Raw genomic sequence first — 144,179 nt, 5'->3', positions numbered from 1 at the left:
GTGAGGAGGCAGGAAAAGCACAAGCTCAGGGGAGGTGAATAAAGCACCAGCGCTGTACGTCTGTCCCAGAGCAGCCTGCTATGTCCTGGCATTGATGGATTTGGGACAGGGAGAAACTTGTCAGGCGGTGTGGTGCCTATTGTGGTAGTTACATAAGCTGTTGTCAATTTGAGACTTACGAGTGAAAGGTGGAGTTTAGCCTGTCGATCAGGTTGCAGCTTGATGACCTCATTTGGAGGCGCTAAGGAGATAAATAGCTCACTGGAGGCGGGATACAGGCTCACTCCCTGTAAGACAACAAGCCACAAGGAGGTATGCCGATGTAGTCAGAGCCCTGGGAGCTGTAGAAGGAAGCCACGTGGAGACCCCTGCCAGTACTGACATGCTTCTACTGCCACTGAATCCACAAGACTTTCCACCCACTGGCCTGTGATCTCCCTGCATCCAGCATTATTGCATAGCTGTGTGAGTCTAAAGAGGAACTTATAGATTGGTATCGGACATATGAGCTAATATTGGACTTATGGACTTGATCTGGGCTGAGCTGGATTGTTTTTTCAATGTTCAATTGCTCTTGTATATAAAGCTCTTTCTTTTACACATATGAATGTCTCTGGATTTGTTTCTCTAGTCAACCCGGACTAACACACCTGTGATAGCTCATGGTTTCCTCAGACGGATACTGCTGACTGTCCTACGAAACAGAATGTGGTGTTTGGCCAACTTAGGTAAGTTCCTTGCTGCCTACTCTTTGGCTTTAATAAAGCAGGGCGGGAGGTGGCAAGGATGCTGCACAGTGAAGCATTGACAAGCTCGTGTTTTACAACCTGACAGCTGACAGCTTACAGCTAGCTGGCCCTGCCAACTTTCTTTCATTAAATGCTGGATATATTTCCTTGAAAATAGATTATTACCCAAGTGAGTGGGTAGGTGAATTGAGATGGCCCCAATCTGTAAAACAGGGATATCGACATGACATCATCTCAGTGACATGCTGAAAGGTTATTGTTGTTGGGTGCCATTGGGTCAGTCCCAGCGCCTAGTGACCCTTTGCACAAAATACTGCCCGGTCCTGCACCATCCTCACAATTGACTAGTTTATTTGAGCCCATTGTTGCAGCCGCTGGATCACTCCATCTAATCAAGGGCCTTCCTCTTTTTTGCGGACTCTCTACTTTACCGAGCATGATGTCCTTTTCCAGGGACTGGTCTCCCCTGACAACATGTGGAAGATGAAGTCTCGCAGCCCTTGCTTCCAAGGAGTGCTCTGGCTGCATTTCTTCCAAAGCAGATTTGTTTGTTCGTTTGGCAGTCCGTGGTACTTGCGATATATTTCATGAATCCAAATACATTGAGTCTCCTTCAGTCTTCCTTATCCAATGGTCAACTTTCACAAGCAAATGAGGCAATTGAACAGACCCTGGCTTGGGTCAGGTGGACGTTAGTCCTCAAAGTAACGTCCTTCTCTTCAACACTTTAAAGAGATCTTGTGCAGCTGGTTTACCTAATGTGGTGCGTCATTTGATCTCTTGACTACTGCTTCCATGAACATTGACTGTGCATTCACACAAGACAAAATCCTGACAACTTCGATCTTTCCTCTCTTTATCATGTCCAGCTGTGAGGATTTTGGTCTTCTTTATATTCAGTTGTAATCCACACTGGAGGCTGCAACCCTTGATCTTCATCGGCAAGTGCTTCGAGTCCACCTCTCTTTAAGCAAGCAAGTTCGTGTCATTTGCATATCGAGGGTCGTTAATAAACCTTCCTCTAAGTCTGATGTCATTTTCTTCTTGGAGGTTGGCTTCACGGACTCTTTGTTCAGCATCCGGATTGAGCAGTTATGGTAGAAGGATTCACCCTCACGCACACTTTCTTGATGTGTAACCATGCAGGATTCCCTTGTTCTGCTCTCACAGCTCTGCCTCTCAACAGCCAGGATGGGGAGCTTGCTTTCAGCCAAGGGCCATTGGGTATTTGTAACATCATTCTCGAGTCACTACCGGTCAAATGTTTCACTAACTCACCCCTAAAAGGATGACCGGAAGGCTGCTCTTTTGTGGGGCATTCGATGTTAGCTGGTATCGATGATTTCACAGGTCTTCTAGGGGGTGCGTGCCTGGCATTCCCTAGGAGGTGCACGCCTGGCATTCCCTAGGGGGTACGCGCCTGGCATTCCCTAGGGGGTACACGCCTGGCATTCCCTAGGGGGTACATGCCTGGCATTCCCTAGGGGGTGCATGCCTGGCATTCCCTAGGGGGTACGTGCCTGGCGCCCTCAAGAGACAGAATTGACTCCTGACACCCAAGCACAGCAGCAGCAGGAGTCAAGTTGGGGTACAGATCATTTATATCTTTCAGCTTTGGCCCATCTGATTAATCATTGTGAGGCATGTAAGACTCTCATATACTTTTTTGTCTTAGATGCTATTTTTATGAACGTTAATGACATCCAGTCCAGATGGCCTGAATTTATCTCTGTGCATCCAGATGCTTCCAGGATACTTCTGTTTGAATGTCTCAAGATGTTTAAAATTAAAGTCAACATTTCTCAAAAACAAAGTTTTGATGTGACACCTTCTTCAGTAACATCTGATGGCCACGTGTCCCACGTGGTGTGGTCAGAGAGGGAAAGTGATCCAATCTTTTCATTTGTTCAATCACTAAATGTGTCCGTGCCATCATCCTGGATCAGGTTGTGTTAGGTCTGGGTGGGAACCAAAATTACCCCTATGTTCCCTGCCCGGAGGCTCACAGTCTGAAAGGATGGACAGAGATATGAACACCAATGTAGGTGGAGGAAACCAGGGCATTCTATAGGAAAATAAATAGGGTGCTGTGTGGGAGGGCTATGGGCCTGAGTGGGTGTCTGATGGTGACCAGAATGACAAGAGTCAACAGCCCATTGTGAGTCTGGAGACCATGTGTGAGGAGATGGACAGTGGGTGCTGAGACTCCCAGGCAGACTCGAGCGTGCTCAGGGAGGGGTTAGAAAGCTGTGAGCTGGGGAGGGGAGGAGGGCAGGGCCAGGGTCACCTGGGTTGGAGGAGGGATCTGCTGCTTTGGGGCAGCATCCCCTCACATCTCAGCAGCTCTCACACAAGACACAGCCCTGACTGTACCATGGGAGTCAGCAGGGGTAGATCTTCCCAGTCAATCTTCACTTAAGGCCAGAGCCTCAGGGTCCTGAGAGAAGGCAGCTCGTCCTCAGTCACAAGACTGAAGGCCTTATTTTAGGGCAATGTTCTGGTTCTATTCATGAGGTTTTCTCTCTCGGACAATGTCCCATTGTCCATGAGGTGTTCAGTGGCTAATTCCGCAGAACTGGACAGCCTATTCCTTCCTTGTAGTCTGTTCTCTGCCTGGAAGCGCTGCTAAAACCTGTTCACCTTGAGTAACCCTGCTGGGATTTAAAATACCAATGACATAGCTTCCAGTGTCATAGCAACACAGGAAGCCACCACCGTATGAGAAACCGACAGACCACTGGTGAGATGATGATTTGATCTAAAAAAGTTGAGCTATACCTCCGCAAAGTACTTTATGCAGCTGCATATATCGTAATATGGGCTTGTTCAACAGTAAAAAGGATTCCTTGAAAAATTTTATCATTTTTACACTGAATGTATAGCCAAAAATTATTTACTTGTTAAAGTATACATTTCAAACATCCAATGGAAAGTAAACACTGGGCTGATTGAAATGTTTCAATAAGCTGGTGAAACACTGGAAGCACTCACTTGTCTGGGCCAAGACATTTGGAAGACAGCTAGCTACTTGGCCAACCAACTGGAAGAGACGCATATTTGCACCCATGCAACAGACTGCCCAAACTATAGAACCATATCACTGACAGTACATGCTGGTCAGATGTTGCCAGAGATCATCCAACAACAGTTGCAGCAGTTCATGGACAGGGAGCTGCAGGAGGTTCAGGCTGGATTCAAAAGAAGACATGGAACAGGGCATATCATGGCTGATGTCAGATAGACCTTGGCTCAAAACAAAGAATACAAAAAAGATGTTTACTTGTGTTTTATTGACTATGCCAAGGTGTTAGACTGAATCATAAAACACTGTGGATAACCTTGGGAAGAATGGGCATGCCAGAACACTTCATTGTGCTCATGAGGAACTTGGACATGGATCAAGAGGCAATTGTGTGGACAGAACAGGGGATATTGTATGATTTAAAAACAGGAAAGCTGTACAACAGGGTTGTATCCACTCCCCATACTCATTCCATCGGTATGCTTAGCAAATCATCAGAGAAGTCGACTTATATAAAGAAGAATATGGCATCAGGATTGGAGGAAGGCTTATGAATAACCTGTGATATGCAGATGACACAACTTTACTTGCTGAAAGTGAGGAGGAATTGAAGCACTTGCTGATGAAGATTAAGGATTACATCCTTTGCTATGGATTATAATTCAAATATAAAGACAAAATCTTCACAACGGGCTAATAGGTGACATCATGATAAATGGATAAAAGATTGAAGTTGCCAAGGGTTTTGTTTTGCTTGGATCCATAATCAATGCGCATGAAAGCTGCCATCAGGAGATCAAAATAAGAGTTGCCTTAGATAAATCTGCCATACAAGTCCTCTGTAGAGTATTGAAAATTCAGGATGTTAGAGAAATAAGGTTCGCCTGACCTAAGCCATAGTATTTTCCGTTGCCTCATACATGTAAGAAAGTTGAGCACTGAATGTGAAAGACAGAAGAATAGATGCATTTGAATTGTGGAGCTGGAGAGGAATATTGACTGTACAATGAACTGCTAAAAGGACAAATGGACCTGTCTTGGAAAATGTACAGCCAGAATGCTTTTACAAGGCAAGATTTTGTCTTAGGTACTTTGGACATACGAGGGGTACCCAAAAGAAACCCAGAATTTTATTTTATTTTTTTCAAATCTATGAATTTAAGTTTTTATCACCTTCAAAGAACTCTCCATTACACTTAGTAAACTTGTCCAATCTGTGATGCCACTCTTGGAAACATTTTTCATCCGTTTGGGTGACTGACAGAACATTCCTCTTTATTTTTCTCACCTCTTCTATATCATCAAATTACTGTCCTTCCATGTCCCTCTTCATTCACGGAAACAAAAAGAAGTCACAAGGAGTGAGGCCAGATTAGTAAGGGTCTGTGGGGCAAGAGAGGTTTGCTGGGTTTTGCCTAAAACTGGTGCACTGAGATGGCTGTGTGAGCTGGTGCATTGTCATAGTGGCAAAACCAGTCCCCCATCTGCCACAAATCAGGCCTTTTTGTCACACATTGTCATGCAATCTTTACAGAGCCTCTAAATAGAAAGGTCATCAGTTCAAACCCAGCGACTGTTTCTTGGGGTAAAGATGAGGCTACGTGCTTCTGTAAAGAGTTACAGCCTGACCTCCCAGGATCACATCTGGAGACTAGCTAGTCTTCTGCCAGCTTCGGAGACGGGAGGGAAAACAAGCCTGTCAGAGACCTATTCCAGTCCCAGTTTTCTCAGTAACTGGTGATTGGAAGATACTCTGTGACAGTATTTAAAGAAAGGGGGAGGGGGTTACAGCCTTGGAAACCCTCTACAGGACCACTATGACTTAGAATTGACTCAGTGGCAGATGATTTGGAATGTCTACTGAGTGAGCATAGTACATTTGACCCCAATTGGCTATTACTCTGCTCAGAATATACCAGGGGTCTCCAAAAAAGTGCCTGGGAAAATGAAATTAAAAGATAATTGAATGCATGAGCTTTTTGAAGGTCCTTCTTATTATGGTCTCAATATTTGTGTAACTGAAATACTGTGCTGCATCCACAGTTATGGTATAAAAGAAAAGCAATCTATCTTAAAACGAGGCATTCTGGGCCCTTCTCTGCCTCTCTGCCAGTTAACTTGTAATATTTAAGAATGCCAGTGCAAAGAAGAAAGGCAGATGGGATACATATCAATCAGATAGTTGTTAGCTCTGAGGACCAAAGTGGGATTGAGTGAGAGAATGCTTCCTGGCAGGTGGGACAAACAATGTAAATCAGCTGAAAGGAAAATCTTGGCTCATCTAACCACCAATGCCAGAGCTAGGTGGTCTGCAGGTGTGCTTTGATCGGGTTCTGGTTCCTTATTTTCTCATTCTGCCCTCTCAGGGTACAGGCCTCACCCTTAGGGTAGCTTCCTTCATCTAGCGTAATAGCGGCATCCATGCCCCGCTGAATACCAATATTCCCACCCTATTCAGAAGAGAGCTGCCTGTCCCCCAACTACTGAGTCAGCGTCCTGGGCTTTATTTCATGTGAATCAAATTGGGTCACCTTCCTACCCGTGAGCTAATGTCTGAGATAAAATAGATGGGGTTACACCAACGGTCTGGGGCAATCAAGACCAACATATTAAATCAGGATTTCAGTCAGTTCAACCCAAACCTATCACTGCTGATAGGAAAGGCAGAGTGGATGGTCAAAGTATATTCAAGTACTTACCCTCATGTGTGTTTTTATGTTGAGCTTTGGCAAAATGATCCCATTGTTGCTGTTGTTAGATAGTTTCAAGATAATTCCAACCCCTCTACTTCTTTAATGTTCCACCGCACCCCCCACTGCCATAACCCCAATTCTACCTTACAAATCCAGCTAGACCAGAACATGTACACTGCTACAGATAAGAGCTGGAAACACAGGGAATCCAAGACAGATAAACCCCTCAGGACCAATAATGACAGTATTGATACCAGGAGTGGGAGGGGAAGGTGGGGGGAAATAGAGGGGATTGATCACAGTAATTGACATATAACCCCGACTAGGGGGACAGACAACAGAAAAGTGGATGAAGGGAGACAGTGGTCAGTGTGAGACATAAAAAGAAAATAATAACTGATAAATTATCCAGGGCTCATGAGGGAGGGAGGGAGAGAAATGAGAAGCTGATACCAAGGACTCAAGTAGAAAGAAAATGTTTTGAAAATCATGATAGCAACATACGTACAAATGCGCTTGACACAATGGATATATGTATGAATTGTGATAAGAGCTACATGAGTCCCCAATAAAATAATTTTTTAAAATAAAAGAAAATTATGATGGCAACATATGTACAAATGTGCTTGACTCAAAGGATGGATGGATTGTGATAAGAGCTGTATGAACCCCAGTAAAATGATTTTTTAAAAGATGATTCTGCTCAGAAGCAACAAAGCCCACAGAGAAGAAGCACACGGCCTAAGCGAATACAAGGTGTTGAATGGACCATGTAGCAGATACAAAGGAACAAAAACAATCATTGTGTGATCACCTTCCTCACATAATGGCTGAAGACGAAAGTGTGCATAAGCAAGTGTGGTGAAGAAGGCGGATGGTGCCCGGCTACTGAGAGATATAGCGTCTGGGGACTTAAAGGCTTGAAAGTAAACAAGCGGCCATCTAGCCCAGAAGCAACCGAGCCCACACAGAAGCAGCACACCAACATAGGTGACCATGAAGGACAGAGGAGACCAGGTCTCCAACATCAAAGGTGGGGTGGTGGTGAGAATCACATCACCGTGAAAGAGGGGGAGTGCATGATGGGGACCCAATGCCCACCTGTAGAGAGCTGAACACCCCTTCCAGAGGGGTAGTGAGGAGGAGATGGGCCACACAGGGTTCAGTGTAACAACAATGAAACTCAAAACCTTCCTCTAGTTCCTGAACGCTTCCTCCCCTCCCAATCATCATGACCCCAATCCTACCTTGCCTTGCGGACCTGGTTGTACCAGAGGATGTACAGCAGTGCAGTGGGGATCTGGAGGCACAGGGAATCTAGGACAGACGAACCCTTCAACACCAGCGGTGGGAGTGGCGACACCAGGAGGGAAGGGCGTGTAGAAAGGGAGAACCGATCTCGGAGATCTATGTGTAACCTCCTCTCTGGGAGATTGGCAAGGGGGAGGTGGGTGAGGGGAGACGCCGGGGAGTGTAAGATAAGATATAATAATTATTTATAAACTATCAAGGGACCAGGGGTGGGATCGGGGAGGGAGGGGGATGGGGGGGAAAAAAGGGAAACTGAGCTGATTCCAGGAACCCAAGTGGAAGGTGAATTATGAGAGTGACGAGTGCAACGAATGTATAAGGGTGCTTTGCTCATTTGATGTATGTACAGATTGTGATAAGAGCCTTATGAGCCCCAATAAAAAGATTAAAAAAATGATTCTGACCCATAATGACCATATACCTAATAGAGCAAAACACTGCCCGGTCCTGTACCATTCTCATAATTGTTTGTTCCTATTCTTGCACCCATTGTTGCAGTCACTGAGTCAATCCATCTTGTCCCGGGCCTCCATCTTTTCCAATGCTCCTCTACTTTACCAAGCATGATGTCCTTCTCCAGGGACTGGTGTTTCCTGACAACAGGTACAGAGTACATGAGGTGACTCTCACCATCCTTACCTCAAAAGAGCACTCTGGCCTTACCGCTTAGAAGACAGATTTCTTGGTCAATTTTGCAGTCTAGGGTAGTTTCAGTATTCTTCACCAGTGCCACAATTAAAATGCACAGATCCTTCTTCGGTCTTCCTTACTCAATGACCAATTTTCCCATGTCTATGAGGCAACTGAAAGTACCAGGACTTGGGCCAGGTGCACTTTAGTTCCCAAAGTAAACTCCCTGCTTTTCAACCCTTCCAAGAGGTCTCATGCAGCAGATTTTCCCAACACATTGAATCTCTTGACTGCTACTTCCATGAACATTGATTGTGGATTTGAGCAAGATGAAATCATTGTCAATTTCCATCTTTTCTCCATTGATCATGGTGTTGTCGATTGGTCCCTTTGAGGGGATTTTTGTCTTCTGTACATTGTAATCCATACTGAAGGCTGCAATCCTTGTTCCTCTGAGGAAAAGGGAAACACTACTGAGGACCCCTCTGGATTTCAGGTCATTTATGACCAATCTGTGCTTAGCCAGGAATTGATGGAATAAGAGATTAAATATTTCAGCAAACTGATGAAGCATTGGAAGCACTCACTCGTCTATGCAAAAAAAACTTTTTTTTGGAAGACAGCTACTTGACCAACTGATGGGAGGAGATCCATATTTGTACTCCTTTCAAAAAAAGGTGACCCAGCAGAATACACAAATTATAGAATAGTGTCATTGATATCATATGCAAGTAAAACTTTTCTGAAAGTCATCAACCAACAGTTGCAGCCTCACTTTAACAGGCAGCTGCCAGATGGTCAGGCCAGATTCAAAAGGGAATGTGGAACAAGGGCTATAGCCAATGTCAGCTGGATCATGACTGAAAGCAAAGAATCCCAGAAAGATGTTTGCCCATGTGGATCATAATAAACTATGGGTAGTCTTGAGGAGAATGGGAATTCCAAAACTCACCACTGTGCTGCCGTGGAAACTGTGCATGGATCAAGAGGCAGTGTGTGAACAGAACAAGGGAATAGTGCATGGTTCAAAATCAGGAAAGGTATGCATTATTCTCTTACCATACTTTTTCAATCTGTATGTTGAGTAAATACTCAGAAAAGCTAGATTATACGAAGAAGGACGCTTCATCAGGAATGGAGGAAAACTTGTTAAAAACCTTTCATATGTAGAATGGCATGACCTTGCTTCATGAAAGTAAGGAGGATTTGAAGCACTTACTGATGAAAATCAAGGACTGAAGCCTTGATTACAACTTAGTGTAAAGAAAACCAAAATTCTCACAGCTGGACTAATAGGTGATATGATAAACAGAAAAAAGCTTGACGTTTTCCAGGATTTTGTCTTACTTGGATCCACAACCACTGCTCAGGGAAACAGCTGCCAAGAGATCGAACAACACCTTGCATTGGGTAAATCTGTTACACAAGACCACTTTAAAATACTGAAAAGCAAGGATGTTACTTTGAGGACTGAGGTGCACCTGACCCAAGCCATGGTATTGCCTCATATGCATATGAAAGTTGGACATTGAATAAATAAAACTGAAGATGAATCAATACATTTGAATTACAGGGTTGGATAAGACTATTGAAAGTGCCAGGGACGGTCAAAAAAAAAAAAACAAATCTGTCTTGGAAGAAGGACAGCCAGAATGCTCCTTAGAGGCAAGGATGGGGAGACTTCATCTCCTGCATGGACATGCTATCAGGTGAGACCAGTCCCTGGAGACAGACATCATGCTCGGTAAGGTAGAGGGGCAGCAAAACGAGGAAGACCTTTGCCAAAATGGACTGACACAGTCCCCGCATGAATGGGAACAAGTGTGAGGACAGCACAGGACCAGGAAGTGTTTCGTTCTGTGTGCACTGAGTCACTATCAGTCTGAACCAACGAGATAGCACCTAATAACCACAACACCAACATGCTTAGACAGTCTACGGGAACCCGAACTCTCCCTTGGCTCTGCCCAGACGACTTGTAACCTTAAACCACACCCCCATGGACATGGTCTTGACTTTACTTCTGTGATTTCTTGCTGATAAATTAAGTGAGTTTTTCAAATTATGAATAAAGAAATATTTTTAAAAATACATCCAAGCTGAGTTTGATGCTAATCTCCTAAAGAGTTTATTATCTGCACAATCCCTGCAAGGCTCAGGTTTTATGTAAAAGACTAAACGCTAGGTTTCTTCGATAAGGTTGACAAGTGTGGACCCCAGTAAAGAATGCTGATGCTACTGTTCACATTTTCTACATCACTATGGATTTTTTTCTAATTTTTCCATCAGTTACTGAGAGAGGTTTATTGAACTCTCTAACTATAATTATGGGCTTATTCGTTTTTCCGAGTCCTGTCCATTTTTGTTTTTTTATATTCTGGAGGTTTTGACTTGGATGCACCTTTCTCTCTCACTGCTATCGAATCAATGCTGACTCATAGAGACTGTAAGTGTTTACAGGAAGAGAAAACCCAGTCAATGTCCCACAGAGCTGCTGGTGTTTTTGAACTGCCAACCATGTAGATCACAGCCCACCACTTAACCACTACACCACCAGGGCTCCATGAATTCACAAGAAAAAGTTTTAAAAACCTAAAATATTTTAAACTAAAAAATAAATTGTAATTCATACAAACATATAATTAGGTCTTGCTAGGTTTACCTTTTAATTATTGCTGTTATTAATCCTGATAATTCCTGCATTTAAATTGGTTTCTCTTTTTTTTTTGGTATCATTTTATTGGGGGCTCGTACAACTCTTACGACAATCCATCCATCCACCCATTGTGTCAAACACATCTGTACATTTGTTGCCATGATAATTTTCAAAATATGTTCTTTCTACTTGAGCCCTTGATATCAGCTTCTCATTGTCCCCCTCCCTGATGTCTTACATCAGCTTCTGTCACCTTTCACCCACCTTTCTGTTGTCCATTCCCTTTGAGAGGGTTATAGGTAGATCATTGCGATCAATTTCCCCTATCTCCCCCACCATCCCCTTCCCCTTCTGGTACCACTACTCTTAATATTAGTCCTGAGGGGATTATCTGTCCTGGATTCCCTGTGTTTCCAGCTCTTATCTATACCCGTGTACATGCCTTGGTCTAGGGAGATTTGTAAGGCAGAATCACCATATCATTTTTAACCATCTGTTCTCTGTTTCTTTTCCCTATTTCCTGTTTTTTTACTTTCTAATAGAATAAATTTTAGAATTCTATTTTATTTCTTCTGTTGTTTCTTTGTCTGTATATCCCTGTATATGTTTAAATGGTTGCTTTGGAATTACAATATAGCTCCTTAATTTTTTTTACATCCTACTAAGATGAGTACTATACTATATCACATATAATACTTACAACAGTACACTATTGCATTATCCCATACAGTAGCCTACTATGTCATATAGAATACTTAGCAGCGTGTATTACTTCATTAGCTCTGTCTTATCTTTCAGACAATCTTTGACACCGTTTCCTCTGCTGTGGCAGAAACCCCACCGGCGGTGGCTGGAGCAGACAGACACTGGTTCTTTCAGTGTCGGAGGCCGGATGTTTGACTTCAAAAGGCCTGCTGGAGGGAAGGCTGTCTCTCTGTGCCATCTCTGGAGCACAGGCCGTGTCTCCTTTCAGTCTCTGTGGGCCTGCTGATCCTTGGAGGTCTGCATGGGTCTGGACATCCATCTTGCTCTGGTTCTAGGACGTTCTCAGCACGGTACCCACGGTCCACTCGCAGCCCTTCTTTCTTGGTGGTAATCACATCCCTTGATCTCTGTTCGTTTGTTTCCTGTTTCCATCCAGCTGCAAAACCCAAACCAAGCTCTCTGCCATGAAGTCCACGCTGACTCATGGCGAGCCTGCAGAACTGCCTCTGGGAGTGTCTGAGACTGTAACTCTTTATGGGAGTAGGAAGGTCTGTCTTTCTTCCAAGGAGTAACTGGGGATTTCAAACTGTGGACAATGCAGCCCGACATGTAACCACTATGCCGCCAGGGCTCCTCTTTCTAGTTGGAAGGGGCTTTTAAACCCTACTCTGGAGTAGTGTGGGTCACAGTGATCCTTATCAAGGAAAAATGGATTAATCTAAATCCATGGATATATGTTTAAGTTAGATAGTCTGCAAGACAAGAGATACATCGATTCTTCTCATTCTGGAATTAATATTGCTCCTCTTCCCCAAAGAAAGCATATTTCATCTAATGTAGCATAATTTTTTTTAAAGAAAGAGATTAACTCAAGAGACAACCTACATAATCCTGTAGATTGTATCTGGGCTCATTAACATCAGGGCCTCTAAGCCTTCCTTGCTAATACCATTGTTGCTATTGTTCTGGTTAGGGACCAGTGAGTCATTTCCAACTCACAGTGACCTTATACACAACAGAATGGAACACTGCTTGGCCCTGCACCCATTTCATCGTCATTGCCCTGTTAGAAGCCATCGATGCTGTGATTGTGTCCATCCATCAGGCCGAAGGTCCTCTGCCTTTTGACTGCTATTATACTTTACCAAGCATGACTTTCCTTCTCCAGGGATAAGCCACTCCTTACACCAGGTCCAAAATATATTAGACATAAGACAGTGTCTCACTATACTCATTCTTATGGTTGTACTTTTTCCAAGACAGACTTGTTCCTTCTTCTGGTAGTCGATGGTGTATTTAATATGTTTCACCAAGACCATAATTCAAAGACAGCAATTCTTCCTTGATCTCCTTTATTCATTATCCAGCTTTCATATCAGGGGCACCTTAGTCCTCAAAGCAACAGCTTTGATTTTGAACACTTTTCAGAGGTATTCCACCTAACCCCAGCAAGATAAAAAAGAGGTCTTTTGCAACGGATTTGCCCAGTGCAAAAGACACCATTGGATTGACGGCTGTTTTCAAAATGTTGATTGTGGATCCAAGTAAAATGAAATCCTTTTGTCATCGTGTTGCTTATTGGTCCAGTTGTGGTTTTTTTCCTCTGGATGTTGAGGTGTAACGCACACTGCAGGATGCAGTCTCCATCAGGAAGGGCTTCACGTCTCCTTGCTTTCAGCAAGCGAGGTGTCACCTGCATATCACAGCTTGTTCGTGGGTTGTCCTCCAATCCTGATACCAGTTCTACTTCCTATAGCCCATCTTCTCACATTAGGATTTACAACATTGAGGATAATGATACCGGAGCACTAAACGGAGGATAAGCACCTGGCCTACCCACATTGAAGGGGACACCTTTTCAATCCATAACCCCACCCCCCCTATGTCCTCTCCCCTTTGCCTTTCCCAACGTCGAATCACTAAGGGCAAGATGGCGTCTTGATCCTACTTTTAGAGAGTGGAGTCTGTCTGCTGATGTCGGGTTGCTTTCCTGTTGAATGCAGCAATTGAGAACTTGCTTAGAGAGTCACCCTTCTGAGCTAAAACATAAAAGTCGGTGACAGCATCACCAGGATGCGCTCACCGGGACCTGGGAGGACTGGCTGCCATGGTCAGAGCAGGGTACTTGCGGAAACACGGAGCGCAGCGAACGCGCCACTGATGCCGTGAGGGCTGGGCGCGGAGGCTGTCAAGGTCAGCTGCACCTGACCTCATCGGACTTCGAGGTCCCGCTTGAGGAGGCGGAGGAGGAGCCACCAGGAGAAATTAAGCAGAGGGCTGACTTGATGTGACTGTCGTTTTCAAAAGCTCGCTGGGGCTAAGCCGTAGGCGAGTAGGAGCAGCAGAAGAGAGGCCGGCTGAGAGGATATTGCCGTTATCCGGGAAGAGGAGGTGGGAAACTGAGTTCTCTGAAAGCCTGTTTTCAAACTCCTCCTCTCCGAATCAGTAAGTGTATTTAATAAGAGAGCAGTCTCTGATCAGGAGATGAAATACACTCTGGCCTGTTCGCCCCACAGCTGCAGAGCCAGCTGTCAGATTTAATAAACTGCATTTACCTGAAGAGCAGAAGAGGCCGGATGGAAGCGGAGATTAGCTACTTAAAGGGCTTAGTCTCTCCTCCCGCGAGCCCCTTCCAATTGACTTGGGCATAGTTGACGTGGCTGAGGCCAAATATTATGGATTTTGCTGGTTGCCTTGGCAATAGCTCATTCCAGCCTTGCTAAAGTTGAGGAAATCCTCTTCCACATTGGAAAAACAACCCTTGAAGGGTTTGGCTAAGACGCAAGCTATTACAAGAGTGCTGGGAAAGCTTCTGCTGAGTGTTTGAAGGGAAAGGCTGCCCCTTTGGGGTTGCTGATTTCTTTTCACATGTCACAACAGGGAGCCCTGGGCACCCCGAACCCCTGAAAACCTCCTCGGAAGCCTTGCTTCCCAGGCATACTCTGAGCACTGAGAGGGTGAGCAGTGAAGGCTGTCCACCCACTAGCCACCCTGCCCAGCTTATCTGTCAGCAGCCTCTGCCCAGTCAGCCCAAAACAAAACAAAAGCATTGCCTACTACATCAGCCTGGAGTCCCTGGGTGGGGCAAAGGGTTGATGTGCTCAGCTACTGACTGAAGGTTGGAGGTTCGAGTCCACCCAGAGGTTCCTGGGAAGAAAGGACTTGTGATGTCCTTCCAAGAAATCAGCCATGGAAGGCTCTATGGAGACAACTAGATTTGTTGCTGTTGTTTGGTTTGACCATCAGCCTAGGGTGTCCTGGTGGAATGGGTTATGCATCAGGCTACTAATCACAAGGTCAGAAGTTCTAAACCACCAGCCACTTGGTGGAAGAAAGATGTGATTTTCTAGTCTCATAAAGAGTTACAGTCTTAGAAACCAAAGGGGCAATTCTGCCCTGCCCTCTAAGGTTCCTATGCATTAGAACTGACTTGAGGGCGGTGAGGTTTTGGAGTCAGCCTAGGAATTACCCCATGGTAGCCTGGAGAGGAGAAGACATAAGCATTGCCTCTTCTTATGCTCAGGATAAGACAGGACACTCGTCTTGCTGCTGGTAGATGTAGCGTGTGTTAAGAGGGTTCACCACAACCACAAATGCCCCTAGTGACTGTACTGAGTGCTAGAGAGACTGGGCTAAAGACAACTGGGCATCTTCTCTCATGGCACTCACAGGCTGGTGAGAGAGACTCATAGAGAAGGAAGTCCCCAGAAACGATCTGGCCCCAGTCCCCCTTCTCAGCCCACTCCACCCTTTCCATGCGACCACATTATCATGTGGCCTTGTGCCTCCACTTTTGAGGTTGTGTCCTGAGCCTCCAGTCCTCAGGTACTGACTGGCTATCAAGAACCAGGATGCCACTGCCCACCTGCCTTCCAACCTCCTGCTTGACAGTGCCAACCTGGTGGGTTTAATCTCTGGGGTGAGAAGACCAGTCCAACGTGCCCTGAGTTTTCCAAGCCCTTCAGCCCACTGATTGCCGCTGTTGAACTAGCCCCATGGTCCCCACCTCTATCCAATTAGTGTCTGCCTGTGGCCCCAGGATGCTACTGCGTGAGCCCCGATTGAGAGAGTTCTAGCCCTTGATGCTAGTTCATAAGCCTCTTCCCTCTATCTCCTTGTCAAAAAGGCACTTCATTGTGTCTAGGGCTGTCTTTCTCAGCAATCCCCCTCCCTTGCTGCAACTTGAAGCCACACCACCATCTCTCGGGGAAGTGAATCTGAACACTAGCAATATATCACTATCCCCAGGGAAGGTTACAACAACAGGTATTTACACTCACCCAGAAAAGTTGACTTCTTAGGTCAGGGGTTATTCCCCCTGAGAGCTATCAGCCATTGAGAGCCAAGTAGTCACCACTGTTTATCCCACAACAAATAGGGCCCACTCCCTTCTGATAAGGATAGTAGCAGTCTGTTTCCTTGTAGGAGACCCCAGAGAGGTCAAACGCGCCCAAGGATGATCAAGGTTAGGTCGCCATCTTGAATCTAGGGTCCGCCCATCATGTCACATGTATACCCCCAATCCCTCTTCCTATTGCATGTATTTCCCTAGACCACCCCTTCCCATTACTGTATTGCCTATAGTAAGTACAGCCCCTTCCTGTGACGTATGTCCTCACCTGTAAATAGGGGGCTTGCATGTCCCCAGAGAAGATAAAAAGCCTGGGCTAGCATTAAATCTCTCTCTCTCTCTCTCTCTCTCTCTCTCTCTCTCTCTCCACGTGGACCATCGAGTGAGGCTGAGGTGAGCATGCTACCATGAAAAAAATAGAAAGAAAAGTTGACTTCCAGTGACCCTACAGGACAGGATGGAACTTCTCCTGTGGGTCTCTGAGACTGTAACTCCCTACAGGAGTAGAGAGTCTCATCTTTCTCCCATGGAGCAGCTAGTGGATTCAAACTGCTGACCTTACAGTTTGTAGGCCAATGCATCACCCACTACACAACCAGGACGCCTTACAAGTCAGAATAGACTCGATAGCAGTAAGTTTGTTTTGGCTTTGGGGTTGGGGTGAGGGGTTGGAAATAAAATTCAATCTGGATTGCTAGAGTTGGGGCCTAAGCACCAGTGTTTTAAGAAGCTCCCTGCTCCCCGAATGATCTAACGTGCAGCCGGGTTTGAGAACAACTTCCCTGGAGGATGATATTGCAGTGGCTGTGAGTGGAGGGGAAGGATGACAGGAAAGCTGCGCTATAGGACAATCATAGATTACAAAGAGGCATAAGGACAGTCGGGACAGAAGTCAACCAAAAAAACTGACAAGGGCCTGACTTCCTCCAGTGAAATAGGTACAACTTTGCTCCACTGGGGATTTCTTTTGGGTAAAGATTTTTATAGAACCCTGAGTCTGAAGATACATCAAATTCCATCCTTGGAGGCCTGACCAGCAGAGCAGAGCTGCCCTCTGTGACCTGAGCCAGAGTCATCATGGACCAGGAGGCTTCAGAAGATGCATGCTAGGAGTGGGTAAGGCAGTAGGCCTCAGAAAGTCCATGGGCAGATGGCGTGAAAAGATAATGGAGGCTCTTCACCAACTGTTTGAAGGCCGTGTTGTATTCTGCTCTCGTCCCCCTTTGTCTAAGCCTCACGAAGCAGACCCGGGTGACCGCCTAGGGAGCAATGGGGTGGCTGATGCTTCAACTGGATGTTAGGGCCCTGGCTGTGTAGCCCAGACATCCGCGAAGCTGGAGAGGAAGTCACCCGATTCATGCAGAGCCTAATTGCAACCACGAATTCAGAGTCAACTCCAAGGAAGTGTGTGTTTTACAGGGGGTGGAGGGGACTCTAACCTGCAATGGGAGTTGGCAACCACTTCCAGTCCATTCTTCTCATTTTGCTGTGGACAAAACGGAGGCCAGTAGATTCAATACTAAAGGTGTCAGTACCGTAAGTGTTCCAAATTCCCATTGTCCACAATGCTACTAAGATGAGCTGGGCATCATGCTCGGTAAATGGAGGGACAGAGGGTAAAAGGAAGGTCCTTGATGAGATGGACGGACACAGTGGCCGAAACAATGGGTTCCAACTTGAGCACAGGGGTGAGGATGGCCAGGACTGGGCAGTGTTTCGTTCTGTGGTACAAAGGGTCACTTCGAGTTGCAACTGCCTCAACGGCAATGGACAACAGCAAGAAGATGAGTCCAACGATGTAGAGGAAATAGCTCCCGGGACCCCGAGCTTCTCTGTGAGTGGCATGTCGTATGCTCTTCTCCTTTGCTGATGGGACTATTCATTGTGTAGCCTTCAGAGAAGCAACTTGCAAGTAACTATCAAGAATGCTGAAAATATTACTGCAAGAGGATGCATTTTAGAATCGGGTTAACCTGTATTTCATCCTAAATAAGCCACTTCATAACTGTGTAGGTTGCTGTGCTTTTTTTCACCCACAAAATTTAAATAATAAGCTACGTCTTGGGGGATTACTCAAAAACTCACATTGTATGATGTATTCATAGTGCCTGGCTCAAAGAAGCCTCGCTCACGGTCATCGAGTCAGCTCTGACTCACAGCCACTCCGGGGGACAGAGTAGAACTGCCCCTTTGGGTTTCTGAGGCAGTAAATCTCGGCAAGAGCAAAAGTGACATCTCTCTCCCATGGAGAGGCTGGTGGCTTCAAACTGCTGACCTTGCGATTAGCAGTCCAATGTGATCCCGTGATGCCACCAGGGCTCCTTGGTTAAAACATAAAGCAGTCGTTAAAACTGATGATTGAACAGTGCACTCCACATGACAGAAAAATCTTCATGTAATAATAGCAAGACACACACACATACAAAAATCAGATATATTGTAAAACAAAAAAGGGACATTGAAATAATAGTAAAAGAAAACACTCCAAAATACAATTTTAATGATGATTTTTAAAAATATTTTTAAATAATTTTATTGGGGGCTCATACAACTCTTAACACAATCCATACATCCATTTATTATGTCAAGCACATTTGTAAATTTGTTGCCATCATCATTCTCAAAACATTTGCTTTCTACTTGAGCCCTTGGTATCAGCTCCTCATTTTTCCCCTTCCTCCTCCTCATAAAGCCTTGATTAAAAAAGCCTTGATAATTTATAAGTTATTATTATTTTGTCATGTCTTACACTGTCCAGTGTCTCCCTTCACCCACTTTTCTGTTGTCGTCCCCCAGGGAGGGGGTTATATATAGATCCTTGTAATCAGTTCCCCCCCCCTTTTTTCCCCCTACGTTTTCATAATCAGGCAAAATTAAAGTCAGTTATTTCTAAAGCACAGTCACAATGTCCTGCAGTAATGACCTCTCTTTGGCATGGTGGCCAAAGGGTTACTAAGAACCTCTCTCCCAGGGCTGAACCTTCTCCCTGCACCAGTCTGCACGCCTCCCAGACTGCCTGTTGGCTTTCTTCAGATGGTTTACCGCCGTTCTGCCCCAAGGAAATACAGTTGTCCATCAGTTGTCTCTCTTTGCTGAGGGAGACCCACACTTTCCATCCTGCCACCTATATTATTCGTTTTGTTTTGTTTTGTTGGTTGGTTGTTGCTGCTGCTGCTGTTGATGTCATGAGAGAAATGCAAGAGTGCACATGGCTCATGGGTCTGTTTCCAGTCTCTGAGTCTTGGAGGAACAGCTAGTAGGCAGAAACCTTGAGAAACAAACCGGATTCCTATCAATATGATCCATCTACCCCGCCCACTTTGCTGACAGTCGAATTAGTGTGGCTAAAGAGACGGTCAGCTAAAAATACCGACCCCTGCAGACAGCAAGGGCTGGCTGACCAGACAACCAGCGCCCTAGAACAAGATAACGCCTTGCATGGACTTATCCCGTGAGTTGCGGGCGATGAGGAAAGTGAATTACTCACCACAAGCACGGAGTAAGAGGCAATCAGGAAAGGAGGAAAAGAGGAAGGGTGTCTTCTCACTGCAACTCAATGGGTACAAATAAAAGCCTAAGCCAGGGTCAGGAGATCCGTGTGATGAAAGCTGACTTTCGGCTTACGATGGAAGATCGGGGACTGATATTCACAGTTCATTAGTGATTGGACGTGATTTCACAGATGCCATCATACATGAACATTGCCCTTTCCCGGCGTGAGTCCCAGGCAAAAGACACCATGGGCATACTGGGCATCCACCCTGGAAGTTTGCAAAACTTCCAAGAGCATTCAACAATCCGCGGGTTGGGCTTGCTGGTGTGAGGGTGGGGACAGGGCAAGAGAATGCTATGGCTCCACGTATTTTTGCTTTCATCATTCTGGAAGGAGGGGGACTCTGCTCTGCAGCAGGGCTGGGACACGTGTGGTCCTCCGGCCATACAGGCCCCACAAAATCATTTGGCCTGGCTTTGCCAAGGCCACCACAGGCGGGACTCAAAATTCAATAATCTAGACGCTTTTATCCATAGCAACATAAATTTATATTAAGTGAATCATCATAGTAAATTCTGAGGGACAAGCATAGTAAGTCTTGAGAGATAAACGTTTAGGGACAAGCAAGAATATATAGGCGTGCCTGATGGGACAGGATATATAGGAGTGCATGCAGGGACAGGCATTCTTGCTTCTAGTCAGCTAGCTGCCCGATGCCCTTCTGCCTGTACTGTGAATGTGCTAACCACTGGTGACGAGGAGATGCGATACTATGAGATGGTTTCTCATGATGAGATGACCTTGCCTCTGATGAGTTGCCTTGTTTGTCCACACAGATAAGGCCAATCCAGTCTTCATCCCTCTGTGCACCCTGAACAAACCTCGCAAAAACGGAATCTTGGATAAAGATGAAGGAAATTACAGTACACAGCAAAGGCCTCAAGAGTTGCTGACGCAAACGTTGAATCCACTCCAAACGGAAGGTGCAGGATCATAACAGCGGTCAAAGCAACGTTGTCGTGTTGCTGGCAATGCACACGCTGCATGGCGATTCAGACTCCCTGGAAATGGCGACTGCTCAGAAAAGTGTCGCTCTTTCCCAGAGAAATAAACAAGTGACTCCTGTGGGTGGAAGTCAGCGGCAAAGCTACACAGGCACCCCTAGATTGTGGCCACCACCAGTGAGCAGTCAAGGAAAAGGCTAATGTGGAGCGTCTGCTAGCGCACAGCCTGCGAAGCTCAGTGGACTGGGGGGTCAAACGCATCTGGAGAAAACCAATGCGCTTCAGCAGTCTGGACTCACCACGAACCGCTGTCACCAGGCCTCCTGGGACAGACGCAGCGCTGTTCGGACAGGGTACAGACTTGGGGCTCACGGAGAGGGGGCGCGAGGGAGACAGTGGTTCCCCACTGGTGGCTGCTGCAGGGTTGTCAGCCTCAGCCAAACGCGATGGCCCCAGAGCGTTAGTTTGACTCCAAAAACTGCCGCAGATCGGAATACTGATTTAACCCAAGATCTGGAAACAAAGCAAACACTGAGAGATTCTGCGGGAGATTTCCGACTTTCCTCACTGGCTGACGACAAGACAACGGATGGCACACATACTGCCCAACTGGCCGGTTCCATCTGTGCGGTCACCGCAGAGTTTGACACGCCAGAGTAGCTGCTGTCGCGGGAAGCCAGGCATGGCGCCACCCGAGGTGAGGGCCTGTCTCACTAAGTAAGCACTGGTGGCGAGCTTCTTGGGGCCCAGTGCAGAAAGTGTGTGTCGATGTGGGGGTGACACTGCTCAGATACAGGGGGCTGCTGTTAGGGACGGGCTGTGCAGGGGATGACGTGTGTTTAAATGGGTGCGTGGACACCACTTCACCCTTTGTGTCCCTCATAAAGTGGACGCATGTGAGGGGCCACACCAGTCTGCGTGGTCTGACCCTTTCTTCCCAGTTAGAGGAAGGGCGGGCCTTTGTGGCACACACCACCTGGGCACCCTGAGCATGCCCTACCCCCCACATCAGAGGGCAGGTCAGGTGGGGAAGTCTCCTCACTGGAGAGGCTGCCTGGGACCTCGAGGGGAGACAGCAGCGGCCAGCTATCTCCCCTGCCAGAGTGCTTTCCAACTCTTGGGACAAGTCAGTCATCTGCTGAGCCTGCGGGGCCGCATGCCTCTCTGGCCCGAACACCATTTCCCAGGTGGCTAACCCTGGTGACTCCGTGGTTAAGGGCTCAGCTGCTAAACCAAAGGAATCAGCGCCCCTTGGTTGCAGTAGGTAGGTGCCCCAACCAGCTGGTTCGGCCACCCCACGGACAACAGGGAAACGCTTCCCAGTCTCCCACGGTTGTTCGCTGTCCTGAGCCCACTGTTGCAGCCACTGCGTCAAGCCGTCCACGATGGTCTTCCTCCCCTCGCGGGCCCTTCTCCCCGGCATCATGTCCTCAGGGAGCGGGTTCCCTGGAGAACACGTAGGTCAGTCTCACCACCCTCATTCCCAAGGAGCATTCTGGCTGCTCATCTTCCAAGACAGATTTGTTCCGGCTTCTGGCAGGTTCCATGTTCCTCACGAACACTGTCATCCAAAGGCATCTTTGATCATGACCTTCTTTATTCATGGTCCGGCCTTCTCTGGTGTGAGGGGTGTCTGAAAGGACCATGGCATGGACCAGGTGTGCCTTAGTCCTCAAAAAGACATCTTTGCTTTGTAAGACTTTATTTTGCAGCACATTTGCCCGGTGTGATACTTGGTTTGATTTCCTCCTTGCTTCCTCCTTCCCCTTCTCCCTGCCTTGAAGGCCCAGCCAACTCCCTGCTTGACCTCGTCCTGCAACCTTGCAAGTGTTCAGGGCTTAGACACCTTGGAGCCCTGGATATCTTCAACTCTGATGGGGGAGGGACAGGGAAGTCAGTCACTCACATAGGGACATCATGGAACACTTGAGACCTCATGAGCGCAGGCCTGAGAAAGAGATCTGAGACCTGGAGCCCAGTTCCAGAACTCTCCACAAGGAAGATCCCCAGGAGACTTCATTAAACCCTGCAGCCCTTGTTCCCAAGCAGCCCTGACTCCAAGGCCCCCAGATTCAGACCTCCCTTTCGGGAGGACCTCCCATCCTCTGCCCTCTGCTCCTCTGCAGATGGATCTCAGGGCAGAACAGCCTCTCCAGGGGCGACATTGCCCTATCATGCACCACTTGGGACAAGGTCCCTGAGGCCCAACTGAGGGCCACCGGGTCCAGGCCTGGGCCATCTTGCCTGGATATTCTCTCATCCTCAGCCCTCAGCACCCTGCAGGACTCCTCTCTGCTCTTGTTCCCTTCCTGCCACTCTGGGATGGAGCTTTCTATAGATGCTCTCTGGGTTGAGATTCCTGTCCCTTTTCTAGTTCATGGTCCTCGGGTCCCAGGCCTCAGTCTCCCCTCTCTGTAGGATGTGGTTGCCACCCACCCTGTCGGACTCACAACATGGTGCTGAAAGATGACAGAGGGTCTCGAGAACAGCCTCTAGCAACCTACAGTCGTTCCTAATGTCCAAGCATCTTTAGGGTGCACACACAGAATGCAGCCCTAGGTGATTGTGTGTGTGTGTGTGTGTGTGTGTATTAACCCACTGATCATTTGTCTCCAGTGTGGGGTGAGGACACAGGCCCACAGGAGTAGAGGCAATCAAGTCTGTGCTGGTTTCTGAGTCGACCCCTTTCGCCGATTCCAGAATAAGGGGTTGGTCCCCCGGGCTACCATGGGGATTGCGATGCGGTTCTGGCATCCTGGGCACAAGACTCCGCCTGTATGTGCTGCTCAAACACAGCAGTCCCCATATCCTGGGGGCACATGATCCCCTACTTGGCCTGAGGGTCCCTATGAGCTGGTCTGAGCCTAGGCCCCGCATCCATTGCTCCACGGGAACCTCAACGAAGCACCTTCTGAGCCTGGGTGTTCATTCCTAGTTAAGCCTGAGAGGGCACCCATGAGTGGTCAGCAGATGTTGAGGCCAGTGGGGATATGTGACTTCCAGGGCTGCCCAGCCAGTCAGGGTGCATGGGGTCTCCCCTGTCCTGGTGCATGTATCTGACTCAGAGGGCACCCCCCACCATGACCTCTGACTCCACCCTCTGTCGGTGTGTCACATCTAGTCTGTGATGTCACCCACACCAGCTCTCAGTCCTCAACTGACTCCCCTCCTTCAGGCTGTCCCTGGCCTGGCCTTGCAGATCCTTGTCCTGGCTGGCCCAGGGGTGGTCCTGGATGATGCAGGTCAGGGATGGGAGGAAGGGACCCTACCTGTGACCTTACTTCTCACCCCTGGGCATCCACATACCTGCCAACTCCTGCTGGGCCGATACCTGACCACGCCCACCACACAAGCACCCTTGTCTGGCGATTTTGCTGCAGGCTTCTCCCTCCTGACTTGCCACCCTGGTCTGCTTCCACCCTTTCAACTGCTGTTGGACCCACGCTGGTGGGGCCGCTTCACATCCTGGGTCTCCTCGTTCCTGAAACCTGTGCTGCCCCCAGGCCTTCCCATCTGTGATCTGGCCTCACCTGTGTCTTCTTCTGAGCCCTCTTCACACATTGCCCTTGGCTCATCCTTCACCTGATCCCTTCCCACCGCCTCACCCCCTACATCCATGCCTTCTTCTGACCCTCCTCCCACCTCCACATCTGGGTGACTTCCTTGCCCTCCCCCTCCAAAGGCCACACCTGTGCCCTTAATGAAACCCCACACACAACTGCCTGCCACCTGTGTCTGCCTGTGGGCCTTCCCTCCTCCTCACTCCTGCCCCCTGCTTTCTCACCTTAACTGGGCCACTTCCTGACTTGCCTGTCTCCTCACTCACCAGACCAGGCTGATGGGCCCTCCTGATCTCGCCTATCTCCTGGTCCCCAGGTCTGGGAAGTCTCCAGGCCTCTCCCACCTCCTCAGTTCCTGTCTGCCTCTTGGACTCTCCCAACTCTCACTGTCCACCCCTGCCCTGAGTCCTCACCCACCCCACCCCCCTCCTTACCCATCATGGGGATTCATCCTGTGGACAGGAACTCAGGCAACCACGAGGCTCCCAGAAGTACTGCTCTCCCCAGTCAAAAGGTGGGCACAACCCCGATCTCCATCCACAGATGAAAGACGAGCCAAATCTGGCTGATCCCTACAGTGGGATCCATGGAGCCTGGCGTAGAGAATGAGAGGTTGATGCCTTGCTGATGAAACTTTAAAACATTAAGCTACATGAGAGAAGGCACGAAAGGCCTCAGAGTTGATTTACACACGAAACTCCGAGTGGACCAATCCATAGACACAGAGAGCTAGTCACCGAGTGTATGGGCTCGTGGGACGGGCCAACGGAGAACCACTTCATGGGTACAGGTTTCAGTGTGTGGTGATGAGCATGTGCTGGAAGTAGATGGCGGTGATGATTTGATGGGATTTATGGAAGTACATACTGTCTCCATATCACACACCTTAAAACTATGAAGGCAACTTTATTAAACGATAAATCTATGACTTATAATAAAATGAACTGGGGTTCCCCCAGCCCACTCCCCAACCCCCCTCCCACCCCCTGCTGAGGTAGGAGATTGAAAAGGGTCGGGCTCTGGCGTGGTTGTTGGTGAGAAGTTGCCGACAAGGGGGTGTGCCGAGGAGCTGGACTCGGAGGCCACACAGGGCTGGGGCTGGCTGGCTGGGGTGCCCTGAGGCCCACTGCTGTTAAAGGAACGGCATTGACAGAAGCTGGTATTTCTCAATTTCCCTGAAGAAGTAATTCATGTACAAATTCCATCCCTCCATAAAGGGAAAAAAAGCAAGGGTGTTGTATTAGTCTGGGTACTTTAGAGAAACAAATCCACAGAAACTCATGTAGAAGAGAGAGTTTTATATAAAGGGTAACATCCCAACATCAAGAAAACATCCCAACCCAGTACTGCCCAAGCCCACAAGTCCAACATTAACCCATATATCTGACACCAATCCACAAAGTCCTCCTCCATCTCACAAAACACACACTGTGATACTGACTGCAGGAGGAAAGCCGAATCAGAGAACGTGTAAGCATCTCAGCGCTGGCAGGGGTCTCCACACGGCTGCTCCAGCACCCAGGGCTGCATTGGGGTAGGTCCATGTGGCTTCTCCTCAGAGATGTCTTGCAGGAAGTGAGCCTTGCCAGCTGAAGCAGGGAACTGCTAAGGCAGCTGCACCCTGGTCCGACCATCAGAAAGCAAGAGACCCAAGAACAAGAAAGGCGAGGCTTACTGAGCCATTTATCTTTCCGCCCTTCAATTAATCCCATACGTGTTTATCGACCAGGTTGGCACAATTAACTACCTCAGGTGTCGACTCCTGTAAAATTTATAGTCTCAAAAAAAAAAAGAGTCTCAGAAACCTACAGGGGCAAGTTCTACCCTGTCATATAAAGTTGCTATGAATCGGCATTGACTCAATGGCAGTGAGTTTTGTTTCTTTAATTAGGACAGCACTGGTGATGCTGGATCTTTTGCATGGATGCTGTGGCAGGAGACTGAGCCACCTCAGCTCATGGTCCACCGGCCACTTCTAGAGGCTGACCAGCAAAAGAGTTCAGGTTTGCAACAGGCTCTCAGTCGGCTGCCGTGACCATGAGTTGTTTCTTGGCGATGCCCAAGAGGAGTGTGTGGCCATGCGGCAGGCTCTCTCTCACTCTGCTCCCAGCGATGGAGCTCACAATGGAGAACCAGGTGATCTATGGAGCCCAGGGCAGGTTTCAGAAAGTAGTTCTCCCTTTCCTTGAAGCAGCCACAGGGTGATGGCCCAGCCCTCCTGTAGGCTCTCCGCCCGCTGTTGACGATGGAGCTCCTGTCAGAGGACCGGGTGCTCCATGGAGCTCCACTGCTGGTGCAGGACCTGGAGTGACGTCACCCAGGGGCCCAAGAGCTGGGGAGGGAGGTGGTCCAAGAAGAGGATGCCCCTCTCGCCCGGCTCGCAGTGAAGGAGCACGTGATGGAGAACCCGACTTGCTAAGCAGTCCCCGTGTGGATAAAGGTGCTGGATAGACATCAGCTGCCGGCCCGGGAGCCAGTGCTTCAGGTGACCCAGAAATAAAGTCTGACCCTCACCAGGCTCCTCATGTGCTGGCAGGGAAGGAGCTGCCAAGAAAGGCCCAGTGGGCCCACAGATCTCCAGAGCTGGGACAGGAGCAGGACTGGCTTCCCTCGTGCTCCAGCTGAGGCTGGGTCTCAGTTGCGGTAAGATCACGCTCTTGCTCTCTCACAGGGGGTCCCTTTAAGTGACTGCAAGTGACGAGCCAGTGGGGGAGGCTGCTGGTAGCTCCTGGTCCAGTGATGTGGTTGCATCCCCAGCACAGGGCCTGGGATGGTTGTGGACCCCCTGCTGGACGCGCAGCCCCTTTCCCGGGAGCTGGCAGACCTGGCTGCGTTTCTGCAGGAGGAGAAGCTTCAGGTCAGGACTGCCCTGGCTTGTGACTTTCCAACGACAGACAACATTCCACTGCCAAGCAGTTCGTTCCCAAGATTCCCACCCCAGACGTCTTCCTAGACAGTGATGATCCACCAGATTACTCTGAGCTCTGGCTCCACTGCAGCTTGGGGGTCCTCCTTGAGTGACCCGGCCTTGCCCCCCTCACAAGCCCACATGAAGACACATTGTGGAAAGCTCTGCTTTGATGGTCTGTCCTAGAGAGTTCTCGTCTTCGTCTTGCTTAGACTCACGGCACACTGGGGTGGGAGAGAGGAAGGACATAGTGTCAGAGCCAGCACCTTGACCCAGAAGGAGGGTCATGGCCCCGGTTTATAGTGAACTTTGGCAAGAGATGGGACACAAGAGGCTCCAGCAGAAAACAGAGCTCGCTTTCAAAGTAGAATGTGAGGTGGGCGTGATTTCAAATACAGTTCCCTGGCCTCAAATCGGTTTGACTCATTGCGGCCCTCTATAGAACAGAGTAGAATACATCTTTGGGTTCCCAAGGCTGCAGGTCATTATCAGAAAGCCTCGTCTTTCTCCCGAGTGTTGGGGGGGAGGGGGTTCGATCTCCTGACCTTGTGCTTAGCAGCCCGACATAATCTGCCCTATGACGAGGGCTCCTTGATTGAAATATTAGAACCCTGATTCTATGTGTTAGTGATTTAAAAACGGTATCACTCATTTGTAAACCGTCATCTAATTCACAGTGAAAAGTTTAAAATTTACATTACCACCCTGGAAGAAACTCAGTATCTGGTGAGCCCTCACAAAACTCCCCATTCTACAGGAGAGCGAACAGAGGCCCAGCAATATCAGGGATTTGTGCAGGGACACGACCACAGGCAGGGACAGCTTGTGCCATGTGAGTGTGAAGGCTGTTCCCGAAGGAGTCTGGCCATCACCATCCTAACATAGCCTATGCTCATCCTTTGTCCCACATCCCACTCCTGCGGCTCCGTCCTGGGTGGGTCAGTGGAGGAGGACACAGGTCAAAGCTGCAGCCCAGCAGACAGCAGTGAGTCCAGGGCCTACAGCAGTGAAAGGCTCCATCAGTATGAGAACCAGCCTTCCTTCCTTCTGGAACTTTCTGCAGTTGAATCAGGGCACACCGCCCGACTGGGAAGGGTCATGGTGATGGGTTCCATGAGGTTACACATTGCGGGACAATGTGCATCTCATGCTGAATCTCTCTGTGTGAAGCTGAGCAAACCTACAAAGCGTGAGGATGTGTGGGGCTAGGAGAGGGGGCGGCAGGACAGGGAGGCTACTGGTGCACACGGTCCCAGGGCCCCAGGGGTCAACACCCACAAGGTGCAGAGACGCCGGGGCTATTGGGAAGTGAAACCAGTATGACAGACACCTTTCTAATGTTTCTGCATTCTGGGAAAAGTCGCTTTGCATCTGGCCTGCACAGGGAGGGCAGTCGTGGATGAGGGAGTGTGGTGGCTGATTCCTTGGTATGGGAGATGGACCCTGGAAGAGAAGCTAGGGGAGGGACTTGAGGGGTTCCCAATATGTGGGGTTCCCCGAGTCCCATCTGGCAATATCTGATCCTTGGGGGGATCCCCACCCCACACACTCAGGTAGAGGCTTCTGGCCCCTTCCTTGGGGTGGACAGAGTATGGGCCTCTTCCTCCTCCTGGGCATCTCCTGCTGGCAGCTCAGCAGAGAAGATACCTGGACTCGGCCAGGGAGGGTCTGGGTGCATACAGGTTAGCAGTGGCCTGGCAGTGCCAGCAGCTAGGACCAAGGGGTGACTGTTGGGTGACACGGGTTAGCTGGAGCTCAGAGAAGGCTGCCCCCTGGGCCTTACCATGCCTCCCTAAAGCCCGGGTCTACACTGAGGTCCTACCTGATGAGGGGAGTCGGGTAGAGGCTACCACAGCACCTGGGGCATTGAGGCTGATGAACGAGTGGGGACCATAGGGATGCCGAGGGGGGAGCCCTCAATGAAAGTTAAGGATAGAGCAGTAACGAGAGCACCACTTTCATCATCTTCCTCAGCTCCCCACACTCTCACACACACACACAATCTCCCCAGACTTTCTCTGACCCCCTCACCTCACCTCATTCTTCAGTCGACCCTGCCTCCTTCAGTAGCTTTCTGCCTCATCAAATCTGTCCTCATTTCCTCCCTGCCCCCATCGTAAGGACCAGGGCCGGCCTGGTCTGGGGCTGGTATGACCTGGGGGTGGGGGCAATGTGGGACTTCCCAGGTGGGATCACTGTGGTGGCCTGGCCTGCACTAGGCCACCTTGTGTTACCTTTGGCTCGTTTTTGACCAGTGGGCAGCATGTTTGGTGGTGGGATTTCTGACCATATGCCAGCTTCCCTCTAAGCCAGCAGTTCTCAACCTGTGGGTTGAGACCCCTGTGGGGGTTCAATGACCCTTTCACAGGAGTTGCCTGATTCATAACTGTAGAACAATTACAGTTCTGAAGTAGCAAGGAAATAATTTATGGTTGGAGTCATCACAACATAAGGAACTGTATTAAAGGATCGCGGCATTAGGAAGGTGGAGAACCACTGCTCTAAGCCTTAGAGTCTAAGAGGAGAATGCCTTGATTTTTCAGCATAGGAGCTCGTAAGATGACGGGAAAGCATGTCGCCTCCCTGACTGTCTCCGCTCCCTAGGCTGGGGAGAGCCTGCCCCTGAGCGCGGGGGCCTGGGTACCAGGGTTCCAAGGTCTATGTGCTCCATGGCCAAGGAAGTGGGACAATATCCTGGGTCACCTGACCTCAGGTAGCACTGCCCCAAATTCTCCCCAGGTTGCTGGACCCACGCACCATCTCCGTTACTATGAACAATCACACACACACAGACACACACACACACTGAACCTGGGGAAGGTCTTGGTGCACCCAGAGCCCCAGAACTGGCTTCAGACACAGCCCTTCCCTCCATCCCAGCTGGACACACACACACACACACACACACACACACACACACACACACACACACTGAACCTGGGGAAGGTCTTGGTGCAGCCAGAGCCCCAGAACTGGCTTCAGACACAGCCCTTTCCTGAATCCCAGCTGGAGACTCAGGACAAGTCTTCAGGCTTCACAGCGCCTCCCCAATCTCCCCACCTACACCCAGGGGATCACACTAGCATCCACTTCAGCAGGGGTACCAGAGAGAACGGCTGTGCACCTGTGGCTGGTGTCACATGAGCTACTTTCAAGAGCAGAGATGGGAGAATTGGAAGCCGGGCTGGGAAGCAGCATGGAGCACACGGCCACACAGGGCTGGGCTGGAGGGGGCGGGGGTGGGGCTGGGCTAGCTGGGCAGGTGGCCCTGGGAAAGCCACTTCCCCTATTGGCCTGTTCCCCGGTCTGCACTGGAATTAACATCTGATGTGGACACCCTCCGGCCCAGGCCTTCAGTAACTTCCACTGCTTTGAGCCTCTGATCCAGGGTCTCATCTTAACCCGGGGCCGGGGCTCCCACATCCTGGTCTCTACATCCTGTGTGACACCCTCCTCTGAGTGGGGGCTGAGTATGACCTGCTCTTTGGAGAGGCCCATGTGACAAAGACCCAAAGAAGGGTCCAGATTCCCAGACAGAGAGGAACTGAGCCCCATGACAATCACCCACCGTCTCCACCCCCTTGCCACCCCCCACCCCTGCCAGTCCAGCTGCTCACAAGACAGTCCTGCCTGTAACATGGATGTCAGCAGGAGTAGATCCTCCCCAGTCAAGCCTCAGTTAAACCCAGAGGCCCCGTGTCCTGAGAGAACACGGGCAGAGTTCCCAGTTTAGCCTGTCCACGATTCCTGGGCCATAAGACTGTCAGATCATCAGTGTGTTTTCAGGAGCTGTTGAGATGTGAGCGGATGCTGCCCCAGAGCAGCAGATCCCTCCTCCAGCCCATGCGACCCTGGGCCTTGCCTTGCCCTCCTCCCCTCCCCAGCTCACTGCTTTCTAACCCCTCTCTGGACTAGTTCAAGTCTACCTGGGAGTCTCAGCACACACTGTCCATCCCCCCCTGCACATGGTCAGTCCCCAGTCTCACATTGAGCTAGCTCCTTCTATTATTTGATCATATATTATGAGACCTCTCAGATACCCACCCCGGGGCCACTAGGCTTCCCTCCCAGCACCCAGTATATATTCCCTGAAGAACGTACTGGTTTTCATGTTTCTGTCCGTCTTTGTCTCCCTGCAGACTGTGAACTCCCAGGGCAGGAAACACAGGGGTCAGTTTGGGTTCCCACCCAGATCGACTCAGACCCAGTCCAGGTTGATGGGTCAGGCACAACTGTTGAACAACAAATGAGAGGATATGATCAATTTCCCATCTCTGACCCCATCACATGGGACAGATGACTATTTGACGTGACTGAAAAACACTTCACATTGAAACTCTTTTTTAGGAGAGGGAGATGATGATAAATTTAATTTTAAACATCTTGAGATATCCAAACAGAGATGTCCTATAAGCAGCAGGATACACATAGAAGATCATTCAAGAGGTCTGGACGAGATGCCATCAATGTCCATAGAAGACCCTCGGAGACACAGAGGTATATGAGAGTCTTAGATGCCTCTCACTGATTGAACTGATGAACAAAAATGAATGCTATAAAGGATTTGTACCCCAATTTGCCTCCGACAGCTGTTGATTCTCTTGTATGCCATTGAGTCAATTCTGACTCTAAGCAGGGTTGGGGACTGTCCAATCCACAGGCCATATAAAGCCATGAAATCATCAATGCCAGCTAACACCACCTGCCTCACCAAAGAGAAGCCATTACAGCCGTCCCATTGGGGCTGCGTTAATTAACTGTTTGACCAGTATGGTCTGTGAGTCATGTTATAAATATCCAAATGGCCCTTTGCAGAAGAAAAGCTTCCCCACACCTGCCCTACAGCATTGATGGAAATTCATTTTCCTAGCAACTCCCGATACATGTGCCCACGCTGTTTCCGGGCTACACTCCATTTGAAACATTGCTAACTACTTGTATTCCTCCCTCCCAGCTTTTTTTCTCTCCCTCACTCCCTTCCATCCTCTTTCATCTTTCCACCCCCTTCCAGCTCCCCTTCCGTAGGCCTTCCTCCATTCCTTTCTCTCCCTCTCTTTCTTAATTTGATCATTAAGAAGCCCTGATGGCATAATGGACACGCCTTGGGCTCTGATCCACAGTCAGCGGTTCTAGACCATCAGCTTCTCCGTGGGAGACAAAAAGGGCTTGCTATTTCCGTACAGAGTTACAGCCTCGGGAACTCACCAGGGCAGTTCTACTCTGTCCTGTAAAATCATGATGAGGGGACGTTGACTCAATGGCAGAGAGTTTGGTTGAGATTTTTGGATAATAATTTTTTTAATCCCACGTCTCCCTAACCACCGTGCCTCTGAAACCCTTGTATACCACAGGAAGTGGTGCTCCTCGCATCTCCAGGCCCGCATTTTTCACATAAGATCGATGCTCCAGGTGGAATGTTCTATCTACTTGCTTCTGAACCTTTTAACTTCTGAAGAATGCTCAACTTTGCCCTGCCTGTGCCTGCCTTTCTACATGGCCAGACTCAGTGTCACACTCTGGATCAGCCAGGGAAAGTGGCGGAGTGGTCCTTAGGGCCCTGATTCTATTTTACTTTTCGGTGGTGTCCACACTCTCCGAGAACTTTCTGTTCCTACTGCCTTCCCTGTGTCCGTTCAGAACTGAGCGGCAGGATGACCAAAGACAGAGTCCAGCCAGGGCTTGGAACACAAACTCAGTGGAGGAGCAAAACCTGCATGTAAGCCAGAGTCACTAAAAGGAGTAGCCTTAACTTTGCTTGTAGCTTACTTTTGCAGTCTGTTTCTGATGGGCGTGATTTTGGTGATTTAAGTATGTATACGAGTATTCTTCTAGCCCTGAGCCCAGCGGGATAATGTTCTTTTAGGGCTGTGACCCTGGTGTTTCTGGAGCGCCATCCTGCCAGGATCCACAGCCTCCTGCTGACCCCACACCGGAGCTGGATATTTGACGTGTACGCAGTGATTCTCTTTGAACTGAGGAACACGAAGCAAAAGATGGCATGATGTGCTCACTCCTTAACGCGTTCAACATTGGCATCAGTGATTTCCTGGAAGACACACAACATCGTGGAGCTATGCTATGCCAAGGGGCCCCGGTGGCTTCCTGGATTTCTCATTAGACTGTTAACCACAAGGTCAGCAGATCGAACCCACCAGCCTCTCCTCGGAGAACAATGAGGACCCTTTCTACTCCTATAAAGGGTTACAGTCTTGGAAAGCCATAGGGGTAGTTCTACTCTGCCCCGTGAGAGTTTGACAGCTAATCTGGCAAAGAAAATGGACGTTCACCAACACGTCATCCCTTTCATGTCCATTTCCCGGCCTCCCGTGAAGGTAGCTTAGGGACTAGTTAGCGTAGGGACTGGTTAGCGTGTGACTAGTTAGCATGTGACCAGCTTGACCAATGGCCCGTTCAAGGCTTCTCTGTTTTCCTTCCCGTGCAGCAGAGACCTCGCTGCAGGATGAAGAAGGGCAGCTGGATTCACACTGCACTTGATAGAAACGAGAATCAGCCTTCTCCGGTTGAAGTCGCTGAGCTGCAGGGGCAGCGACCGCTAATGAGGTGGTTGAGCATCACTGACATTCTTAATACAATGGAGAAAACGCCTCTTGGCATGATGCCAAACCAGGATGAGAGGCGGTTTCACACGCCAGTAGCTGTTGGTTAAGACTGGAGGGGGGGGCGCAGGTGCCTCCTGGTTTTGCCTTACTTTTGCCTGAAACAGCAGTGAACTTGGGCTCCCAGGCAACACTCAGAGAACGCTGGCCAACGCGGGTGGGGAGAGGGCTTTTGTGATGAGGTTTTGAGGCAGGGATTTCAGAAACACCTCTGCGCGTGAGGACTTTTCCTTGTTGGGAGATTGCCCTGTGGAACTCGCCCTGATACCCGGCGGCCCGTGCAGTGGAGCAAATCCCCGCCCAGTGGCAGCTCTGCTTTGCTGGGATTCCTACGGTTTTTCATTGTCTGAGTTTCCGAAGCAGATCGCCAACCCTTTCCTCCGACCCCGGAAGTTCTGCTGAAACCGCCCGGTCCCACAGCCACACGTAGTGACATGCGTGGTACTTGCAGGCCTCTGCCCGTGCTCAGACAGGCAGGCATTTCTGCCCGGGAGCGTGCTGGCTTCCCAGTCAAGAGTGCCAGCGTGAGACAGCAACCCTCTCCGCAAGGGAGGAGGCGCAGAAAGGCAGTCGCCCGCTGGCTCACCACTGGCAATCCACTGCTCTGCAGCAAGGAGGACCGAGGAAACGCCCCCTCAACTGAAGATTGGGGTGGTTTTCATCTGGGGCGGTGGTTACATAATACCGTCTCCCTTGGAAATTATATTGTAATAGCAATATTGGCAGCGGTACCAAAAAAATAGCTTGTACAGGGCTGGGGGCTCCTGTAAGAGGGATGGATACCAACCTGCAGAGAGAATGAGGACATGCCGTTTCACTGTTTCCCTCCATACAAGGTGGGCTCTTCTTGAGGTTGAGGGTCCCCTCTATTGAGAGCGCCAGTAGTAAGGGAGCTCCGGAACCCGGAAGGAAAGGAACTCATCATGCAAAGAGCCCTGGCATTGGGGTGAGGTGGGCACTCATTGGGCTACTAACCAAACGTCGGCAGTTCAAGCCCCCAGCAGCTCTGAGGGTGGGGGTGGGGCGGGTTTCTGCTTCCAGAAAGATGTATAGCCTCAGAAATTCTGTGCAGGGTCACACTTGAATCCACAACACCAGGGGCATTTTTGTTTGGTCTTCAGACTTGGAGTGTGAAGAACTTTTGACACATTACCCAAAATGACACCAGGTGACAATGATGCCAATGGACCAAGTGAAAATTGAGCCCAAACGGGTTTTCCTGGTGCCGCTTATCATGTGCAGCTGTAAAGGGTTACTGTTGTTCCTGCCCAGTGACTGTGGAGCTGGTCCTGACTCCTGAGGCTCAAGGTAGAACTGTATTCCTCTGGGCTTCCGATGACTGTGACCTTGCAAAGCAGACCACCATGCCTTTCTTCTGAGGTGCCTCTGGGGGTCTTCAAACTTCTGCTCTGCTGTCAGAAAGCTCTACAGCCTGGGAAACCATGAGTCAACCTAATGACGTAACCTAATCACCCAGGGACTCCTCACATAGAGTATCAAACCCCACTGCCATTGAGTCCATTTAAACTCATAATGACTCTACACAGGGTTTCAAAGCCTGTAAATCTTTATAGAAGCAGAGAGCAGCTGTGGGCTTGAACCGCCAGCCTTGCAGTCAGCCACACAGAGGGGGTGTTCTGTAAATACAGGCTATTGCCCCCCTCTACACGTGAGGACACGAGCTCAGGGGGCTCGAGTAACTTGTTTGACTCTACACCTCGCCTATTTCATTTCAAAGCCTGTACTCTTGGTCACCACCTCCACCGCCATGTCCCTCACACATACACTAGTTTAATAGATGCCCCAGGTCAAGTGGAGTGCCTGTTGGGCATATACCACAGCCAGTTACTTACTGGGTGCCAGCGCCTGTCAAGCACTTTTTTGTTAATAGTTTTATTAGGGGCTCATACAACTCTTATCACAATCCATACACACATCAATTGGGTAAAGCACATTTTTACATTCATTGCCCTCATCATTCTCAAAACATTTGCTCTCCACTTAAGCCCCTGGCATCAGGTCCTCATTTTTCCCCTCCCTCCCCGCTCCCCACTCCCCACTCCCTCATGAACCCTTGATAATTTATAAATTATTATTTTGTCATATCTTACCCTGTCTGACGTCTCCCATCACCCACTTTTCTGTTGTCTGTCCCCTAGGGAGGAGGTCACATGTAGATCCTTGAAATCGGTCCCCCCTATCCAACCCACCCTCCCTCTATGTCTGGGGTCTTTAAAAGGCTTGAAAGTAAACAAGTGGCCATCTAGCTCAGAAGCAACAAAGCCCACATGGAAGAAGCACACCAGCCTGTGTGATCACGAGGTGTCAAAGGGATCAGGTATCAGGCATCATCAGAACAAAAAATTTTACCATAGTGAATGAAGGGGGCGAGTGCGAAGTGGAGACCCAAAACCTATTTGTCGGCCACTGAACATCCCCTTACAGAAGGATCTCGGGGATGTGACAAGCCAGTCGGTGCAATGTAGCAACGATGAAAAATACAACTTCCCTCTAGATCCTAAATGCTTCCTCCCCCACCCCTACTATCATGATCCGAATTCTCCCTTGCAAGTCTGGCTAGACCAGAGGATGTACACTGGTGCAGATAGGAACTGGAAACACAGGGAATCCGGGGCGATGGTCCCTTCAGGGCCAGTGTTGTGGATGGCAAGCACTTTGTATGGAGTATCTTAGGTGCTATCTCCACAATCCCCTGATTCGAGTACTACCAGTCTGTACCCCATTGTATAGATGAGACAGAGGATTTGGGCATTTCACCCTCGGAAAGGGTCAATAATGGGTGGAAGCCGGGACAGAGCCCTGGCACTCTGACTCTAGAAGACCCCTCCTGTTGTTCCGTGAGAATTGGCTTGCTTCGTGTCTGTCATTAGTGGGGCTTTGCAGCGGAGGGCAGATCACGGGGACAGCCCTTGATGCCGCCTGAGCTGTCCTTGGAAATCACTAACAGAACTCTGTGGTTTGGGAGCAATGGGCACGCAGCCTCTTCTCTTTACTTTCCTCCAGCGCATCACGAGGCCCCTCTCTCGGCTCCCCCCTCTCTCCTCCCCCCCCCCCCCCGCCCCATCCACCTTCTCTGTGGATTGCTTCCCTCAGCCTTTCTCCTGCTTCCATGGTTTCTCCCCCAGTGGCTCCATTCCCCCTTTCCAAGGTTGTAAGAGGGGGCTTCAGAACGTGGGTGGGAAATGGAATGAAAAAAGGATGGCATTCTCCGCAAACTTCTCGAAGCCCCTCCTCTTTGCCAAATTCCCCTTCACTGGTAACCCTGACTGCCCTGAGGCCTGATTAGAAAGTCATTCATTCAATCCAAGTGGGGGGGCTGACCTTGAGCACGGGGCAAGGGCCGCAGGGATGGAAGGCTTTGCTCCCGTAGAGCTCACGGCGGTGTTGCAGAGAGGGGTTAAGTCAGAGAGCACCGGCCAGGGGTGAGGTCCTCTTGGAGAAATCTGGGATGGAACCTATGTGAACATTACACACAGAAGGTTCAAGCCCCCACGCAAATTGAGGAGCATGAGGTAAGATTGTGTCTTTTAAAGAAAATAAAGCCAGAAATGTGATAGATGACAGGTAGACAGGTAGGTAGATGATGATGATGATGATGATGATGATAGATAGATAGATAGATAGATAGATAGATAGATAGATAGATAGATAGATAGATAGATAGATAATTGGCTATCAAATCAACTCCAACTCCCGGCCCCTTGTGCACATAAGAACAAAACATTGCTCAGTCCTGTGTCAGTCTCAGGATTGCCAGCTAGATTGAGTCCATCATTGTATCTATTGGGCCAATTTATCCACCATGAGTCTCCCTTCCCTGCTTGGCTTTTTACTTCACCAAATGTGCTATCGTCCTCCAGAGATGCATCTCTCCTGGCAACACACGAGAGGAGGCAGCCCTTCAGTATGGCCCAGACAGCCATCACGAATCTCCGCCCCTGCCCTGCTAGCAACTCTTGACTTTGGGACAAACCATTGCACTTGCTGGTCTCATTAGGCCTTGGAATACGCCACTACACCTCGCCCTCTCAGCCCTAATGGCTTGTCTCAATAAGCAGCTAAAGAGACACGATTCCAGGCTAACAGTCCTGGGTAAGTGGCCCCATGTTGGTCTGACCCCTTCTTGGTGGGGATCAAGCGGAAAAACCTCACATCGAATTCTGTGCAGTGAAATATACACCCGGGTCGTGGAATATAAAACCGGGTTGTGGGCGCTCCTCTCTGTCTTTTCTCCATGCTGCAAAGTGAGGGGCACCCAGGGAGCTTTTCCATTACGGTGAGATAGCTTTTGAGCCGGGGCTGTTCCATTATGCACCATCTGCTGCCTGTGGGCTATCGCGGTGCCTCTCCTGATTGCGAACACGCTGTGCCGCATGTGGCTTGATCAGGATGAACAGACACAATAAGCTTGGAGTGGCAGGCACCCCTGGGTGGGTGGGGTTCTCATCCCAGAATCTGGAGGGTGCTTGGGATTAAGAGGCAGCCCGTACGCACAGCACAACCTGTCCAAAGCAAGCGAATCAGACAGTGTGGCGTTGTGACCTAGAAGGCTTCCCTAGGCTGATTTTTAGGAACTAGACCTTTCTATTTAGTCTGTCTTGTCTGGAAGCTCTGCTGAAAACAGTTCCCCATGTGTGAGCCTGCTGGTATTGAAATATGGATGCTATTGCTGCCGGGGTCATCACAGCATGCACCCCACCAGAGTGTAACAAGCAGGCGGGTGGTCGAAAGGAGAGAAAGTGGGTAAACCCATCATTTTAGTAAGTGTGGGAAAGTACTGCTCCCCTGTTAGAAGCCAGAGGGAGGTGCCCCAGTGAGGGCCAATGACTTACTCCACATGGTCCTTTGTGGTTGTAAAGCCCAGCCACGGCGTTCTGACCCGCAGGAAAGACTGGTTCCTTCGAGCAGGCCAAGGCTGTCCATCGCTGCTGAAGCAGACCACCTCGTCTTCCTCCTGAGGAGCAGCTGGTGAATTGGAACCGTCTATTTTGAGGGGTGAGAAGAGGCTGTCCTGTCCCAAGAGCTCTATCTTAGCTCCTGACCCTGGATTCTGTCCTGTTGTTTTGCTAATAAACCGCCTACACTGAGTCGGAGCTGTGAGTTCTCTATAAGCTATTACAATATACTCCTAAACCCAGCCGAGAAGCAGAGAGGGCTGTGGACGGGACCAGTGGTGTCCACATTGATTTGACAGAAGGTTGGAGAGGGGGGGAGCATGTCTTAGCCCCACCTCACAGGAATCACCCTTGGGCTGCTGTTGGTGCTGTTAGGTGCCATCAGGTCGGTTCTGCCCATAGCACCCACGGACAACTGAACAGAACCCCGCCGAGACCCACTCCAGCCTCACAATGGTTCTGATGTCTGAGCCCACTGCTGCCGCCACTGGGTCCGTCCGTCTCATCAAGGGCCTTCCTCTCTTTCTTGCTGCCTTTCGCTCTACCAAGCATGATGTCCTCCAGGGACTAGTTTCTCCTGAGAACAAGTCTACCACCCTTGCTTCTGGGAAGCATCCTGGCTGTTGTTCTGCCAAGACACACCTGTTTGTTCTCTTGGCAGTCCGCGGTACTCCAGTAGTCTTCAACAACACCGTAGTACAAACATCCATTGTGTCAAGCGCATCTGTACATTTGTTGCCATCATCATTCTCAAAACATTTGCTTTCTACTTGAGCCCTTGGTATCAGCTCCTCATTTCGGTCTTCCTTTTTCAATGTCCAACTTTCACTGCATATGAGGCTCCTGCTACTGAATGTGCGTCTCGCTCTCCCTGGTGACGTGAGAGGAGGTCTATATCTTCTGGCTATTTTCATACCAATTAGCACAAGGAGCCCTGGCAGAATAGTGGTCATGGGACAGACTTCTCACTGCAAGTTCAGCAGTGTGAAGCCACCAGCTGATTCCTGAAAGACAAGACTTCTATGCCCCTAAAGACGCACAGCCTCAGAGACCCAAGGAGGCAGACCTACTCTGTCCTACAGAGTCACTATGAGTCAGAATCCACTTGATGGCAATGAGTTTGTTTTTTCACACAAAGAAGTGGAACTGAGGCTGAAGACATTTGGACGCAACGAGCAAAGGCCTGGAGTCGTGGAATTGAGGGCAAGCCAAAGGCAGCACTTCTGGAGCCAGATGTGTGAGCCAGGAAGAGCGGACTCTGAAGCAAGGACCAGGTCTCAGAGGCAGGTCTGCAGGGAGGAGGGCCTGGCCTCTAGCCTGCAGGCTCCCGTGTTTCCTGAACCTGCCTGAGAAGAACCACCCAGGATGCTCCTCAAAAGCTGGCTTCCAAATCCTGTGCCACGCCCACAGAATCCGAATCTTTCAGGAAAGGACTTTGGATCGGGATGTAGAACAAGCCCTCAGCTCGCTCCTATGATCAGCCAAGGTTGAAAATAGCCCGGGGAGGACGTCACGCCTCCACTCTGCCCTGCCTCCTTGCAGGCTGCCAGAGCCTTGAACCCCCATCAGCAGGGACGTAGTGAGTAGACGTTTATAGATTGACTTCATAATCTCATGGCCTGATAAGCCGTATGTGACCTTAATGAGCTCTGAAAATTAGTATATTCCCACAGGCAGACATCAATGGAATACAGAAAACATGGAATCTATTCTGTTCATTATTTGGGGGAGTGGCACAGGGGAGGTTCCGGAGTGGTGCCAATGGCTCCTGTGTTCAGCTCCTCACCCAAAGGTGAGAGGGTCCACCCCACCCAGGGGTGTCTGGGGTAAAAGCTTCTGAAAAACCGGCCCCAAGAGACCCTGTGGAGCACACTGATCCTCCGACACGCAGGGAATTGCCCTGGTTTTCTCCTCACTCTTTCCTTCCTTCCTTCCTTCCTTCCTTCCTTCCTTCCTTCCTTCCTTCCTACCTTCCTTCCTTCCTTCCTTCTTTCTTCCTTCCTTTCTATAGGTCGTGAGGAGGGGTTGGGTTTATCAGGTGCAGGTGGCCGTAAACCGACGACAGAGCGTTGCAGTGATACCGAAGGAACGAGGAAGAGGGATGGTGTCCAGCAAGATCAGGAGGCGTGAGTGAGATACCTGGCCCGCAGACACCTTGAAGGCTTAGGAGGTAACAACTGCAGCCATTTGGCCCAACATCATTGGCCATGCCTTGAGGAAGAGACAGAGTGTCTCCTCTTTCTAGAACTCTTGGGTGCTCTGACAAAAGCGTCCTTGCAGAGTGACTTGCCAGCACAGATTCCATACGTGCAGAGTGACCGTGGGACAGGGATTAGCTTTCCTAATACCAAATTCGTGTTGCTAAAGCTTCCGCTGATGGAAAACCCTCTCTGTGCCAGGGGTCTCAGCTTGGGACAGTGCAGAAAGGATTAGGGAGAAAATCTATTGCAATTCCCAGTTGATACCAAAAAAAGGGTGGGGGAGGGCAGGGAAGAGAAGAGAAGAGAGGGGAGAGAGGAGAGAGACAATGCCAAGAAATGAAAACTCATTTTAGCTCTTCTATTAAAGCCAGATGTATTTTAGGCCCCGTTTCTAGGCAACTGCATAATGGTAATATTCTCAAATCCTTTTTTTTTTTTTAACAAGACTCACAACTGTCAGAGTCAGTAAAGGTCAGGAGGTAATTATAAAGTAATAAGGGTCACACAGGAGAGGCAGAATCACTCCAGCCCTGCTTGGGGAGCTGTGACATTGCGTAGTTTGCATTTCATTCTCAGAAACAGCTAAGATGGTTGTCCTCGGAGCATTGGGCCCTGCCTTCTTGGCAAAGACCAAGTCGAATCAAAGTGGAGCAGGACATTGGCATTCAGCCTCTCTGTGCTATCAGGACCCCTATGGGATTGGCTTGGATTGAGTTCCTAGCATGTGCAGGTAACGGCCCCCCGCCCATACACAAGTCACTAGAGGGTTAAACAAATATCGAAGACAACCAAGAATTGATAGGGAACCTTATAATGAGAAACAGCCTGAGAGAGCATTCCCACCAGCTCTGTTCATAGATAAGGAAACTGAGACCAGAGAACAGAAGAGGGCAATGAGAGAAGGAAGCTGAAACGTGCTGAAGAAATTCTACGCGCCTTCTTTCTGGGCTTGGTATTTCTATTGTGTGTGTGTGTGTGTGTGTGTGTGTGTGTGTGTGTGCGTGTGTGTGTGTTAGGTTGGGTTGTCAAAAGAAACAAAGCAAGTAGCATATGTATAATAAGGAGCTTCATGAGCACACCAGCCTGTGTGCTCATGAGATAGCAATGGGATCAGGTGTCAGACATCAAAGACCCAGAACAAAAAATTACATCAATGTGAATGAGGGGGAGGGCAGAGTGGAGACTCAAAGCCCCTCTATAGACAATTGGACATCCCTGCACAGAAGCATCACAAGGAAGAGACAGCCAGTCAGGGGATAGTATAGCACTGATGAAACATATAACTTTCCTCTAGTTCTTTAATGCTTCCTCCCCCCACCAATATCATGACCCCAATTCTACCTTACAACTCTGGCTAGACCAGAGGATGTACACTGGTACAGATAAGAGCTGGACACACAGGGGATCCAGGACAGATAAATGCTTCAGGGCCAATAATGAGGGTAGTGATACCATGAGGGAAAGGAGAAAGTGGGGGTAGAAAGGGGGAACCGATCACAATGATTTACATTTAACTCCCTCCCAGAGGGATGGACAACAGAAAAGTAGGTGAAGGGAGACAGCAGTTGGTGTAAGACATGAAAAAAATATATAAATTATCAGGGGTTTGTGAGGGAGGGCAGGTGGGGGAGGGGGGAAGTGCGCTAATACCAAAGGCTCAAGTAGAAAGAAAACGTTTTGAAAATGATGACGGCAACAAATGTACAAAGGTACTTGACACAATAGATGGATGTATGGATTGTGATAAGAGCTGTAAGAGCCCCCAGTAAAATGATTTTTTTAAAAGAAAGAGCGTCATATTAGGAAGTCATTATATATCACAAAAGCATCCCAGCCCTGTCCAACTCAAGCTGTAAGTCTGATGCTAGTCTGCAAGTTCCTCTTCAGAGTCACCCAGCCTCATGCCACTGGTGCAGAAAAGCAAACAGGAAGCAGGAAGATCACAGACCATTGGGTGCAGAGTCACGGGGATCCAAGGTCAGCCGGACCCTGGCAGGGCAAGGCAGCTCTGAGGATCATGTGCCCACATGAGCCCAGCCCTGGAGGCAAGCAGAATTCCAGCAGGCAGGAAGGCAGTGGGGCAGAGAGAGAGAGGCAGTTCCCCGCCCCTCCCCCGGAGTCCCTCATTATCTTACAAAAGGCCATATCCTCAAGGAGGTATCATCAAGCTACCACTTGAATAACACTTCATCTCTTGCCAGGAGTCGCTCAAAGCAAACCAAACTCACTGCATTGAGTTGAAGGTAATTCATGGTGACCCTATAGGACAGGGGAGAACCGTTCCTGTGGGTCAGGAGTCAAACAGCCTACTCTTTCTCCTGCAGAGCTGCTGCTGGGGGTTTCAAACTGCCAACCTTGGGGAGCACAGACCAAGCCATAACCACTGCACCACCAAGGCTTCTCTGTAAAGGAGAGGGGCCGACCCTCAGCGAGATAGACTGGCACAGTGACTACAACAGTGGTGTTCCACATGACAATTGTGAGCATGGCACAGAACCAGACAGTGTTCTGTTGGGTTGTACGAAGCGTCCCACGAGGGGGAACCAACTGGACCACACTTAACAAGAATGTGCTCTTATAGGACCCCCTGTGAAGATTAGGCTGCCAACCTCAAGGTCATTGGTTCAGAGCCGCCTAGCCACTCTGTCCCTCTCCCACTCCTCCACCGTCCCTGCCCTGCCTACTTCTGCCTGCTTCGTCCCCTTCAGAGTTGGCAGAAATACTGGCAGTTCAAACCCACCCAGGGGCATCTCAGAGGACAGGCCTGGCAATGTCTGAAAGATCATAGCACTGGAAACCCTGTGGAGTAAGTTCTGTCCTGCCCGCCCTGAGCTGACATTAACTTGATGACGACCCACAGTAGTTGTGCGTCAGGCAGGGCTCTGTGCAGTTTGACGCAGTGGACGCTTGTAGGTTGTCATGGCAGGCAGAAGTGCAGCAGCCCATGGCAACACTACGCTAAGATGGAGCAGCATCCTGGGGCCCCAGAAGTCCACTGGGGGTTCAGAGAAGGCTTCTCAGAGGCTGGAAGGGGCAGTGGGGATGGTGCAGTCCGAGAGTAGCCCCAACACATGCAGGCAGATGTAAGACAGCCTAGACAGGGGGGGCACAGAAGAAGCTGAGTATTACGAAAGCGCACGAGGGACCTACAAAAATGTCTTGGGGAAAAAATCCATTATGTTTTCATTCCATTTTCCACCAACATTTTGAAACCTCCCTCCTGTATTAAGAAGCCTGAGTTTCACTTTTGGAAGCAAAGTGATCCCTTTTCGTAACAGAGAAGGACGCGGTCGGGGCCGTCACTGAAAGAGGACGACTCTCAGTGAGATGCATTGGCACAGTGGCTGCAAGGAGGCTTCCAGAAGCAGCACTGCGAGGGGGGGCAGGGCCGGGCAGTGTTTTGTGCTGCTGGGCACAGGGGTCACTCTGAGCAGGTGTGGACTCGAGGCATCCAACAATAATTTTCAGATTGATACTTCTTATGGATGGTGGTTTTAATCCAGGCTCGTTAAAGACTGAAATGTGTTGAACGAGATTTGATGAGACTATTTAAAATGGGGTCGAAGTGAGAAGCAATTGCCAAGCGACTTAAGTTTGGATGGCATCACTGGCCCTTTATTAGTGGTGACAGGAGAAGCCACAGGCCCCTTAGTAACTCATGTAATCCAAAGAGCAGCTTAGAAGCAGGCTTAGAGCCCAGAGAGCCCAGGGGTCTCACTAGTCCATGATCAACTTATAGCTCCACTCCAGGTCTGACCAAATGACCAAATGACCCCTCACTGGGTGAACTCAATTGTGAAATTCTGGGAAAACAGCGTGGAAATCATATCTGACTCCTGGGGTGACACAGGGAGAAGGAGCTCCATCTCCACACATTCCAGTCCAATCGCCATTGCCTGCCGTGCCCCCACCCTGCCTTGTTTCTTTCACCCTGTTCTGGCACCAACTCTTCTCCCAAGACACTTCCTTCTCTGCTAGGTGTGATCATCCATGACAATGGTGACACAGAGCGCACAGACGATTCTCACAAGGGTTGGGGTTTATTAGGGTTGTTGACAAGTTACCACAAGCCGGGATCAAACAACATTAAAGACATAGTCATTGGTCCACAGCAATACCTCTCCTCAGCCGGCAGCCACGTCTCTCTCTAGTTCTCAGCCTCTCAGTCATGTGGTCTCTTGGCCTCTGGCCTCCATGGGCCAGAAAACCAGCCCACCCCTCCGCCTCAGAGTCCCAAATCTGTGTCTCTCCTTGGTTGTCTCATGGTCTCCTTGCCTCGGCCTCCGGTCTCCACCCGGCGTGATGTCCACTGCCACCGCTGCTTCGTGCTTCGCCCTGTCGCTTCTTCCTTTCGCACTTCTGGGGTCAAGCAGGGGAAGAAAGGAATGGGCAGGCGACAAAGAGCGAGTTGATGGGGGTGGGTATCTGGCGATTAAAGGATGTGAATAAAATATAATCAAAGAAAAGGCATCACAAAGTAAGGAGGGAGGATAAGGAGGAGGGGAGGGGCTAGGACAGAATGAATATCTTGGCAGGAAATATCGGGGAGACCGGGAGGGATTCCTTTTCGTTGGGAGCCCCGTGGACACATTTTTGAAAGGAGAAAAAAAAAACCTTTTATAGCCGCTCACTTCTACATTTTATTACTAATTAGAACTTCGCATGCTTGCAAGTTTTGAATGAGGTGTTAAGTACAAAGTATGCGAAGTCGGCAGGGGTGAGCCTTTCCCAGTTGGGAATGAATGCCCTAGTCAAAATGAGGCGCCGTGGAATGTCCCGCTCAGATGGTTTGGCTCTTCGCTATCTCCAAACATTCTGAGCGCACTGGAACGGCTCTTCATATGCTCTGTGCACTTGCACTGGGTGATGGCTGCCGGCTGGCTGACTTCCTGTTTAGGTTTGCCTTTGCTCCCTCTCCAAACAAGCTTTGGCCACAAAATCCACCCAACTGAACTTGTGGCGTAGACGTAGTTGGGCACGAACGGACTCAGGAGAGCCGACAGGTGGCTTCATCACCTAATGCCTCGAAGTCCGCTCTCTCAGCCTGGCACGCGGTGTGAAGTCCGAGCCGGGCCTGTTAGGCACATCTAGGAGAGCTTTCCCCGGGGCAGCACAGGGGCTCCCAGGTGGCACAGAATGTCCTGCACAAAGGCAACCCGTGCTCGGCGGACAGTTGGTGCAGTGCGTTCCACAAAGGTGTCTGTCTCTCGGGGTAAGGAAAAGTGAGGCAGGTCCGCTTCCTGGAGCCTGCCTCCCTTTGTTTTCTCCAATCACAAACAAAAACAAGCAAAATCCCCCGGTAGCTATGTGGTTAGTGTGTTAGTCTGGGTACTTTAAAGAAAGAAATCCACAGAAACACATGTATAAGAGAGAGTTTTGTATAAAGGTTAAGTGTGCATCAAGAAAACATCCCAACAAAGTGCTGCCCAAGCCCACAAGTCCAACACTAACCTATATGTCCAACACCAATCTAAAAAGTCCTCCTCCATCTCACAAAACACACACTAAGACACCGACTGCAGGAAGAAAGCAGAGTCAGCGAGCGTGTAAGCATCTCAGTGCTGGCAGGGGTCTGTCTCCACATGGGTGCTCCAGCACCCAGGGTTGCATCGGGGTAGGTCCATGTGGCTTCTCCTCAGGGATGACTCGCAGGAAGTGAGCCTTGCCAGCTGAAGCAGGGAACTGGCTAAGGCAGCTGCACCCTGGTCCGACCATCAGAGAACAAGAGACCCGAAAACTAGAAAGGCAAGGCTCACTGAGCCATTTATCCCTCCGCCCTTCAATGAACCCCACATGTGTTTATCAGCCAGGTTGGCAAAATAAACTAACTACCTCAGTTAGGCATTGAGCTGCTAACCACATGGCTGATGGTTCAAACCCACCAGTCGATCCTTGGGAGAAAGATTTGCAGTCTCAAAAAGCTTATGCAGGGTCAGAGTTCGACTAGACTTGATGGCAGTGGTGTGCACGTGTGTGCTTGTCTGTGTGTGTGTGTGTGTGTGTGTGTGTGTGTGTGTGTGTGATCCTAAAGCCATTCCACGTTAGCAGTGAACCCCAGAGCACAAGTAGAACTGGTAGAGGCGGGCACCCAGTCAAAATCTGTCTGCCTCCCTACTGAGTACGTGAGCATTTTCCAGTGTTAGAAATTCAGGCAGTCTTCTTAAAAGAAACAATCACTGGGTTCTGGAAGAGTTCAAATATCTGGCAAAAGTAATAAAGATTTAAAAACACTTGAAAGTTTGTCTCCTCATTATCCTGATAAGAGCTACAACCCCAGACTTTAACCTCAAGCATTTGATGGTACAACCTCTGTGCTTTTCGGTTTTCATTAATCTGCCTCATTTAATATACCCACACTGATTCACCAAAAGTGCTAACCCAGGACTTTCTCCTCCTACGGCCTCTTGAGGAACAGTGGTGGGCAAAGAACACAGGGTTGTTTTTTTTTTTTCATGGATCAACAAATCCAACCAACATTTTCTGGCTACCTACTATGAGCCATATACCTCTCCAGGCATTTGGAAGTGAGTAATAAAGAGAAGGAGATGGGTGAAATGTGAGTGTGATAGTTAGGTTTTATGTCCATAGAGTGGTTCAGCATTCACTCATGATCGGGTGTAGCACAGTGTGGTCAACTCCATGATGGGTTCTTCTGTGAAGCAGCCAAGCATTTGTGGGAGGAATGGGATGCAGTACTGCCGCCTTAATCTGGTCACATCTGAACATAAGTGAGGTTTCATCAAGGGTGTGGCTGACTCTTGGTATAATTGACAGGTTATGGAAGCCGGCTCCCTTCTACTTTGGGAACTGGATCCTGCATCTGGCTCGTTGCCCTGCTTTATATGGTGTGAGAGAAAACAGCCGACGGCTACCCCGAGGGTATGGAATTGGTGGATATTGGTCTTTGGTCTGGATCTCTTGCTTTGAAAATGCCCAATGAAGGGTGGTCAGGCACTACCATATACTTACTACTTTATTGCTCTCTTTACTTTTTATATGACATGTATTGGTCTGTAGGCATGGTTCTGCCTTTGTGAATGAGTGTTACTGAAGGTTTTGGCCTATCCCCAACCCTCCTTGTTCATGTACATAGGGCCCAATGGGGATGACTTATAATGTTCTCTATCATAAAATAAAGGCGTTTCTAAACTAAACCAGAAATGTATATAAACTATAGATATATTAATAGATTGGGGGCTTAGAGTTACTCTTAGGCCTAATCTAAGAACAATCCATTCTTAGGACATGGGCCTACTCGAGACTCGAAATCACTGAAGATATGGAAGCTATCAGAAGGAATCGCGCTCTTGGGGCTTAAAGGCTTGTCTTACAACAAGCTGTCATCTAAATGAGGAATCAACTAGGTCCACATGGAAGAAGCACACCAGTCTGTGTGATCGATGCTAGGATTTAAATCATATACAATCCAAAGCTGAAGGGAGGAACAGTATCAGAGCTTAACTTGTGAATACGTGGTTTGCAGAAGACTGTGGATGACCGTGGAAGTACCAGATCCATTCGCAGGTCCCATGTGAGGAACGGTCTGGTGCACCCCCTGTGACCACAGTCCATCAATGGGAATAGCCGTGCTAGCAGACAGCGAGCAGTGTGAAGTCAATTGTGGCAGATGTAGTTAGGTTAAAATGCAACACCTTTATCAATTGATCTCCTTTTCAACCCATTTTAAAGGTGTTTCAACTTTAATATTTCCAGCTTTCTTTCCTATTGAGGTTTTTCTCTGTTTCAACATTGTTTAAGGACTAAGATGCATCTGAGTCAAGCCACAGTGATTTCAATCACCTTAGATGAATATGAAAACTGGACAATATATAATGAAGACCAGATAAAAGTTGATGCATTTGAATTATGGTGTTGATGACAAATATTTAAAGCATGATGGACTGTCAGAAGAACAAATAAGTTTGTCTTGAAAGAAGACAACCAAATGTTCCTCAGAAGCAAGGATGGCACCCTCGATAATTTATAAATTTATAAGTTCATGAGGGAGGAGGGCAGGAAGGGAGGGGAAAATGAGGAGCTGATGCCAGGGGCTTAAGTGGAGAGCAAATGTGTTGAGAATGATGAGGGCAATGAATGCACAAATGTGCTTTACACACTGATGTATGTATGGATTGTGATAAGAGTTGTATGATACCCTAATAAAACAATTAAAGAAGAAGCAAGGATGGCGAGACTTCATCTCACATACTTTGGACATGTTGTCAAGAGACCAGGCCCCAGAGAACATCCCGCTTGGTAAAGGAGAGGGTCTGGAAAAAAGAGGCAGGCCCTCAAGGAGATGGATTGACACAGTGGCTGCAGCCATGGGCTCAAACATCACAGCAATGGGAGGCACATGCAGGATCGGGCAGGGTTTCATTCTGTTGGCCACAGGGTAGCTGTGAGAGCCAAGTTCAAGGTGCTTAATAGCAACAAATAAAAGGTCAAAGGAACTATTGTTGTGTCCAAGTTATCTCACTCTAGAGAAGTCAGCAGACAAACTTTTCTGTGTAAGTCTACATTGTAAATATTTCAGGTTGTCTAAACCCAAACTCAAACTATAGACCCTTTGCTTTCTCTCCGCTAGGCACCTTGGTGGGGTAATGGGTACACCTTGGATGGACAGCAATTTGAAACCAGCAGCAGCCCCTCTCGGGAGGAAGACTGGGTTTTCTACTCCTGTGCAAACAGTTAGAGCCTCAGAAGCCCACCGGAGTTTGCTGAGTCAGCTCTGACTTGCTGACAGTGAGTTTGGTTTGTTTGGGGTTTGCGGGGTTTCCTCTCCACTACAGAAGCGAACTTACTTTTCTCTCCAAGGCTCCATCTTTGGCTTCAGAAAAGAAACAAATATGACACTGTTAGAGAAAGGCTATTAAAACAGAAAGTCCTCAGAAGAATGTTACTCAATGTTTCTGTTTGCGGCTTGCTCGGATGGGGAGAAATCTTCTGGGAACCACTTCTCCATCCACTTGACCAGTTCTGAATCAGAATCAGGCGGGAGCTCTCAGACGCGCACAGTGGGCCGAGTCCCTCCGAGAGGTTGGAGCACTACTCATCTGCAGACATGGTAATGTCACTATCACAGTGACCCAGGGGGTGAAATTCATGAACCACTCGCAGGCCCTTCAGCGCTCATATTTCAAGAACGATTGACCTATAAGAGCCCAGACCAGAGAGATCATCATGCGTAGTGCAGTTCGTTCATTTTATTTTCCCTTTTTTTTTTACCCATGTGGGGGATGGTGCCAACTAGAAGTTTCCTCATCTAGCGCATAAACAGAGGTACAAAGTCCCAAAGGTCTATCCAACAGAGTACAGATGGTTTTGATCTAGAAAGGGTTTGCTGGAAAGAAGAGCACTCGCCTGTGTAGGCCAAAGATGACAATAACAAAATCCAAACACGATGAAGGGAAAGGATCAGCCCTTCATCTGTGGGCACCCAATTTGTAGAAGGCTCTGGAGGATAGTGGGAGCCCAAGATCCTTCTGCAGATTAAGCCTCTGGCAGATTCAAGCCGCAGGTGAGGGGCTCAAACTGCCCGACTATCAGACAGAGATTATTGTAACCTGGATTATGGTGAATTGAACCACGGTATAATAGGATGCTCGGTCAGTTGACCTTCCTCTGGACCCAACCTGAATTTGCTCTCGTAGTTCACACTTGTGCCATGACAGAACTTTCTTCTCGGGCATTTGTTTCATTGTTTCTGTTGGGCTTGCCGGATTGTGACGCAGAGAAGGAGTGAATGCACGGAGACATAACTGATGCCCATTCTATGCGAACGTCCATCGGGGATGTGGGGGGAGGGGTGGAGAGCAGACTGTGGGCGCGGGGAGGGAGCACTAGAACTGATTGTGGTGATGTCTATGCAAATTTTTAAAAAGCAATTTAACCATGCAAAAATAAGACGGAGTCTGCTGGAGCAGTCACTGTGTATCCCTAGGGGTCACCTGTGGGAGAAGACCCAGGAGTCCTAGCAAAGTCACCAGAGGGAAATGGTCGTAAAATGCACTGTAACTCAGGAACTGCAAGGGGTGTACGGTGCAAGCCAATGGCTCTTGTTGGAATATATCTGGCTAAACGGACTTTGGCTTCAAAGCAGTTTTTACACCTTCCTTCCTCAAAGCAGAAGAACTGACTACCTGCTGACAAATCGCAGCACTGCTGACCAGAATCCCTGCCAATTCTTCACAGCAAAGGGGCCTGCGTTCAGCCCATCAGAAGCTGTTTCACCCAAATCATTATGTTTTTTAAAAAAATAATAATAACAAAGTACACATGGTTCTTTTTAACGCCATGGAAATGATCTCTCTTATAACATTTTTTAAATGGACTACATAGAGGAGGCGAACTTTCAGACCATCAACTCAAAATTTACCAGTTACAACCACTCATTAACCCCCACCTGTCTTGTATCATTTTGCTGTATCCTGACTCCTGCTAATTTAGGGCAACATGCAGGTTTATTGCGCAGGTTCATAGAGTTTTACCCTGAACTGATGCCTGCCAAGAAGCCAAAGGTATATTCTTTATAGGGTCAGGCTTTAATTCAAACATTTACTGAACATCTACTGTGGGCTCAATACTGCAATAGATTCCAAAATGACAAAGTTGAATACACCCAATGCCTATTCTTTTAAAGTTTAGTCCTCTCAGGCAGAAGTGCAGTAAGTGCTTTCGTAAGTGGTTCGAGTGGTTTGTGCTTGACTACAAACGTAAAGGTTGGGGGTCCACCCCCCCCCCCTCAGTGACACCATGGAAGGAAACGTTACAGCCAGGACAGGAACGCCGATGGTCTAGTTCTACTCGAAAACACAGAAGGTCGCTGTGAGTGGGAATTGACTCGATAAACTATTGATGTGGTGCTGTGTTATACATTTATACATGCCCAGGAGTAGAAGCAACAATGGCGATCAGAAGCCGCCGAGCTGGGGCAGATGAAGCCGTGCTCGAGACCATCAACTAGAGCTGATGGTTCCGAAATGGTTAGCACAGCAAAGCAGTAGCCAGAAAGGCATAATGGCTCTGCTTAATTTTCAAACACTCAAACCAAGCCTGAAAATGAAATGCCAGTGAGAGTAGTTAAACTGAAGACGGACAACAGAAAAGGGAGACATCGGTCAGTGTAAGACATCAAAAAAATAATAATAGGGAGGAAGGTGGGGGAGGGGGAAATGAGGAGCTGATACCAAGGGCTCAAGGAGAAATAAAAATTTTGAGAATGATGATGGCAACAAATGTGCTTGACCCAATGGATGGATAGATTGTGATGAGTTGTATGAGCCCCCCATGAAAAATATCTTTTAAAAAACTGAATACTGTATGATCACAACCATGCCACCTTCTGGAAAAGGCATAACTACAGAGACCAGTTGCTGCTAGAGCGACAGAGGACAGAGGAAGGTGGCTAGTAGACACAGGCCGTTTGGGGTGGGGGTAGTGCAGCTAGTCTGGGAGCTACAGCGGTGGCCACACAGCATGAGGCATGTGGCAAAGCCATTAGGAAGGTAGGACACATATTGAGGGAGGAAGGATAAGGGGTGAAAGAAGAGGAACCACATGGTTGAAGGGTTTAGCAGGATATTGTTGTTGATTTCATTTCTTGAGATGGGCTGTGTAAATAAAGACAGGATGCTTTTAAAACAATAATAAAAATCTTGCCAGAGTCCTCCCTCAAACCTCAATAGTGGTCTGAGTGACTAAAAGAAAAAGGAAAATGGCAGTGGACTTGGAGTCTTGGTGACAAACAAGCTCACCTCAAACAAACAAGGAGGGGAGCTACAATGCACAGAACTCAGCCTGGACTACGTGCTTATCAGTGTCTCGCTATGGCTTCATCGGTTCCAACAAGTTTCCCCATGAATGCAAATGTTGGCCAGAGGAGGCACAGACACAGTGGAAAGAGGGGACAGAAGGACACTGCACACCTTTTCTCTAATCCTAGAACTGCTCTAAAAAGTCATGTGCAAAACCACTAAACGCCAACTAATGTGTCTTAAGTCATGAAATAAGCAAATGGGCGTCAAAAAGAAATCAGCCCTCGGTCAGGTGACTAGCAATTCTTGCAGCAATTGCGCCCTTGCTGTAAAGAGCTTCCAGTCCGCTCCTCACCCATGAAGACTCCAGGAGACCCGACTTCTCTTTAACACGTCATTCTGTTCAGTGATCTCCAGTTACTGGGTTTCCTTTTGCCGGCTGGTTTTCTAATTTTTCAGCTTTAAAAATTTATAAACAGATGAAATATGATATAAATGACTTGCTATCGTGTCATGTGTTGACACACAGGGAGCTGGCGGTTGCCTAATCAAGATCGCATTCCTGTCCTTAACTATTTCGCTACAGGAAGTCCACTGAAGGCTTATACGTGGGGGCTGAACATCTCATTGTGGGTTCTATTTAAAATAAAGTATCAGGTACCATATCTAGGAATCCGCGTTATTTGGGCTATTTATAGAGTGACAGTAATTCTAATTTTAAAAGTCATCTTACAAATCCTGACCCCAAATACGGCTCACCATGACATTTCAGGTAGTTTAAGGAAAGGAAAAGCCATTGTAAAGGGATGTATAAAAGAAGATGGGGAAACGTAAAGTCTACATCTCCTTTAGGAAAAAAATGCAATCGACTTAATACATGCTGAACGATCGAATCGCTTCCGACTCCAGGAGAGCCTGTTTCGGGTTTCCAAGGCTGTGCACCTTTCCAGGAGCACCTGCCCTCGTCTTTCTCCTGAGGAAGCGCAAGTGGGTTTGAACATGATTCTATGCTTACCTGACAGCGCCACCTATGGATCACAAACAGTAAATCGCTAGTCTGAGACAGCAGAGTTATTAGCTAACGGGGTTATGGAAATTATTAATTGGTTCACTTGAAAAACAAATTCAATAGTTCTGATTTGTTTATGTAATCATAGTTTGGTTTTATCTGTGAAAACCAAATACAACCTTAAGCTTTAATATGTAACCAACAGAGTACTTATTATACTAAAAGATGCCTTTAAAAAATTGTTTTATTCAACATAACTCTGCTTACAGAAATGTCCTCATGACGGTTAATAGAATGCAATTTACGTTTAATGTCTCCTATATAATTTGGACCCAAACACTTGGTACATGCAATCTGGTTTATTTTTTCATCGATCACAAATACAAATGTGTGAGATGATCCTCCCTCATATGCTACGAAAGCAGGTAGCAAGAATCAGAAGAAATTTACCTTTGGTTGGCTTCAGAAAAACACAGACTGCCCTGTACATGTTCTTAACAATCGACAGAGTGTCTGGGCCAGCTTACAAAGGTTAAATTACTAATAAAGGTGGGTTTGGAGAAGAGCCTACACGGCAACTGTAACGGCTCCCGTTAACAGTACGGATTCCGTTAATAGAGCATCTAAAGTCAACTAGGAAACTAGGCTGGAAATGTTGGGGGAAATGAGGAGTTAATGATGAGGACAAGCAAAGGAAATGTTCCAGAGCTGCTTGTGGTGATGACTGCGAAATATTAGTCATTTTATTGGGGGCTCATAAAAACCATATCACAATCCATACATACATCAATTGTATAAAGCACATTTGTACCCTCATCACTCTCAAAACATTTGCTCTCCTCATAAGCCCCTGGCATCAGCTCATTTTCCCCCTCCCTCCTTACTCCCTCCTCCCTCATGAACCCTTGATAATTTATACATTATTTTGTCATATCTTACACTGTCCAATGTCTCCCTTCACTCATTTTTCTGTTGTCCATCCCCCAGGGAGGAGGTTATATGTAGATCCTTGTAATCAGTTCCCCCTCTCTACCCCACCCTCCCTCCACTCTCCGGGTATCACCTCTCAGCACTGGTCCTGAAGTGATCAGTTCCTATCTGTACCAGTGTACATCCCCTGGTCTAGCCAGATTTGTAAAGTAGAATTGGGATCATGATAGTGGGGTGAGAGGAACTAAGTATGTTGTATGCTTCATCGTTGCTAGCACCAATTGGCTATCTCCTCCCCGAGACCCTTCCTTAAGGGGATGTCCAGTTGCCTATGATGGGCTTTGGGTCCCCACTGCACTCCCCCTCATTCACAATATGATTTTTTGTTCTTTGATGCTTGATACCTCATCCCCTTGACACCTCGTGATCACACAGGCTGGTGTGCTTCTTCCATGTGGGCTTTGTTGCTTCTCAGCTAGATGGCCGCTTGTTTACCTTCAAGCCTTTAAGACCCCTGATGCTATATCTTTTGATAGCTGGGCTCCATCACCTTTCTTGACCACATTTACTTATTCGCCTGCTTTGGCTTCAGTGATTGTGTCGGGAAGGTGAGCATCATGGAATGCCAGTTTAATAGAACAAAGTGTTGTTGCATTGAGGGAGTACTTGAGTGAAGGTCCAATGTCCATCTGCTATGTTAATACTAAATATAAATATATGCACATAAATCTATTTCCCCATCCTCATACATTTATGTCTTTATTTAGACCTCTATAAATGCCCTTTGCCTGGTAGCTCTTTCCTCTATTTCCTTTTACTTTCCTCTTCTCCCACTATTATGCTCAGCCTTCATTTGGGTTACATTTTTAACGTTTCATTGTATGGTATGCTGATTAGGTCAATAAAAATGTCAAAATGAAATTTAAAGATACCACCCCCCCCAGCAAAAAAAAAGAAAAAAGAACCAGAACTAAAGGATCAATTAACCATCCAAGAAAGCGCACAGGGTGGCTCAGGGGTTATGCATGTGGTTGCCAAGGGAAAGGGTGGATTCGAAGTGCCCACGCATGTGAGGGAGGACAGCCGGAGACCCTGTGAGGGCAGTTTTCCTGTTGTACTGGGCTGTAGGGGGCAGGAACGGCTCAACGGCAGTGCTTTGAAGTTATGTGGAAAGGACTGGCTCCAGGTGTGCCAAACCTCATGCCTCGCTCCCGATGGGCATGTGAAGGGACACTGCGGAGTCTCTGAGAGCAGGCCCTAAAAATGGCACAGCTTCTGCCTGATAGCCACTGTGTCTCCTGACACCTGCCCTGAGATTCCAGTCACCATATTGTAAGAAAGGCCGGGACATCGGAGAAGCCGTGTGAATTCTGCGGGACCCCCAGTGTACTACCACCAGTTGCCAGATCTGAGCCTTCAGAATTCCCAGAGCAGACACCACAGGCACAAAATGACATGGCATGGCCCAGACAGCACAGAAACATGGTTTCTCACAATCAGAAGACTGCTGTGTTAATTTACTTAGTTTTAGGGTAACTTTTCCTTCCTTTTGCAGTAATGGGTAATAGTACCTAGAACCCGAGTAAAAATGGCATGTTTTTTTCAAATGATTAAACTTTGTACAAATCAATTATACCCCTCATTTATTATGATTAGTGCCTCTAGCAAAATTAAACTTCACAAACTGAACTTTCCTAATTAGAAATCCTGAAGCCATTCCGATTCCATCTGAGTGCTTGGCTAAACGTTGTTACAGTATCTCTGGAAACGAGGTTAGGTAATCCACGCAAGAAGACAGAGACTGCTGGAGCTCATGGAGAGAACAAATCGTTCTGAAGAGCTTTCATTGTTTTCAGGGTTCTCCACTAAGAGTTCTCAATAATTACCAAATGCCAGATGAACACGAGGCCTCACATTCTTCCTCGTCATCCTGTTTGAACAGTTTGACATATAATCCACATGTCCTGAACTTTCAATGGTTTAACTATATTAGAGTTGTACATTCAGCACCAGAAGACATTTTACAATTTTTTTTCATTTTTGTTTCATTAGCTCATTCCCCAACCTCTCTCCTTATAACTGTAAGAAACTACTCGTGCAGTTGCTATCTCCTTGGATTTACCCATCCTGAATTTTATGTAAAAGAAATCATACCCCCCCCAAAATTCCTCAATCCAAAAGACAGCAGAGAATAATAAAAACTATAACAAGTAAATGGGTCAAAGGAGAAAATAAATGGTAAGATGTTAAATTTTAACCTAATTGTATCAGTAGTAATCCACTTCCCAATGCACGGTGTGAAAATAAGTTTATTCACATCCGTTGTTAATGGACTGAGTTCGTGGAAGCTTAATCCACATGGAGTCTTTGAAAATGGATTTTGAACTTTCATTGTCATCCATAGCCTTCTACAAACCAGGTGCTTCGAATTTAAGCTTTTAATACACACCCCCCACCACCATCTTCGATTTTGTTAATCCTATTAATCACACTGGCTGGTTTGCATCTTTCATGTGGACTTAACTGACACCTCACTTAAATGGCTCCTTGTTTTAAAACAAGCCTTTAGGCAACAAGCCCACATGAAAGAAGCACACTAGCCGGTGTGATCATGAGGTGTTATCGGGACCGGGTAACAGGCATCATCAAAAGATTCATAACAACTAACAAAAACACGTCCGTGAGAATGAGGGGGGTCGGAGCGGAGACCCAAAGCCCATCTGTAGACAATGGAACATCCCCACAGAGGGGTCGCAGGGAAGGGATGAGCCAACCAAGGTGTAGTAGAGCACCAACGGATCACCCAATATTCCTCTGGTTCCTTGAGGCCTCCTCACCCCCCACTATCATGACCCCAGTGCTGCCTCCCACTCTGGACAGGAGCATGTACACAGGTAGAGGCAAGAGATAAAGCTCACAACACACGGAACCCAGGAACAGGAATGGGAATAGAAATACCAAAAGGTAGTGGATGAAGGGGGAAGTGCAGAGTGGAGACCCAAAGCTCATTTGCTGGCCACTGGTGATCCCCTTGCAAAGGGATCTAGGGGAGATGAGTCAGTCAGGGTGTGATGTAGCACCGATGAATACAGCTTTCCACCAGATCCTGGATGCTTCCACCACCCCCTCTACACCCCCCCCCTGCCCACTATCACGATCCGAATTCTACCTTGCAAGTCTGGATAGAGCAGAGGTTGTACACTGGTGCAGATAAGAGCTGGAGGCACAGGGAATCCAGGGTGGATACCTTTCAGGACCAGGGGTGTGAGGGGCGATACTGGGAGGGTAGAGGGTGAATGGGTTGGAAAGGGGGAACTGATTACAAGGATCTACATGTGATCTCTTCCCTGGGGGATGGACAACAGAGAAGGGGGTGAAGGGAGACGTCGGATAGGGCAAAATGACAAAATAACATTTTATTAATTGTCAAGGGCTCACAAGGGAGGGGAAAAAGAGGACTTGATGCAGGGGGCTTAAGTGGAGAGCAAATGCTTTGAAAATGATTAGGGCGACTCTCAATGACTCACTCTCTCACACTCACTAACTCTCTCACTAACTCACTCACTCTCTCTCACTCACTCTCAAAAAAAAAAAGAAAATGATTAGGGCAGGGAATGTACAGATATGCTTTATATAATTGATGTATGTACATGTATGGATTGTGATAAGAGTTGTATGAGTCCCTAATAAAAGGTTTTAAAAGAAATGAAATGAAAGCTTAAAAAAAAAATACCAAAAGGGTAGGGGGATGTGGAGGAGAGGAAGGGAGTAAAGGGGCACCAATCGCAATGAATGGTACATAACCACACTCACACCACCTCCAGGGGGAAGAAGAGAAACCAGAGGGGAGGGGAGACAGCAGTTGGTGAGATATGAAAATAACAACCTATAATCTATCTATCAAGCGGTCATGAGGGTGGGAGGGGAAGGAGAACAAAGAGGAGCTGATCCCAAGGGCTCAATAGAAAGTAAATGTCTAGAAAAGAATGATGGCAATATATGTACTGATGTGTCTGATACAACTGATGTAAGAGCCCCCAATAAAATGATCTTTAAATAAATACTACAGCCTTGTTAAGACCCCAGATGCTGTTCTTTCTGACAGCCAGGCACCGCCGGGTTTCTTCACCAAGCTTTGCTTCTCTGACCCCTGCCTTCAATGACCACATCATGAAGTGTCCTCGTCTTTTACAAACAAATCCATTTTAACGCATGTTTATTTAGACATGTACAAATTGTTGAATGTGCTGTTGTGTATATTTCCAATATCAACCCCCAAAACACAAATTAGAAAATAAGTATCTTTATTTGGAAAACTGGTCAGTTGATGTCACGCAAATTCCTTGTACATAGGTTTACCTTTTCCTAATAAAAAGGGATGTTTCCTGATAGTTTTTCTCTGAAGGCGTCCTCGTCTTGCCCACTTCTGTATTCCCTGATGGAATGTCTTATATGAGACATGGCTTGACAAGTATTTATAAATATTTAGAAAGAAATGTCTATAAATTCGTTACCTAATTCTGATTTTCTTCACAGTTAGTCCAAGTTCACATTCCTATCTTTGAATCAGCGGTTACAGTAAAGATAAGAACACAATGTTCGCTCTACAGTAAGTGGTAACTTGCGCCACTCAAAACTGTACCTGAGCCTCTGAGATGGAAGCAAAACTGCTGTCACCCGGCATCTTGTTTGAGAAGGGCGCCCTCGGGGGTGTGCAGTGAGGTAGCCGGCTCACGTCCTCCGTCTCAGGACAGAGAGAATCTAATTCAGAAGGGCATTTCCAATCTGCTGCAGGCACTGATATGTAAGTCAGCATTATTTTTGAAAGAATAGAAAGACCATTCTACTTAAAACAGAAAAGAATAGCTATAGGAGTTTTACTTTACCCTACCACTGGTTAAAACAGAGCCCACGTTTTACTCACAGTGTACAATCTCTGTACTCTTTAGTAAGTCAAAATCCAAAGCATTTCTTTATAAAGATATCAACTGCCTTTAAGATTAAGCAATTAAATGTTTCTGTGATCCACATTCATATTCCATTGCTTTTTATAAATAAGATAGCCATACTTTCTCTAGTTTGTCAGAACAGCAAGATCTGAGTTATGGTGTCAGATTTCCTAATTAGTTGTAAAGCCTGATAGAAGCCATTTCAGATCTCTGCCTTTACCCAAATCAAAGAGGATCAGTAATACCTCTTTAAAAAAAAATTGTCTTTCATAGTAAACAGATAGATTTATATGAAAATATTTTGCTAGAGTTGCTAAACAGTCACAAATGATTCTCTAATATTTGGCTGACATTTTATAATTTAACCAAAATAAAGACTATATACTTTAAGAATTACAAAAATCTATAGTTATACAAGCTAAATTAAAATAGAAAAGCTGGTTACAGTAAGAAATCCACTTATCCATGGTATCATTTTATTACATGAAGAAATTATAATTATAAAAATAGGCTAGGTTTCATGAAAATATTCCTATTTATTGTGTCTTAGGAGTTCTTCTTGCTCATGTCAATGGACTGTCTGACGTCGGCCACAGATTCGGGGACTCGAACAGTCATGTTGTCCATGGACTTGGTCAGACAGATCTGGCAGCCCAACCTGGATCTGTACAAAAGGGGAGAAAAGGAAGGTTTCGTGTGAGGCGGGCAACAGTTACAAGGCAATGGAGCAGTTTAGGGCATTATTGTATTTTCTTACCAAAAGCAGTAGGGAATTTATTTCCTCTTATAGTTTACATTAAGTTGAAAGAGATATACTAAACTCTATCCACTATATAAAATAAAAAACCTGGCATGCCAAAGTTTCATCTTAGCCTTTAGGTTCTATCATCTACTAATCTTCTCATCAGAATTACAACTCTTTCTGTGAAATAGTTGACAAGCAGTGAAAATAATCAAAAGATACAACAGCGGAGAAAAAAAACTGAGGTTAACATAGCCAAAAATACAAAGAGTGAATCAATTTCCAGATAATTAATACCACGCAGATTTGTAAAAATGAAAAGACAAGACATATAGACTGGGAGAAAATACTCATGTGATAAAGGTCTTCTATCCAAAACTTAACAAGAAACTCCAGTGAGCTGAAAACTTATGCCCACACGAACATTTGTGAGCAAATGTTTCATTATTATCATGAAAGGGATAGAGGCCAGTGTACGTATGTTAAGTATTAAGATAGCAGATGGACTTTGGGCCTCTAGTCATGGCCTCCCTTAACACAAGAGCACTTTGTTCTGATAACCTGGCACACTTGATGCTCACCTTTCTGTCACAATCACTGAAGAAAAAATGGTGCATAAGCAAATGTGGTGAAGAGAGTGGATGTTGGTTGGCTATCAAAAGATAAAGCATCTGGGGTCTTAAAGGTTTGAAGTCAAACAAGTCCACAAGGCAGAAGCACAGCAGCCTGTGTGATCATGAGGTGTCGACAGAATAAGGCAACAACTATTATCGATGCAAAAGAGATGGGTTGGAGTGGAAACCCAAAGCCCATCTGTAGATAATTGGTATCCCCCACAAAAGTGATACAGGAAGGAATGATTCAACCAAGGTGTAGTATGGTACCTACAAATCACACATTATTCCTCTAGTTCCTGAATATATCCTCCCCACCACTACCATGACCCAGTTCTACCTTACAAATCTGTCTAGATAGGAAAACACACATTGGTACAGATAAGAGCTCTCAACACAGGCAATTCAGGAAAAATAACCCCTTCAGGAACAGTAATGGGAGTAGCGATATCATGAGGGTAGGGGGCTGGTCAGGGAGGTGAGAAAGGGGAAACCCACTCCAAGACTGGATCTATAGCCCCCCCAGCCCCTAAAAGGGGACAAATAACACATGTGGGTGAAGGGAGACAATGGACAGTGTAAGATACGAAATAACAATATATAATTGATCAAAGGTACACAAAGGTAGGAGGGTGGGGGAGTGAAGGGAAAAAAGAGAAGCTTATACCAAGGGCTCAAGTAGAAAATGTTTTGGAAATTATGATGGCAACATATGTACAAATATACTTGATACAATTGATCTATGGAATGTTATAAGAGCTACAAGAGCCCTAATAAAACAAATCTTTTAAAGGTTTCGTTATTATACTTGGAAGCAACGAAGATGTCCTTCAATAGGATGAGTGGATAAGCAAACAGTGGTACATCGGGCAATGGACTAGTATACAGTGATATCTCAAAATGAGCTCTCGAGCTACGGGCATCTCAAGTACATATTGCTAAGGGAAACGAGCCAGTCTAACTGCCCGACATTCTGGCAAAATAGACAGTGTAGAGGCAATGTAAAAATCAGTGGTGCTCACGGTATTTTCAAGGCAATGAAACTATTCTATCAACTTCCTTAACAATAATGTATCAATATTAGTTCATCAGAGAAACTGCTGTTACACTGGGGGGCCGCAGACAGAGGGGTGTCGGGGTCAGTGCTAGGTGGTACATGAGAACTCTGCACATTCTGGAATTTTTTTGGTGTTTTATAAACTGCTCTTTTTTATAAACTGCTCTTTTTTAAAACCATGCATACATGAACTCTTTGAAAACACAAATTTGAAGTACAAAAGAAAAATACCACAAATCGCCCATTTAAAGATATATATATTTAAGTTACTCTCAATTAATATGGCCCTTCCGGACATAATCCTATGTGAATATAATAACTCTGGATTTCATAGCCCTGTCTGTGGCTGATGGCAGAGGATGAGGTTAGGTGGCGACTTCAGGAGAAGGTGTAGGTGGACCCACTCTGTCTACCGCTGAGCTCGGTCCGGTGACTTAGAGTGGGTGTAAGGATGACGCGCTGCAGCTAAAAGGAGGAAACGTCTTTCTGGAGGGCCTGGGGAAAGCCTGGCTGGTTAAGATTAGTGGGAGGCCAATGGCCACTGGAGGCATCATTCCAGAAGCCCCAAGTCAAAGATGTACAAATAAGACACGATCCGGGGGCGGAGACTAGATGGCTATGTTTGGGTACAATGTGACTGCACCATGTAACTCCGGCAAAGCCACCTTTCCCTGCCTGCATCTGGGAAGAAGGTGGGGGGTGCAGGGAGAGGTAGTGACAGGATTCACCTGTGGGGAACCGTGAACGGGCTTCCCTGCAATGCTTCCCTGCTGCGTATAAATTGAGCTCGCAGAGAAGCAGAGGCTGTGGGCTCATCCCTGCCAAGAGTGGAGCAAGTCCTCTGGTTGACCCTGCCTGACCTTGGAATTTTGGATTGATCTGTGCCCATTGCCGACAATGAGGCACTTCCTTGAATGTTCATGAGTTCTGCGGGCACTGCAGGGATTCCCAGGACCCAGAAAGGGAATAACTCCCAGTAGGAGGGGGGGGGGGGGAATGGAGCAAGAGCTGGACTTTGGGTGTTTTTTTCAATCTCTAACTGCTTGCGACTAGTTTGGTAATATTTCTTACAAAATAAACTATTACCACAGCATTTGCTCCATAATCACATCATCAAAATCATGATGCGTTTGAAAATAGATGGTATCTCATAATCACTGCTATACTGTGGGTCTGAGAAAAAGCATTCATCTACTTCTTGCCGGGGGAACGGTGTTTATAACAGACTTTGAGGGCTGAGTAGTATTTGACATCTAATAGAATAGGAGAAACAATTTAGGCAAAGGTTACGTAACGCACACACACAAAAAATGTGCTTTTGGCTGCTGTATAATATAGGACAAGAAAAGGGTCAGGGATGAGTTGAAAAGTGGCCAGGCCACACACAGCTTCGAACACCAATTAAATAGTTTGGGCTTTAATTGGGGTCTTTGGGAAGTTTTGAAGTCAAGAAGCAAACAACCATAGGAATTACTGACTGAGAGAAAAATCCCATTCCACCAAGAATTCCTTGTTTGTTTGCTTTAAGAATAATCATCAGAAACAGACCTCACAATTCTGCATTCTGTTTTATCTCCAAGACAGAAAACATAATGAGACAATTTGGACAAATTCATTTGGACTTCAGTGACCCCCTAGCCAGGCTGTTGGTTAGACTTGAGCTTCCTCTAAAGAGAAGTAGGCCAGCGCTGGTCTTAGAAACTGACATCTAGTACAGGCAACAGAGGTGGAGACACTCCTCAGGGAGAGCAGGTGCAGCACAGCACAGGGAGCCACAGGAGAGTCACAGTGGGCCATGGGAAAACAGGGAGGGAGCCACCAGGCGTTCTTGTTTGAAGCTACGCAGTGCCGCTCTGGCTGTGGTCTCCCTTTCCTGCTTCCTCTTCCTCACGGAAGCCCTCTGGCTCTAGGGTCCGCCCAGGAGAACCATGACTCTGAGGATGGCATGGGACTGGGCAGGGCTCTGTTGTTTACACAGCGTGGTTCTGAATCAGAACCAATTCTGTGTCACCTAACAATAACAATATATGTACACGCACACCCCAGTGACCTCAATATTTTTGCGAGGATTAGTTCATGTAATGTATCTACCAAGATCTGGTGACACAGTATACATGAAGTATTACCCATAAAGTAATTCTTATTATCCCTGGTGACCTTAAAGGGCAGGGTAGAACTGCTGCAGGAAGTTTCTGGGACTGTAATTTTTTATGGGAATAGAAAGCCTCAACTTTCTCCCTCAGTACAGCTGGTGGTTTCGAAGTACTGACTTCAGGGTTTGCAGCCAAGCATGAGCTGTAATTGACTTAAGGGCAGTGAGTTCGTTTTTTATTACTATTACTACAATTACTTTTATTTTTATCAGGTATACTACTTTTCCTTTGAACGTCTATTAACCAGTTACCTTTTTTACTGCAACAAAAACTAAATTATTAAAAATGAAGTAAATAAATCTTGCCACTTTTAAGTCATACCAAACCCCACCCTCCCCGCCATCAGGTCAATGCTGACTCACTGTAACTCCTGAGGGTTTCTGAGACTGAAACTTTTTACGCCAGTGGGAAACCCAGCCTTTCTCCCTCGGTGCTGCTGGCGATATTGAACTGCCGACCATGAGGATCGCAGTCCAACGTGTGATCACTAGACCACCAGGGCTTCTTTTAAGAGTAATACTACGTATTATTTAATAACCCGATTACCTTAACATACTTTTATAAATGTAACTATTCATTTGGACATAGCACTATTATATAAGGTTTCTTTAAGGATCCCTGGTAGTATGGATGAGGCGCTGAACTGCTAAACACACGGTCAGCAGTTCAAGCCCACCAGTTGTTCCATAGGTGAAAGACGAAGCTGCTCCTGTGAAGATTCGCAGCCTTGGAAACCCTACACAGGGTCCTGATGAATCAGAATTGACTCAGTGATAGGTCTGGTTTTGTTTCTGATATCAAGTAGGTAAAACTTTCTTCTCTAATAAATTTTGTCAATATCATATCTGTCCCTGAAGAATAAAATGCCAGTAAAAGCATTAAAATTTCCACAACCCAATAAATACAAATTTGTAGATATCTTTTATTAACCAATGTGGTACTAATTTATAGAGTTAAAAACAAGCAAAATACGATGTTCTAAGATCTAAAGTTTATACTTCTAATAATTCCAAGTAATTTTTTACTTTTGTAAAAAGTTTCACAAAAGACTCAATTGTACAAAGATAAAGAAGAGGAACTCAGATGAAGCACGAAATAAAGAAAAAAGCTATCGCTACTGAAAATGTGTAAAAGCTAAAAAAAAAACATAAACAAGACTACTTTACTCACAACTCCTGTCTTGGGAGACACGAAGGAGCAAAGCTGCTGTCTTCGCAGATTACTCGCACCACTGACTTAGTCCTAAAGTCTTACCGATCTGTCAGTCCATAGGCCAGATCAAGCATGTCGTTCTCTTCATCAGTGACTGTGTCTAACTTCTCATATATGTGATCTTCAAAGATGAGGTGGCAGGTCGAGCAAGCCAGAGTTCCCTCACAAGCACCTACAAAAGCAACAGGCGATGAACACGCTCCCTTAGACACTAGACACCATTCAAGCAGCAGCTGGTACTTCTAAATTTTAGCACTCTCGGAGAACTGCCTTTATTTCTAACGAGCAATGAGGATAAGAGATGAGAGCCATGCATTGCTTGCAAGCACTTCTGACATGATCAAAAGCCTTTACTGATTCTTATATGCAGGCCCAAAGTAGAACAGTTAAAAACTTAGTAATTTCTATTGAACCTATGGAAGCTACTTACCTTTTCCCAAAGAGTTCAACACAACTTATGAAGCTATAGTATAGACGCCAAAAAACTTACTGGCATTGAGTTGATGGCCACTTAACACAAGCCAATCGTACAGAATAGAGCTGTCCCCGTGTGGGTTTCTGAGGCGCTTTATGGGAACAGAAGCCTCATCTCTCTCCCTCGGAGTGGCCGATGATTTCAAACTGCTGACCTTGCCATTAGCAGCCTAATGCATCGCCACGACACCACCGGGGCTCCTCTTTGGTGTATGAGGGAAACTAAAAAGCAATCGGATCTACTTCTAAATAAAGTCTCCCTCTCAAACTCTGCTCAACCATGCTACTTAAAGCTCCGTGCCTTTTGATAAGAATATTCTTCCTGCCGTGTCTGTAAGACGTTCCTTTAACAGTTATAGAGTGAGTGTCTGTCTCATGGCAGCCCACACTGTGAAAAGAGCACTGGAAAGTCCTGAAGAGCAACCACGCCATGATGGAATCTGCTCTGTAACTGGGCTTTCCCGGTGGTGCCTGGCCTCTGCTTAAAAGCTTCCTGACAAAGAGATCACCACTGCACAGCCAGCCAAGACACTTGATAAATCCACAGAGAGCTCCTACTGTACTGTGTGAAGGAGCCCTGGTAAAGTTGGGCTGCTAAACTACAAGGGCTGCAGTTCAAAACCACCAGCCAAAGGCAAAAAGACGAAGCCTTCTACTCGAGTAAAGAGTTAGTCTCAGGCATTCACAGGAGCAGTTCTATTCTGTCTTACAAGGGAGGCTGAGTCAGAATTTGGCAGTGCGTTTGGTTTTTTCGTTGCTGTGTAATGTTCACTTAAGAAAGCACGCCTATTCCATGAAAGCAAATTATTTTCTATATAATAACCTTTCTTATATTTGAGAATCTCAAGGCTGAGCACACCCCCCCACTGCCTTCAGATTAAAAATTTCCTTACATAACAGAGTTGTAAATTCCTTCCCCTCAGTCTAGTGGGCTTTAACATACGATGCCCAAAAAATCAATTACTATTCCAGAGGGAATCTAACGACACAGAATGTTACAGAACTAGCAACCAATCATGTTCTAGGTGAAATTCTACTTTGAAAAGTTATGAGGGGACTTCAAAAAATTCATGGGAAAATTCCACTATCGTTTAGTTTCTTTTTTTTTCATGAACTTTTTTCTTTTTTTCCCCCCTCCCATGAACTGTTTTCAAAGCCATTATATAACTTTAAAGACTGTAGGATCATAGGAATGACCTCACTTTTATTTAGATTCTCTTTTTGGACAATAAACACTATATAAAGCACCTAACTACTACTACTAACTGGTAACTTTAATTTTCTACTGAACGGATCTTTTTTAACAACAGTGCTCCTTGTCTCATAACTTAAACAATTCACTCCTACTTTATCATGAAATAAACATTGAGAAGGAAAGCAGAATTTTCCTTCAAAGAGGCAGTAAGTAATGAGAGTAGAGAGAGGAAATATAGTAGAGTCCAAAATAAATAAATTTAAAAACCTCACGGTCATCGAAGAAATAAAATCTCTGGAGCCAGACTCCCAGGTCTCAGCTCCCTGCTCTGCTTTATACTGTGAGATAACACACCACGTCATCCTCCATGCCTCATTGTCCTCATCTGTGAGACCAGGGTGGGGACTGCACCAAGCTCTGTGGCAACTGTAAGAATTTTGATGTATTTAACATGTGTGATATGTGTACTTTCAAACATGGATGGTAGATAAGAACTTACGCACATTGGCAATTTTTGTTTAGCATTTGGTAGTTGTGTTAGTCTGGGTAGACTAGAGAAACAAATCCATGGACACATACATGTGTATAAGAAAGAGATTTATATATAAGAGCAATTGACTTGAGAAAACATCCCAGGCCAGTCCAGATCAAGTCCATAAGTCCGATATTAGCCCCTATGTCCGATACCAATCTATAAAGTCCTCTCCAGACTCACTGAACACATGCAATGACGCCGAATGCAGAAGATCACAGGCCAGTGGGTAGAAAGTCTTTGGATCCAGTGGCAATGAAAACATCTCAGTGCCGGCAGGTGTCTTGCATGGTTTCTCCAGCACCCAGGGCTGCATCAGGGTGGGTCCATGTATCTTGTCAGCTGCTATGTCTCCCAGGGTGTGAAGGAGAGAGCCTCCCATCTCCAAGGAGGAAATACTAGAATTCCCAGACTCCTTAGGAGAAGGCTATGCCCACACAGAGGCCTCCTTAGCTATGACCTGAGTGACAGGCTAGACTCCACCCCTACAAGCTTAATCCTTAAATTGACAATTATATAACTACACAGTAGTTACATTTTAAAGTAACTGAACTGTCTTTTTAAACCTATGAGGAATCAAACCTAAGAAGGTAAATCAATGAACCAAAGTCCTAACTATAGTCACATACAAGTTAGGAGTAGAGTCAAGTTTCACAATGCTGAAGAATTCTGCCTACTCACACTTTACCTATTTAAAAAATAAACACAAATCCCAATTGGTTTAAAGTGGCTTAGTTTTCTGTTTTGTATAAATCTGAAATATTTCACACAAAAAGTAAGCAAATGTACTTTACTTAAATAGGGGAAGCAGGCTGTTTAAGAACACAAAAATCGGAAGTGGCCCACACCCGCAGTACGATGAGGCTATGTAACAAACATCACCTTGGGGCTGGGGTGCTGAGTGAGATACAAGCCAGGCCTGCTCCATTCCAGGCACAGCTCACAGGTCTGTCTTCCTCCCCCCTCCCCTCTGCAGAGGAGAGGCTGAGCAGGTGTAGGCTTTATGGTCCTACTTGGCTCTCGTATGGTATAGTCCCATCAGGAGGACTGCTCGCTGTCGCTGTCTGATGTCCTCTGGCTGTCTCTGACTCACAATGGCCTTACATACGCCGGGCAGACTGAACACTGCCCCTTACAATGATCCCAATTGAGTCCACATTACAGCCAGTGGGTCACTCCATCTTGTCGTGTCCACCAGTCTTGTTCACGAGTGATCAACCTATGTCTGTATTTTCATTTTTCTCTCCACAATACCCAATCCAGACCAACTCCACACCTGAATGACAAATGCGGCACAAAAACCAGATACTCTAGGATAAAAATCAGAAAAATCTAGCCTCCTCCGTTTTAAAATTCTAAGTCAAACAATCCTTACCATAAAACTCCAAATAGCCTTTCCTAATTTAGAGGCCTACATTGCCCATTAGCTGTTCATGATTCAACACATGCTGAGGATCAGACCGTATGCTGTGGGGAAGGGAAGCTGCAAAGAAACCAAGCTCACGCTCTACTGCAGATCAGTCCAGGGGGGCAGCAAAGGCAAGGAGGTGACTGGAGAGCTAGACAGGAAGGAACACGGCGCGCGTCGGGACGCGTCCTGTAAGTTCGCTGTGCCTCAACTTGTTTCCCACCCACTGAGTGGGTCACTCGGACGCTCAGGTTAGGAACTGCCCTTCCCAGTGGGTCACCACAGAGATGACACAGCCACCTGTCATGACACCCCTCCCTCCCGAGAATCCAGTTACAGGTTATGGGCAGCTGAAAAGACTACCAGAAAAGTGACATGGCGTGGCATATTTAATGTTGGACAGCCCTGATTGTGGGTCTGTATAAAAAAATGGATTTGAGATCAATAAAACAGAAGGAAATATCAAGAAATTTCAGCAAGGGGGTGGGGGCAGGGTTAGTGAAAGGTAAGAAGCAGAATGGGCTCCAAGAGGCAGAACCAGAAAAGTAAATGTCAGCAGCACCGGGGAAGAAGAGTCCGCACAATGTGGTCGCGATCCTCTGGGAAAGGAGGAAAGGATTCCTGAAAAGAGTGGGCAGTTCCTTTTGTGCCCTTGTGAGCCCCTTGTGAGCCCGAAGGAAGCCTTAGTACTAATGAGCAACAGGAAATGCTTCCAGTTCCCCCACTCCCTTGCCCCCAGGGAACTCTCTCTCACCTTTAAGTTAAAAAAAAAAAATCTTTTTATTACAGGCTCATACAACACTTACCACAATCCATCCATCCATCCATCGTGTCAAGCACAGTTGTACGTTTGTGGTCCTCATCATTCTCAAAACATTTGCTTTCCTTTAACTTGAGCCCTTGGTATCAGCTCATTTTCCCCCTCCCTTCCTGCTCCTCCCTCCCTCACGAATCCTTGATAATTTATAAATTATTATTATTTTGTCATGTCTTACACTGTCCGATGTCTCCCTTCACTCACTTTTCTGTCGTTCGTCCCCAGGGAGGAGGTTATATGTAGATCCTTGTAATCGGTTCCCCTTTTCCACCCCACCTTCCTGCCACCCTCCGGGTATCGCCACTCACCACTGGTGCTGAGGGGTTCTTGAAAAGGTCTTCATTTCACTCTCTAGTCCAGTGGTCCTCAACCTTCCGGATGCCGCAACCCTTTAGCACAGTTCCTCGTGTGGCAGTGAACCCCCAACCATACAATTATTTGCGTTGCTACTTCATAACTGTCATGTTGCTACTGTTAGGAATCCGGCGACTCTGTGAGAGGTCGTTCGACTCAAAGGGGTCACCACCACACAGGTGGAGAACCACTGCAAGTCTAACCACTTTCTCTGTTCTTCGTAGGTCCTGGCCATCGTCTCCGCATCATGCTTCACTGGCCACGCTTAAGAGAGCATTCTACTACGAATTCGACACACGTTGAGTTACACAAAAGATCAGCTTTTGATGCTGCACGCTCCTTTGTACCATACATTCTAGTCCCTATTTCTTCTTCATCTAAATGCACCATAGCCGTCATCTCACGCTACTGCATGGCCTCTCGCTAATTTTTAATGGTCATACTGTTTTACAACAAATATTACTTTTTAAAAAAAATCTGTACGAGTTTTTAAGACTTTACAAGACTCAGTGGATACCGATTAAAAAAATTAAACCCTACAAACTCTGTAAGAAGGCAATCTGAGCTGTTTTATAACATTTCTTACTTTAAGATTGTTAACCTGTATGCTTTATGAAAAACTTCTAGAAAATGGTGAAGACATATTTGAAAATGGTATTTAAGGAAGAGGTTGATTTTAAAATTTGAAGAGGGAGGGACAAGCGGGAAGGGATGGGAAAAAATGAGGAGCTGATACCAGGGCTCAAATAGAAGCAAATGTTTAGAGAATGATGATGGCAACAAATGTACAATGGATGGATGTATAGATTGTGGTAAGAGTGGTATGAGGTCCCAATAAAATGACTAAATTTTTAAAAACTGAAGAAAAGGGGGGTCAGGTCTAAAGAGATAGCCTAAAGAGGCTACTGCACAGGGGAAATAAGTTGCTCCATTTTGTTTTCTCTCCTAAGAACTGTTGGCTTTACGAGGCTCTCTTCAAATGCACTGAGGTCTCCTGATCTTACAATCAGAAGCAGTCTGCATTGAATGCACACCTGACTTGTCTTTCTTGATGTACAGTTCTAGAATTTTAAATGAACAGATTTATGTAATTGCCACTGAAACAGGACACTGGACAGTTCCATCCTCACTCAACAGCCCCCACGCCAAATTCCTCGTGTCACACATTCCCTTCTCCATCACTAACCCCCAGTGGCTCACCTGTTCATCACTATGGGTTTATCTTTTCCAGAATGTCCTATAATGACTTCTTTCACAAAGCGTAAGGGCCTCCGAGATTCACCCACGTTGTTGCCTAGTGTACGATACACCTGCTCACTTCTCCAGTAGGTGCACAGTGGTTTCCATCTTGGTTTGAACGTGCCTTTCCCCAAGGATTACAGACGCGGGCACGGCTCCATGTGCTTATCTGTCAGTTTGATGTGCTATTTAGGGAAGGGTCTATGTCTTTTGCCCACTTTTAAATGAGCCGGTTTGGTCTTTTTGCTGTAGGTCCTGGAGAGTTCTCTGCACACTCGGACGAACACGTCCTTTGATGGCTATGTGGTTTACACGTATTCTCTCCCACCTGTCGCGCGTCTTTACATCGTGACAGTGGCAAAGCAACCTTCTTTATTGTGATGAGGGTCAACCTATAAATGCTTTATCTTATTGAGTGGCTTGGAAGGCAAGTCAGATCTGGAGTCTTAAAAAATGTTGTGAGGATTGTAATTCCTTTGCTTTTAGAATCAGCTTGTCTGTATCAATGTAGAAAAACAAAAAACTGCTGGCATGTTACAGGAATTAAGTGCAACAGTTCATCTGGGTGGCAGGCACTTTCGCCATGCTGAATCTCCCCGTCCATAAGCACTGCATGTGTCTCTACTACATAGGTCTTTGAAGTCTTCTGTATTCTTTAAGATATCGATCCTGTCCTTATTTATTGTGCTTGGCTCTAGTATGTTAGTTGGGGGTGGGGGAAGGCTCCCAATTATTCTTTGCCAATATAGAAAAATACAATTTACTTTTGTGTGGATCTTAAATTATACCATCTTCATTTATAAAAATTGGGGAACAAAACCTATTCATAAAGTGGGGGTGCTTATTGGTTTTTCCGTGCTTATGACATACATACTTAAGGGGCAGTGAGTTATGTAATCTGGCTCTGCTGACCTTTCTCTGCAGGGGTCTGGTAAACAGGAGGGGGAAGATACGGATAACATTCACCTGTGACTAACTGTGACTAGGATGGCATCACATGTGCATAAAATGAGCTCTCTGAGGAGCAGGAAGAAGGAATCTCCTTGTCAGCAAGGGCCAGGAGTGGAGCCCGTCCTCTCGACTGAGATCGCTACACAGTGAACCTCCTGGATCCAGATGACAGCTGTACCATCAGAGAGCAGCAGCAGACCCAGGAGCCAGGGCATGGAGCAGAGTGATGGACTTCCCACCCCCCAGAACAAGTACCGGGCTTATGGGGAAGAGGCTGGCTTGCAGAGGGGAGTACCTCTTGGCGCTTACTCCGGGAGGCTGGGCTTGCCAGCCCATGGCCGTGGAGCCCAGTGTCTTCAGGGTGAAGCTTACTGGAGGGGGGTGCCTCTGGACACTGGATTTAGGGAGCTGTGTTTGCTGAGCTTAGCTGAATGCCTTCAGGTGGAGTCTTACAGCAGAGTGGTGTGCTCCTTCGGGCATTTGCTAGCAGACCTGAAACTTTGTAGCATGTCCTGAGTATTTCTCACTGGCATCGCATATTGGCATACCTTACTTAAAATACTGGGGTGTTTGGGGTTGTTTTTTAATGAGTTTCATGTGTTGAGTTTCTGTGTAGCCATTGCAATGGGAGATTAAATAGAGTGGTAAATTATAGAACATGAATTAGGGCTGAGCAACTGGAGTCTGGAATGGGATTCACTGTGATGGCTCCAAACTCAGGATGGTTCTTTTGGTGTTTTGTTTTTTTAAGAGATGGAGTAAAAATGCACGAGAAGTAAAGGATTTGTCTCCTAGAATGGCTATTTTGGTTCCTGTTACATATAATGACAGCTGCAGCTGATCAGAGAACAGCTGCTTCCAGAGTGGCAGAGAAGGGATTATTGCATTTGAGTATTAAAAAGGTTAAGGGTTATGTGTCTATTTGACTTCACAATTGATACTCAATATTTCTACCTGGTATAGTACTACAAGAAATGAATTAGGGTTACATGATATCCATCATGATTATAAGGGCTTATAAATCCATCTGCAGCCTGTATTGGATTAGACATGATAGAAGGGGAGTTAAGAATTACCAGGGGGTGGTGGGGGGGGGGAGTGTCAGGCTTTTTTTGTTTGAAGCCAAAGTAAGGGGCTTAGAAAATCTGAGCCCCACCCAGCACTGCTGGGGGAACGGGCGTTCTACATCTGCAGAGAAGACTGCCCTGGAAATTTTGAGCAAGCAGTTTGCCGTTAGATGCATCGAAGCCAGAAAGTCTTATGCCCAACAAAACAGCCCCCCTTCTAGGACTGGAAGTGGAAAGGAGCCAGTGAACTGGGTGTGCTCGTTTGACAACCACCTGGATCCCCTTCCTGAGTGGAAGTGGGGCAGCAGTTCTACTGTCATCTGGTAGGGTTGTCATGGGTCAGAATCAACTCAACACACAGTACAATGCTCTCTATAAAGGGATAGAATTATAATTCATAAGTGTCTTCAGCCCCAGTGCAATATTGGTGGCAGTTTCCAGGGTCTTTATAAGTGGTTGGTTGTAAAAAGGAATCGGAAAAATAAGGTAAATATGTAACTACCATTTACATATATGGATACACGCATATATAGGTCCATGTAAACAAAGTGATCACATATTTGCAAATATAAAGTGATCATACTTTGGGGGTATAATATAGATTTTGAAATTTATAAGTCATAATACAGTAATTGGTCTCTTAAATTGATGGGAATGTTCACACCAAAATATACATGACCTGAACAAGTTCTGCTGGTATCATTTAGTGACGCGGAATATGTTCTTTAAAGTATATGACCTTTCTCAACCTCCTTTTCTGAGTTGTTTCTCTCCGGTGGATTACATTCACTGCCTCTCAGGGTTATCGTCGGGAGTAAATTGCCTTTGTCAATCTGAATCCACAGTCTTTAAGAGCAGGCAGCTCAAGGCAAGTATTTTTTGTTAGTTAACCTAAACGACAGCTTGGTTTTAAGAAGACTTCAGGAAATATTTTTTGGTTATGAGTTTAAAGATTATTTCAAGGCAACAAACTTAAGTGGGGTTTATCCAACTTTCATGGCGCCTGGGAATCTCTAGTCTTTGAGAATTTAAAATTGTGTTCTGCATTTTTCCCCTTTTGATGAAGATTGTTTTATTGCATTTTTTAAATCAAAATGTTCAGTAATGGTAGCTGGGCAACATCCAAGTCTTCTTGGGACAAAGGGGACAGACAGTTGTTCACAGCGGCAATGACTCGCATACTCCATATATCTCCTCCCTTCTTTGCTGTTCCAGAGAACAGAGATCCGCTATCTATTGAGCTCTGCCGGGCTATCTACAAGTTTTAAGGCCCCCAAGCAAAGGGCAATCAACTAGGAGGTAGACCAGAGGCAGCAAAAATACTAATATGCCAACTGGGATAGCCTATGAAACTATGGCCATAAACCTCCAAATGAAGGAATCAATCAACACCTTGAGATATTTGGTTGTACACAGCAGCCTCAGCAGATATGTTCCCCCTATTTATTGTGAATATACAGCACAACGTTTGCCAATTCAACTTTCTACAAGTATACACAGAACTTACTGGCAGCAATCCACTGACTGCGCACCTCTTCCATTAAACCAGCGGTTCTCACCCTGTGGGTAGCAACGCCTTTGGGGGTCGAAGGACCCTTTCACAGGGGTCACCCTATTCATAATAGTAGCAAAATTACAGTTATGGGGGGGGAGCGAAAAAAAAAAGAGGGCCTGATGCAGAGGGCTTAAGTGGAGAGCAAATGCTTTGAGAGTGATTAGGGCAAAGAATGTACGGATGTGCTTTATACAATTGATGTATGTATAAATATGGATTGTGATAAGAGTTGTATGAGCCCCTAATAAAATGTTTTTAAAAATTACAGTTATGAAGTAACAAGGAAAGTAATTTTATGGTTGGGGGGGTCATCACAACATGAGGAATTTTATTCAAGGGTCACGGCATTAGGAAGGTTGAGAACCCCTGCAATAAACAATCCGACAATTCTATCATGATTAACACCCTCTCCTTTTCCCCTTCCTCCAACTCCTGATAACCACTAATACAGTTTGAACTCATAGAGCTGCCTTTCTTGTATCTTTTATATATACATAGGTCCTTTATTATGTTTCCTTTGGAGGTAGACATATTTCACTCAGCAGGGAGTCTTTAAGCCCCATTCACATATAGGCGCATGTATTGGGCTTCCTTTCTCCTATCAACCATGTCATCCATGGTATGCATGTACCAACTCTTGCTTAGCCATTCACCTACTGATGGGCACTCCGGTGCTTTCAATTTGGGCTCTCGTTGAGCGGCGGGACGCTGAGCACTCGTGTGTGCTTCTCTCTGAGTCTCGGCTTTGCAGCCTTCGGGTCTAACCCTAGGGACACAATCCCTGGGTCATATGGCAGTGTTGTTGCTAGGTTTGAGAGGAATGCCCCTGCTTTCCACAACACCTTACATTTTCTGCATCTCCATCAGGGATGGGCAAGGGCTCCAATGTCCCCATATTGTTTTGTTTTTAAATCTTAGCCATTCTAGTGGGAGTAAAATGGTGTCTCGTGGTGGTTTTGATTAACATCCCTCTGAGTGTTACTGTCTCTGGCTCTCAGTAGTATATAATTACTCCTCGTTTTGTGAACTGGTATCTGTGTAGTGTAAATCCTATTCTATCTTGTTAATGAGGCAGTGTTAGAAGCAGTTAACATTAATGAGGCAGAACATAGTCTACAGGATTAAGTGTATCTTGAAGTAATCTCTTCGGAGACATAAAAAAGATTAAACATGCAAGCAGAGACCAGAGGGACCTCAGGAACACGACAAAAGACGTGGTGGGAGCTGACTGTGTCCTTTGGCCCTGGGTCCCCTGCACTAGACGCTGGAAAAGAATGCTGCCAAGGCCCATGGCGATCTCCAAGATGCACTGGGCCCGCAGGTACTTAAGGAAACAAGAACTTCCACCTGAAGATGACACAGAAAGCCTTACCCTGCAGCAGGCTCCCTGAATTCAGACTGCCAGCCTCTTGAACTATGAGATAATAAAATCCTGTTTGGTGAATCCATTTATGGTATTTCTATTGTAGCAACAGTAACTAGGATACCCATCACAACAGGGTTTGGCCTTTTATTATAATCTAATTTCTATCCCCAAATACCTTATTGCAGGGTGTATTTTTCAACAGTAGCACTTAATAAATGTCAGGTTCAAATGATTAGAGGCTTTAAAGTTTAATTGACCACTGTAGGGCAGCAAATTATTTAATGTGGCTTTTCATTGTTTCTACAACTCCTCAAATTACTTTCTCCTGATGGCTCTGGGGAGGAGGTTTGGAGGGAAATACTCATAGGATTCAGTTGTGCATATTAACAACGGGACCATCACGACTGTCATCCTGCTGCCTTGCAAATAAACCCTCTCAGGAGTAGGAGGGGATGTCTCACTACCACTAAGAGGCAGGCGTGGACCACGCCCATCCTCTGGCCCTCTAGATTCCTGTGCAGTGACCTGCCTTGGTCCAGGACACAGCTGTGACAATGGAGTAGAAGAGCCGCAGCAGAGCCAGGAGCCAGAGCAGTAGACTTCCCAGCCCTCCAAGAAAAAGAAACTGCGTGCTTGGGGGCAGGAGGCTGGCTTGTGGTTTGGGGCTCATCTGGGCAATTAATTCAGGGAGCTGAGTTCACTGCACGGAGCTGGAGCTGAGTGCCTTTGGGCAGAGGTTTACAGATGTGGCAAGCCCTTTGGACATTTAGTAGCACCACTCAAAGAGCATTTCCACCTTACCTGGAACCTGCTCATTTCCACAGTACACCCCATAATCAGGAGCACTGAATATGAGTTCCGTGTGACCACTGCCATGAAATTAGAACCTAAATTAAAAAGGAGAGAATGCTGCCTGTGAGAGAACTACCACTAAAGAGGCAAATTCCCTGTCATCAAGCCAATCCTGACCACAGCGACCTTCTGGACAGAATTACACCGCACCTGAGTGTTTCCTAGGCTGTAAATCTGTACAGGAGTTGAAAGCCGTGTCTTTCTCCTGCAGAGCATCTGGTGTGTTTGAACTGCTAACCTTCTGGTTAACAGCCCAACAAGTAACCTACTCCATCAGCAAGGTTAGTCAACAAAATCCGAGGGACATTCAGACATCTGTTTACGGCAAATAAACATGGTATTGACAAAGAATGATTGGTACTTGTTTTCTAGCTAAAGGGGCACAACCATTTGTAGCGGCTAGAGGTTTTGAACCATCAACCCTAGCATTAGCAGCCCAACTTCTAAGCAAAGAATCACCAGGGCTCCTTAGAGTCCGAAGTATATCAATAGGAAACCAATACACATAGAAAGAAATGGTTATCAGGATAGACAACATGGAAGGGGATAGGGGACTCCCTCCCCACTCTTCACTGCCACTGAATGAACTCAGGCTCACAGACAAGTTTAATCACAGAGATGTAACTGCCCCCTAGTGACAGAATATAACAATACACTTTGAAACCTTGAACATACCTGGATCACACAAAAGATCTTTACTGATGTAAAAAAAATATGGTTTAAAATTTGTGTTGCTTCAAATATACACATTTGTTCTTTTTCACACATGTATTTACTCATTGCTCCACTTCACATACAAGGAAAAATAAAACAGGAGTCATTTTACCTTCATGTCCACTGGAGAAATGATAAATTCTAATATAACCGTAAAAACTGAAATTGGGGTTGAATTAGTAGTAACAAGCAAACTGAAAATTAGACAAATAGAAAAGGTAATTATATAGCACAAAAGAAGACAAATACCACCTTGCGCTAGCAAAAATTATACTGATATTGGGAGAGTGAACAGATGGGAGGGACTGTGTGTGTGTGAGCATGCTGTGTGTGGGGCTGAAGCAGCATCCCCTCATTTCCCAGAAAGGGACAGTGAAAGAGGAGGGGCCTGAGTGAAAAGGAAGCGCGTGTGGCTGAGGGAAAAGCAGACAGCAGTACAATTCTGGTGATAAAATCGGGAGATGCAGCTGGCAAAGCACACAGCAGTAGCTGTTCATTTTCTGGGTAGATTCCTTGACACACACACACACACCACACACACACGCACACACACACCACACACATGCACGCACGCACGCACGCACACCACACACACACACACACACACACACACACACCACCCCTTTTTTCTTTGCTTCTAGTTCTTTGACTTGTCTTTCCTCTAATCTCTCTTCTCCTAACTTTACCTCTTCTTTAATTTTCTCTCTTTCCTAAGAAAAATTTTAAAGCATATGCAGGCCTTCTGCTTTATAGTGCTCTAGCATATCCCTTATATCATTTTTAACTCTACTGCCATCAAATGATTCTATGCACCATTGTATCATGCCTGTCCGCCTGTCTCTTACCCCCACACTTTTTAAAGAAGTGTGTTTACAAAAATGAGCCAGGCTGAAATGCTTGGCACTCGCTGATCCGTGCAGGCAAAATAATTCCATCGTACAAGCATCTCATGTGTTTCCCAAGCCATGAACAATACTCACTGTTCTACCTACACTCACACAGTGATAACGCCATCCCTCCCACCCCCCGTTCCCCCACACTAATTGTGACAGACCCAAACAAGATGAACAGCAACATCTGTATGACTCAAAAACAAAAGTGATCTGTGGTAGTTACATAATTTCACATGAACTTGAAGATGAGAAAGTGCAGGATGGAGTCTAGCCTGTCAATCAAGGTCACACAGCCTGATGGGGCCTCCTTATGAGCATGACCTTCGCATGAGGAGGGTCCTGGGAACCTCCCCCTCTCCTTGCCTTCACCTTCAGGGAGACTTACAGGAGCCTGGAGAGATGCTCATTGTCACCGAATCCACAAGACTGCACCCACCAGCCTGCGATCTTCCTGCATTCTGCTCATTGCATGTGGCTGCGCGAGTCTGAAGAGGGATTTATGGACTTATGATGGACTTATGGACTAGGATCGAAATTATGGACTTGATGTGAACTGGGCTGGGATATTTTCCTGATGTGCAATTACTTCTTGATCTAAAGCTCTTCCTTACACATATATAGGATGAGTGTCAATGGATTTCTTTTTCCTAGTCAACCCAGCCCAACACAATACCACACGGCATTTTTATTCAGATTTATCCTTACTTCAAAATAACTACTGGAAGTCCAATATTTCCCAATATAGATTTTATATACATTTTTAAAACACGAGATATATTAAAAGTACATGTTTGGTTTCTGAGGGTCTTTTAATTTAGCATGTGTAGAGACAGTAAAGTATACCATGTTTTTAAGTCTTATATATCATTACATTTTCAGTAAACAAAACAAAAAAAAACCTCAACTGTTACTGAGTCAATACTGACTCTTAGCCACCGCTCTGTGGGTTTCCAAGACTAACTATTTCTGTTTATGGGAATAGAAAGCCCAGTCGCTCTCCCACAGAGCTGCTGGTGGTTTCAAACTGCCCACCACGTGGAGAGCAGCCCAACACATAACCACTACACCCCCAGGGCTCACACATTTTTAGAAATAAGGCCTTGCCAAACAGGCCTCAGTGAAGATGTGAGCAGGCGCAGGTATAAAGCTCTCCATCACCTCCCAGCATTAGAGACCCTTCTCTTTGTCATTGGGTCACAACTCATCCATTTGTTCAGGCTTCACCTGGTGTCAGTGTCAACAACCGGGTTAAAATGTTCCCAAGCCCCACCACCACGGATTATTTGTCCAATCGATCAGGGTTGGAATCCAAGGTGTAGTGTTTGTTGTAACTGTATTTTGGCCTGTGGCTGAAATTATAAAACTGAAAGCCTCCACAAGTTTTTTTACAGCTTCATCTACCTGGAGACCAGAAGAACTGATCAGGAACACAATCGACGGATTCTCTGATGAAAGAAAACTGTAAATAATAATAACAGTCCATGTCCCTACAAACTCTAAACTCACTGGGTTGTCCGACACTATCACCCTGAGGTATGAGCTGCCCTTTAAACTTTGAACTGAAACTGCTCCCAGAGATTGTTTCAGTTATGTAACAGACTGGCTGAAAAGGCTGCGGCATCTGTTACCCCGTTGATTCGGCTGAAGAAGACAACCTTCCCCATAGAAGGAGGACTGTCCTTCGGTCAAGAGAATATGAGTAGCTGCACTCCCCTGCTGGAACCTCCAAACAAATCTCAAAAACAAACATCCCTTGAAAAAAAAAGGCTCCTGGAGGAAGGGGAACGGGGAGGGAGGAGAAAATAAGTGAGGAGCTGATACCAAGGGCTCAAGTAGAAAGCAGGTGTTTTGAGAATGATGATGGCAACATATGTGCGAATGTTCTGGACACAAATGATGTATGTACGGATTGTGAAGAGAGTTATATGAGCCCCTAATAAAATGATTTAAAAACAAAGAACCGCTTCTTTTAAAAAATCACCTCTATGGACCCAAATGGTGAACAATCACGCTGAAGCACAGATGAGAACACGGTCACATGCTACACAGTGTCTGTTTAGGCAACATCTGATGCCACTTATCAGTGGCTCCCTCAGATTAAAAATCTAGAGATCCAGATTGGAGAACAGGACAAAGAGAACGCAGCAGCATCCCTCACACCATACATGTGACAGCAGCATCCCTCACACCATACATGTATCCCATATCTGCTTACCATAAAGCAACTGCACTGCTAGTTCTAGAATGATTCACTACCAGTGAGTAGATTCCGACTCACAGAGACCGGATAGGACAGGACAGAACTGCCCCTGTGGGTTTCCAAGACTGTAACGCTTTAAAGGGAGGAGTAGAAAGCCTCCCTTTTCTCCTGCAGAGCTGCTGGTGGTTTTGAACCACTGACCTTGTGGTTAGTAGCCCTATGAGTAACCAATAAGCTGCTAGGGCTTTTGTGTCAGGATATAGTACATATATAGACTATGATATTTGAAGGCGCTTCAAAAAACTCATGGAAAAATTCCATCTTTTAGTTCCACTTTCCAGAAACTTTTTGAAGTCCCCTCATAGGGGGGAAAAGTGTGGCTCTCGGACATGTTAACACAGAATACATAATGCTGGGATGGAATATGTCCTTGGATGGTGGTTGTTACCGTGACTCTGAACTGGGCAAAGAGAAGATCAGATACAGACAGGCATTCAGCAAACATTAGCTGAGGGCCAACTCGGCAAAGTGTAGACCCGCTGAAGCGACTTGGGAGGCTACCGTCTTGCCAGTCGCTTCAATGTAGGAAGGAGGGACAGGCTCTGCAATCAGGTAGTCTGATAAGCATTGATAGAGAGAGGGCATATTTAATCCATCTGAGATGGAAATAGTTCTTAAATGTGGGATGTGAACTGTGCTTGAAAGAAGTGCAGCCAAATATGTCTCTGAGGCATTAATCTATAGCACGGGCCTTCAGACACACTAGCACCGACCAAAACCACACAGAGGGCTTCTTAGAACACACACTGCCTGGTCCGACCCCAGCTCCCGAATCAGCAGAACTAGGGTGAGGTCCAAGTAACCCTGGTGGAGTAGTAGTTACACGTTGGGCTGTTAACCTCCGGGTCAGCAGTTTGAAACCACCGGCCGCTCCATGGGAGAGAGATGAGGCTTCCTACTCCTGTGAAGTTGGTCTTGGAAACCCACAGGCTTCGATAGGCTCTGTAGGAATCACTCAATGGCAGTGAGTTTGGTTTCGGTTGAAACAGTGAGGTCTGAGCATCTGCATTCCCCGGGGGCTGCTGCTGGCCCGGGGACCCACTGGTCTAGAAAGAGACCGCGCTTGAGCAAAGGTGACACCGAAGGGAGGCCAGAGGAATGGGAAGACGGCACTTGCTAGAACTGCGTGTGTGGTGAATGGACATGATGGGAGAAAAGTCTACAAACGAAGACTTTTTCAAAATAAAAGATCTCCTTTCCTATGAAGAAGTAGATAAATTACTTAAGAAAAATTCTTAAGAAGGTAAGCTGATCTTCAAGATGAAAGAAAAACTATTTCATTGCCTGTTGTGATAGGCAGTGCTTCCTTCTAATCTGTACTACCTTTCAACTCCACCCACTAACCAGAGCTTTGCTTCACCCGGGAGAACAGTAAAGCAATGAAGGGACAGGAGAGCCTGGGCCAGTGAGCTGTGAAAAAGTATGAAGAACAGGCACACAGTGTTAGTCCAAGATTCTTTACAAAAGAGCATTTAACACTGAAATAGACTGAATGTCGATATTTTACTTATCTAGCATGTTATACATTAAAATCCTTTCCTTCCCCTACCCTCCACCCCTCAATAAAGTGGACCCCTCAGTAATTTCAAACAGAAAATTTTAAGGAACGCTCTGTACTCACCAAAACCGTCAATATCCAGATTGTTGTCAACCACCACATCCAGCAGCGAGTCACCAACTTTCCCTTTGGCCGTTAAAACTTCACCATCACGGTTTACAAAGTGGATCGTTACTTTATCTTCTGAGCTGGAAGGGAAAGCAGCCCTTTAGTACTTTCAGTCATTTCCAGAAACAATGGAAGTGAATCGTTGTAAGACTCTCAGGGGCCACAGAAATAGCACGCGTGTGTGTCTGGCTTTTAAATGCGCAGATATACAGCTTCTACAACCACCGAAACAAAACAAAACAACGCCTCACTGCCAGGGAGTTGACTCTGACTCATAGCAAACGTGTGTAGGATTCCCAATGGGGTCGATACTTCTGAGGCTGATAGCAACATCTTTCTCCTGCGGAGCACTCCAGCTGGTAGGTTTGAACCTCCAACCTGGTGGTCGGCAGTCCCAGGCTTAATTGACATCACCAGGAGGGCTCCATACTCTTCAAGAGTATTTTATTTTTCTTTCCAACGTTTGTTTAGAAAGAAAGCCAAAGCCAAAGCCACCACCACCGCGGACTCCAACTCATGGTGAGCCTACACGTAGGAGGTCCGAGACGGGAAATACTGACAGGAGCGACAGCCGGTCTTCTTGGGGTGTCAACTGGCAGCTTCATGCTTAGCTGCCCAAGGCTTAGTCCGCAACAGCACCAGGACTTTCACTTGGGAAGAAGACAATGCCATCCATTTGCCCACTGACATGAGATGCTCTGCCGCTCAAATCCGCCAGGTGGTTTGGAGTATCTGTCCTCTCGGTGGTGCAGAAGTCATGTGAGAACACTGACCATCGGTGTTGCTTATGAAGTCCATTCCGTGATCACACAGCTCTCTGAAAAGCATCTTTATGTAGAGGCCCCAAAGAGACGGAGGCCAGGAGCGGAGGAGGTTTAGAAAAGCACGTCATTCTGCCACCAGTGGGGAAATCACTGGGTGGGTGCCTGGCAGGGCACTATTGCTGAGAGAGCACTGATCGTTTGATAGTTTTCCGAGTTTCTGAACATTTCCTTTGGGCTCACGGCCACCTCCCTGGCTGACTCAGAGTGACCCTATAGGACAGGGTAGAAGTGCCCCTTGCGTTTGAGGCTGTTAATTGGAAACAAAAGCCTCACTTTTCTCCCAAGAGGAGCCCTGGTGGTGCAGCGGTTATGTGTTGGGCTGCGATCCATCTGCATGGTCGCCAGTGTGAAACCCCCAGCAGCTCCGAGGGACAAAGACGGGCCCCTCTATTCCCGTAAAGTTACAGGACCAAAACCCCACAGGCGGGTCGTTATGAGTCATCATCAACTCGATGGCACTGAGTTTGGTTTGGCTTCTGGCTGCAGCCCAACGCAGAACCACTATGCCATCGTCGGCTCACAAGGGTGTACCTAAAATTTGCTAGTTTTAATTTGAGGAATGGCAAATAGCCAAAATATCTCCTTACATATTTTATCATCAGACATTAGCTACCAGCTGGAGCAATGAGATAGGGATTGGGCTACTAACTGCAAGATCTCCGTTCAAACCCACCAATCACTCACCTTTCAGGAGAAAGACGAGGGGCTGCTCCGATGCAGAGCCAGTCTTGGAAATTTGCAGTTTTATTCTGCCCTGTAGGCTGGTTCTGAGTCTGTATTACTCAATGGCAGTGGGCTAACTGGTTGGCTAACTGGTTGTCTAGTATCTATCTTAATCATAGACAGGTATGTGAAAGATATAGTTGTAAAGTAGACTGATTGTTATCAGCTTGTGCATAGGTATCTTTTCCTTCTCACAGATGTCACTCCAAAATGTGGAGGAATAAACGATAGTAGCAAATAGATCTTTATCCTCCACCATTGGTCATTCCAGGGTTTTGCCTGGTGGAAAAATGTACCTCAGCTCAAAAGAATTCACTGTAGTCTCCCCCACTGCCAGTAGATGGTAATAGTCCAGCAAAGAAAACTTTTAATGTAAGCAATACTTACAATTGTGTTAGTCTGGGTAGACTAGAGAAACAAATCCGCAGAAACTCATATATATGAGAGTGTTATATAAAGGGTAAGTGTACATTAAGAAAGCAACCCAACCCAGTGCTGCCCAAGCCCCTATGTCTAACATTAGCCTATATGTCCGACACCAATCCACAAAGTCCTCCTCCATCTCACAAAACACACACTATGACGCTGACTGCAGGAGGTAAGCCAAGTCAGTGAGCGTGTAAGCATCTCAGCGCTGGCAGGGACTCCACCTGGCTGTTCCAGCACCCAGGGCGGCATCGGGGTAGGTCCACGGACAGGGCTTCTCCTCAGGGATGTTTTGCAGGAAGTGAGTCTTACAGGCTGAAGCAGGGAACTGGCTAAGGCAGCTGCACCCTGGTCCGACCATCAGAAAGCAAGAGACCCGAGAACAAGAAAGGCAAAGCTCACCGAGCCATTTATCCCTCTGCCCTTCAATTAACCCGACATGTGTTTATCGGTCAGATTGGTAAGATAAACCTTAACTATCTCAATAATGTAGAAACTTCAGGGTTGTATGTAATCTTGAAAATTCTTCCATAGATGAAGAAGCTAAAGCCTCTATTGCGCACGCCCTCTGTGAATTGTTATAGATGACGAAGAGGATCACATTCATTAAAAACTAAAAATAAAATTAATAAAAACTACCAACGGTACATGTGTGTATATATACACACCAATAAATAAATGCCCAGGGCATGGGGTGGATTCTGACTCATCGGCACCCTATACAGGGTTTCTGGGACTGCACATCTTTCCAGAAGCAACAGCTTCATCGTCCTGCAGAGTGGCTGGCGGGTTTGTACTGCAGATCTTGTAGCTAGCAAGTGCTCTGGTGGCTTTGAACCGCCAACCACGGAGCTCACAGCCCAACGCGTCACCACTACACCCACCAGGGCTCCGTCAGGGCCCTCAAAAGGGCCTGTGCCCGCCACCTTCTTTTCTGTAGCAAGAATGCTTTCTAAAGGAGCATTTCCACTGACCGTGGGCCATGGACGTAAATGGCCTTGCTATCATGCAGAGTGCATCGGAAAGCAGATTACAGCAAATGCAGTTCGGTTTAAATTCAACCCCTTGATTTGGATCTCCTTTTTGACACATTAAAAGTTGTTCCGGTTTGTAATATTTTCTACTTTCTTCTTGATTGAGGTGTTTCTCAGCTTTATGTTGTGAGTTGATTTTTGTTTCTGTTTGCTTTTCTGTATAGGGAGTTTAGGCTGGGTGAATCAATAGAGACAATAACTGGGTTAATGGTGCTTGAGGGCATGGCAGGGGAGGCTGGGGGAAATGGGGAGCTAATAGTCATGAGTACAAGAAAAAATGAAATGCTCTAAAATTGATTGTGGTTATCTTTGTTTAGCTCTTCTTGGTATGACTGGGCTATGGAATTGTATGATATGTGGATTATGTATTAATAAAAGTGTTTATAAAATAAATGAGCATAAAAAATGAGATGTCATGATTTTCAACTAGACAACTGCCAGCTTTTTCAAGGAAGAATGGCTGATAATGAAGATCCCCTGGAAGCAGAAAGATCACCTTCAAAGTGGTTTTAGAAAGTGCAACCAAGCAAAAATGAGAAGTTGAGCAATAACAGGTTTACCAACCGGTAGGAAAGGAAGGAGAAATTAGAGGGGGAAAGTTATACTCCAGTCAGGAGTCAGAAAACACAGATCTGAGCCTCAAGTTCCAGCATGTCCTCATTGGACAACCAAGGGAAACCACTTCCTTACTTGATGGGGACAATAGGTGTCAGTGACTTCACAACGCTGCTGAGGGCATTCAAGGAGAGAGTGTGTGGATTTTGTTCCTTAAAGCATTATGCATACCCAGTTTACCTGAACAACTTTAACCCTTCACTGTTAAACGATTAGGAATACCTGGGTGGTGCAAACAGTTAATTCCTCAACTACGCATTAACCCAAAGGCTGGCAGTTCTAACCCGCTGGGTGCCTTGGAAGAAAGGCCTGGCAATCTGCTTTCAAAACACTAGTTAATGTAGTTCCACTCTTGTGACACACGGGTCACCAGAAGCCACAAACAACTAAATGCACCTGACTTGGCCTTTGGGGTTAAGTTGGTATTGGCACCCACCCCACCCCGCAAATTCTAAGAACCAGCATAGTTTGGTTTTTTTTGTTGTTCCCAAGGATACAATTACATCCACTAGGAAATAAATCCACCATCAGATAATCAGCCATCACTACAAACAATACTTTTCTCCAACTGTGATCCCTTAAGGTATTGACTCAGCCCTGCCAAGGAAACTCTGTAACAAAGCATTCAAGGAAATTCTTGGGTTTCTAATGAAAAGGAAGTTCTCATTACTGATACTCCCTCACTCTGGCTGTGCCCTATAGAGTAGCCTGTGGCTTTCAGCCCATTAAAGGGCCCTTGTTCCACAGCCATCTACCTCTTCAGACTTTGGACTCAATGATTCCCAGCAATTCCTTATATGCTGTCAGAACTGTTTGCTCTTTCTAGACCAGAACTGCCCCCACAGGGTTTCTTAGGCTGTGATCCCTACAGGAGCACGTCACCAGGTCTTTTCCGGTTGAGTGACAGGTGGCTCTCAACTGCACAACCAGGCTCCTGCGTGGACTATTCCATGGCCATCAAGTGGTTCCTACCTCAGTATTTCCAGGACTGTAAATCTTTATGGGAGCAGATAGCTTATCTTTCTCCCTCGCCACAGATGGCACAGATGGCTTTAAACGGCTGATCTTGCAGTTGGGAGTCCAATGCGTGCTTTCCCAGGGCACCACCAAAGCGCCTGGCCTACTTCATAGGGCTTTCTTGAGTCAAGAGAAATTATATATATGAAAGCCCTTGGAAATCTAAATCACCACCTAAAAACAACAACCAAAACTGTGCCTGTGAATTTGGGAGCTGCATTGGAATTTGACTCTGAATTGCTGATTGTTCATCTGTATTTTAAACTTCAAAGTCAGAACTCAGCCATTCAGTTGAACGTTGTGCAGTTAGTGGGAAAACTCGGTGAACTCTTGCTGGGGCTCCTGAGTACAATCCAAGTTCCATAAGCGAGTGGGGAGACCCGTTCCATTTACAAGAACATTCACACGCCCCTCACACACTAGTGACACATATAGGTACATGCCTTTTCAAGACACATCGAGCATGGAGAGCAAACTAACACTGCAAAGGAGAGTCAAGGGCCCAGGGGTACAAGGAGGATACCAATTACTGATTTGAATTCACAGTGACCCTGTCTGGGTGGCTGAGTAGAAATGCACCCAAGACTTTTCAGAAGCATATCAACAGGCCTTCTTCAGAGGTGCTGGGGGGCGGGGGCTGGATCTGCCAGTAAACCCCCCACTTGCACAACTCACAGGACTCCAGCAAGAGAAATAGGGACAAATAAATCTAGTTTGCCTTTTCCATAGCACTCACAATTCACGCCAACCACCACCACAAAAATCAGTCATCGACCTCGAGAAAATATCAGAGGGAGAAAGGATGAATTCCCCCCACCCCCACCGCCAGTCCTTGCTTCCCACCCCCACACCCCACTGCAGGAGATGTGCATTATCTAAAGCTCTACCAGGTTAGTATACTTGAAATTATGGGGAAATTCCTTCTCCATTACACGACTGCCTTTGAAGAATAAACTCAAGGACATATAACTTAGGATCTATTTGGGAGGAATTTTTACATACCTCTTTCAACATTAAAACCAGCCAACCTCAGCACAGAGGGCATGCTATTTTGCCGGACACAAGACAAGCACTCAGTCTGTATTATCTCCACCTTCAAGTAACCCCATGTGGAAGTACCGAAGTTACTTGGAAAACCGCGGGTAGGTGAGTTTACGTACCAAAAGCGGATCTCAACCTGATGCCAACTACAAGAGCCTACGGGGGAAGCCGTGGGAGGCGGGGTTGAGCGTGTGAGTTGTAAGCGAGCCAAGAATCAAATCAAATCCACACCACCAAATCAATTCTGGCTTAGAGAGACCTCTAGATCAGGGTTGAGTACCCTTTGTGGTTTTCCAAGACCTGCACATCTTGATTTTGAACCGCCGACCTTGCGCTCGCAACCCAACAGGTAAGCAGAAAAGGGCTCCTCTAAGAGGCGAGTTCAAAAGCAAAACCCAACTCACTGCCTTCAGTGCTGCTGACGCAGCGATTCTACAGAACAAAGTCGTACTGCCCGTGTGTTCCCTGGATCGTAAAGTCCTGTCTTTCTCCCAAGAGCTGGGGCGCGGGTGTCCTACATAGCAGGCACAAGAACGGACAGGCAGGGAGGCGTATAGGGTGCGGGGCCAGCACGGCGAACTTGGGTGAAGGTCGCCGCAAGGTCCGGGAAAAGCAAACCTAAGATGCCTTCATCACCGGGGTAGAAGAGACGCTCGCCTTCCCAGAGGGCACCGGAAGCGCTAGGAGCGGGAGGTCCGGGCTCGCGGGGTCAGGGCACGAAGCCTGCGGCGTGATTGAAGGCGGCAGCAGCAGTTCGCAGCGGCGAGGCGGGCCAGGAGGGGCAAGGGGCAAGGGGCGGGCAGGAGCAAGGCCGGGCACCCGGCAAAGGCCGACGGAAGGTGAAGCAGCGGAGGGAGCCCGACGAGGGGCCCCCGCGCGCCGGGGCCCGCGCCTCACCTGCTCCGCGCCGGGGCCGACGTGCTCAGCGGCCGGCTGAGGGCCGCGCCGCCCAGGTCCGGCTCCCGGCTCCGCTGCAGCGCCCCGGCTCCCGCTCGGGGTCCGGCGACGAGAAGCCAGCGGCGGGCCGCGCCGCCGGCGGCCCGGGAAGCGGCGCGCAGGAGCCGGGCGCCCCCCGCGGCGGCCATGGCGGGCGGCTCGGTAACGACCGGAAGCGACGCGGACGGGCTGCGGCCGCGAGTCACCGCCGGGCCGGGGCCGGGCCGCGCCGGGCTCGCGGGGCTGCGGGTTCGGCGAGGAGGGCCTGCGCGCGGCTTGCTCCGCGAGCGCTCGGGAGCCGGCGCGTCTTCCGGGAGAGCTATAAATCCATTCGCGATCCCGAGGAAGCCCCGCCCACCCGGGGCCACGCCTCCGGCCGATTGGTCGCTCGGGGGGGCGGGGCTAAGCGCTGATTGGTTTGGGGACTCACTGACCCCCCCCTGACAGCAGCTTGTCTTACTATCTCCCAGTGTTCAGCTTTTTCTTTTTTCTTTTGTTAATCACTTTATGGGAGGCTCATACAGTTCTTACCACAATCCATCAGTTGTGTGAAGCACATCTGTACATCCATTGCCCTCATAATTCTCAAAACATTTGCTCTCCACCTAAGCCCCTGGCATCAGCTCCTCATTTCCCCTCCCTCATGAAACCTTGATAATTTATAAATTATTATTTTGTCATATCTTGCCCTGTCCGGCGTCTCCCTTCACCCCTTTTTCTGTTGTCCGTCCTCGAGGGAGGAGGTACATGTAGATCCTTGTAATTGGTTCCCCCTTTCCAACCCACTCACCCTCTACTCTCCCAGTATCGCCCCTCACACCCCTGGTCCTGAAGGTATCATCCACCCTGGATTCCCTGTGCCTCCAGCTCCTATCTGTACCATTGTACATCCTCTGGTCTAGCCAGAATTGCAAGGTAGAATTCAGATCATGATAGTTGGCGGGGAGGAAGCATTTAGGAACTAGAGGAAAGTTGAATGTTTCATCGTTGCTTCATCGCACCCTGACTGGCTCTGACTCATCTTCTCCTGGAGACCCTTCCCTAAGAGGATGTCCAGTGGCCTACAATGAGCTTTGGGTCTCCACTCCGCACCCCCATGGTGGTTCCTGGCTATCAAAAGATATACCATCTGGGGTCTTAAAACACATTAAAGACTGGATATTTTTTACCAACTTACCCAAGTGGCTGTGTATTTTTTCGGCTGTTAGTTTGATTTTTTTTGCATTAAACCATAAATGGGTTTATCTCATTAATTTTTATCATATTAATTTATCACTTTCAGATTTTGAATATAAAACATCTCACATAATGAAACAATATTTTGCAATGTAGGTGGAACATTATTTTATGTATTATAATTGTCATGAAATTATAAACTTGTAAATATAATCAATATAATCCATATTACTTTGAAAAATAGTACAAATAAATACAGTATATCTAACAAAAAATACATTCTTTGTTCCTCAGTGTTCATGTGTTGATATGTTCCTTTGTGATACAATACTATTGTTACTCTACAACTATACTCTACAATGACAGTGAGAAACAAAGAGCGTGTGCAAATATTATCCCGGAAACACTGCAAATATTATCTCCTGGCCCTTGGTTTGATTAGTTGTGGAGACCTTGTCCTAAACAGTTACAATTATTTCATATATTGTAGTTAGCATAGGACCTATGTATAAACAAAGGTTCCTAGTACTTTTTAATGCATGATACTTTGTATAACATTCTTCTCTCTGAAGTGGTACCTTACAAAATTTGCAAATATACCTGGTTTCACTTCTTTTTCCATGGGCAGCGCAAACTCTACAGGCTCTGGTAGGAAATTTCTTTTTTCCATTGCTTGAAATGAACACAGGTTCATGCTGCTCCACAAATTATCTCGTGATCCGTCCATAACAGATGTCGCTCAAAACCCGAGTAAACTTGGGATCCGTCCGCAATGTGTTAAAGACTTGAAGATAAACAAGCGGCCATCTAGCTCAGAAGCAAAAAAGCCCACCTGGAAGAAGCACACCAGCCTGTGAGATCAAGAAGTGTTGAAGGGATCAGGCATCATCAGAACAAAATCATATCATTGTGTTCTTTCTCACCGTCCATCGCTGCCACGCAGAAACAATACATTTGGAAGAGGTAGCTGGTCTGCTGGGAAGATAGTATACAAAAACCTCCAGTGTGATCTCTCGACCACTTTGCTGTGCTGCCCTGCATGTTAAACAAGTTGGACATGTCAGAGAGTAGGAGAAAGAGGCAGCTTTCTGCGCCCCTAAAGATTTACAGTCTTGAAACTCACAGTGGCGGGGTTCGGCTCTGTCCACTACGGTTGCTGGTGGATAGCGGTGAAGGTTTTTGTTTGTTTAAGAGTCAGATAAAATTCGTACAGGGGGAATTCTGGGCATTGTCAAAGATAGGAGGAAGGTAGAGTTAAAAATTTCAAAATGACAAGTATACACAAAAGTCTACTGATGAATGTACATATAAAAATGATCATAATAAAACTGGGAATCCTGGGAAGGACAGGTAATCTAGACTTCGACGGTCAATCAGAGAGAAGTCATTGGAAACTTTCTGATGAACTGAGATTTTTTTTTAAGCTTTTCGCAAAAACCGGAACGTTGGATTTTAAAATGTAGTTTATCGGCGTTCTTATGCATGGACAAAAATAGCATGGGCTTTGTGGTCAGAAATAGCAGTGTCGAAATCCAAGGTCCTCCACTAAACAGAGCTCAGACCTTGGCTAAATGCTCTGAGCTCATCAAAGTTTCCGTAATTCTTAAACAGGATAAGCTAGCCCATCTCTCAGGGTCATCCTGAGGGGCAACTTAAGCATAGTGTGGTGCGTCACGAAAACCTCTTCCCATCAAGGTCATAGTCAAGCAGATGTTACAAACAGGTGTTACCCAGCATCTCACAGCCAGCAAGCCAATTCTCATTCATAGCACAGAATCTGCCTCTGTGGGTTTCCAAGACGGTCAATCCTTCTCCAGTCGAGCCTGATGGGCTTCCTCTGCTGAATCACGGTTTGCAACTCAATATATAATGTACTAGGCTACCACAGCCCGGAAACGCCACGTAGGACTGTTTAAATCAGCAGTTCTCAACCTGTGGGCCAAGACCCCTTTGGGGTTTGAACGACCCTTTCACTGGGGTCACCTAATACATCCTGCATATCAGATGTTTACATTGTGATTCATTACAGTGATGAAGTAGCAACAAAAAATAATGTTATGGGTGGAGGTCACCACAACATGAGGAACTTATGAAAGGGTTGAGGTATTAGGAGGGTTGAGAAGCCCTGCTTTCAATAGAGCAAGTTTGAATGTATGCAGTCTCTAGAGCAGGTATGAGGACAGAAAGAGGGCAATCACTCTGAAACGACCTCAATCTTAGGATTAAGAGAAAGACCTTAAAGTTGGAAAGGGCACAGCAAGTCTTGACAAAGAATTCTGAAGAACCAAATCCATTGCCATTGAGTTCCTTCTGATACCTCATGGCTGTTTAGGACAGGGTCGAACTGCCCAGAGCACTACTGAAGCTGCACACCTTTGAGGGAAACAGGCCTCCACATCTTCCTGCTGAGCACCCGGTGGGTTCCTATCATTGTGAGCAGCCAGGTGCTTGACCACTGCACCACCAGGCTCCTGATTCTGAAGAGAAGGTTATATATATTTATATAGATAAAGGTCAAACTTTCAAGGTCATCTGAATGAATGGTGTGAAGCACACTGAAAAACCATTGAGATGGCCCCTCTTCTCTCAGACTTCCTATAGCAACACAGCTTGTGGTTCAAAGGTTGTACTGACAGCTCTCTGCTTTGTAGGATTGTTGTGTGTGATGTGTTAGGCCGGGTTGGCTAGAGAAAAAGTCCAGTGACACTCATATATATATAAGAAAGAGCTTTCTATTAAGAAATGGTTATGGATCAGGAAAACAGCCCAGCTGAGACCAACTAAAGTCCTTAAGTCTCTCTTCATTCTCACGCAGCCACATGTGATGATGCAGAATGCAGGAAGATCACAGGCCTGTACATGCAAAGTCATGTGAATCCAAGGTTGGTGGAAACGTGGCAGGACTCCAGCAGCTCTCTGGTTGATCAGCAGGCAGGAAGGTAAAGGCAGAAAGCGTGGGAGAGGATCCTTATGAGAAGGCCACACTCACAAGAAGGCAACATCAGCCTGGGACCTGGCTGACAAGTTGAATACCGCCCCTACACTTTTCTATATCTTCAAGTGGACAAGAAAGTATGTAGCTACCACATAGGATTCAGTCGATTTCCCACTTAGCGTGGCCAAATGGGGGGCGGGGGAGACATTGCCCCCATAGCATTACCAGGCTGTTATCTTAACAGGAACAGAGAGATAGGTCTTTGTGCCCACCGAGTGGCTAGTGGCTTCAAACCACTAACCATTTCAGTTATACCTAACCAGTTAGCCATTGGAACCACCAGGGCACCTCAGTAGCACAGCCAAACACCCAATGAAGCCTCTGCTGTTGAGTTGATTTTGAATCAGCTACCCTTATGGGGTATCTGAGACTGCAAGTCTTATGGGAGCAGACAGCCTCATATTTCTCTCTTGGGTTATGAACCACCAACCTTGAAGTTAGCAGGCCAATGCTCATCCCGCTTCAAGAAATAATTGCATGAGGGGAAAGGTGAAACAAAATGAATAATGAATATTTTTTTTAAAGAAAGATGAATGTTCTCCTGGAGCTTCTATTCGTTACCAGAATTCATAAAACATGTGCCTGAAAATGAAAGATGGGTTGGGGGGTGTTGGGAAAGTTCTCTGGATTTTTCAAAGGTGAAGTAAGAACTGATTTCAAAGATGACAGATCTTTATAATCAGCTGAATTCCACAGGAGATTGGCCCACAAAGGGTTCATGAGATCAAAACAGATCCAAAAGCAAGATGCCGCTACTGAGGACAAGCGTTGGCCTCTGTGTTTCTGCTAGAGCTCAAGAGATCTGTTGTGCCGATGGGCTGATATTCATGGAGGTGCTTTGTAAATGTGAAGTGCAATCAAGGGGCTCCATTTTCTGAGCACCAACAACGACCTTCCATCATTACAACTGTCACTCCCCCTAAAACCCTCCCCTAATTGGAACCCCTCTGTAAAAGTGGCCCCGAGGCGGCATCTGACCTCCTCCTACCAAGCAAAGGGGAAGAAGATTCCAACACCAGCCAGTCCAGGCAGATTCCAAGGAGGCAGAAGCCAGACACACCTTTACCTCTAACCTTCTTCCACCTGCTCCATGACACCAGCCGTTGCTCGCCCAGCACTCTGCTTCTCTGCTGGCTACCACAGCCTGTGTAATGGCCGCTCAGAACTCACCAGCAGCATTCATGATTGCAGGATTTATGAGGGAAGTTGGCAGCTCTTCTCAGTCATGCCCACAGGCACAGTGTTCACTGTTTCTTGGTCCCTCAGTCCTTGACCCTTCCCCTGCTGAGCCAGAGGCTGATATAAAGCTACTTTAATGCCATTAAGTTCCCCAAAGGGACGCCAGTCTGCCACAAGGCTCCGCCCGAAGGAAGGTGATCAGCTCCAGCTCCCTGGGTGGGCAAATAGCTCAGTGGCCCTGGAAGTGTGCCACTCGGTTGGTTTTTGGATCTACGGTTGCCACCACTGCCTCCACTTGGCCGCCACATCTCTGGTCACAGCTCTGTCCTCTGGATGGAAAGAGGTTCAGCCCAGGAACCACGGGATCTAAAGATCATACTCTGCTCATGCTTCTCTTTCTCGGGGACTATGAGACCCCTTGTTCCTGCTTCTGAGATTGGTCACTGTTGTCGCCTTGTGGGGCATTAAAGCTGACCGATGCCCAGGTCAGAGCTCCAGACACTGTTTGCATGGTCCTACTCGGGCATTCATTCGGTGACAGCTACAAAGACGATAGCTAGGAGACCCTCAGATCACTACCTAGCACCATCTCAAATGGCACCTTGCTCTGCCCATCCCACGGCGAGATTAGCCCTGTGCTGAGCTCACAGCACCTTTGCCTTTTCTTGAAAACGTAAATCTATCAGTTGCTTCACGTGGGATAACGTTCGTGGAAGTGCTTTGTAAAGGCAAAGGGCAATAAAAATTCAGATTCTGTATTTATCGGAGCACCTACTCCCAGCTTCACAGTGCTGCCTGCCCTCCCACACGTATGTTTTACAGCTCGGAGGCTGTAACTCACCGAGAATGGGGGTGTTTGGGGTGTAGAACTGCAGCCCCCGGCCGGAGCTGTCACAATGCAGCCAGTCAGTATGTGTGTGAAGAACTGTTGGGGCCTTTGACAATCAGAGTCTCCTTCAGTGATCACAGCCACTTGGTACCTATTTTTATGTCTTTAATCAATAAGTACTGAGTGACATAAACTGTGTGGAGAACGCTATGCTCCTGCTTTTTGCATATGAGGAAACAGCTGAGAGGCAAAGTGTTTGTGACTTTCTCGGAGGAAGCTGAAGATCCAAGTTCCAAGCCTAGGTCTCCAAGCACAAGAAAGTCTGACAGCAAGTAGCACGATGGCTAGGTCACATGGTATTTGTTTTTCTGAGTCTTTTGAGGACGTGTCAGGCCACTTTCCACAGTGGCTGGACGACTGCTTTACAGTCCCACCACTAATGTGGAAGGTGCCAGTCTCTCCGCACCCCACCCCAGCATCTGTTGTTTGGGGACTATTTTGAACTTTGCTAGGGTGAGGTGCCATCCCAATGTTATTTGGATATGCAGATTTCAGATGGCTAATGATCACAAGCACCTCTATATTTGCTGGTCACCTGAAGGTCTTCTTTGGTAAATGTGGGGTACAAAAGACATTTCCCCAGCTTTGAGTCCCCCAGAGATACGCCAAACATTAGAGGCTGTTTGCCACCATATGGTGGGAGGTCAGATGCTTAGAGATATTCACCCTGAAGGCATTCAGCCATCAGTCTGGTCCACTGTAGGTGGGGCTCACACCCTCCTGATAAGTATAGTAGTTTCCATGGAGAGCCGGAGAACAGGTCAAACCTACTCAGTGACATCCAGAGTTGGGCTGCCATCCTGAGTCTAGGATTCTCCCATCTTGCCACATGTATACCCCCCACTCCTCCCCTTCCTATTGCATATATACCCCTAGATTGTTCCCCTCTCATGACTGTATTACCTACGGCACAACCCCTTCCTGTGACATATGCCTTTACCTGTAATTAGGGGGCTTGCATGCCCCCAAAAGATATATAAGCCTTGGTTAGTAATAAACTGCTCTCTCTCCACCTGGCTCTCTCCTCCAGTCCTCTCCCTCCCTGTCCTCTCTCCCCAGTCCTTCCCCTCACCTGTCCCCTCTACCCTTTCCCTCCTTCCCCTCCCTCTTTCTCCTGAACAGTACCATCAAGAGGAGCTGAGGTGAGCATGCTACCATGAAATGTGTCTGACTCCATTATTTCAATCTCTCTTCTATCTACTCTATTTTTCTATGACTTTACTATAATCTTTACTTATTATCTCTGTACAATTGTGCCTACCCGACCCATGATGATTTGTTAGGGGCTGGCTTCCCTGGCAGGTAAACTGTCAGTCCATGCCTCTGACCATTTTTTAATCCGACTATTCATCTTTTTTTGCTTCAGATGTTGACGTTTTCTATAGGTTTTGGAGATTACACCCTTGTCTGATATGTCATGGCCAAAAATATTTTTTCCTGGCATATGGATTTCCTTGTTACTCTCCTGATGGAATCTTGGAGTCCACAGATGTTGCTATAGTTTATTGTGCCAGCCTGGCCGATAAACACAAGTAGGATTAACTGAAGGGCAGAGGGATAAATGGCTCGGTGAGCCTCACCTTGGTTGTTCTGTGCCTCAGTTTAAAGGGGTACACTACCTGTGGGATGCCTAACCTGTGGACTGTGTCACTGTAAATTGAGGTCCCTTTAAGCCCACACGATTGGAATGTTCATCTCTGGAGCTGGGGACTGACAATTGATGACAGTTGGAGACCTGTCTTGCAGTTTGCTGCCTGGGTATATATAGCCCAGCTCTCTCTACAGAAGGGGACTGGCAACTGGCAGCTCTCAAAACTTGAAGGACTGCTAGTGTCTCACTGCTTTATAATTTAACTGTTAATTTCTTGTATTATCTATCTGTATATTATTTAACGGTTTATTTATTGAATTATATATCTATCTTTATAAATATATTGATATATAATTACTAGCAATCTGGTTTGTCTCTCTAGAGAACCCTGTCCAATACAGATGTGTCTTGTTTTTAGGAGGGCTCAGTCGTGAACGTTGTCTTCTGCTGTGTGTGCTGCTTGTTGTGTTTGATAGCGTGTCTGTGCTATGAATTAGGGCCTCGACATTTGACCCTATTTGTTCATTGATGATCATCATAGTTTTAGGGTTTGCCGAGTCTTAAAAGCTCATGCTCGACTATCTAAATTGCAACTGTTGGTCTCTGCCCATCTAGAAGATATAAGAGTGAAGAAAATCAATAATGAATGGAAACAATTAGCCCAGTGGACTAATGGACTCTGGTAGTTACATAATCTGGTGTCAATTTGATGATTAAGAGTATAGGGGTACAGTCTAGCCTGTCAATCAGGATAGAGCCAATAAGGCCTCTGGGTGGGCATGGCTTTCTCTTGAAGATTCTGGGAGATCTTCTATTTCCTCCTTGGAGGTGGGACACCCTCTTTCTCTTGGCTCACTTCCTGCTAGACATCCCTGTGGAGAAGACACGTGGTGAGAGGCTGATGGAGCCAGGCCTCTGGAGCTGGAGAATCCACATGGAGACCCCTGCCAGCACTGAGATGCTTACAGTGCCACTGAATTCACAAGACTACCCACCCACTGGCCTGCATTCGGTGTCTTTGCATGTGTTTCATGAGTCTGCAGAGGACTTTATATATTGGTATTGGACATATGGGCTAATATCGGATGTATGGACTTGAGCTGAACTGGGCTGGGAAATTTTCTCAATATTCAACTGCTCTTGTATATAAAACTTTCTTTTTTTAAAACAATTTTATTGGGGGCTCATATAACTCTTATCACAATTCATACATACATCAATTGTGTAAAGCACATTCTCAAAACATTTGCTCATCATTCTCAAAATATTTGCTCTCCACATAAGCCCCTGGCATCAGCTCCTCATTTCCCCCCTCCCTCCCCACTCCCCCTCCTTCATGAACCCTTGATAATTTATAAATTATTATTTTGTCATATCTTACACTGTCTGATGTCGCCCTTCACCCACTTTTCTGCTGTTCGTCCCCCAGGGAGGAGGTTATACGTAGATCCCTGTAATCGGTTCCCCCTTTCTAGTCCACCCTCCCAGTATCGCCACTCACACCACTGGTCCTGAAGGGGTCATCCACCCTGGATTCCCTGTGTTTCCAGTTCCTATCTGTACCAGTGTACATCCTCTGGTCTAGCCATATTTGTAAGGTAGAATTGGGATCATGATAGTGGGGGAGGGGAGGGAAGTAGCATTTAGGAACTAGAGGAAAGTTGTATGTTTCATCATTGCTGCACTGCATCCTGACTGGCTCGTCTCCTCCCCGTGACCCTTCTGTAAGGGGATGTCCAGTTGCCTACAGATGGGCTTTGGTTCTCCACTCCATGCTCCCCCTCATTGACAATGATATGATTTTTTGTTCGTTGATGCCTGATGCCTCATCCCTTCAACACCTCGTGGTCACACAGGCTGGTGAACTTCTTCCATGTGGGCTTTGTTGCTTCTGAGCTAGATGGCCACTTGTTTACCTTCAAGTCTTTAAGATCCTAGGCACTATATCTTTTGATAGCCAGGCACCATCACCTTTCTTCACCATATTTGCTTATGCACCTGCTTTGTCTTCAGCAATTGTTTCGGGAAGGTGAGCACCAAGTATTCTTGCATTGAGGGAGTACTTGAGGGGAGGTCCAATGTCCATCTGCTACTTTAATACTAAACCTATAAATATATGCACATAGATCTATTTCCACATCCTCATCTATAAATATATTCACATATGTACATGCCTGGATTTAGACCTCTATAAATGCCCTTTACCTCCTAGTTCTTTCCTCTAGTTCCTTTTACTTTCCTCTTGTCCCACTGTCATGCTCAGCCTTTATTTGGGTTACAGTAATTCCTCTCAGTTTCATTACCTTTGGTCACGCCCTACCAGGCCTCCTACACCCCACTCACCACCGATTTGGATCACTTGTTGTTCCTTTGTCCCTGGGTTTGTTACCACCACTACCTTTCCCCCCACCTCCCCCTCTCCCATGACCCCCAGAACTGTCGGTCCTGTTGTTTTCTCTTCCAGATTGTTCATCCAGCCTATTTTATTTAGACAGACCTGCGGAGATAATAGCATGCACAAAAACAAGACAAAGTAAAACCAAGCAACAAAATAACAAAAATAAGTCAATGAAAAACAAACAAACACAACAACAAGAAAGAAAAGCTTGCAGTTAGTTCAAGGACTGTTTGTTGGCCTTTAGGCATGTTTTCCAGTTGAGTCTGTGTTGGGGCACCAAGCTCTAGCCCCAAAGTCAATTTTTGGTATTCCCGGGGGACTTCGTTGCTCTGTTCCCCTTGCTGTTCTGTTCCCTGCCCTTAGTGTTTTGCCTCGGTGTGGTGGGATCAGATGGGCGGAATCCCACACTGTGTCTCCAGTGTCGTCCCCTGTAGGGCTGTGGGTCAGTGAGGGATGTTGTGTCTCATAGTGGAGCCGACCATCTGGTCCTCTCTGTGCACTGGCTGATCTGAGCAGGAATATCATCCGTAAGGGTTGGTGGGCCAGGATGTGCTTCACTCTCTCTTCCTCCCCCTTCATTTGCTCCCATGTGCTCTGATCAGACATGTCCCTCTCCCTGAGCTGCAGCTTCAGTGTTGTCCTCTGAAGTAAATTCTTCGGGGGGGGGGGGGAACTCTTTCTTATACAAATATGGATATCTCTATGAATTTGTTCCTCTAGTCTACCTGAACTAACACATGGACCATTCAAACCTCAGCTTACAAGACCTTAAAGCCAGCAGATCTGGCTGATGTACATATCCCACTGCCAACTGCTCTGCAAGGAGTCACGTTAGAAGGTCCTAGATACCCACAGATCCTCATAGCGTGTAAATTAAAAAGTAAAACTCACTACCATTGAGTTGATTCTGACACATAGCAGCCTTATAGGGTACAGTAAGACTACCCTTGTGGGATTTTGAGACTGTAACTCATTACAAGATTAGTCAGGCTTCTCTTTCACCCTCATAGAATTTACAAAGCTATCATTCTTTATGGGAGCAGGTAGCCTCAAATACCAGTATGTGCTGCATTATATCCAAAGAAATCTATGACTACACATATTTGGCTACACTAGTCTAAAAGGTAGGCTGTTTGAAACTTCCAGTGGCAGCATGGAAGAAAGGTCTGGCAGTCTGATTCTGAGAAGAAAACAGCCAAGAAAACCCTGTGACCCAGTTCTAATCTGCAATACACGGCACTGTCATGAGTCAGAATCAGTCTGCCAGCGGTGCATCTAGCACGCTTATATTTTTGTTATTGACTTCTAACATTTGAGACACACTGTCGTCTCATGATATCAGATTCTTGAGATTTGCTTAAGACTCTTTATTACCTAAAAATGTGTGTCCATTTGTAGAATTGTTCCTGCATGTTTATTAGAAAACTGGACTATGTAATTGTAAAGTACAGGTGGCAAATGAGTCTCATCAGGAGATGCAGTCACTTCAGCTGTTGTCCAATGAGAAGGCTCTGGTTTTCAGCTCATTCATGTGATTGGTAGGATTCAGTTGCTCATGGGCTAATGGACTCATGGTCTTGGTTCCCTCAGCAGTTGGTGGGAAGCCGCCCTTAGTGCTTTATCAGAAGAGTCTCTCCAACACAGTAGCTTCTTTCAGGAAAGCATGCACCCCGAGAGGCAACCAAGAAAGTCTGCTATCAAAGAGTGTGGCTCTCTATTTGCACATGAGAATGATTATAGACATAGCAAGATTCAGCAGTGGGGCAGGTACAGGAGCATGCAAAAATGAGTGAGAGTCCTGTATACTAAGGAAGAGAGCTTGGAAAAGGAAATGAGGAAGGTCATGCCATTTACAATAGCCACATGGAAGATAAAATACTTAATAATACAAGAGGCTTACTTGTACAAAGAAAATTACAAACCACTTCTATAACAAGCCAAAAGAGACCTACATAAATGGATGGAATGCCATGGGCATGAATGGGAACACTTAACACTGAAAATGTCAGTATTACCCAGAGTGACCTGTGACTATAATGCAGTCACACTCCAGATGGAGATCCAAGCACCATCATTATTTGTTTTACAGTTTTACTGGCTCATAATCCACATTGCATACAATTCAATAGTTGAATCATATCAAGAAGAATTGTCCAATCATTACCACAATCAATTTTAGAATATTTTTAGTGGTTAGATCACTTTTAAAATGAATTGTGTAATCACCATCAGTTCTGGTGCTCTTTTGCCCCTCCGCATACATTGTTTGCTCCCCAGCCCCCTCACCCTCCCTGTGTCCCACCTCCTACTCTTACCTCCCCTATTCAGCCTTGGATAGCTCTTATCCCTATGCAGCTACTCCTGTGTTTCACAAACTGGATAACCGACAGAAACAATAACAAACAGGAAGAAAAATAAAGTGGTAAGGATAAAACAATAATACAAAGATAAAAATGCAAATAATGAGTAAGAAAGAAAAGACCAGGGAGGCGCATTTTGTTATGGGGCAAGCAAGGACTATTTGACCTAGAGCAATTTCAGGTTGGATCAAGAGGGAGGTCAACTGACCAAGTATCAAGTCCCATCCAGTGCAATCACAATTACAGGGATCTCCATCTGATAGTAAAGCTGTTGGAGACCCTTGCCTGTGGCTAGAGGGGCTCTGCCAGGGGCTCCATCGGAGTAGATAGTCTGCAGATGGGCTTGGGGCTCCCACTGTCCTTCACAGCATCCCACAAATAGGATGTTCACCATTTAGCCTCTGATGCATCATTCTTTAATGAGAGGGGAATCTTAATCACCAGCTTCATAGGGAAAGGACAGAGACCCAGGATAAGCAACGCAATGCTAAAGATGAACAACAAAGCGTAAGATCTCTGCCTTCCTGACCTCAAAACTTACTATAGAGTCACAGTAGTCAAAATAGCTCAGCCCTGGCACAACAACACAGGCATCAAGAAAGGGAACACAATGGAGAACCAGAAGTCAATCCATCCACCTACAAATAACTGATTTTTTACCAAAGGCCAAACACATGAGATGGAGAAGAGGCTTTTCAGTGAACAATGCTGGCAAAACTGAATCTCCATTTGTGGAAGAATGAAGCAGGACTCAGAGATTATATCATTCTATATACAAAAATGAGCTCAACAAACTGGCCCCCTCCCTAGAAGTCTGTGCTACAGAGGACAATGCTAAACCCACAGGTTGGGGAGCTGGGCCGGCGTGCCACACCCACACAGAAGCAAAGCAAGAAGGAAAGATAGAGCGGGAGGTTCTAGATCCGCTATCGGCACACCTAGCCCTGAGGACAATGTCTCTGCACAGAGAGGACGGTAGGGCCGACAACAGCTCCAGACATGATGACCCCTCGCTGGAGCATACTGAGACAGAGGACAATACTGGGGACACATGGCAGGGAGTGAATCCAGTCTGAACCCCCCACAGTGGGGTGAACGAAGAAGGGAATAACAGATCAACAATGGGAGCAAAGCCAAGCCACAAAAGCCCCTGAGGAGCCCCCAAAATAGACTTCAGACTAAGAGCAGCAGTTCCCAGAATGCCCAGGGCCAATGAGGAGATAGTCATGAAGGTCAGCAGATGGACCTGGATTTATCGCTGCTTTTTCTGTTTTGCTAGTTTTAATATTTTTCAATATATATTTCTTTTTATTCAATTTTATATTGTCTACATTATTATTGGTTTGCCTACCTATATAAGATAGGCATGGGTAGCAAGCCCAAGAAGAAAGCAACTGGACCAAAGGTTCTGGAGAGACTTAGGGTGGGGAGGAGGCAGGGGAAGGTGGCAGTGAGCAAACAATGCCAGAGTTAGGGGACCACCTAGGGCATCAAAATCCACAAAGAGGAGGACATAGAGATCCTGGGGGTGTCGGAGCAACAGCAATCTAGCTGAGAGGAATTACTAAGAGGCAGAAGAAGGGCAAGCGTGATGGTGTGGCAGGAGGAAGGTAAAAGGAAACAAGAAAGATCTAGGAAGCAAAGCTATGATAGAGGTACAAACATAGTTACACACTTATGTAAATATATTAATTCATAAAAATAGAGGTGTTGGCATAGGTACATGTATTTATGTGGCAATACACTGAGAAAATGGAGAGACTCCGTGCCTTTGCTCAAGCCCTCCCCCAACGCAAGAACACTTTGTTCTAACAGCCTGGCATTCTGTGATGCTCACCTTCCCTGCATGATCACTGAAGTCAAAATGGGTGCTTAAGCAAATATGGTGCAGAAAGCTGATAGTGCCCAGCTATCAAAAGATATAATGTCTGGGGTCTTAAAGACTTGAAGGTAAACAAGTGGCCATCTAATTCAGAAGCATCAAAGCCCACATGGAAGAAGCACACCAGCCTGTTTGATCATGGGATCGATTGGGTGTCAATGGATTGGGTGTCAATGTCAGGTATCATGGGAGCAGGTATCAGGCATCAAAGACCCAAAACAAAACAAAGAAAAAGCATATCAGTGGGAATGAGGGGGAGAGCAGAATGGAGACCCAAAGTCCATCAGTAGTCAACTGGACACTCCCCTGTCAGAATGGCCACAAGGAAAAGAAGAGCCAGTCAGGGTGCAGTATAGCATCTCGCTCTTTAATGCTTCCTCCCTCCCCACTAACCCCAATTCTATCTTACCAATCTGGCTAGACCAGAAGATGTATACTGCGACAGATAAGAGCTGGAAACACAGGGAATCCAGAACAGATCCCTCAGGACCAATAGCGATACTAGGAGGGTAAGAGTTGTTGTGGGTGCGGGGAGCAAGAGGGAACCAATCACAATGATCTACGTATGGCCCCCATCCCAGGGGGATGGACAGCAGAAAAGTGGGTGAAATGAGACAGCAGTTGGTATAAGACATGTGAAAAAAAAAAGTAAATTATCAAGGAGGCATGGGGGAGGGAAGGAGGGGGAAAATGAGGAGCTGATGCCAGGGGCTCAAGTAGAAAGAAAATATTTTTAAAAAGATGATGACAACACATGTACAGATGTGTTTGACAGAATGGATGTATGTATGGATTGTGATAAGAGGTGTAAGAGCCCCCAATACAAATAAAATTAAAATTAGAAGACAAAAAAGGATATAGCATGTGGAGTCTTAAAGTCTTGAAGGTAAACAAGTGGCCATTTAGCAGAGAAGCAACAAAGCCCACTTGGAAGGAGCACACCAGCCTGTGCGATCATGAGGTGTCCACGGGATCAGGTAACAGACATCAGAACACTCAAAACAAACAAACAAAAAGCCATATCATTGAAAACAAGGGGATCAAAGTAGAGATCCAAAACCCATCTGTAGTAGAGACCCCAAACCCATCTGTAGACAATGGGACATCCCCTCACAGAAGGGTCACAAGGAAGGGACGAGTCAACCAGGGTGAAGTAAAGCACTGATGAAACACATAATATTCCTCTGGTTCCTTGAGGCTTCCTCACCTGCCACTATCATGACCCCAATCCTGCCTTTTACTGCGGGCTAGACCAGAGCATGTGCACAGGTACAGAGAAGAGCTCATGACACATGGAATCCAGGTCAGGTAAACGCCCCAGGAACAGAAACAGGAATGGCAATACCAGAAGGGTAGGGGGAGGTGGGGAGAGGTGGAGGGAAGAAAGGGAGGCAGCGGTTGGTGTAAGATATGAAAATAGATATGACAAAATAACAATGTATAAATTACCAAGGGCACATGAGGGAGTGGGGAGCGGGGAGGGAGGGGAAAAAAAGAGGACCTGATGCAAAGGGCTTAAGTGGAGAGCAAATGCTTTGAGAATGATTGGGGCAGGGAATGCATGGATGTGCTTTATACAATTGATGTATGTATATGTATGGATTGTGATAAGAGTTGTATGAGTCCCTAATAAAATGTAAAAAAAGAAAAGGGAAAAAAAAGAAAATGATTAGGGCAAAGAATGTACAGATGTGCTTTATACAATTGATGTATGTATATGTATGGATTGTGATAAGAGTTGTATGAGCCCCTAATAAAATGTTTTTAAAATAAATAAATAAAAACAAGCACAAAAGTGAAAAAAAAGATATGAAAATAATCATTTATAATTTCAAGGGGTCATGAAGGTGGCAGAGGGGGAGGGAGGGTAAAAAGATGAACTGATATCAAGGGCTCAAATAGAATGTAAACGTTTAGAAAATAATGATGGCAACATATGTACAAACATACTTGATTCAATTGATATATGGATTGTTATAAAAGCTGTAAGAGCCCCAAACAAATGATCTTAAAAAAAAAGAAAAAGTCAAGATGGATGAAAGGCCTAAATGCACAACCTAGATCTATAAAGATCATCAGTGACAGAAAGCAGGAGCAAACCTATGGGCCCTAGTACATGTCATAACACACTCTCAAACATAGTGAACATACATACAGCAGAACACAAAACAAATGCCTAGGATGTCCTAAATATAAGACACACAGTTGCAAGAAAAGACTTCACCAAGCCCAGTACGGAGAGGCCGAGCTGCTAGGTCCGCAGTGGCCTGGATGTCCAAATGCTGCAGTCAGATTGGCTGATCTCAGAGTTTGCTTGTTCTTGAGGAAAGCCTTCCAGCGGCCAATGGCTGTCAATATTCACCCAGCATGCCTTGGACTTTACTGTGCAAAGACTTTATTATGCAAAAGCGACTCAACTGAAATATACAGAGAGTGGGGGGAGAGGTGGCCCACGAAGATAAAGAATTAATACCCAGAAATATTGTCAGCCTTGCCAGAGTTTATGATTGGCTTTCTCTTGGGGTCACGGCCGCACTCCCTGTGGGTTTGCTGGCTTCTGCATCCAGTGGTCCTCCGAGGGGGCGTTTCGGTGCTCTCTTCCAGCGTTGTCATCACTGTATTATTTGAAGGCAGCCTGGCAGCTGTCGTCACCTTACTTACACACCACTGAATTTACCTATGACACCTTTTGCTGGGAATTCCCTGGGCTGCTCCGGCCTCTGTGGTGCAGGAGGCTGTCGGTGGCTTAGAGAAGGCGGATGGATTTCAACGTGTTTGTGCTACACTTCAAGTCTTCCCGATTTTAACCACGCTTCAGGCAGTGGGAGGAGGCCTATTTATGTTGGATCTTTCCATCCATTATATGAGTGTTATCTCTGGTGTCTCTGGACATGGAGGCTTCTGAAATAGAGCCATGCTGTGACATGGGGCGAGAGAAAAGACTTACTGCTCTCTACAACCACTGGTTGCTCAAGCCTACCGGAGGATAACCTCCACTCCCACAGTGGACAAGCTAAGAGCAAGACTTCCCTCTTTGGGCCTTGGTGCCGACACCAGCCCTGTTTGACTTGGTGACCCCACATTTACTGAACCTTCCCAGACATGCTCAGAAAGGCCAATGAGCACTGAATGTAAAATGCCAAAGCAAAACTAAACTAAGACGTATTCTCAGTGAAAAAAGATAAAAACGCATCAGTACCATCTGCCGCAGAGGAAGAGGGTTGTCAGTCTATCTTAACAGGCTTTGACGTGGCAGTCCTATGGTCAGACTTGCAAAATGCAAAATATCATTGTAGTCGGTGTCTTACCTGTGCTCTTTTACACGCAAACCAAACCAAACTCACTGCCATCCAGTGGAGGCCGGCCCATAGCAACCCTGTGGGACAGGGCAGACTGCCCCTGTGGGTTTTTCCAAGACTGTGACTCACTATGGCAGTTGAAAGTCCCCTCTTTCCCCTGTGGGGCAGCTGGTGGTTTAGAACCACTGACTTCGTTTAGCAACCCAACACCTTAACCACTAGCCGACTAAGAACCCTTGCCTCTCTCAACAGTTATTTTTTTAGAGCAAAATCCTGTTTCTATGCATCTAGCAGTGTGTCCTTTCACACACGTTGGAACACTACACATTACGGTGAATCACACACACACACACACACACACACACACAGGTATTTTCATACTGAGGGGAGAGTTTTTAAAATCTACCTTACAGCCTATTTCAACACATCTAAGTATCATCCATAACTTTATAGATATTCTGCACAAGTGGATGAAGAGAATTGGAGCGGCATAGCAATGACACACTTAAATGTTTGCAGGAGTAGATTAGACCTTGGGCTGCCATCCACAAGTTTGGCCGTTCAAACACACCAGTGCCTCTGAGGGAGAAGGAGGAAACCGCTCCTGTGAAGGTTTGCCCTCTTGGAAACCTTATACACGTTCATAATGAATTGGAATCACTTCAGTGGTCGTGGGTTTGAGTTAAAAGTGCAGGAGAAGCATGTGCCAGTCAGCTTCCGGGAAGATTTCCAGCCTCGGAAACCCCCCCGGCGGGGGGGGGGGGGGTTGCGCAGTTCTCCCACATCCCAGAGGGTCACTATGCGTTGGAATAAACTGAATAGCAGAGAGTGGGGTTTGGTGTAACTCTGGAACTACACAAGCATGAGAACTCAGGAAGATACATTTTTAACCTGATGTCCAAAAAGCTATAACTTGAAACATTTTTAAAAGAACGATCTCTGCTTTTATAACCTGCTCCTTTCTACAAAATACATTTTGAATCAGGAAGGACACAACGTTGTGGGGACATTAAGATGCCAATGCCATTCCCTTCTACGTCATTTCCATGATTTGTCCAAAATTCAACCTTGAACTTTTTCATTAGCAAAAGCATGTCCCGGATCTCCAGTTTATAATGGAAAAGAGCTGCTCTAAACTGTAAGGACTTCCCAAAATGGATTTCTGCTTAGGCGAACTACCCTGTGAACCATCGAGAATCCTGATACTTTGGCGTTGCTAGGTTTTGTTTTCCATATACCGTATTGCACTACGGCTTAGAAACATGCATTAGTAGATCTTTATTTGAAATACTGCAATTCATTGAGAAAGGCAAGCTGTCAACTCTGAAGGTCAGAAGTCTGGCATGGAGTTCCCAAGGCTAGAATCAAGGTTCCTTGGGGCTGGGTTCCCTTCGGGAGGCTCTGAGGGTCAAGCTGCTTCCTTGCCTTTCTGGGTTTCTCAAGCCCATCTGCATTCCTTGGCTCACTCCCTCCATCTTCAAAGGCAGCAGCAGAGGGCTGAGTCCGTCATGCTGCAACATTTAATCCCATCTGCACAGGCCCTTTGCCTTGTAATCTGGCATATCTACAGGCCCCAAGGATTCGGCCAAGAACATCTGTGGCGCTCACAATTCCCTTCATCCTTGAGTCTCAATACTGCAAGGTCAGCATTCCCTCTGGCCGTTCGAGGGTCCCCGCGGGCTGACTCGGAGTGCTCTGTGAGAAAGCTGCTTCTTCCTGCTTTCCAGGCAGACCCCACTAGTTTTTAAAAATCATTTTACTGGGGGCTCGTACAACTCATCACAGTCCATACATCCATTCCTTGTGTCAAGCACAGGTGCACATTTGCTGCCATCCTCATGCTCAAAACGTTGGCTTTCTACTTGAGCCCTTGGGATCAGCTCCTTATTTTACCACTTTCCTTACTATTGAGAAACCAAGTGTATCCTGCCTACCAGAGACAGCATGTCCAACATGCTGCCTTCACTTAAAGAAGAGTAAATCTATTTATCAGCAACATTTATTAAACGCTAACTTTTTTTCTTTTAAAGTTTTTATTTGAAAATAGTTTAGGCCCTAGCTTTGCACAGTGGCACTATCGTAGCCAGTAAGGTTTATCCAAGGCGTGATTATTGCTAATTGAAAACTTTTCCCAACACCCTGCTGTGACGACTTGAAATATAGTTTGCATGGGCAATTTTTGACAGTCTCTATGGAGACTGAACAAGAAAAAAAGAAAAAAAAACCCCGAAAACAATTTAGCCAACAAGAAGTTGCAAACATTATATAGGGAGTTATAGTGTACCATACATCATATTCTCCAAAGGATAATATGTTTTTATTTTATTAATCATTTTATTGGGGGCTCTTTAGCCCTTATCACAATCCATCCATCCATCCATTGTGTCAAGCACATTTGTACATAGGTTGCCATCATCATTCTCAAAAGTTTCTTTCTACTTGAGTCCTTGGTATCAGCTCATTTCCCCCCTCCCCCACCTTCTCTCCCTCATGAACCCTTGATAATTTATAAATTATTTTTTTTTCATGTCTTATACTAACCAGTCTCACTCCACCTACTTTTCTGTTGTCCGTCTGCCTGGGAGGGGATTATATGTTGATCACTGTGATTGGTTCCCCATTTCTCCCCTGACCTTCCCCTTCCCCTCCTACTATGACTACTCTCAATATTGGTCCTGAGGGGTTTACCTGTCCTGGATTTCCTGTGTTGCGAGCTCTTATCTGCACCCGTGTACATGCTCTGATCTAGCCGGATTTGTAAGGTAGAATTGGGGTCATGATAGCGGTGGTGGTGGGGCGGGGGACACAGGGAGGAAGGGATATTAAACAACTAGAGGAAAGTTGTGTGTTTCCTCTGTGCTACACTCTCCCTGATTGGCTGTCCTTGTGACCCTTCTGGAAGAGATGTCCAATCGTGTACAGATGGGCTTTGCACCCTCCCCCTCATTCACATTGATATGATTTTTTGTTTGGGGTCTTTGATACCTGATGCCTTCAACACCTCATGATCGCACAGGTTGGTGTGCTTCTTCCTTGTGATCTTTGTTGCTTCTCAGCTAGATGGCCACTTGTTTATCTACAAGTCTTTAAGACCCCAGATGCTATAGCTTTTGATAGCCTGGCACCATCAGCTTTCTTCATCACATTTGCTTATGTACCCATTTTGTCTTCAACGATCATGTCAGGGAAGGCAAGCATCACCGAATGCCGGGTTAATAGAAAAAAGTGGTCTTGCATTCAGGGAGTACTTGAGTGGAGGTCAATGCCAGTCTGCTGCCTTAATACTTAGCAGGTAAATATATGTACATATATCTATTTCCCTATTGTTATATATAAATATATTTACATATGTACATGCCTGTATTTAGACCTCTATACATGTCCTTTGCCTCCTAGTGCTTTCCTCTATTTCCTTTCACTTTCATCTTATCCCACTATCATGTTTGGCCTTCATTCGCATTTCATTCATTCCTTTCAGCTACATTGCCCTTGCTCAAGCACCACCAGGCAAAATGACACTATCTTATATAGCCATAAGTACCATGATCAAAACCAGGAATTGGCATTGTTGTAACAGTGTTAACTTAGCTTGTTTGTGTGTTATTAGTTAGCAAGTCATTTTAAACTATACCTCTGACTGCAGTGGATTGGAGGATGAGTGTGTATGTGGGGAAAGCAGTGAGGGGGTTATAGTAGATGAGATGAAAATGATAGTGGTGAAGAGGCTGAACATTTGACAAATTCAACAGCTAATTAGGGGGTGAACTAAACGGGAGGTGAGAGGTTGGTGTCGAGAGCTGGGTTCAGGTGTACTAGCCGCGGACGACATAATTGGGTTTGGGGAGAAAGATCAGGCAGACGTGAGACTCTGCGCTCAGACGAAGGAGTACACAGTGTCCTAGGGTAAGCATGGTAACTACTTACTTTGGCCCATGCTCTCTTCTGGGCAATGTACAAGCTTTAACTGAATCTTCATAAAAATCCTGTGATGGGAGTATCAATGTCATTACCATTTTACAGACGAATAGACTGAGGTTCCATTTACATTTAATAATATTTTAAAATATATTTTATTGTGTTTTGGTAACAGTTTTACATAAGGAATTAGGATCCCATTAAACAAGTCCCTATACATATTGTTCAATGACATTGGCTCCATTTTTCACATTATAACAGCATTCTTTTTTTAGTGGTTTTCTTGATATAGTATTCACAAATCATACACCTCCATGGTTAAATCACTTTTAAAATGAGTTGTATATACATAATCACAATCAGTTCCTGTGGTCGCCTCCTCTCTCCTGTTTTCCTTGCTTCCTCCCCAAACGCCTCACCCTTCCTAGCTCTCACACAACCCCCCACAACCCCAAGAAATCATTGTATCAGTTAATAACACTACGCATCTGCTCCTTTTGTGCTTCACAAAGTGGGAAATCCAGCAGTGCCAATAAAGAGCAAAAACCAAGGTAAATGGCAAGCATAATATAAAAACACAAATACAAATAAAGAGTAAGGGGAAAATACCGCTGTCAGTATTTTAAAAGCCAGGGAAGAAATTTGTGTCATGGAACAGGCAAGAAATACTTAAGCCTAGATTAAATTCAGGTTGGATCAAGCTGGTGATCAGCTGACCAAGTGTCAAATAATACCATGTTGGGTCCACTGTAATCAGGTTGACAATAACCTCTGTCTGATAAGAAAGCTATTTGAGTCCCTTGCCTGGGCCTAGAAGGGATCTGCCAGAAACTTCACCTGACTAGATGCTCTGCAGATGGATTTTGGGCTCCCACTGTCCCCCATAGCCTTCTACAAATTGGTGTTCACAATTTAAGCTCTGATACTTGTCCCTTCATTATATTTGGATTTTGTTATTGTGATCCTTGGAACACAGAAGCTGGTGTGCTTCTTCCATGTGGACTTAGTTGACTCCTCACCTAGAGGGCTGCTTGTTTGGAGACAAGCCTTTAAGACCCCAGACACTATTCCAATTGATAGCCAGGCACCTTCTTCTTTCTTCACCACACTTTGCTATAGCACCCTTATCTTCAGGGTTCCTTTCATGAAGGTGAGTATTGGACAGGGCTACGTTATCAGGGCTAATTATTCTTGGATTGGGGCTAGGGTTAAGTGGGAGCCCAGAATCCATCTGCTTGTCCCTGGATTATTCAGAACTCCGATTTACTTTGGGGGTTTTATTGCAATAAAAACAAAACCTGCAAGACCAGCAACAGCAACAAACCAGCAAACAAACAGAGGAAAGAAAAAAACAAAACCAATACCACAAACAAACAAATTTAAGGCAGAAGAACAACACCCAAAGAAACAATAAAGAAACACATTGTCAATCATCCATCCCCCCGGGGTATAAGAGATTGCATTGATACCACCAACATGTTTTCTCCTGACACAAAATTCAAGCCACTGTTGATATAAGTAGTCTATGCAGGTACAGTTCTGCTGAGAATGCACCCCATGCGCTGTTGCCCTGCACAATTCAATCTCCCAATAGAATGAACTCTGTTTACCCAAGTGTGGGGATTGGGGCCAGGGGCCAACTTCCTGGATCAATTCTTTCAAGTGCAGATCCCTGCCCAACAGTTCAAAACCGGTCATGCCAATGCAAGGGGAGCATCGAGGTGCCACATCTATGGGGATTCTGGGTCCCTTTCCATTGGACACCCACCCAGCCAGGGGTTCCATCCAGTGTCCAGTGGCCACCCTTCCACAGCCCCCAGGGTGACCCCTCTCTGTTTCATCTAGGAGAGGAATTATCCAGTCAAGTGTAGCTTCGTATCTTTAATGATATCTAGGCATAAGCAAAAGAAATCATTTCAGAAGGCCTTCAGTTTACATTTTATGGCATAAAATGCATATTTACATTGTATTCAATAAAAAGTAAAACGGTTGCTGGTGTGTGTTGTGTATGTTTGTAAGCGACAGACAGACAGTTTAACTCAATACCAATAGGAATTATCTCCAGTTTTGTTTTTTTTTTTCATCTTGTTTGTGCTATTTTTGCTAGAGATGACTCCGTTAAAGCCATTAGCCATGTATTACTTTGCCTTTGGAGTTCGCTAACATCCAATTATTAATTTGGAGCTCTCAATATTCAGGCCAGACCCTGGCCCAGCAATGAAAGACATTCACTTAAGCCACGCTGGAGGGAGGGAAGCTCAAGGCCACCCTCTGTAGAATGCAGCATTTGATCTCCTTGGATAAAGAGCGAGTAACGAGAGAGCAATTGCCACATCTCCTTGAACCTGACTGACGCAACAGGTTCTGTGCCAAAAAAAATATTTTGTTCTGTTCCAAAGTAAATTGTTTTTGAGGATGTTGGAATATGAGTCAGCTGTAAAGCTTCAGACCTGGGGGCTGACTGAAATAAGTATTTTTTCTTAATCTCATTTCATTGACGAATCAATCCATCTATACCAAAACTTACCTTACATTTTGACTAGTATTTCAGTTTCTCACATCTCATTTTTTGGGTTTTTTTAATCATTATGCAAATTAAAATTGCTCCACATTTTCACTTTGCCTGTCAGACTCTTAAAATATCTGAAGTTTGACAACATTCGACGTTGGTGAAGTTCTGGGGAAACGGGCTAGGATGCATTGCTAGCTAACGTGAAAAATGGTACAAATTTTATGGAGGGAAATAAAGTACTATTTATTCAATTTCCATCAAGTTGATTCCGATTCAAAGTAACTCTACAGGATGCAAGAAACTGCTCTTTTGGGTGTCTGAGACTGTAAATCAGTGGTTCTCAACCTTCCTAATGCCGTGGCCCTTTAATACAGTTCGTGTGTGGTGATCCCCAACCATAAACTTATTTTCGGTGCTACTTCATCACTGTCATTTTGCTACTGTTATCAATCGGGTGACCTAAAGGGGTCTCGCCCCGCAGGTTGAGAAGCGCTGCTGTAAATCTTCACAGGCGCGGACGACCTCACCTTTCTCCTGAGTGCATTGGACCGCTTGGTTAGTTGGCAGGTCAACTCTTAACCCACCACACCACAAGGCTCCTTGTCAGAGATGACAAATTCATTTACCCTTTGACTCTACCATTTTGGGATTTCTCCTATAATGCAAAATTAGATCTGCAATTGTGTTTACTTCCAAAATCACTGGCAATCGCAAAATAGGAGGAGCCCTTTCAAGTATCCTTCATCCAATAAGAGATGCACTAAAGGAACAAAGATCATGTTCTGCAATGGAATAATAAGATACTGTGGTGGAGAGGCGGGGGAATAACAGGAGAGAAAAAAGAGGGCTAAGATTTCTCAACATATAACTTGTTACAGCATTTTGACATTTGAACAATATAAATACATTATCTGCTCAAAATAATAATAAATAAATATCACTTTCAAAACAAGAGTCCTCTTTCTGTTGCTCACAGATGTTTCCAAGCCTAAATAAACCCCTTCAAAAGACTCCCATGCCCTGACCTAGATCCACTTTCATCCCTGCTTCTAACAACAGCAGACTCCTGTGTTTGTGCCCTGATTCCATCGCCACCCTCAACACCCCCCCCACCCCCAAGAATGGTTCTTTTTCATCTGGACCCCTCTCTCTCCTGCATCAACGTTCTCCTCTTCACTGGAGCATCCCCTTCAGCTTACAAACTATAATCGGTGCCATGGAAACCCCAAGGGAGACTGTACAGGGGAAGGAAGTCTCAGCACATAGTCCCCGCTCGACATAAAGGCCCACACTTTGGTGAAGGGAATGTTGGAGCAGAGGTAACATGTTGCCGAAGCAGGAAACCTTGCTCCAGGAAGCTACCCTTTTAGGACCGGTACATGCTGGACTAATCACTGGCCTTGTTTGCGACTGGGTATGAGAAGAGAACTGGCCTCGAAGTTCAAGTGTGGAAATACTGGTCTAGGCACTAACAGTGGCCACGTCAACTTGGCCAGATACTGCTGCAGTGACGTCCTGCCCAGACAGCGGAGGCCACTTTCCTAGCCATTCACTCATGGAAGCAGCAGTCAAGAAATCAAATGACGGACATTGGGAAAATCTACCACAAGAACCTTTTTAAAATGTGAAAGAGCAAAGACGTCACTTTGAGGACTAAGGTGTCCCTGACCCTGGCGATGGTATTTTCAATTACCTGATTCAACCCATGCAAAAGCCAGACGACTAAGGAAGACAGGAGAAGAATTGATACCTTTGAATGAAGAGGTTGTCAAAGAATGTGAAATATACCATGCACCGCAGAAGAAGGAAGAAACCAGTCTAGGGAGAAATACAGCCAGAATTCTTCCTCCCATTGGCCTGTAATCTTCCTGTACTTGGCATTATTGCATGGCTGTGTGAGTCTAAAGAGGAATTTATGGACTAGTATTGGACTTATGGGCTAATATTGGACATATGTACTTGATCTGGACTGGGCTGGGATGTTTCTCAATATACAATTGCTCTTCGAAATAAAGCTCTTTCTTATACACATATGAGTGTCCATGAATTTATTTCTCTAGTCACACCTGGACTAACAACAGTGAAGAGTTTCGTTCTGCAGTACAGCAGGTTGCTATGAGTCAGACCAACTCAAAAGCACATATTTTCAGAGGACCCCTAGTAGTGCAATGGTTGAGTGCTCAGCTGCTAATTAGAAAGTCGGTGGTGAGAAATGCGTGGCAGTCTGCTTCCATAATGATGTGCAGCCTTGAATGCCCGTGGTGTAGGGTTCCACAGGCTACAGGGTCTGTATGAGTCAGAATCCACTTGGAGGCAATGAGTGCTAGATTTCCACCCTCAGACAAAGTAAGCCCACACAAAGACTGACTTTGACATCTTTATTTGGAGTTACTGCTGCAGTTCTCAGCTCCCCTTTATAGTAAAACTCTTCCAAATTCAAAACAATAGCCTCTGATCATTCATCTCTCTGCCCCCATTCTCTCTTTAACCCGACTTTCACTTCATCGTCTCATCGAGTCCCTCATCAAAGTCATCACTGCTTTCGGCATGACTACATGTTATGGTCAATATTCATTCCTCATCTGCCTTGGCCCATCAGCAGCACATGTCACATCAACTAATCTTTCTCTCTAGAAATATGTTCTCCCTGTGTCCTCGAGGATAACTTTCTTGGTTCTGCGTCAAGCTTACTGACTTCTCCTCCTCCATCTTTGCAGGGTCCTCCTTCTGTAACCAGTTACTTCCTCACTAAACCCCAGGCCTGTGAGGATGGGCTGGGGCTCCGCGTGCTCCCTGAAACACGTGGTCAAACCCAGCTGAGAAGTCGACAGTGCCATGGAAGGGAGAGCTGCTGGCAGAGTTGGGGAAAAGTTGAAGAGTGTTGATAAGAGAAGACTCAGTTTTGGGCTGCTGCTGCTGCTGCTGATTCTCCTCTCTCGCCTTGCAGTTAGGAGAAGTCAGCAGGCCATTTCCACAAAGGGTCCTTTTTTAGGGATGCATCTCCAAATCCTAAAAGCAATTGCCCACTCCCCACTCCCTCTCCCCCTTTACTATATTCTATAAAACCAAATTCCTGGCCATCTGGTCAATTTGGACCCACAGTGACCCTGTAGGATAGGGTAGAACTGCTTGTGTGAGTGTTCGAGACTGTAATTCTTTACGGAAGTAGAAAGCCTCATCTTTCTCCTGAGGAGTGGCTGGTGGTTCCCGCTGACTTTGTGGCTAGCATCTCAATGGGTAACCACTAACCTGTTAGGCTTCCTACTATTCTCTATAAAACCCAAACCAAACGCACCGCCATCGAGTTAATGCTGACCCACAGTGTGGCAGTTACATAACCTACTGTCAACGTGAGTGCAGGAGTCTGGCCTGTCAATCAGGCCATAGCCAATGAGGCCTCTGTGGGGGCATGGCCTTCTTGTGGGGATTCTGGGAACTCCTGTCTTCCTTACTGGATGCAGGACACACACTTTCCCTGCAAAACTTTCCTGTTGACAAGCAACATGGAGCTACTCTGATGAAGCCAGAGCCCTGGAGCTGGAGGAACCATATGGAGGCTCAGGCCAGCCGGAGATGCTTCCACTACCACTGGATCCACAAGACTTTCTACCCACTGGCCTGTGATCTTCCTGCATTCGGTGTCATTACATGTGTTGCGTGAGCCTGAAGAAGAATTTACAGACTAGTATCAGACATATGGGCTAATGTTGGACTTAGGGATTTGATCTGGACTGAGCTGGGATGTTTTCTCAATATACAATTGCTCTTTTTTTATAAAGCTCTTTTATAAAAAATCATTTTATTGGGGGCTCATACAATTCTTATCACAATCCATACATACATCCATTGTGTCAAGCATATTTGTACATTTGTTCCCATCATCCTTTTCAAAGCATTTTCTTACTAGTTGAGCCCTTGGTATCAGTTCTTCATTTTTTCTCTCTCCTCCATCCCTCATGAACCCTTGATAATTTATAAATTATTATCATTTTGTCATGTCTTCACTGTTCTATATCTGCATTTACCCCCTTAGCTGTGGCCCATCCCCCTGGGAGGGGGTTATAGGTAGGTCATTGTGATTGGTTCCCACCACCTTCACCTTACCCTCTGGTATGGCTACTCTCAATATTGGTCCTGAGGAGTTTATCTGTCCTATATTCCCTGTGTTTTCACCTCTTATCTGTACCCGTGTACATGCCGCGGTCTAGCCAGATTTGTAAGGTAAAATTAGGGTCATGATAGTGGGGGTGAGAAAACATTAATGAACCAGAGGAAAGTTGTATGTTTCATCGGTGTTATACTGCACCCTGACTGGCCCGTCTTCTCCCAGAGACCCTTTCTAAGGGGATGTCCAATTGCCTACAATGGGCTTTGGGTCTCTACTCCACACTCCCCCTCATTTACATTGACATGATTTTTTGTTCTTTGATGCCTGATACCTGATCTCTTTAAGACCTCATGATTGCTCAGGCTGGTGTGCTTCTTCCATGTGGGCTTTGCTGCTTCTCAGCTACATGGTCGCTTGTTTACCTTCAAGCCTTTAAGACCCCAGATGCTATATCTTTTGATAGCTGGCCACCATCAGCTTTCTTCACCACATTTAAAGCTCTTACTTATACACATCTGAGTGTCTATGAATTTGTTTCTTTTTTTTTAATTTGTTTCTTTAGTCAACCTGGACGAACACAGCCACGCTCTGTTGGTTTCTGAGACTGGAGTGGTTTACAGGAGTAGAAATCTCCATCTTTCTCCTGAGGAGCTACTGTGTCTTCCAACTGTTGAACTTGCAGATCGCAGCCCAACACTTAACCACTATACCATTAGGGCTCCTGAAACTATTAACTATAATACTTACCAAAAGGAGCCATGGGGCTCAGGTCTTGATTGCTAACAGAACCTGCAATTTCAAGGAAGGAAGATATGGAAGTCAGCTTCAATAAGGACTATAGACTTAGAAACCCGTGGGACTGTTCTCCACTGTCCTGTAAGTCGGAATCAATCCAACATCCACAGGTTTCTTTGGTCTGTTTTATAGCATTTACCAGCTGACAGCCCATGACAATTAACAACAGCAAAAATCTCTCTGCCATTGAGTCAGTGCCACCACACAACACATTCTACAGGAAGCTAACAACTCGAGCCTATGCCCAGTGCCTACATTGAGAGAAGTCCCGGTAGTGTAGTGGTTACCCGTTGAGCTGCAACCCTCATGGTAAGCAGTTCAAAACCACCAGACTGGGCTTTCTACTCTGTAAGCAGTTATAGTCTTGGAAACCCCCAGGCAGTAGCAGTGGGTCAGCATTGACTCATGACTCCATGGCTGTGAGGTTTTTGCTTTTGCTTGTGTGTCTGTTTCATGCCTACATTGATATTTTGCTCACAGTAGGAATTTAGTATAACCAGGGCACTCCTTTGGAGATGACTAAACTTTATTTTTCCTACTTTGGACATGCCATCGGGAAACCTCAGTGGTTATCAGAGGACATGGTGCTTGATAAGGGGAAGGTCAAGGCAAACCTTCAAGATGGATTGACATGAAGGCCTTAACCATAAATTCAGATATAGCAAAGGTCATGGAGATGGTGTGGGATTAGGCAACGTTTTGTTCTGTTATTTGATGAGAACTAACAACCATGGAGAGTTAAGAGACAGCAGCTGAAAGAAATTCGTTCCTGAGCTTTGGAGTACAGAAGAGTGAAGCAACCAGAAACGCAACCGAGTGTCAGAAGTTTTTAAACAACTTAAAAGACCAAGTTGCTCTGAGATAAGAAAAGAAAACGAACTAGAACGCTAAAAACACAATGTGTTCACTTAGGTGCAAGGTCAGAGTCCTGGTGTCAGTTCCTAAGACTCTCTAGAAAGAGCTTGTGCATATTTACATCACAATTAAGGATCTGTGAAAATGGACAGTTGGTGCTAGCTCTGGAAAGTGTCCCTGAGCAAAAGTCATATGAAGGAATGACCATGAGGAGAAAGGGCTGCCAATGGAAAGGTCGGGCGTTTGAATCCAGCAGCCGCTCTGTGGGAGAAAGACAGACGGCCGCCCCTAGACTCACGGACTCAGACACCCTAGGGAGCACTTCTAACAGACTCAAGGGCACTGGGTTTGCTTTTGTTGCTGTTGTTGTTTTGTTTGTATTAGGGGAAACTAGAACTTTCCTCCAAGAAAGAAAATAGGAAGTATAATTAAAAACAATTTATCCAAAAAGACAATGTTCGACATTCTACTTTGGGGAGTAGCAGCAAGTATCTTAAAAGCTCCTCAATGGGCTTTAAAAAGCAACTATTAGTCTCTCCCTGTCCACAGAAGGGCACCCTGGTGGTGTAGTGAGGTTCATGTTTGGGCCGGTCTGGACCAAGGCAGCCCCTTGTGCCAACTTCCAGAGAAAACAAATGATCTGGCTGAATTTCAAAGCACCTGAACTTCAAAGCACTTGCCTTCAGCGGTTCACAGAGCTTATCTCCCCGGACAGAACACAGCCCCCCTCTCCCCAGCATTGTTTCCTGGGAACAACATGATTTACTAACAAACTGTCACCTGGCTTGAAACTTGCAACCGCAGCACCAAGGACCTCCCTTCCCCTTAGGGCTCATATGCCTTTAAGCTCAAACCCTCTGTAAGTCCCTCCGCCTCACTGCCAGGCTCAGGTTTCCCTGACCTAACTCATGGGGTCTGGGAACCCACAGGGGGTGGGGGGGGGGTGTTCTTTCCCTGCCTCAATAAAATCTTTCTGAACTTCACATTCCTGGCTAAATTCTATCTCTGCTCTGTGCCTCCATCTCCAACCTTTCAGTTAGCAGTTCAAAGCCACCAGTCGCTCCACTGTGGAATGCAGAGGTTTTCGATTCCCATAAAGAGTGGCAGTCTTGCAACCCTACAGGGACACTTCTACCTTGTCCTAAAAGGTCGCCAAGAGTCAGAATTAACTCAATGACAGTGAATTTGGTTTGGTTTTTGGCCAGAGACAAAGACCTAAGAAAAGCAAAGGCACATGGGGGCAATTACTCATGCATACATCAGGCTCCACACCCCTGAGACAGAACTCAATGGTGCCCAATTTCCCTCACCAACTGCTCTGAATGGGATCACATTAAAAAGGCCTGGAGAGAGTGAGAAAAATGCATCACAAAAAACTCAAACTCATAAACAGTCCAGGGTGAGTCCAGACGGGTGAGATCCGGGAGCTTTAGTCATCCTTCATGTCTGGAAATGACCCATGCCCATGTCCCAATTTTTAGCCAAAGTGCACACAGATCTACAGGAGGAATGTCACACTAAGGAATAACCAACCATTTATGATCAAAGGTGAAGCATTTGCCCAAGGGAAAGGTCAAAGGGTTAGTAAAGAAGACTGGATGGGAACCAGAAATACAGGGAGGACGTGGGGCAGGGATGTTGCATTGAGGGAATTGTAATCAGTGTGGTGAAACAAATGTGGATGAATTGCTGAATGTAAAACGGATGCTCTATCGATAGACTGTGACACTGTGACAGGTCACTACTACCCAGACTAACTTAAAAACAACTGCTGTCGGGTTTATTCCAACTCACAGCACCCTATACAACAGAATAGACCTTCCCCATGAGTTTCTGAAGCTGTATGTTTTCGTGGGAACAAAAAGCTTCATCTTTCTCTTGGTAGGTTCGAATTACCAACCTCTCAGTTAGCAAACCAATGTGTAACCCACTACACTACCAGATCTTGAAATCATTCTTTAAAGGGATGGGGAAATCAATCACCAGCTTTTTGTGGAAAGGAAAGAGACACAAGATAAGCCCAGCACTAGTAAAGAACAACAAAGCAGGACACCTCTCACTTCCCTACACAGTACCCACGACACAGTCACGGAGCCACGACAGTCTAGCACGAGTACAATGATAGATATATAGATCGAATTGAGAACCTAGAAATAAATCTGTCCACCTGAAGACAATTGACTTTTTACAAAAAGCCTAAACATAATTAAATGGTGCTGACAGAACTGCATCTTCATAGTCAGGAGAATGAGACAGGACTAATACCTCGGTCCATAAACAAAATTGAGCTCAAGATGGATTAGAGGCCTAATTGTAAAACCTGGAACTACAAAGGTCGTTGTGGTAGTTTCATAATCTGGTGTCAACTTGAAACTATTAAGAGTGAAGGGGTGGGGAAAAAAAGAGTGAAGGGGTGGAGTTTAACCTGTCAATCAGGCTGCAGCTTGATGACCTCATTTGAAGGCACTAGGGAGAGAAATAGCTCACTGGAGGCAGGACACACACACTCTCCCTGCGAGACATTCCTGTTGACAAGCCACATGGAGCTACACTGATGCAGTCTGAGCCTTGGGGCTGGAGGAGCCACGTGGAGACCCACGCCAGTGCTGAGATGCTTCCACCACCACTGGATCCGCAGGACTTTCCACCCACTGGCTTGGGATCTTCCTGCATTCAGCATCATTGCATGTGTTGTGTGAGTCTGAAGAGAAATTACCAGACTGAGATAAAGTGTCCAGCGAGACCCTCACGTGGTGACCCGGAGGGGCAACGAACCTGGATGGAAAAAAGACACAGAGACATGGGGCAAGACAAGTGCTGAACAAGCCCGTTTATTTCACCAAAACTCGGGGTATATATTCACAACAGAGAAGGAAGTGGGAGGCACATACTTTACTGTGTAACAGCCAATCGGCTACATGTTCCTAATAAGGTAAAAAGGGTGCACAACAGTACTCAAAGACGACTGTGGTGACGTCCGCATGCAAATTAAGGCTTACCGGGTGAACTTATCACTATGTTCCTAATATGGTATATCTGCAGTCCAATGGGTGCTCAGTACTTTGACTAATGGCAACAAGGTCAGCTACCACAACCGCCCGTGCTTCTGAGCACATAGCTTAGAATGTGGGGGCAAAGTTGGGCAGGAAACAAAGCCTTGCTGTTAGAAAGCGGCCAAGTTTCTGCTACGTGTCTGAGGCAAAGGTCTTAATGGCTATCGGCTCCCAACAGTAATCCATACTGAAGGTTACAATCCTTCATTTTCATCTGCAAGTGCTTCCAGTCTTCCTCACTTTCAGGGAGTTTTACTGATTCAAAATCAAGTATAATTTGATCGCCGAAGACAAACAGGTGCATAAGCAAGTGTGGAGAAGAAAGCTGATGGTGCCCGGCTATCAAAAGAGATAGTGTCAAATAAATAAATAAATAAAGAGATAGTGTCTGGGGTCTTAAAAGCTTGAAGGTGAACAAGCAGCCATCTAGCTCAGAAGCAACAAAGCCCACATGGAAAAAGCACACCAGCCTGTGCAATCACGAGGTGCCAAAGGGATCAGGGATAAGGCATCATCATAAAAAAAAATTCTTACCATAGTGAATGAAGGGGGAAGTGCAGAGTGGAGACCGAAAGCCCATTTATCGGCCACTGGAGACCCCCTCACAGAGGGGTCTAGGGGAGGAGATGAGTCAGTCAGGGTGTGATGTAGCACCGATGAAGAACACAGGTTTCCCCCAGATCCTGGATGTTTCCTCCCCCCCAACTACTACGATCCAAATTCTGCCTTGCAAGACTGGATAGAGCAGAGGTTGTACGCTGGTGCATATAGGAGCTGGAGGCACAGGGAACCCAGGGTGGATGATACCTTCAGAACCAGGGGGTGAGGGGTGATACTGGGAGAGTAGAGGGTGAATGGTTTGGAAAGGGGGAACTGATTACAAGGATCTACATGTGACCTCCTCCCTGGGGGATGGACAACAGAGAAGTGGGTGAAGGGAGACACCGGATAGGGCAAGATATGACAAAATAACAATCTATAAATTATCAAGGGCTCATGAGGGAGGGGGGATCAGAGAGGGAGGGGTTAAAAAAGGACCTGATGCAAAGGGCTTAAGTGGAAAGCAAGTGCTTTGAAAATGATTAGGGCAAAGAATGTACAGGTGTGCTTTATACAATTGATGTATGTATATGTATGGATTGTGATAAGAGTTGTATGAGCCCTTAATAAAATGCTTATAAATAAATAAATAAATAAACAAGTATAATTTTAGAGGAGGATGTGCTGGATTCCCCATTTGATTTGAGGATTGCTTAAAAAAACCTTTTTTTTAAGGGAAAGAATTTAGGCAGCAGTGATCATTTTATCCACCAGATGGTGCCAGAGTAGGAAGAAAGTGTAATCCGGCAGTTTGTGAAACCACAGCAAAGGATTCTGGTTTGGAAAGCATTATGGATTCAGGAGGGGTCCATTAGGCAGACAGTCAGTGCTCCTGCCAGTCAGCTGGGGGGGGGGGGGGGAATGAGCTAGTGTGAAGTAAATTTGAAAACTAACTACTAAGTAAACAGCAGACCAAACAACAGAATGTGCAATGGTGGTTGTTACTGTCAGGTAGAACTGCCCCGTCTGATTTTCTAGAGCTTGGAAGAACGAACGCCTTTGAATTCTGATGATGGTGCATTGCATTGAACATACCGCGGATTGCCAAAAGAATGTGCAACGCTGTTTTGAAAGTAAAGCCAGAATGCTCCTTAAAAACATGGATGGCAAGACTTCATCTCCCCCCAGACCTTGGATACGTTATCTGGAGGGACCTGTCCCTGCAGGACATTATTCTTGGCAAGGTAGAGTCAGGGGTAAAAGGGAACCAGGTGCAACAAGATGAATTGACCCAGTGGCTGAAACAACGGGCTCAAACAGAACAACTGTGAGGACGGTGCAGAGATGCTTCCTTCTGATGGACTCCACAGCCCCAGCCCCAGCCCCAGCCCCAGCAACAAGCTTTCCTGGAACACATTGCCAGGTCTTTTTTGTTTATTAGCAACCGAGTGCTTAACTGTTGTGCCACTAAGGCTCCGTTGGTGCAATGAAACAAACCAGCAAATCTGAATCGGACACCAAAACATCACCTCGGCAAATTTGCAGAACTTTGAACTGCATGGAGGTGGGCGAAGGTGGATTAGAGATAAAAGATTATTCATTACTGTATGTATTTGAGTATAAGCCAAGGCACCTAATTTTACCACAAAAAAACTGGGAGGCTTTTTCAGCATTAAAAAATGTGCTGAAACGGGAGGAACGCAAAGGGATGGAGAAGGAGGAGAGGACATCCTGGCCCACCAAGCCCCTACGACGATGTTCCTGCTTGGAGCAGACAATGCAAGGGGAGGACTGTAGGGCTGGCCCCACTATGGGACATGGCGTCCCTCACTGAACTGGAGACACAGGGTGGGAATAGTGCACGGTCTGGCACCATCACACTGGGGTGAGGCACTGAGGGCATGCAGCAGAGCAGTAGAGTGATGAAATCCCTGGGGAATACCAAAAATAGACCTGGGAGACTGGGTGTGGCACCCCATCAGACTCAACTGGAAAACACTTGGGAAGGCCAACAAACAGACCTTGAACTATTTATAGGCTTTTCTGTTTTTGTCAGTGGCTTTCTTTTTGTTATTGTTATTTTGTTCTTGGTTTCTGCTGTTATTGTTTTGTTGGTTTTGACTTCCTTTGTTGTTTTATTTGACTTTGCCTGGTTTTTGCACTTATTAATGTATCTGCATGTCTATCTAGATAAGATAGGCGGGATAATTTGGAGATGAAAAGAATGGAACCAATGGTTCCAGGGAGATACAGGAGAAGGGGAGGTGGGAGAAAGGAAATTGGGGAGGGAGTGGGGGGGGAACCAACCCAGGAACAAGGAAACAACAAGTGAACTAAAATCAATGTAAGGAAGGTCGTAGGATGCCAAGTGGGGATCTATCAAGGGCAATGTAGCAGCGAGGAATTACTAAACCCAAATGAAGGCCAAACATGATGGTGGGACAAGAGGGAAGTAAAAAGGAAATAGAGCAAAGAACCAGGAGGCAAAGGACATTTATAGAGGCCTAAATACAGGCATGTGCATATATATATATATATATATATATATATATATATATATATATATATATATATATATATATATATATATAATGAGAGGGGAACAGAACTATGTACTCATATCTATAGGTTAAGAATGAAGGTAGCAGATGGACATTGGTCCTCAATTCAAGTACTCACTCCACACAAGAACACTTTATTCTAACAATCTGGCATTCTGTAATGCTCACCTTCCTGACACAATCGCTGAAGACAAAACAGGGACATAAGCAAATGTGGTGAAGAATGCTGATGGCGCCCAGGTATCAAAAGATATAGCATCTAGGGTCTTAAAAGTTTGAAGATAAACAAGCAGCCATCTAGCTGAGAAGCAACAATGCCCACATGGAAGAAGTACACCAGCCTGTGTGATCATGATGGGATCATGTATCAGGCATAAGACCCAGAATAAAATCATACCCAAGGTGATTAGGGGACATGGAGTGGAGACCCAATGTGCATCTGTAGACAATTGGACATCCCCTCACAGAGGGGTCACAGGGAAGAGATGAACCAGTCAGGGCACAATATAGCACCATGAAACACACAACTTTCCTCTAGTTCTTTGGTGTCAGGGGAAGCCAGCCCCTAACACATCATTACGGGTCCAGTAGGCGCAACTGTACAACAATAATAAGTAAACATCATAGTAAAGTTATAGAGAGCATGAGAGATAGAAGCAAAGTATTGAAATAAATGGAGTCAGTTGCGATTCATGGTAGCATGCTCACCTCTGCCCCATTTGATGGTCCACGTGGAGAGAGAGAGAGATGTTTAATGCTAGCCCAGGCTTTTTATATTCTCTGGGGACGTGCAAGCCCCCTAATTGCAGGTGAGGACATACGTCCCAGGAAGGGGCTGTGCTATAATAGGAAGAGGAGGGATTGGGGATATACATGTGACAAGATGGGCGGATCCTATGTTTAGGATGGCAGTTTAACTTTGACCTATTCCCTAGATCTCCATAGGAACCATTATCAGTAGGGTGTAAACCCCACCTACTGGAACCAAATAGATGCCTCAGGCATTCATTGTCTTTAACAGCAGGGAGTGGGGCCACTGCAATCTGGCAACTGATGGCCCTCAGGGAGGATGCCTGTGAGCCTCTGGCTTCCTCCCACACTTTGGTGCTTTCTTCCCCTTGTTATCATGATCTCAATTCTACCTTACAAATCAGATTAGACCAGAGCATGCACACTGCTACAGTTAAGAGCTCACAACACAGGGAATCCAGGATAGATAAACCTCTCAGGGCCAACAAGGAGAGTAGAGACACCAGGAGGATTAGAGGAGGGTGGGGGGAGAAAGGGGGAATTGATCACAGGATCAAACTAGAACCCTCTCCCAGGGGGAGGAATAATGGAAAAGTGGGTAAGGGGTGACAGAGGACGATGTAAGATATGGAAAAAAATAATCTATAACTTATCAAGGGTTCCTGAGGGAGAGCAGGGAAGGGAGGGGGAAGAAATGGAGAGCTGACATCAGGGACTCAAGTGGGAAGAGAATGCTTTGAAAATGATGATGGCGGCATATGTGCAAATGTGCTTGACACATTGGAGGAATGTATGGATTGTGATAAGAGATGTAAGAGCCCCCAGTAAAAGTATGAAAAAAATATGTTGAAAAAATTCGGTTTATACTTGAGTATATACGGTATTTTAAAATGAAAGCCATGAGGTTATAACTTTATGCCTATTGAAGGGGGGAAAATAAAGAAAGGAAAAATGATAAATCCTTTAAAGTTTATAATCCCCCTAATACCTGGAACTGATAAATAATTAGATCGATATGGTAATGAAATTTAAAAAAATCATTTTATAGGGTGCTCGTACAACTCTTATCACAATCCACACATCATTTCAATCAGGCATGTTGGTACATATGCTGCCCTCATTCTCCTCCAGACATCTACCTTCAATTGAGCCCTTGGTATCAGCTCTTCCCCCCCCCTTTCCCCCACCACTCCCAGGACCCCATGATAGACTGTACATTGTTATTATTTTCATCTCTCACATGGTCCGCTGTCTCCCTTCCCCCGTGTTTTCTGTTGCTCTCCCCCCTGGAGAGAGGTGTATGGTTATGTGTCAATCTTTGTGATCAGTTCCCCCTTTCTCCCTTCCTTCTCCCTCTTCCCCATACCCTTCCCGCATCACCATTCCCACCCCTGGATTCCATGTGCCGTGAGCTCCCACCCCTTTCTACACCTGTGTACATGTTCCGGTCTAGTCTGAATTGAGAAGCAACACTGGGGTCATGATTGTGGGGGGTGAGGAAGCCTCAAGGAACCAGAGGAATATAGTGTGTTTCATCGATGCTTTACTGCACCCTGGTGACTCATCCCTTCCCTGTGGCCCCTCTGGGGGGGATTGCTCCACTGTCTACAGATGGGCTTTGGATCTCCACTCCAGCCCCCCTCATTCGCAACAATATGCTTTTGTTTGTTATGTGTCTCTTGATGCCTATTACCCGGTCCTGATGACTTCTCGTGATCTCTCCAGTGGTGTGCTACTTCCATGTGGACTTGTTGCTTCACTGTTGAATAATGGCTTCTATAACTTCAAGCCTTTCAGACCCCAGATGCTGTATCCTTTAATGGCTGGGCACCATCTGCCCTCTTCAACACATTTGCTTAAGCACCCATTCTGTCTTCAGCGATTGTGTCGGGAAAGTGAACATCTCAGACTGCTGATTGGTTAGAACATGTGTTCTTGTACTGAGGGAGGGTATGTGAAGAGGCCCAAAGTCCATCCCCTACCTCAGTGCACTGCTGTATAAATATATGTACATGGGCTAATACCTCTGTTTTTGTGGATTAATGTATTTACATATGTACACCACTATGTTTATCCCTCTATCCATTGCTTTGCTTCCTTGGTCCTTCCTCTGTTTCCTTTTACCTTCCTCCTGCCCCACTCTCATTTCCCCCTTATTTCTGCCTCTTGCTACCTCCTCTTAGCTAGTTTGCTGTTGCTCTGACACCCCCCCCCCATCCCACCTTGGGGTAAGGAAACTGTTTGCTACAGTTAGTAGCCGTGAGACTAATTAAAGCGCACTGAATTCCATTGGGTTATAGTTGATGGACGAGCTTCATGTGCACCATTTGGGAAAGCTCTCCCATACACCATTAGATCAGCCCTCAGAGAGTGCTTCCTGACTTGCCTGAGGTTAAGAGGACAGCTAGTTAAATGGGCCTGTTTTATGAACCATTGGGATGTCAGCTCCTTAAGGTGATCAGAAGCCACCTCCCCCACCCTTTTTTTTTTTTTTTTGGTTCCAGGAGCTTGACTGAATAAGAACCCGTTTCTAGAGAAAGAAAAGCTGTGCTTTGCAGGTGGACTGCTTCGGGAGTGGGCAAAGGTGAGTGGCATGGAGGGAGTTGGGGTGAAGAGCTCAGATTCACAAGGTTTGCCCCTCTCTTACCCACCTGGTGAGGAAAGTGGTTGACCGTGAGGCTGCACCTCTTTCCGCATCACCCTGGAGAGAGGAGAGGAGAGGAGAGAAGAAGAAAGGAGAGGAGAGAGGAGAGGCAGACCCAGGAAATCTCATAAGATGGCTGGGGCCTGAGGACCCTGAAGAATTTAAAGTTAAGACCAGTCGATGAGGTTGCCTGTTATTCTTCAGCTTCGTTCAATGGATAGAGACATCGATTCGGGTAGAGAGCTGGGTTTAATCATGATTGGGGTTTGGTCAGGTGAGTACAAAGTACCTTGAGAGGGCCAAGGAAGTTTAAGGTAAATTGAAGGACATGATTCTCATGCATGACCATTGCAGTTAGATCAGAAAAAGAGGTGGATGCGGATGGCAAGTCAAGAGGTGCCTTGGAAGGAAGGCTGCACCATCTGTTTCTAAGAAACCAATCACTGCAAAGCCCCACAGAGCAGAGTTCTACTTGGACCCACCTGGGCTCCTCCTGAGTCAAAATCAGTTTGACAGCAATTGATAGCCTCTAACCCAGTGACCGGGCTTTCCTCTGCTTTCAGCAGTATGTGCCATGCCTGGATCAGCCTCCTCACTCAGGCGGCAGGGAGCCTACTGCACTTCCCAGGAAACACCAGGCCCCCTGCTGCTCCTAGTCACAACACCCTGCTAATGTCTTTCACCAGCTAATCATCATCTGTAATTATTTTGCTGATTTGTTTACTTGCCTGTTTTCCCTACTGGAATGTAAATTCCACACAGGAGGGAACTGAGCTGTCCTGCCCATTGCAGTATCTCAGCACCTGGCAGTCGCCCATAAAAGTTGATTGAATGCATCCACTGCTATTTTGAGCTCTTGGACGTGCTTGGGACTCTGTCACACGTTTTTGAACACGTTTTCTCACTTATCTCTTGCGAGATAAGTTTTTACTACAGAAAAGCAAGTTTACTACAGAGGCAAGTTGTCCAATGTCAAGTTGCGAAGACGTGATTTGATACGAGGGTTTTCCTGTTTCCAAATCCCCGCTCTCACCATGGCAACGCTCAGGGAAAAGAAAAAGAAAGAAAAGAAAACACATTTTGTAAACCACATTATAGTGCGTGGTGCTAAGATTTTCAGAAGGACCCCAAGCCAAAGGGGGAAGTGGGAGGCACGAGAAAGGGGATGGTGGCCCTGCAGTGGCCATGGCCCTGTGCCAAGTGCACCCCAACGTGCAAGATGAACGGCAAGTCCTCATGTGTACGGAGGACAAGCCACAAGGCCCTTCTTTAAGGTACGAGGCACTGCCTCTTCCGCTCACCCTCCCTTCTCCTTTTTTTGTTCCTAACTCGTGCTTCCTTTCAACGCACTATCTCCTTCCTTCTCTCTTTGGGTTTTACTGCAAACGAAAAGAAAGAATTTGCATCGAGTTCTTTAACTCTGACCAAAAGGAAGCTCCGGTGCACTGCAGTGAAATGACTTAGCACCGCTCTTCCACCAACTGGCCTGGGAGGGCATGCAAACAGAGGGTGTGGGTTTGATAGGAGGGGATTGATCGTTTTGCTATTCCACTGGGTATAAAGTGAGATATCTCAGAAACCTCACAGTGGAACCGCATGACCATCCAGAAAGAAGTCACCAGAGGATCATGTCCGAGATTCTTCCGTGGAGAAGTGGTGGAGGTAACAGCCAAGGCACCAGAAGCTACAGCACCAAGACCATAAGGCACACCAGCAATCTTCCCTGCCCAGGTTGAAGAAGGAAAGCTGAGTAGTTTCAGGCAGGAGATTGGCTTGTAGAGGGGGATGACCTCTGCATATTTATCAGTGCTACAGGAGATTTGTAACCCTTACTCCCACTGGGCAGAGGCCAAAGGGTTGCCTGACTGAGAGGCAAAGGACCAGGCAGAAATATGCCTGTGGGTATGACTGAGAAGAGGTGCTATGGACAAAAGAATTGTAGTTTTAACATTTCTCATCCTGACTTGTCGCCTGTTCACTTTCCTAGTAAACCAAATCATTGTGAATGGTGCCAGTGAGTCCTCTGTGGAAATTACAAGGGGTTATCAAATCCAGCAAAGAAGTAGCATGCTGTAGAAGGGACAGTTTGTGTTAGAAGGTAGAGGCATGCCTGACCTCATAGGACTCATCCTTGTACAAATATAGAATTTGAGTCTTCTTTCCCCTTGTGTAGCTAGAGAAATTCAGGGGTAGCCCCCATGCCATTTCCTCTTCTGCTATTGGATAAATAGAAGGAAGTCAAAAATATGTTTAATAATCTGAGCAGATAATTTCCATATGCAAAAGAAAAATATCCAAGATACTATGAAACGAGTAAATAATCCAAGAAGCCGGACTATACGAAGAAGAATGTGGCATCAGGATGGAAGGAAGGCTTATTAACAACCTGCAATATGCAGATAACATAACTTTGCTTACTGAAACTGAGGAGGAGTTGAAACACTTGCTGAGGAATATCAAGGATTACAGATCTCAATATGGATTACAACTCATTGTAAAGAAAACCAAAATGCTCACAACTGAATCACTAGGTAAGATGATGATAAACAGAGAAAAGACTGAAATTGTCGAGGATTTCATCTTTCGTAGCTCCACAATCAATGCTCATGGAAGCAGCAGTCAAGGGATCAGTCATCCCATTGCGTCGGGTAAACGTGGTGCACAGACCTTGTTAAAGTGTAGAAGAGCACTGGGCGTCCCTTTAAGGACTACGGAGCACCTGACCCCAGCCACGGGACTTTCAATCCCGGGAGTTCAAAACCACCATGGGCTCAGAAGGAGAAAGATGAGACTTTCGAGTGTCTTGGAAACAGAGAGGGGCAGTTCTACCCTGCCCTATGGAGTCACATGAGTCACAACAGACTAACTGGCAATGCGTCTGATTTTTCCTTTGTTTCTCGTGTGATTATGAACGTTGGATACTGAACAAGGAAGACAGAGGAAAAATGGATGCATTTGAATTCAGATGCTGGCAAAGAATATTGAAGGTACCCTGGACAGGCAGAAGAACAAACAAATCTGTCTGGCAGGAAGTACAGACAGCTAGAATGCTCCTTAGAAGGGAAGATTGCAAGATTGCGTCCCATGTACTTTGGACATGTTTTCAGGAGAGACCATTTCCTGTAAAAGGACATAATGCTTGGCAGAGTGGACGGGCAGGGAACAAAGAGGGACACCCCGCAGGAGATGTTTCCACACACTGGCCATAACCGCGGGCTCAAGTGTGGCAACAGATGTGGGGATGGGGCGGAACCAGGCAGGGGTCAGTTCTGCTGCAGGGTCCCTCTGGGGTGGAACCAATCTACAGCACCAAGGACAACAAGAAGAATATTTAGAACATATGTGAAAATAATAAGAGAAGTTACTAAGAAATCTAGATCATCCATAGAGGGGTGTGTGTGCGTGTGAAAGACAGGAGTTCACAAGAGGAGAACAAAAACAAATGATAGCTACATATACCTAAGAGAAGGGGAGCGCTGTGAAATTGAGAAGCAATCTGCTTCGTCAGTCTTTGGGACAAAAATCTTATTCAAATCTTGCCATTCTTGCCGTGTGACTGTATAATTAAGGCTAACCCTCACGGAAGAAGAGAAATTAAAGTCTCAGCTTGAAACCTCAACTATTCAGAAATAATATTCTTCTATTTGCATCTCTTAGCATGGCTGCAAAAAAAAAATGACTCACACATTGAAGGACAGAAAGAAACGAAATTACAGTGCTTTCAAACAATTACCCTGACAAACTCCAAATTGTCCTTAAATGAGGGAAAGGAGGGCTGGTATTCCTTATTCCCAGCCTGTACAGAACCCCCTGCAAAGGCCATTGGTTACTTGCCTTGCTGTGCCTGTCACAGGGAGAACAAGAGCATGTTGCACTTGCCCAGGTTCACCTTGAGAAGCAGCCGGCCTGCTGCCCCAGGAGAGGTCTGCCAGGCACCTAGCTTGCTTTGCATTCTTACCACCCACTCCAGCATTGCCCTGACAGAGTTGCATTGCTTCTTGGAGGAAGGGGAAGGGCGAGAGAGGATGAGGGCAGCATCCGCTAACCCACACAGTTCTCCTGCTGCCATTTGTCTGTAGGAGTCATGCGAAGGGCCTACAATGTTCCGTCCCGGTGCCTGGCAGGGGGGTGTTCTCGGCAGAGCAGTGAAGCTGGAGAAGGGGCCTTCTGTTCTCCTTACACAGGCGAACACCACACACACACACACACACACACACACACACACACACACACTCCAGAATCCAACACATACTCCAGAATCCAGTGTGAGCAAAGACAGTTTTTCCATGATGATCTCCACTGAGTGTTTTGACTTCGATTTTCATTAAATTTCATACTGGTGTGAAAGGTGTTGTTTCCCTCCCACCCCAGCTCCACACACCCTTTAAGAGCTCACTCAATGCCAGAGAATCGCTTTAGATTCGTAGCAACCCTATAAGAATGAGTGGAACTGCCCTTGTGGTTCCAGGACTCAATCTTTACGGCTGTAGAAACCTCAGTGTTCGCCCTGGGAGCAGCTGAGGGTTTTCAACTGGAACCTTGCGATTGGCAGCCTAATGCGAAACCCACTCTGCCACCAGAACGCCTTTAAAATTTTACTGGGGACTCAGACAGCTCTTATCACAACCATACATCCACCCACTGTGTCAAGCACATTTGTACATTTGTCGCCATCATCATTCTCAAAACATTTTCTTTCTGCTTCAGCCCTTGGTATCAGTGCCTCATTTTCCCCCTCCCCCACCTTCCCTTACTCATGAACCCTTGATAATTTATAAATTATTATTATTCTTTCATGTCTTATATTGACCGATGTCTCCCTTCACCCACTTTTCTGTTGTCTGTCCCCCAGGGAGGGGGTTATATGTAGATCCATGTAATCACTTCCCCCTTTGTTCCCTCACCTTTCCCTTCCCCTCCTGGTATCGCTACTCTCATTATTGGTCCTGAGGGGTTTATCTGTCCTGGATTCCCCGTGTTTCCAGCTCTGATCTGTACCAGTGTACATGCTCTGGCCTAGCTGGATTTGTAAGGTAGAATTGGGATCATCATAGTGGGGGGCGGGGAGGGAAGAAGGGGAGGAAGCATTAAAGAACTAGAGGAAAGTTGTATGTTTCATCGGTGCTATACCGCATCCTGACTGGCTCATCTTTCCCTTGTGACATTTCTGCACAGGACTCCTTTTTAAAGAGCTGACCACCTTTATTTTTTCATCGATAGGGAAAAGATAAAGCATTTCATAGTTGGTACTTGGATAGGTGGGAAGCTACACTCCAAAATATGGACTTAGACATCTGTCTCCCTCGGAGATAGATGAGTTTTTGATTCGTGGCCGAGCACCTTAACCTGTGCACCACCAGAGCTGCTTTCTTAAAGCTCAGACCCTGTCAACAGTATCTCCATGGCTAAGACCTTGCAGATGCATCTCAGCTTAGAATCTTGAGACAGGGAGAACCTCAGGCTATCCTGGTGGGCGGTCAGTGTCATCACATGCATTGCTGTAAGGAAAGGCAGAGAGAGATTGGACACAGGCAAAAGAGAAGAGGGTGATATAACCACAAAGCAGAAACCGAAGTGATGTTGCTGACAGAAGCTGGAGGAGCAAGTCATGGATTCTCCCCTAGATGTGCTAGAGGGAGTGGGGCCCTACTGGCATTCTGAATTCCGCCCAGTGTTGCTGATGTCAGACTCTGGCCTCCAGGACTGGAAGAGGAGGAATTTCTGTTGGTTGCAACCACCATGGTTGTGGTCATCGATTACAGCAGACGGAAGAAACCAATACAGCTCTTCTTTCTGCTCACACAAAAATCCAGTGGACGTTAAAGGATGGAAAGTGATGAAATTCATAAAGGTGAAGAATTTTGATAGAGACTTTAAAGATGGAAACTGCATGGATGACAGGCAGTTTACATAGCAGACTAAATGACCACCTCAGAGCCAGAAGAAAAGGGTGTGGATATGACAGGAGTCAGTTCCTGCCTACAAAATCCAGAGAGATCCAGACTTGGGGCCACCAGTACAGAGCAGAAGAGTTGTGGAGGTTCCATACTAGGGACATACTGAAAATATAAGCGCTGATCTTTAATCTCTGAACTTCTTTACCCTTCTCTGAAACTAGCCCACCAGGAGCGAAGTGCAGCATTTTACTCGGCCTCCTGCTACCCACTCAGTCCATTCCTTTCATGTGACCACTCCATTTACGCCAGCACGCTCACATTCCATGGAGAAAGTGAGTTAAAAGGAGACTGGGAAATGGTGATGGTGATGGAGTAGAATCTTCCCAGCAACTACCCTACATCCAGAAGGAAAGCAACAGTTTGGTGTTCCACTTTCTGAGACACGACACTTTGAAATTTCAGACCACTAGGGTCTAGAGAAGTTCTTAAAAGCTTCCTGAGTCAGAAAAAATAATCAATGTAGACCCTATGGAGCACAACAGTTTAATCTGCAAGGCATTCTGGGATGGCTCAGGATCTGGCAGTATTCTGCTCCATTGTGCATGGGACCAACTGACTCGTTAGTAGCTATCAACACAGGGGCCCTTGCCCACACCATAGGGGGCTATGGCACTAGAGTTAGAGAACCGAAAGGGAAGAATATGCTCAGCATCTCTTAAAATGGAAGAACTCAAGAAAGAATTCAAGTCTCAAGTTACAATCTTACAAAATATCAAGTGATGTTGGAACTTGTCAATATTTCAGGAGTTACCTTTTGAACAAGAACCAATGGTACTGAAGGAAGAAGGCCAAGCTGCACTGAAAACAGCCAAAATCGAGGCTCCAGGAATTGATGGCATACCAACTGAAACGATCAGTTACAATAGTCATAGAAAGCAATGTGACAAAAACAAACAGACAGGTTTTGCAATGGTTACTAGAAGCAATTATCTATACCTATATCTACCCAGTCAGAAATAGGTAAACGTGCAATCAAGATGCATTGAGAATTATTGTGATTGGAATGCAGAAGTTGGAAACAGGAAGGAACAGTAGTTGGAAAATACAGACTTGGTGACACAAATGAAGCTAGAGACTGCATGATAGAATTTTGCAAGACCCATGACTTGTTCATAGCAAATACCTTTTTTCAACAGCACAAAAGGCGACTATACACATGGGCTTCCCCAGATGAAACACACAGAAATCAAATTGACTACATCTGTGGGAAGACAAGATGAAGAAGCTCAATATCATCAGGTAAAACCAGATCACGGGTGGACTGCAAAACAAACCATCGGTTGCCCATATTTAAGTTCAGGATGAAGCTGAAGAAAATGAAAACAAGTCCATAAGATCCAAAATATGAGCCTGAGTCCATCCCACCTGAATTTGGTGACCATCTCAAGAACAGATTTGATGCATTGAACACTAAGGACAGAAGACTTGATGAGCTGTGGGGGGACATCAAGAAATCATTCATGAAGGAAGCAAATGCACCATTAAAAAAAAAGAAAAGAAAAGACCAAAGTGGGTGTCAGAAGAAACACTGAAACTTGCTTTTAATTGTAGAATAACTAAAGTAACTAGAAAAAATGATTGAGTCAAAGAGTTGCATGGAAAATCTCAAAGGGTAGCTCAAGAAAGCAAAGCCAAATATTATCATGAAATATGCAAAGACCTAGAATTAGAAAAGCAAAAGGGAAGAACACTCTTAGCATTGAAACGGAAAGAACTCCAGGAAAATATAAAGCTTTGAGTTGCAATATTGAAATATTCTATGTTCAAAACCTTGAATAAACATCCAAAAATGATGGAAAGAATACACAGAACACACCAAAAGAACTAGTCAACATTCTACCGTTTCAGGAGGTAGTGTAGGAGCAAGAACCTATGGTCCGAAGGAAAAGTGCAAGCTCTACTGAAGGCATTGGCTAAGAACAAGGCTGCAGGAATTGATGGAATACCAATTAAGTCATTTCAACCACCTGATGAAACACTAGGATCACTCACTGGAACTCTATGCCAGGGAATTTGGATGGCTGCTCCCTGGCCAACTGAATGGAAGAGGTCCATATTTGTACCCATTCCCAAGAATGTGACCCAACAGAATGCTGAAACTATAAAACAATATCAGTGCTATCACATGCCAGCTAATGTTTGCGGAACATCATTCAACAACGGTTGCAATAGTACATTGACAGGGAGCTGCCTAAAATTCAGACTGGAGGACTTCCAGGAAGATGGCACTGGGATGATATGATTCTATACATCGAGAACCCCAAAGGATCCACACTAGGAGTGCTGAAAGCAATAAAGGAATACATTAGAATGGCAGGCCACAAGATCAACAAATCAGTTGGATTGCATAGGATGGGATCACAGAGAAAAATATCAAGAAGGAAGTATAATAGCCAAGCATAAATTGAGATATCTAGGGATACACCTAACCAAAAAACCAAAAGGCCTGTATAACGAAAACTACAGAACATTGTGACAAGAAACCAAAGGGGACCTTCACAAATGGAAAAATATCCTAGGCTTGTAGATCGGAAGACTAAATATTATAAAGATGCCAATCCTACCTAAGGCACTATATGGGTTCAATGCAATCCCAAACAAATACCACCATCATTTTTCAAAGAAATGGAAAAGCTGACTACCAACTTCCTATGGAAAGGGAAGAAACCCAGAATTGGCAAATAATTCCTCAAGAAGAAGAATAAAGTGGGTGGGCTTGCATTACCTGACTTTAAAACGTATTCTACAGTCACAGTTGTTAAAACAGCATGGTACGGTGCAATGTTAAATACTTGGACCAATGGATAAGAATAGAAAACCCAGAAATAAAAACAGCAGAAAACAGACCGTTGATATTTGATAAGCCCCCATCCCAAAAAATCAACTGGGGAAGAGATACCCTCTTTAACAAATGGTGCTGAAAAAAACCTGGATATCAACCTGCAGAAAAATGAAGCAAGACCCTTACCTCACCCCATACCCAAGGACAAATTCAAGGTGGATAACAGACCTCGAGGTAAAACCCCAAACTCTCAGGATCATCAATGAAAAAATTGGGACAAAGCTAAGAACCTTAGCACGGGCAATGCATGGGCTATTAGTAGTAATGAAAGCTACATACCCAGTGGTAGTTACATAACCTGGTGCCAATTTGAGGATTCAGAGTGAAGGGGTGGAGTCTAGGCTGTCAATCAGATCATAACTGTGTTAGACAGGGTCCTCTGGAGAGACAAAAACAGATTGCTAATAATTATATATATATATTTATAAAGATAGATATATAACACAACAAATGAACAGTTAAATTATATACAGATAGATATATAATACAAGAAACAAACAGTTAAATTATAAAGCAGTACAAATGACTCAGTGCAACTCACTCCCGTGAAAGAGTTGTGAGAGACTGGCAGTTCTTCAAGTCTTGAGGGCCGCCAGGTAGTCCTCTGTAGAGAGATTCAGGCTATCCAGGCACAGGCAGCAAACAGCAAGGCAGGTCACCAATAGTCAGCCAGGTCACCAACAGTCCAACACAGTCCACAGGTTAGGTGTCCCACAGGTAGTTTAGCTTTCAAATTGAGGCACAGAACAAGCAAGGCGGCTAGCTGCACGCTGGTCTGATGATCAAAGAGCAAGAGACAAGAAAGGCGAGGCTCGCTGAGCCATTTATCTCTCTGCCCTTCAATTAATCCCACATGGGTTTATCAGCCAGGCTAGCACAATAAACTAACTATCTCAACAGCCAGTTGAGCATGGCCTTCTCCTGAGGATTCTGGGAATTCTGGAAGGTAGGAGTCCTCTCTCTCTCTCCCCCCCCCCCGCCTCCGCCTCTCTCTCACGTTATTCCCTGTGAAACATCACTGTGGAGAAGACACATGGAGACCCCTGCCAGCACTGAGATGCTTACAATGCCACTGGATCCACAAGACTTCCCACCCACTGGTCTGTGATCTTCCTGCATTTGGCATCATTGCATGTGTTTCATGAGTCTGAAGAGGACTTTATAGATTGGGATTGGACATATGGGCTAATATTGGACTTATGGACTTGATCTGGACTGGGCTGGTGTGATTTTGCAATATTCAACTGCTCTTATATATAAAGCTCTTTCTTATACACATATGAGTGCCTGGATTTGTTCTCTACCCAGACTAACACACAGCCAGAGGAAAATAAAAGAGATGTGATGAACATACTAAAGATAAAACACTTGTATGCATCAAAAGCTTCCTCAAGGGAGCAACAAAAGAGCCCGCATCTGGGAAAAGGTATTTGGTAATGTAATATCAGACAAAGGTCTTATTACTAAAATCTACAGAACCCTGCAAACCTTATAACAAGAAAAAAACAAAAACAACGCATAGCCCACTGAGGAGATGGGCAAAAGACTTGAACGAAGATTCCCACGGAGGAAACCTGAAGGACCAATAAACATATGATAAAGTGTTTCCAATCACTAGCCTTCTGGGAAATGTAGATCAAAATAACCATGAGATACCACCTAACACCCACAAGGATAACCCAATTTAAAAACAAAAACCAAAAAACCCAGAAAGCAACAATGTTGGAGGGGGTGTGGTGAGATAGGAGCCGTTCATTCACTGCTGGTGGTCTTAAAGATACATACAGCCACTGGGGAAAGCGATTTAGCAATTCCTAAAACAGATGAAATTGCGTTACCTTACAACCCAGCAATTCCACTACCAGGCATACACGCAGAAGAAATAAAAAACAGGCCACGGCCAGACAGCTATGCTCCAATGTTCATTACTGTGCAGTTCACAATCACAAATAATTGGGAACACCTACATTTACGTCAATAGAGGAATGGATTAAAAAACTCTTGTATATACACCCAATGGAGTACTACGCAGTCCTAAAAAAACTGTGATGAATGATGAGGCACCTCATCTCATGGAAAAACTTGTAGGAAATTATGCTGAGCAAAGTCAGCCAAGTACAAAAGAGCAAATACAACATGAGTCCACTGGGGTAAGTTCAAACAACAGGGAGGGCATAGGGGGAAATGTACATATCGCACAATTCCCGGGCTGAGCACCAGATACTTTCCGCTCAGGTGCTACCTGCACCTTTTAAATTAAGAATTGAAGCACAATGAACAGTGGAGCTGTGCTACTGTGAAAGGCAGCTATATCACAGGAGAAAACTAGAGCTGATGGATTATTTAATGCACTTGAGAATATTGGAGACAATTATGACTAAGAGTTGTTGAATCATTGGGAGGGGGGATAGGAATGGTGTGTAGAAAAGTAAGCAACTGGGCTTGGGATGAGGGGGATTTACAAACCAAACCAAGCCCCTGGCATGAACTGGATTCAGACTCATAGTGACCGCAGACACTGTTACAGCAGAACAGCTGGTGGGTCTGACCTGCTGACCTTGTAGTTGGCAGCCCAACACCTCACCCATAATTATTAACTCCAGAAAAAGTAGACTATTATACACCAAGGATATGATTACAATATACTATTAGTATATTATATGATTACAATATACTATTTCCTCTCCCCCACGATCATGATCCCAATTCTACCTTAAAAATCTGGCCAGACCAGAAGATGTACACAGGTACAGATGAGAGCTGGAAACACGGGGAATCTAGGACAGATAAACCCCTCAGGACCCATATTGAGATTAGCGATACCAGGGGGTTAAGGGGAAGGTAGAAGAGAATGGGGGAACCAATCACAAGGATCTACTACATATAAGCCCCCTCCCTGGGGATGGACAACAGAAAAGTAGGTGAAGAGAGACATCGGACATTGTAAGACATGAAAAAAATAATAATTTATAAATTGTTAAGGGTTCATGAGGGAGGGAGGGTGGGAGAGAGGGGAAAAATGAGGAGCTAATACCAAGGGCTCAAGTAGAAAGCAAATGTTTTGAGAATGATGAAGGCAACAAATGTACAAACGTGCTTGGCACAGTGGGTGTATGTATGGATTCTGATAAGAGTTGTATGAGCCCCAAATTAATTGATTTTTTTACCATTTAAAATAAATAAAAAGATTTCTTAATTGAAGAAAAAAGAAGCGACACTTTATGGAACAGCCTAAGCCTCCCTATTGGTCCTTTCTTTGGAAGCCCCTAATTGATGCAGATGATTAAAATCCCAATTGCTAATGGAATGGTTGATGTTTCTACATACAGGCAACTCGTAAGGAAGGCCTGTTGACCTACTTTAGGAAACTCAGCCATTGAAAACCCAACATAGAGCAACTCTGTTCTGATTCACACGAGGTTGGCATGAGTCGGCATAGACACACCATCCCTTTTGTGGGCTGCTTATTTCATTGAGCGAGTACGTGAGAGTAACTCTTCAGAGAGCTGGTTTGGGCAGCTAGAAACAGTGTTCCTATCCATAATAAATGGGGCCACAAAACTATCCCCTTGTCCCTAGAGCAGCGGTTCTCAACCTGTGGGTCACAACCCCTTTGCCTGATTCATAACAGTAGTAAAATGACAGTGATGAAATACCAACGAACAACATTTTATGGCTGGGAGTCACCACCACATGAGAAACTGTATGAAATGGTCATGGCATTAGGAAGGTTGAGAACCACTGCCCTAGAGGGTCATTGGGACTAAGGAAGGGGGCCCAGCCCTGGCTGTGAAGTAGTACAGCACAGGATGGCTCTGGGCCAAGCTAAAGAGAAGGAATCCAAATCTCTTCCTTGAAAAGCTGCAGCGACGTATTTATCCGGGAAACAGAGACGAACACAAATATAGCGTGCAATTGATAAATCCTTCCACCACAGGCATGTGATTGGCATGGGACCCAGAGGAAATGAGTGAGGACTCAAAGGACAAAAGCACAGGTGCCAAAGAAAGACTAACCAGATGGAATGAGGACAGTCCCTCTAGGTCACCAATGACTTAATGAGAGGGATGGACTGTGTGCGTATTTCAGCGCTGTGCTGCAGGACAGATGTGAGTTATTTGTGGATGTCAATAATGGTGACTGGCTGCTGTTGTTGTTGGCTACACTCTGACCAGCTGGGCTCATGGCAACGTCGTGCACCACAGAGTGGCTGGGAGTTTTCACATCAGAAGTGTTTAGCGGCATTTATGTTGAGTTAAAGCACCTATTGCTAAGAGAGGAATTTGCATCAGGAGAATCGAAATGGCATTTCATATCTGGGGGACATGATTCTAGTGCACAGAGGCTTTAAGAGTAAATAGTGTGTCCTACCAAATTGTACTTAAAACAATGTTTTAAGAAATCACACCTCATTTTGTCTTCAGCGATCGTGTTTTGGGGAGGAGAGATGAGCATCACAGAATGCCAATTTGTTGAAACAAAGTGTTCTTGTATTGAGGGAAGATATGAGCCGAGGCCCAAGGCCCGTCTCAGCCTCAGTGTATTGCCTTATAAATATATGTACATAGCTCAATACCCACTGTCATAACTCCAGTGCCGCTTCCCACGCTGGACTCGATGGGAGCATGTATATAGGTAGAGGCAAGAGATAAAACTCACAACACAGGGAACCCAGGAACAGGACTGGGAATAGCGATACCAAAGGGGGTGGGGAGGGAAGGGGTTCCGATTGCAATGAATGGCACATAACCACACATCCCCATCCAGGGGGAAGAACAACAGAAACCAGGGGGGAAGGGAGACAGCAGATGGAGTGAGATTTGAAAATAATTAACCTATAATCTATCAAGAGGTCACAAGGGTTGGAGTGGGGGGGGGGCGGGAAGGAGCTGATCCCAAGGACTCAATGGAAAGTAAATGTCTAGAAAAGAATGATGGAATATATCTACTAATATGTTGGATACAATTGATGTATGGATTGTAACAAGAGTTGTAAGAGCCCCCAATAAAATGATCTAAAATAAAAGAAGTCACAGCTCAAACTTAGGCAAAGTCAAGAACTCCAATCTCGGCTCAGCGGCAAAGGAATCGAGGAAGTACTAACAGTAATGATCAGGTCCTCCTTTACATCGACAAATGATTCTGTAAAATAATTCAAGTGTGTCACAAATTTTATTTGGTAGTTTCTGATGGTAATTCCTGGCGTTGTGGAATTTTCTTTAAATAAGCACTCACTGGAGAGGGGTACATTGAACCAGTGAAAAACCTAGAGACTGTGTTCTAAGAATGTACATGAAGCCCCCACCCCCAGAGGACTGACTGCATGTTTGACTCTATCTAGTGAGGGAGCCCTTGGCAGTGGCTGTGAGCGCACGTGCGTGGGTCCATGTGGGGCTGCTGCGGTCAGCAGCAAGGGAAAAACGAGACTTCCTGGTCCGATAAAGATTTAGCCCCAGACACCCTTCAATATTCATTGTGAACTCGAAATTACTCCGAGGCAGTTAGTTTCATTTGGTGCTGATTGTATTTGCTTTTCAAATATATGTGTGTGTGTGTGTATATAGGTAACTGTATGTTATTGTCGTTTTGTGCAATTGAGTCAATTACAACTCATGGGAGCACTATGTGACAAGAACAGAACTTCCCCCATAGGCTTTCCTAGACTGTAACTTTTAAAAATCATTTTATTGGGGGCTCATACAACTCTTATCACAATCCGCACATCCATCGTGTCAAGCACATTTGTATATTTGTAGCCATCATCATTTTCTTTCTACTTGAACCCTTGGTATCAGCTCCTTATTTTTTCCCTCTCTCCCTCGTGAACCCTTGGTAATTTATAAATTATTATTATTATTTCATGTCTCACACAGACTGAATAAAAATCATTGTTATTATTATTTCATGTCTTACACTGACCTGATGTCTCCCTTCACCCACTTTTCTGTTGTCCATCCCCCTGGAATGGGGTTCTTTGTAAGTCATTGTGATTGGTTCCCCCTATCTCCCCCCACCTTCCCCTTCCCCTCCTGGTATCACTACTCTCAATATGGGTCCTGAAAGGTTTATAGGTCCTGGATTCCCTGTGTTTCCAGTTCTTATCTGTACCCATGTACATGCTCTGGTCTAGCTGGATTTGTGAGGTAGAATTGGGGTCATGATAGCGGGAGGGGGAAAGCATTAAGGAACTAGAGGAAAGTTGTATGTTGCAATGGTGCTAGACTGCGCCCTGACTGGCTCTTCTCTTCCTGGTGGTCCTTCTGTAAGGGGATGTCCAATTTTCTATAGATGAGCTTTGGGTCTCCACTCTACACTCCCCCTCATTCACAATGATGTGATTGTTTGTTAGGGGTCTTTGATGCCTGGTACCTGATCCCATCCACACCTCATAATCACACAGGCTGTGCGCTTCTTCCATGTAGACTTCATTGCTTCTGAGCTAGATGGCTGCTAGTTTATCTTCAAGCCTTTAAGACCAAGACACTATATCTTTTGATAGCCAGGCACCATCAACTTCCTTTACCACATTTGCTTATGCACCCATTTTGTCTCCAGCGAGACAAAATAATAATAGAAAACACTCCTTAAAGCGAATAGAATCAGAAGTAGGAATATGGAAGACTATGGTCAGAGAACCAGAAATTACTGGAAGACAGAAGCAAGCAGATGAATGGACTTCTG

General features: G+C 46.1%; 1 protein-coding gene and 2 non-coding genes across 3 annotated transcripts; 2 read left to right on the top strand and 1 right to left on the bottom strand.

The window, feature by feature from the left end:
- The first annotated feature begins 5,397 nt into the window (after positions 1-5,397).
- LOC142447683 (small nucleolar RNA SNORA7) lies at positions 5,398-5,535 on the top strand. The gene has a single exon (XR_012784344.1). It is a non-coding gene; the product is annotated as a small nucleolar RNA SNORA7 (small nucleolar RNA).
- A 53,263-nt stretch (positions 5,536-58,798) lies between these two features.
- On the bottom strand, positions 58,799-89,470 carry FDX1 (ferredoxin 1). Its single transcript, XM_075546566.1, has 4 exons — positions 89,159-89,470; positions 82,537-82,661; positions 65,281-65,410; positions 58,799-60,124 (listed from the first exon to the last, which is right to left on the bottom strand). Exons 1-4 carry the CDS (start codon positions 89,344-89,346, stop codon positions 60,007-60,009), a joined length of 561 nt encoding a protein of 186 aa, XP_075402681.1. The 5' UTR covers positions 89,347-89,470; the 3' UTR covers positions 58,799-60,006.
- Positions 89,471-109,023: 19,553 nt separating this feature from the next.
- Positions 109,024-109,164, top strand: LOC142447422 (U4 spliceosomal RNA). Its single transcript, XR_012784132.1, has one exon. It is a non-coding gene; the product is annotated as a U4 spliceosomal RNA (small nuclear RNA).
- The last annotated feature ends 35,015 nt before the right edge of the window (positions 109,165-144,179 follow it).

Source organism: Tenrec ecaudatus, chromosome 4, assembly GCF_050624435.1.
Source record: "Tenrec ecaudatus isolate mTenEca1 chromosome 4, mTenEca1.hap1, whole genome shotgun sequence".
Taxonomy (NCBI): domain Eukaryota; kingdom Metazoa; phylum Chordata; class Mammalia; order Afrosoricida; family Tenrecidae; genus Tenrec; species Tenrec ecaudatus.
The sequence above is the reverse complement of the archived record's forward strand: the minus strand, read 5'-3'. Positions and strand labels throughout refer to the sequence as shown.

Bases quoted from the DNA above. Each gene is read 5' to 3' on its own strand.
- FDX1 (XM_075546566.1), bottom strand. From the start codon at position 89,346: ATGGCCGCCGCGGGGGGCGCCCGGCTCCTGCGCGCCGCTTCCCGGGCC. The intron at 82,662-89,158 runs GTGAGGCGCGGG...TTTCCCTTCCAG, and splicing joins TCGGCCCCGGCGCGGAGCAG to CTCAGAAGATAAAGTAACGA. The intron at 60,125-65,280 runs GTAAGACTTTAG...CCTTTTGTACAG, and splicing joins GCCTATGGACTGACAGATCG to ATCCAGGTTGGGCTGCCAGA.